The sequence below is a fragment of the Vulpes vulpes genome, chromosome 2 (genome assembly GCF_048418805.1).
Source record: "Vulpes vulpes isolate BD-2025 chromosome 2, VulVul3, whole genome shotgun sequence".
Lineage (NCBI taxonomy): Eukaryota > Metazoa > Chordata > Mammalia > Carnivora > Canidae > Vulpes > Vulpes vulpes.
In genome coordinates, this window is record NC_132781.1 from 33,712,578 (window position 1) to 33,840,727 (window position 128,150).

The 128,150-nt window shown below is 42.4% G+C and overlaps 1 protein-coding gene across 1 annotated transcript; it reads left to right on the forward strand.

The window, feature by feature from the left end:
• Positions 1-226: 226 nt before the first annotated feature.
• Positions 227-59,855, forward strand: YPEL2 (yippee like 2). Its single transcript, XM_025996040.2, has 5 exons — positions 227-383; positions 20,945-21,258; positions 53,814-53,857; positions 54,837-54,945; positions 58,822-59,855. The coding sequence occupies exons 2-5, from the start codon at positions 21,142-21,144 to the stop codon at positions 58,909-58,911; spliced, it is 360 nt and encodes a 119-aa protein (XP_025851825.1). The 5' UTR covers positions 227-383; positions 20,945-21,141; the 3' UTR covers positions 58,912-59,855.
• The last annotated feature ends 68,295 nt before the right edge of the window (positions 59,856-128,150 follow it).

Here is a 128,150-nt window from a genome sequence, read left to right on the forward strand (position 1 = left end):
CGGGCCAGCCCCGGCGCTCGCCGCACTCCCCGCACCCCAGCCCGGCCGGGGCAGAGGGGTGGGGGGTGGGAGGCTGGGGAAGCGGGGGGCGGAGTTCCGTCCTTCGCTGATTGGCTCGGGGCGGATGGGCTGCGGCCGTGCCGAGCCAACCCGCGACGTGTTGCTAGGTGCCGAGGCGAGGGGATAGGCGCGGGGGCGCGTCCGTCACCCGGCAGCCCCCGGCCCCGACCCGGAGGGATGCGGAGTGGCGGCGGCGGCCGCGGCGGAGACTGTGGCTTTAAGAGCGCGCCCGGAGCCCGGGAGCCAGCCGGGCGGTCCGCTGCTGCTGCGCACCCCGGCGGAGCCGAGCCCTGCCCTGGCCGGACGGGGCCGCCTGCGGCCGGGTAAGCGAACCCGGAGCGCGGCGCGGGCCGGGCGCGCGTGGGCGTGGGGCGCGCTGTCAGCGCGGGTCCCGGACTCGCCCCGGCCCGGCGCCCGCGGAGCCCGCGGAGCCCGCGGAGCCCGCGGAGCCCGCGGAGCCCGCGGAGCCCGCGGAGCCCGCGGAGCCCGCGGAGCGCGCGGCGCCCTGTGCCCTGCGCGGCCGAGGCGGGGCCCGGCGCGGGGTCCCCGCGGGGGCTGCGGGCGCTAGGGGGCGGGCGGCGGGCCGCGGAGCCACGTGACCGGTTTGTTTACAAACACTGCCGGGCCGGCGGCTCCTGCAAAAAACCCCCGGGGTGGTGTGGGTCCCCGGGTCGCGGCCCGGGAGTCGTGCGGGGAGCCGGGCGAGTCTAGGGCGCGCGGTTTGGCGGATGGGACTCGGACGCCCGGTGGCTGTGGCTCCGCAGCATAGTTTCTGCGGGTTCGGGCTCCGTCGGGGCCCGGGGGCGGGGGGCGGCGGAGGAGTTGCTTCGGACGCTTTCTGTCCTCGGTGACGCTGGGTCCCGGGGCGCCGCCCTCGGGGCCCCCGCTGTGGGGGGGGGGTGCTGGCAGCCCTCGAAACTCCCAGCAGCGGTTGGCCGGCCCAGGGCCGAGGTAACCGCAGCCGAGTTCCTGCCTGGCCGCTTCCCGGAGCCTCCGGCTGTCCTTGCCAAGGGGGTGGGCGCCGACTCTCCTGCCCGACGCGACCGAGGGGCCTCTCCAGCGGGCACCTCCCAGGACCTGGCGCCAAGGGGCAGCCCCGACCTCCCACTGCTTCAAGTCCACCCTCCTTGGCCGCTGACCTCCTGGGTGTCTTGACTCAAGTGGTGGCTCTTCTCCCGTTGGGGTAACCACCTGTTCTTTTGGACGAAGCCCAGGAGACTGCCACTTCTGACTTCACTCTCAGCTTACAACCGCTTAAAAAGCCAAGTGAGTGAGTGTCCTCCGTTTTTCTCTGTTGCATGTAGCAGCAGACCCTCCCACAGCCCCACCGGTGTGAATGGCACACAAAACTGCCCCTAGCTTTGCTGGAGGTTTTGCTTTCTGGCCGCCTTGTCAATTTGCTGTTTTGGGGTCCTGAGGATCTTTTAAGCGAGTCCTTGCTTCTGGTGAATCTAAAGGCTAATGAGACATCTAGCTATTTATCTTTTCTTTGCCCTTCCTCTCTTGTTCCTCTCTTCTGGTCCAGTAAGATGGGCTCTTCTGTCCTAGCGCATTGGGCAATCAGGGTAATTGCTTCCCTGTTTCTCATTCAGTAACAGAACATGGGGAGAGCAAGGAAGTTAGGAAGTTTAGAAGTTAAGTGACTTGCCCAAGGCAACTCCTGTCACTGGCTCTGGGGAGGGAGATGACCTCACATGTTTGTTCTTCAGTACTCTCCTGGTTATGAAAACTCCAGGCCTTGTAGTCAGTAGGGTTGGATGACCACTCCCTGGCTTTGCTTTGACTTCGTCATTGCCACAGGATGCAAAGGTGGGCCGAATCTTGAGTTCTGTTTCTCTCCTCATTTCCTTAGCACTTATGCTAAGGCTAAATCTTGTCCCTGATGTGGAACATTTTTAATTCCTCTGAGCTGTGATATGAATGGCTATAAGTTCTTTACTGAGAAACTGGTCTGGCCTGAGGAGAGTTGTGCAAACTTCCTTTTGGCACCATCCCTTATTCCCAGCTCTATGGTAAGGGTCTCAGGCAAGAGTGGGGGCCTTGGGCTCCTACCTCTCGAGTTATTTGCCTTATTGGTTTAGGATTTGGTAATAGAATTTCTGGGACCTGTCTTGGTATCTGGTGCTTGAATTAAAATAAAACTTGCTGTTAGGGATGGAAAATGGAAAATAAACATCATGCACAAGAGTACTGGTTTCCTTCTTCCCTCAAGGAGAGTGGTTTTCAAACTTTGAGTGGGATCCAAAGTAAGGAATACCTTTTATATCACTGCACTGAGGTTCACAACTGTGATAAGTTCCAGGAAACAATTACCCTTGTTACCTGCTGTGTGCTCTCTAGTTTTTTCTTCTTAATTAAAACAACAACAACAACAACAACAAACCAACTGCTGGTCATGGGCTGCTAATTTGATTTATTGACCAAATGGGTGAATGGGTGATGGCCCACAGTTCAAGAAACGTTGCTCTAGGGCAGAGGTCCTCAAACTTAAATGTGTACAAAGATGACCTGAATAGTGTTCAGAATTGCGGTCTGTCCGTCCACTCTGGAGATGTTTATTCTCAATGGGGTGCATTTTTAATAAGTGGACTATGAGGTTGTGATGCAGGTGGTCAATAAGAAACCCTGGTCTAATGGGAATTTGGGCAATGAACAATGAAAGGCATTAATTGGATATGAAGCATGCAAAGCCTTAGTCATGTATGTGACCCACTCTATGCAAATCCAAGATCATTCATCTGCTAGTCACACTAGCCTAGACTTTGATAGGTCTAAGGGTATAGCATTGTTTGCTTTCAGCTGCTGTGAAGCGTTGGCTTATAAGACCCCCATCCCTCCCATACCACCGTGCCCAATCCATTTGAGGGCTGCTGTTCAGTGTTCTGTATGGCTGGATGTTTTTAGGTGCTTGGGGTTGGGGTTGTGAGTAGTGTTGATGAGTCTGCTGTAGTATTCATAGATTATGTGAATTTTCATGGTTTTAATGAATTTAATAGTTTTGAGGCAGTGACATGGTTATTATGCCTGGGGTATTAACAGTTGGTCAGCAGAAAATGTTGATGTTGTTGAATAGCTGAGTATTCCAAGCCATGTGGCCTGGGGGAAGGGCAGGCAGGCTGGTGATTTTTCTTGGAGGATGGGGGAGTCAGGGTTTGTCAACAGTTTAGTAAGAAGAGGCACAAGTTCACCTGACCTTGCCTACCTCTTAGGACTGGTTCTTATGACAGCTTGGCTCCTGTGTGCAGGTGAATCTTGTTAGTTACCTCTATCTTTACCTTCAAGTACAAACATACAACACCTGATGCATCCATGTGTTAGATGTTTCCCTCTCACTGTGTCTAAACATGTTGGTAGAAGAAATTTCCTTAAATTAATCAAAACTGCATTTAGCTTCAAATAGAACTCTCTCCAAATTCAAATTAAACTATGGTCCTTCCTGCCAAAAGTATGCTTTATATGGGAACACTAACTGTAGGATTGTTTAATGTTCAGTTTGGTCAGCTGCTTACATTTAGGATGTTTAGTGTTTTGAGCCTACAATAAAAAAGAAAGCAACAAATGGATGGCAAAGGATAGGATATCCTAGTATAGAAAAGCAGAGGGAAGAGATGTCTAGATGGGACTGAAGTGGAGGATCAGGATCAGTTTCCTTTGTAAGTTAGTTATCTTGGCATTTCTCTGGGGTCCATCAACAAACCAGTAGGTGAGGGATCCCTGGGTGGCGCAGCGGTTTGGCGCCTGCCTTTGGCCCAGGGCGCGATCCTTGAGACCCGGGATCAAACCCCACGTCGGGCTCCCCGTGCATGGAGCCCGCTTCTCCCTCTGCCTGTGTCTCTGCCTCTCTCTCTCTCTGTGTGTGTGACTATCATAAATAAATAAAAATAATTTTAAAAAGATAACATTATAAAAAGGAAAACAAAAACCAGTAGGTGCCCTGACAATTGCACTCCCTTAGCATGAAGGGGTATAAAGTTCTGGAAAGGGAATCATCTTTTAAAATTTTAGCCTCCAATTATGGAAAGCCAGAGCCTGCAGGCTGAAGGTATTTTGTTAGAGTAGATAGTTTTCAGTGATCTTTTCCTTAACAAGAGATGTGACTTGTATCTTTAAAGGACCACACCTACTTGAATTTCCCTGGGATTTGTGAATATAGCCCCCTGAAGGTTTAAAATAAATCGGATTATGCTACTCCCCTGTTTAAAGTTTTCCTGTGGCTTTCTATTGCCCTTTAGACATAATCCACCTTGGTTCCCTGTAGGCACTGCACAGCCTATCCCTTTCCCCCAACTTCTCTTGCCCCGTTTCCTACAGGTCCTTACCTGGTCCATTTTGCTTCAGTCTGCTCTACCTGCACCAGCTTTCCTCAGGTTTCTATAACTTTGAAGGTTTGTGTTTGTTTTTGTCATTGGGCCTTTCTATTGGTAGTTACCCTTTGCAGAATGCCATTCTCCAGACGTTTACATGATGGGATCTCACTTGGGTCTCAGAGAGCCCCTCTGGAACAAGTCTTCCCTTCTCTGCCCCTCAGCCTCTCTTAATCCCTTCAAGGCACGTTAATACCATCTGGAAATACATTGTCTATTTGATGGCCCATGGAAGCTTGGGAGCTTCTGTCTCGCTCACTGCTGACCGTTCCTGGCACGGGTAGCACTGGATAAATATCTACCCAGTTGGTGGAATGAATGAATGACTAGAGAGCCAAGATTTTGAGTCTCTAAGAGTAGGAAATAATAACTTTTATTTTCAGGAAGAGAAGAGGAAAAGAATTTTTCTCTCCCTTTTCCTGGAGTGTGCTAGAGTTCCCTTGGAATTTATTTCAGGATTTCTGCTTTTCACAATATTTTTCACCCTTTCATACTTTTTTTTTTTTTTAAGATTTTATTTATTTTTTCATGAGAGGCACAGAGAAGGCAAAGACATAGGCAGAGGGAGAAACAGGCTCCTCACAGGGAGTCTGATGTGGGACTCGATCCCAGAATTCCGGGATCACCCCCTGAGCCAAAGGCAGATGCTCAACCACTGAGCCACCCAGGTGCCCCAGCCTTTTATACTTTTTAATAGATTTCTAAAAGCTCCTTTGTCATTTTGTTATGGTTGTCAGTAAACAACTCTCACAATCCCAGTAGTTTTATTTTGTTTTCACTGTGCTGACAAGCACTTCTATCAGTAATCACATTTTTTTTTAAAGATTTTATTTGTTTATTCACAAGAGACAGAGAGAGAGAGGGGAGAGAGAGAGAGGCAGGCTCCATGCAGGGAGCCCAATGTGGGACTTGATCCTGGGACTCCAGGATCACGCCCTGGGCCAAAGGCAGGCTAAACCACTGAGCCACCCAGGGATCCCTCACATTATAAGTAAGGGCTAAGAGCCTGGGCTAGGAACCAGAAAGGTCTGGATAGTTAGCTCTGTGACTTTGGCAATTTGCTAAAATTTTCTCTAAATCTCTGTTCCTTATTTGTAAAATAGGACTAATAGTTACTATCACACAGAATTGATGGGAAGAGTAAATGACAGGATGTATAGGAATGCAAGCACAGAGCCTGACACATAAGTACTTGCTGTTAGCTTTTATTTGTTTTATTTTTAAAAGATTTTATTTGTTTACTTACTTGAGAGAGAGCGCGCATGAGCCGGGGTGGGGTGGGGTGGGGTGGGGGTGGGCAGAGGGAGAGAATCTCAAGGACACTTGGCCAAGGGGCTGAGGCTTAGCCTGACATGGGGCTCGATCTCACAATCCTGAGATCATGACCTGAGCAGAAACCAAGAGTCCCATACTTAACAGATTGAGCCCCCCAGGCTCCCTGCTGTTAGCTTTTAATAACAACACTCATAGTAATAGATTTCCCTCCTCTCTTTGGCAGGAATTCCCGATCTGTTGATTTGGGAGTGTGTGGTAAGAGGAAGATCTTAAATCAATGCCAGTAAATGAAGACCAAACATGTCACTTAGATCTATCAGAACTAGAAAGGAAGTTAGAAATCATCAAATCAGGGGTGCCTGGGTGGCTCAGTGGGTTAAGCCTCTGACTCTTGATTTAATCTCACGTCATGATCTCAAAGTCGTGAGATCTAGCCTAACATTTGGCTCCATGCTCAGCATAGAACCTGCTTGAGATTCTCTCCCTCTCCCTCTCCCCTTTTCCCCCCCTCCCCCTCTGCCTTTCCCCCATACTTTCTGTCTTTCTAAAATAAATAAATTAAAAACCCCGAAATCATCTAATCACAAATTGATGCCTAACTTTTACTAATACCTCTGTGGAAGAAGTCATGGAAATTTTTGGAAGGATATGTTGTCTGGCTGTTCCTCAGGCCATTTTTAGTTTTATCCTTGGATTAAGCTGGGCTGACTGGAAGCTGCATCTTTGGGCCATATTTCCTCAGCCCCTCCAGGATTATTTTCACTGAGATGAACTTTGGTGTCCTGCCGTTTGCTTTCATGGAGGGGCACAGTCTGAAACAGCTTTAAAACTCTACTACATTTCTCCTAAGGGTTGATGATGTTGAGGCCTTAAGCTACAATTTCACTTAGTGTCCCCTTTAAGTGGTTAATAGGAGAAATTGCTTTCAGGAGCGAGTGCCAGAAAAAGCTTTGCCTCTCTGAGGAACCAGTATGATATTTCTTTGTAGACAATTGGAAATGGATAACTGATCATGTTTCTCTTTGCTTTGCATGCCAGGAAGCACAGCCAAAATCCCTCATCCTCATTTTTTTCCTTGTAATTTCTATTTTTTCTAATTTCAGGTTAATGATTTATAATTCTTTTAAAATTAGGTATATGCTTATTTGGGTATTAAACTCATTTCAGATTTTACATTTTGGAGATACAAACACTGAGTCTTGAATAGGCAAAAAGGACCTGCTTAAGACAGCTAATTAAGTCAAAACAGAGACTATAAACCATACCTTTTTGTTTCCAGGCTCTCTGGAAGTAGGAGTACAAAGTCAATATTCTGGAAGAATGTCGACTCATGAATAAAACCCCAAATAACCTGTAATGTCTTGATCCTAGGCAAAGCCTACCTCCTCTGTGATGAGGCACAGGAACATTCTGCCAGTGAGGTAAACACTGCCACTTGCATTCCTGGTTGGGTCAGCAGCACTATGCTCTCCTGTTTCCTGAGCTATGGCTTTCCCCTGTGGTCTTGAGAATGTGGTATGTCCAGATTTAGTGGTTTTGATCTGAAACTAGATTGCCAGCTCAGAATGAAATTAGTCTCTGTTGTTTGGAGTTCTCTTGTCTATATTTCTTGTTAGAAGGGGAAGGTTTGGTATCCAGATGGCAGATAGGTGCTACTGAGGCTCAAACAAGGTCTTTTGGCTGGGTGTGAACAGTAGCTCAGTTTGGTTCTACTGAAGAAAATGGCATCATTTTATCTGATAAGAAATTTAATCATAGGAAATATTGACTTTCCTAATGATTTGTTTTGTTTTCCCATGCTGTTTTGGTTGTGAGTACCTGGGGCAAGAGAGGATAGACTTGGATGGAGCACATCCTGCCTGAGTCAGTAAAATTTTGATTCCTATTTTGAGCTACAGAAGAGGAACCTCTGCCCTACGGCTGAAAATAAACCTTTGGTTTTGCTTTATTTCCTGGCTAATAATAATTCAACAGATAATATATAAGACATTTGGGAGATAAAGATGGATTAAGATAGGGCCCCTGCCCCTATGCATATACTCAAATAGGAGTGATTAAGGCATATGTGTCAATAACCAGAGCATAAGGTACAAAGAGTTTATAGTCCTTATGGAGATACAGAAAGAAGGGTAGGCATTTTGGAGATGTGGCTGTGAAGAATGATGAGGATTTAAACATGCAGAAATGCTCCAGGGGGAACAGTGTGTGCAAGGGCTGAAAGTGTGAACCTAAGTGGTACTGTATGGGGAATGTTCGGTAGGCACGTGAGATATTGGAAGGAGAACATTGGGATTTTGCTTGGGCTACTATTGCTACAATTATTTTTTTTTCCAAAACTTTGTTTTTTAAACAATCTCTACATCCAACATAGGACTTGTACTCATGACCCCAAGATCAAGAGTTGCATGCTCTTTTGAGCCAGCCAGGCACCCCACTATTGCTACAGTTTAGAGTAATTCCATAGAAATGTACTGTTGCTTCCATTCACAGAACTCTGAAACAGATAATAGGCAGTCTCAAACCTGGCTCCTATGCATAAGAACTTCTAGTCCAACCAAAGGCCTACAACATCAGAATGTTCAGGATAGGGAATCTAATAAAAGAAAGCAAATAATAACCCCCCCCAAAAAAAAAATTCCCAAGTTTTTCTGATGTAGCCCACCCATACATGTCTGAGGTCTGGAAATCCCTGAGGTTGATCGCCTTAGCAGAAACCAACTACTAAGCATCTTTGACCTTTGGCCTCCTTTCCCTCACTGTATTTTTGCCACTTCCTTTTCTTCTCTTGTTTGTATCGCTCCTGCATATGTCATCCATTATATTTGCCTCCTGTTTATCTCTTCCTTTGCTACTTTGGCCTTTTGTCTGTTGGGGGTCCCTCCCTAAATTCTAAATTGATTCTTGGCCAGATGGACCATAAAGTAGAAATGAATTCTTTCAGTATTTGTTGTATTAATGGTATAAACGTGTATATTATTTATAAATGCAAATTAAATAGGGCTTTTGGTTAGTTTTACTTAGGGCTTAGTTTGTTTCCTGTAGAATTTGAGGGAAAAATTAATATGACTGCAGCCTTAAAGCTAAAAACCTCTTAGCAGGAAGATGCGACAGGAACTGAAAACTAGCTTTTTCTTGTGCCAAATGTGTTGTCCTATCTTCTGGTTGAGGTTATTCCCTTCTTTCATTTTTGTTTTCTTGCGTTTCTATAATTAAAAGTTGAAGCAGTGAACTGACCCTGAGAGTTTGAAGATGTTTTATGAGAATTTGACACTTCTGTTTGTTGACTTAGTCTTCCTCTGGAAGATAATCTGCTTGTTGCTTTAAAGGGCTCAAGGACCAAGGATGCCCATCTTCAGACTCTTCTCAGGCTCATCTGGGTTGAGGGATCCATGGTGGGTAGAAGGTTGTCCCAGGATTCAAATGCTGGTTCGGGTACTTTCTAGTGGAGTGATCTTGGGCAAATTGTTTAACTTCTTGTGCTGTCTCCTCATCTTTCAAATAAGGGTAATCATAATAATGCCTGCCTCCCTGGGTTGTTATGAGGATTAATTGAGATAATGCGTGTCAAGTCCTCATGGGACCATAATAGGAAATTAATAAACTGTAGAGTTCTGAAGGCTTACTGACAGTTTGCTGCAGGGCCTCAGATGACTCCTCCCTACCTCCTCCCCCCACCTTCTGCATTTCTTCAACCAGCCTTTCTGAGCTCTTACAGCAAGCTGGGCTTTGGCCTGGGTATGAAGGATGATTAACCAGGTGTGGTCTTTGGTCAAGAATGGCTTACAATCTAGTGGGAAGACTGACCCATAAACAATTAGCTTTGTGGATGTTTCTTAAATTATATGAAAAAGCTGCACTGGCAGCGTGCATGATGCCCCTTGATGTGTGTGCCATGCCTAAAAGGAATAGAAGCTATAATTTTTACTAAAATCCCATAGCAGGAGAAGTCCAGAAATCTGCTCCAGAACCAGTCTTTCTCTCCCACCCTACTCCTTTTCTTCTTCATGAGATGGCAATACTAGGTGATAGTTTAATAATTGTCAGGACAAAATACATCCATCTTCGAGCTGGTGGTTGGGACTTGGGACTTTAGACATGCAAGCATCCTTTTGAAAGAGCTTCTGCCCTTTTTTTTCTCTTGAGTTTTAAGTTCAATTTCCAACTTCCAATTGTGAAAAGGCGGGGAGCCACAGATGTCAGAGTCTAGAGTTTTGGATTTATTTGAATCGGGAGATTAAAGTGAGGATGCCAAAGGCATGCTGACAGCTGAACAACAGAATTGTATTGGCAGATTTGGGATGGATGGTTTGTAACTAATTGGGACCCCAGCTGTGCCCTGAGGGAGCAGCAGTTGAAGAGAAATCAAGGTCACACAATGCCCAGGGTCCAAAGACATTTGTTTATTCAGTAAATAATATTTGATCTTTGAGAGAGTGTGAGCTACAGATGACAATCAAATAATCTCAGCAAAAGTACAATTGCAGCTGTGAAGAATGCTCTGCATGCCTGTGGAAGAGGAACCATTGGTGGAGGCTAAGGGGAGGGTTCCCTGGTGAAGTAACTTCTAAAGATGGACTGCATTGCTTACCCTACTTTCCAAAATGTTGTTTTCTTGATAGATCTTCCAAATGACTGTTTTACATTGTAGTTCAAGAGTAGCCCGGTCTGGGGGACAGACAAATGGAGCCAGTCCCTCTTTGGATTCCAGATCATGAGAAAAATGTATTTGTTTGGTTTTAACCAGGATTATCTTCTCTGAGCATGGCCAAACACAAAGTACTGATCCTGAGGGCGGCAGCTCTGGGGCCTGGAGGAAAAGAGCAAATGTGGCTTTTTACATGTGGAATAGAGAGGCAGCATCGAGGCACCCCTTTCCTTGCTGGCCGGAACCAAATCTGACACTTCATTTTTCTCATACTCAGACTGCCCTGGGGCAGGGTCCCACCCTGGGAGAAAGAAGCTTCTTGGGTTGGAAGTCCAAGGGTTTCTCCAGGAGTCGGAAGTCAGTGCCAGTCTGGGGTCTCCTGGGAGGAGGCTACCCTGGGTGGCACACAGATGGTGTGAAGGGCAGGGAAGGTGGAATGGGAAATCTCTCTGCCATCAGACAGCACCCAAGTAAAAACCACCAGAGGGTCTTGTTGTGTGTCATCTCAGAGCTTTGGCTCTACGATACCGAGTGAGTACTGTGCTCTATTTGCCAGCCCAAGTGAGTTAACGTCACAAGAGTTTGCTGGCTTTTTAACTTTGTGGAGCATTAATGGTGTGTGAGTCCCACGTAGTCACCAGAATTAGATATTTTAAATGTACTGGATAGTGTTTAAGATTAAAAATATCAGCTTTATAGGGTGCACAGTTTCACTGAAGGTCACTCATTTTATTCAGTTAATTACCATTTATCAAGACTCTGGAGGGATTTAAAAAAAAAAAAAAAGACTCTGATGTGCCCAAGACTGGGAGTCCTGGGGAAGCCAAGGAGTGTTAAAGACTGGACTTGAGCTGCAGGAAGCTCCCAGTGTGGGAGACAGATGTGTGAACAATGTGATGGAGCACCATTCAGGAGAAAAGAATTTCTTGCATGCTGGAAAAAGGGGGCTCCCACCTCTTCTTAGGGTCTTATTTGGGTATTAAGGGATGAGCAGGCATTTACCAGGCAGTGAAGATAGGTTAAGGCTTTGCAGGAGGCTGAACCAACTTGGGAAAAGGTAGTGAGTGAACGAGGTCGGTCTACTGGGGAAACAGGTTTAGAGTGAGCTGGGAAGGTGATGGTGAAGATAAGGAGAATCAGCCCCGTTTCTTGGTGCCATCTGAGGGGTTGGACCTTTTCCTATAGGCTGCTAGGAAACCACTGGAGGTTTTGAAACATGAGAGATGTGATCAGAGTATTGTATAAATAGAATTCTAGAATGGGCTTGAGAGGTAAAAGCTGAGTCAGGGAGACCAGTTTAGGAAGTTGTCACATGAATTCAGGATGAGGGAGGGTAGGGCTCACACACATCCAGGTGTGAAGATGGATATGGGAGACTGGATTACAGAGCCAGAACCAATGGTCTAGGGCACTGATGGAGTGTGACATAGAAGGGAGAGAGAATAAAGGGTCGTTCCTGCTTTGGCAACTGGGCCTTTAGGAGAAAGGAACAGAATTAGAGTATAGGTGGTAGGAGCCAGGGGAAGGGGAAAGATGGTGCTGGTTTTGGATGCATTTGGTGTGAAGTGCCTTCCTAGAAGCCAGTTAGAGACATCTTTTAGAAAGGGATCCAGGTTTCAGGAGCAGGAGGCAGAGGTTTAGAAGACTTGGGTGTGGATGGGAATGTGCTCATCATGGGGAACAGGCAGTCAGGCACATGGTGGAAGCACTTCAAAGGAGAGGGAGGAAGGAAGGAAGAACAGCCAGGGAAATTGAGGCTGAGAGAGAGAGAGGAGGCAGGAGAGGCTTGAAGAGGCAGAAGGGGAGTGTTTAACAGAAAAAGCAGGCTGAAGCAGCCACAAGAGAGCTAACTGAATACAACACCAAGGCCAAATAGTGTTAGCATTCAAAAGTATTAGTATTGGGACTTGGCATGTTGGAGGCTGCCCATGTTTTGTAACTTAAAAGCCTGGTTGTGATAAATGATATTCATGGAGCTTTGCCAGAAGTTTCTGTAGCTCTTCCATTCCTCTGGAGAATCTATATCACTGGATAAAGCCAGATCATCAGAAAGTCATGGTCTTGGGCTGTCTTGATTTGATCCCCATGTAGAATCCCTTTTACTGAATTGCCCTTTGGTGTTAACTGTTAGGCCATGCATTTTCATGGAGGGACCTCTAAGAAACAGACTTGTAAGAGTTTTATGGTAGGAATTATTGGTGTGTGCTGAAGGTCTTGTCTATTGGGTTCACTGCTCATCATCTCCTCTGCAATCATGCATAGGAGAAATGTCTTAGAAAATCTGTAGCTTGAATAACCAAGATTTATAGGAATTATGAACCTTATAACTACTGATATTTTCTTTTCTGCTTTGCTTACTGGGGAGCTCAAAGCCAAATATGCAATAGAAATTCAATTAATATTTTGCAACTTAAAGCATGCGTTTCTCTGGCCTGACTCTCTTTGTGTTCTTACATTTTTCTTACCCTAATTTCTTTATTTTAAAGTATCATTTATGTTTTTGTAAGTTACCTTAAGTTCTCTTTGGGGTTGGGAGTTGTATCAAAAACAGAAGGAAGTCATTGATGAACTTTAGCCAAGCGTCCTTGGTAATGAATCTTCAGACAGATCATTTGTGCTTTTTACCTATTTTTTTTTTATGGAAATGTAGAAACAACCCAAAGTAATATCTGATCTCTTCAGAGCCAGCTAGTAACAGTTACGTCTGATATCTAGTGAATTACATGCAAGTGTCAGGATGTTTAAGGGGAAGAACCTCTTCTATGCAGATGTTCTAACAGATGCAGTCCTCATGTGGGACCTCCCCAGGCAGAGTGATGAATTAAGGTCCTTGTGGTAATCTATTGCTCTGCTAACAGATGTTGCAAAGGCACCGTCCAGCAGCCATTTCTGAGTGGACTCTGCACGACTGACATGTTCTGTGACCTCGCTGAAACCAAGGTCTTACCACAATGAAGGATGTTGGATGGATACTGTACTCTGGGGCAGGATTCGGCTGGCAGAGACATCATTACAACATGGAATCAGGATTTTAAGGGCCGAAGGAATCCTAGCAATCATGTAGGATAATCATCTGATAGATAATCCCTGTGAAATCAAGACTAGGCCCTGTGTCCAGGGTAGAGATGAATGGTTGGCTTTGTTTATGAAAGACCATGGTTCCTTGAATATCCAAGCTGGCTTTTATTATCATCTGGATGAATTTGAAGTACCACCTGGGTCCGGTGCTATACACAGTAGGTAACTATGAAATGATGACCCTGATCTTGTGTGTCTTGCTGGTCAGCTCCGTAGTACTTATAATAGGGGTATTTCAGTGAAGTTTTTAGTGGTGGCCCCATCCTGGGAGGAGTTGAGTCAGTGTGGGCTGCAGAGGTAACTTTTCTACTATGCTACATGATGGCGTGGTTTATTGTTTGGAATGATATAGCAATAATTTCAGATCCCCAGCTAAGCTTAAACCAGTGTACCTTTAAGTGGATCACTGTAGGCCCTAACCCTCTAACCACCATGAGTCAACGAGGGAGATAGGAACACTGCTCTTTTGAGTCCTGTGAATAGGAACAGTTCCCGTGCTTTTTTTCCCTTGCTGGTAAGGACGATTATAGCTAATCAAGGTTCTTGAATGTTAACTCAGGTGCCAGGTGCTATGCTGAATGCTTCACTTGCAGTATCTCATTTGATTTCTTTATCTCCTCCATGAGGTAGGCACTGTTGTTATTCCTTTTCGGGCAACTTGCCCAGTGGTGATGCAGCCAGTGAGAGAAAACGAGACTAGATCCAAGTCCATTGGCCTCTAAACCCTATAATCCCTCACCAGTGGACTACACTTCCAGCCACTTATTTGATGGTCCAGGGAAACTGGGTTTCTCCACTCTTGGGTCTGAGTTCAGGATTCTGGTGAGATTAGGAGTTGGGAAGGAGGACCTTCCTCCTGGGATAGAAGCCTTCAATCCCACAGTTTATTTTTTCTGTCTCCCAGTCCTAGAAATGGCTCACCTGGTCCTTTTCCACTGCCACCTTTTATTGCCTCCAACTAGAACTTCTGTCTTTCTCGATACATGTATATATTTAACCTAGCCTCCCCACAAAGGCAAAGAATGGACCTGGCGGTCAATGACAGGCCTCTGATTAATACCCAGGACTTAGAAATCTCCTATAGCCCAGAAGAACCATAGTTCTGGGCGTCTCTGCACAGGATCTGAATGGGGGCTGTCAGAGGAGAATAATATTTCATGGGCCCTGGGGACCCAGAGTAACTTTGTTTCCTACCTCATTACTTGGAGGGGGAAGGGAAGGACTTCAGTCACGTCTGCTACCACATGGGTTGGTGAACTGGTCTAGTCAGCAGCCTGACGGGAGGCAGAGGGAGGCAGTAATGGCTGCTACTGTGTGTTCTGTGCTGCTGGGGCCAGGCAGTACAAGAATGTGGTCCCTACTCTTAGAGCTTACCTCTAGTAGAGGATCCAGAGTCAGAAAAGGATAATTTTAGTTTTGATAGGATAAGTGTTAAGATAGAAGTGAGCCCAGGGGAAGGACTAGTAAGCCCCATGTTAAAGGGCATTTGAGTGGAGCCTTTTTTTTTCTTTTTTTAAAAGATTTTATTTCTTTACTTGACAGAGAGAACAAGCTGGGGAAGTGGCAGGAAGAGGGAGAGGGAGAAGCAGGCTCCCGGCTGAGTAGGGAGCCCGATGTGAGGCTCTATCCAAGGACCTGATCAAAGGCAGATGCTTAATTGACTGAGCCACCCAGGCATCCCTGAGCTAATGGGCAAGTTTAAGGGCCTAGCGAGGACAGGTAGGAAGAACGCATCAGGCCGAGGGAATGGTATCAACAAAACTGTGGAAGGGTGAAATATAAGCATGGTCTTTTAGGGGATACTAAAGGAGTTTGTTTGCCAAATCTGAGCGCTTAGAGTCCCTGACACAAGGTAGACCCTTAAGTGTCAGTTTAAAAGATAGGAGTATAGAGAATGAAGTGGTAAAGATGAGTCTGAAGCAATTCGTGTCAGTGGTATATGGTTGTCAGTGGTAGTACACACCTGGAACTTAGTGTGTACTTACTATATGCAGGTGCACATGTGGGTATTAGCTTAGCTAATCCTCACAGAGCTTTATGAGATTGATATTATTATTTTCTAATGAGGAAATCATGGTCCAGAGAGGTTAAGTAAACTTGCCCGTGGTCACACAGCTTGTATAGGATAAAACTGAGATTTGAAACCCTTGAATAAGATTCTAGAACCCATCTTCTAAACTACTACCCACTATTGTCTTTCTGAAGGCCATCAGAGTGGTCATGGTTAAATCTGCTTTTTTAATAGGTAACTGGTTGAACTGCAGAGGGTGGATTTAAGGGGGGAAAGAGGCTCAGAAGAAGCCTGATAGGGCTGTGTAAATCAGAGATGTTGTGTTCTTTGTACTTCTTTAGGGCCTGTAGGGAGTATGGCCACTGAGGAAGCCACCTCTTAGAAGGACCTCAATAGCAATTATGGAAACACTGCTATGGTTCCTCCAGTGTCATCATCTCTTTGTCTCATCTTGAGATGAGAAGTCTAGGTTTGGAGAGACATCACCCCAATAGTACCATCTCCTTTGGTGCCCGAGGACAAGCTAGAGTGTCCTCATGGAAGTGACAATGTAACTCAGGCCTCCTCTTCTTTTTTTAAGCAGCAGCATCTTTTTTTTTTTTTTTTATCACTAAGAGTAATAATAACTATAATTCTCTAATTCTCATGTGTGTTGCATGCCAGCATGTATGTACTCTGACATAATCTCATTTGCTGCTTATAACCCTGTGTGTGTTGGTATCAGTTGGGGGAGCGGAGGGTCCAGTGGTTGAGCAACTTGCCAGAGGTCACTGAGCTAGAATGGAGTAGAGGTGGTTTGTGATTCCATGGGCCACTTCTTTTCCAAGCAGTCTTGGCCCATCCTCTACCAAAACACCTGACAAAAACAACAATGGGATGGTCCCCTCCTGTGGCTGGAGGTGTTACTTCCTCTAGTGAGTTCCGCCTTCTGAGTTCTACCTTCCCTCATTCATTGAGTCCCTTCATGGCTTACCTGGAGAATCTGTACCTCCTAACCCTCCATCCTGGGGACACTCAGAACTTTCTCTTTTAAGTTTTAGCTGCTTTTACAGCTCTTCGTGGAAAAGGTCCATCAGGTGGGACAGCCAGGTTTGCTGTGTGCTTCCTATGCCTTTGGCTCTCAAAGTAAGATATCTGAGGCCTTTGTTTTTAATCATAATAGTTCACATCTTTTCTTTCAATGCTGATCAGCAGGAGCCAGCTGGGGGTGGTAGCAAATCTTCCTTTAATTTCCACTGTGATGGATTATTGCTTCACTTAAATTTATGTTTAATTTGTACATATGCCCCGAGGCTTTCTAAATATCAAGTTTGTTTGATTATTGTTGGAAATCAATTTGGACTCCACAGTTTGTTGGACTCTATGGGTTGTACTTATGAAGCCCCATGGAGCTATGGCCCTATTACAAGTACCAAGGTCCAAAAATCAAAATGTGAGTTCTGCAGCCCCATACCCTTAATTTTTTCTTTTAAAGAAAAAAATTCAGGGCACCTGAGTGGCTCAGTCGGTTAAGCATCTGACTTCTTCAGCTCAGGTCTTCATTTCAGGGTCTGCTCAGCAGGGAGTCTGCTTGTCCCTCTCCCCCTGCTTCTCCCCCTGCTCATGAGCTTCCTCTCTCTCAAGGAAGAGAGAGGAGGAAAGAAAGGAGGAAAGAAAGGAAAGAAAGGAAACCATCAATTTTTACCCTCTTTCTGAGAATTGACCCAAAGAAGCAGCTTTTAAAATTTTCCCTCAGGAGGGAAGAAGACAATAATAGGTGATTGTATTTCAGACCTAGCTGTTACCTCTTTTCTGTGACAACCTACTCTCTCTCTCAGGCACAAGGACCCTCTCTTGATTCTGCTTCAGCGTGCTTTCTATTTACTCCTCTCACTGCTTCCAGCTTGCCCTGTAGCGGTTGGATGAGATGCATATTTCAACAAGCCACTTGTTCTTTCCTTACTTTTTTGGAAAAGAGTCACCTTTTGGATGCCTGTAAATTCCTGTTAAAGAGGGAGAAGAGCAGAGTGATCCTGAAACAGCAAAGTCTTACGTGGCTCCTTGGCACTATGGGGTTTCTCTAGTACCAAGGAACCTGGGACATTGCTTATGGGGTCAATTTTTCTCTTGTCTGAAGTTCAGAGCTATGGTGTTTGATAAATGTGTATATGGGTACGTGTTTGTGTGTGACATGTTCACATTTAGTACAGACTATAAATGCTTATTCCTCAGAAGGTAGCTTTGAACAAGTTTTGGAATTTGGATTTGAAGCTGAGCATAACCAGAAACCCTTGCCAGCCTGCAAACTTCTTTTTCCCACCCGTACAGAAGAGAAGTGAGAGAAGAAATAATTCTACTCTGGGGAAATGCATAATTTAGAAGCTGTCTGCATGTATAAGAAAACAGACTCTGTGGCTATTCTGTAAACCCAGACTGGCAGCCAGGGCTCGTTTCCTTTTCTTTCTTCAGTGTTTGTATAAGACTGATGGGACCCGTGCTCTGAGTGCTCCCCACTGGGCAGCTAAAGCTGTGTGGACTTCAGAAGCTGGCCTGAGGCAAGCCTCCAGCTCATTTTGCTGCCTGTCTTTCCTAGTCTTTACCCTGACCTACCACCCCTTCCTTTCCTGGAGATATTATCCTTCCTGAGAGCAAAACAGGGGTATTGGAAAGTTCAAGGGTATTTCAGGAAACCTCAAGCAGGATACTTGGCTCTTTCTACCACCTGTAACACCTCAACACCCTGAACACCCAACACCATTGATTTTTTTTCTTTTCTTTTTTTTTTTAATAAATTAATTTTTTATTAAAATTTACCAACATACAGAATAACACCCAGTGCTCATCAAGTGTCCCCCTCAGTGCCCGCCACCCATTCACCCCCACCCCCCGCCCTCCTCCCCTTCCACCACCCCCAGTTCATTTCCCAGAGTTAGGAGTCTTTATGTTCTGTCTCCCTTTCTGATATTTCCCACACATCTCTTCTCCCTTCCCTTATATTCCCTTTCACTATTATTTATATTCCCCAAATGAATGAGAACATACACTGTTTGTCCTTCTCCGACTGACTTCACTCAGCATAATACTCTCCAGTTCCATCCACGTTGAAGCAAATGGTGGGTATTTGTCGTTTCTAATGGCTGAGTAATATTCCATTGTATACATAAACCACATCTTTATCCATTCATCTTTCGATGGACACCGAGGCTCCTTCCACAGTTTGGCTATTGTGGACATTGCTGCTAGAAACATCGGGGTGCAGGTGTCCCGGCGTTTCATTGCATCTGAATCTTCGGGGTAAATCCCCAACAGTGCAATTGCTGGGTCGTAGGGCAGGTCTATTTTTAACTCTTTGAGGAACCTCCACACAGTTTTCCAGAGTGGCTGCACCAGTTCACATTCCCACCAACAGCCAACACCATTGATTGACCATGGGTTTTTGTTTTGACCGCATTCATCTTCCCTACTATCAGAGGATGTCCAGGGTGAGAAGGAGGGGCTCTGGATCTAAGGGGTCATGTGTCTTCCTTCCTCATCTCCTGTTATGGCCAGGCCTAACTCCCAGGAAAAGCTGGGGAAACTAATTCTCACCTCCATATTCTTCCAAGTACTTCTGTAATGTTCAGTTTCACCTGATTTCACATCTTTAAAAATAGTGGTGGGTGGATCAAGTAGGGAAGACACTATGCCTGGGCTCTTGTCTGAATCCCTTTAGCAGTTGGACATCTTATGTGTAATTGGCCACCCTGAGTGTGGAGTGCTCTGTGGCTCAGGACTGCACAAAGGGACATGCAGTGTAAGAGTAGTGTGACCACTGTTGTCCTTCAGTCTAGAGCTGACCAGTGCTGTTGGCAACTCAGGAAGATGTACAGAGACCCAGGGATACGGTACTTTCAGTGACTGCTATGGTGGGAAAGATGTCAGCATCCATTTGGGAAAATTTGGTTAGTAAGGTTTAGAGGAAAAAGAGAACTATGATTTGCAGCTTTCTCTAAACATCCAGATGGATCCCAGACATAATCCAGCAAGGAAGATCTGATTTTGTTTGTCTTCCTCCCCCATCTTTCTAAATAATTTTATCTTCAAAGCATGATGCAGGCATTAATTAACAGTGTGACTCTCCTGGGAGGTAGGCAAGTGGGAACACCATCCCTATTAGTGAAGCCCAGGGAATAGGCAGGCCCAGAAGCTTCAGGGAGGGGAGCCAGAGAAGCAGAGTGTGTACTGGACCTTGGGGCTTTGCCCTCAGACCTTTATTTGGACATAGTCTGGAAACCACCCACTTTCTCAGTGCCCGGTGCCCAATAGAATAAAATTACTGAGGCAATGGCAGGAGAGCTGTTTGGTGCTATGGGATGACTAATGGAAACTTTGAGGATTGAGGAGAAATTCTGTTAAAATTCACTGTCCTTGTGAATTTTGGTTGCAGAAGTCTGAGTATGCCATTTGTTTCATTCATTTGCTTGCTTGCTTTTCAAACAAAAAAGTACTAAGCATCTATTTCTGGGCAAGGTATGGCAAAGCAAATAATTTCTCCCAAAAGAGCTTGCTAGCTGTGAGGGACCTTGCTGGTTGGGAACCTTTGTATCATGCTTAGTCTCAAGCAAAGGGTAGTGTGAGGTTTGTGGCCTCTGTAGGTGGTGATTTTAAGTGTTGGAAGACTCCTGGCATCTGGAGATTGATTAGAAATATATGCCTGTTGATATAATGATTTTGTAGAGGCTAAACTTTCCTTTTTTTTTTAATTTTTATTTATTTATGATAGTCACAGAGAGAGAGAGAGGCAGAGACACAGGCGGAGGGAGAAGCAGGCTCCATGCACCGGGAGCCTGATATGGGACTCGATCCCCGGTTTCCAGGATCGCGCCCTGGGCCAAAGGCAGGCGCCAAACCGCTGCGCCACCCAGGGATCCCAAATTTCTTCTTTTTATTTATTTATTTATTTATTTATTTATTTATGATAGTCACAGAGAGAGAGAGAGAGGCAGAGACACAGGCGGAGGAAGAAGCAGGCTCCATGCACCGGGAGCCCGATGTGGGATTCTATCCTGGGTCTCCAGGATCGCGCCCTGGGCCAAAGGCAGGCGCCAAACCGCTGGGCCACCCAGGGATCCCGAGGCTAAACTTTCCTTTTCATTTAGTCCCTTTTCTTGGTTGGCTCAGAAGAAGAGGCTTCTTAGGAGTCTTTTCCCTGGGGCTACAGGTGGCATATCCTTAATCCTGGCCTTTTCTAGGGTTCCCTAAGAATAGTGATCATGACAGTTTCGAAATGTTGGTTGAGGGTACCTAGGTTAACTGCTGAGAACCTTGGGTTGATATTGAACCTCCAACTCTAGAAAAGCAACAACACTGGGATCTTCAGTAGTTTAGTTTCATTCTCACAATTGGACATCTTGGCAATGATGGTAAGAAACAGAGGAGTCATTTCTTCCTGTAAATGTTGCCATCTCTGTTGGGTGGTAGTTGGACTCTACTTGCTTTGCAGGAAGTCCTGTTCCATCAACTAATGATATTCCCCTTATCTTGGTACTGCAGGCTGCTGAGAACCAGCCCTAGACCTCTGCTTGAGGGTCCTTCCTCTGAAGACATCACCAGTGTGTGGAGCCTGCCCCACACCTACCCCCTGCCAAACCACGGCCTTTACCTGTGTCTTTCGGTGTTTCCCGTGCGATCCATCCTGTGGGAGTGCCTCGTGGGCCACTCCAGAGTTCACCCCACGATCAGCGGCGCCAATGGTGAAGATGACAAGATCCAAGACTTTCCAGGCATATCTGCCCTCCTGCCACCGGACCTATAGCTGCATTCACTGCAGAGCCCACTTGGCCAATCATGATGAGCTCATTTCTAAGGTATATGTTCTCTGTAGGTCTTCCTTGCCCTCCTCTGGGTGGGGGGACACTTCTGGTTCATAAGGTTGCACAGGTTTATAGTTCTCCCAAAGAACCTGGGATATTTGTATTTTGTTTTTTTTGTACAGGGAGGGCTAACCTGCATGGCTTTCTCACTCAACTGAGAGATAACTGAGTTGGAGGGATGATGTACTAGTTAAATTTGTAATTTTGGAAATTAGATGTCATCCCTTTTGGAGGCTGGGGGGCTGGTGGCTCATAGGCTGGAGGGGAGAGGGACTGAGGAGTGATTGGAACCTCTCACTTGGCTGGCTTAGCTAAGTTTGCAGCTAAATGCTATGTAGAGTGCTGCCTGCCTGGAAAATGAACTCTAAGAAAGGTGGTAGGGGCAGGGTATCTTGTAGGAGGGACCTTTTAGCTGAGATGAGAGGATTGCCTTCCAAGCTCCCTGGGAAGGTTATAAGACGGTTGGTTGAATTACTAAAATGAGTGGCCTTTGGGGAGGACCAAAAGAAGCTTGGTAAAGAGCTGACCAATTGGCCTCAGGGATCTTTAGGGGTTCTACACTGTATTTTACCTCATGTAACACTTGGTCATAATCAGAAGAATAGAACCCTATCTTCCTGGAAAAGCTTTAGCAACTGTTTCCTACAATTGGGTTGGGGGGATTATGAATCAATAAACCCAACATCCCAGTGGGCAGTCTAGGAAGTGTCTCCTTCAAGGCAGTATTTTCAAGGGAACTCCCTCCTGGCCCTAAATTCCCATGGAGGAGAAGTGGGTTTTACTAGGCTGCACAAAAAGAAAGATTATGAGGACCTTTTCTCTTTAAAAAGCATCCTTCCTCAGAACTTGGGACTTCATAACATTAAAAAACAAACAAACAACCTTTATACACACCTAGACTAAATAAAAAAAAAAATAGTGTTCTTGATCTGCTTTCAAGAGCTGTTAGAAAAGGTGGCATCATTTTCTCAGCCTCTGGCTTGGTACTACCAGCCAGAGAGGTATGAAAGATCAGTAGTTCTAGAACAGTCCTGTCCGGCTGGCTGATCTGATAGGAAGTAAAGGAGGCTGTTTGAATAACCATGTCTATGGTTGTGGGGCTTCTCAAATCAGAACTGAGGACAGAAGTCCTCCTCTTATGTCCATTCCAAGATCTAGGGTTACCACAGAGCTTGAACCCTAGAGCCCTCAGAATCTTAGCCTCTGGACCACTTTCACTTCTCTAGGTTTCTGCTAATTACTCTCTTTTATGCCATTTATGTTCCATCCACCCTATAGCTTCCTTCTCTATTGGCCTCATCTTGTCTCAGGTTCTTCTTGAATCTTTTGGGAACCCCTTAAGTCTGGAATTTGGATGTGGGAGGCTGTGTCAGTGAGGGAAGAGAAGAGTTAGTCCCCCTTGCCTTGGAAGGGGGCCGGCAAGCTTGCAGGGAAAATGTAAGCTGTCCTATTTCTGGAACTCTCCAGAGAAAATAGAAGCCAAGTCATCTTTTTAATACCAGGAGAAAGTGCTATGTATCATAAGAAACTGAGGTAACAATAAAATAAATGTATTTTAGCACCTTCTATGTACTAAAAACTGCTAGTTGACACTTTAAACTGTTATCTCACTTAACCCTCATAAGAAAACTTTAAGGGAGGTGATGTTAATCTTATTTTATGGATGGAGAAGTTGAGACTCCTACAGGCTGTCCAAGAATGCAAATTGGAGGCCCAAAGAAGAGAGAGCAGTTACTTTGAGCACCTTCAGGAAGGATTTCTGGAAAAGGTGGTGTTTAAGCTGGGCCTTGTTAGATGGACAGAACATGTGGAGATGGTAGTGGCCTTCTACACTGAGATTTGAGATTTGAAGCTGGTATTCTGGGCCTCGGACAATCTGGCCTTTTTTGAATGAAGTTTCTTGCCAGTTCCTTGCTTTATGTTCCAACCACTTGGAACTAAACAACCTCCCTGAATATGCAGATGGGGGTATTTTAGGCCTCTGCACTTCAGCCAACAGCAGCCGTTTTCCTTCACCTCTTTCCTCTCTCCCAGGAGCCTTTGTATGTTCTCTCTCACCTGGGACCTTGTCTACTAGTTTTGCATCTCTGGGTCAGAACCTGACCCATCGCAAGAGCTCAGGAAATTATCAAATAAACAGATGGGTGGAGCTTGAGCCTTGGGAGAAGACAAGTGATGAGCAAAAAAAACGTCTGTTGGCCTCATGTCCTCCTTCCTGCCCCTTCTGGGGCAGAAAGGCTCATTCACAAGTCCAAGCCAAAGTCAGCACAGGCTTCAGTTTCATTGGCTACAACCGGCACACAGATGGGGTGCATTAGAGCTTGATGATTTAAAGAGTTGGGTTAAATGCCTGGCTGTGGGGAGGGAATGAGAGAACTGTGGCTGGCATTGCACAAAGATTCCTTTATTTCACTCCACAGCCACCCCCAGTGTTAAATAATCTATAGATTCTTATGCAGGTCCCCTTAATGGAAAGATTGTTGCCCCAGCCCCCTCCTTGAAAAATAGGCCTTTCTTTTCATTTTGTTTCTCTCTCCCATTTAAGAAAGTTCAGGGGTAGAATGTTTCTCCTGTTCTCCCCTCTTGACACAATCTCCTATGTGGTTTCAGAATCTGCCCAGTGGGAGTTAGGAGCTGGGAAGCAGATAACTGGAGCAGCAGTGTAATTAAATGATACTTTGTACTTGTAATAGAGCCTTTCATCTGGAAGCTTGACATTCCGTTGTTTGGTTTTAAAAAAAAAAAAAAAAAAAAAAAAGAAGTGTGTCTGACTTCATTATGGAGATGGCAACACAAAGGTCCAGAGAACTAAAACTCTAGTCGGCTAGTAGAGAACTGGGAACAAAATCAGGACTTTGGGCTCCCATGGAAATGTGTGATTGTAATGTTTTGAACAATTAGGATCTATCCTGATATGGTGCAAAGAATCCTCCACTAGTTTTTCTGCCTTCCCAGCTTGCTATAAGCCCCAGAGGCCTCATTGCTTGGAATCAACTGTCCAACCTCAAGTCTCAGTTTCTCACTAATAAAATGAGTGAAGTAATATTTGCTGCTGTATGTAATGCCTAGTAGCTAGCACTTACTGTGTGCTTACTATGTGCCATCTCCATAACAGTCCTATGAGGTAGGCATACCTTATTTGAAGGTAGAGTGAGGAGGTTTACCTCACTGGGTTGTTATGAGACTGGATGAGATCATGGGTGTGTGGGTGGTTGGCAAATCACAAAGCTCCTATGCAAATAGAAAGTAGACCCTTTGCTTGTCTTGGTTTGCTGTCCAAAGGAGGTTTGGAGGGGGTGGAGGGGATTGTTCTTGCCTGATACCAAGCAAATTTGGTCTAGCCAAGATAGTTTCACTTTAGAATGTAGAGCCCAGGAGTTGGATTTCTCAAAAGGCCATGGAAGCAAAGTTGTATGTGTTTGCACAAAGGTAACAGAGCATTTTCTCTGTAGGATGGGGATAGGGGGCCTCTTTGAATTGATGATGGAACTATCTAGGGAATGTGCTGAGACATCCTACATTTTCTTTCTTAGGGGGGTGTTGTGGTCTAAATACTGGAGTGTTTGCAGGCAGAGGTATTTTAAGTTGGCATGAGGAATTGCTCATATTGTTTTTCTCACTTAATGGTGCAAGCCCCATTATGAAAATATACTTGGGTTATAAAATAATAATAGTTTCAATTGGACCAGCTAGTTGCCCCAAGCAAGAAAAATCTAATGTTCATTTCAGTGGGAACTGGCTGTTAAAGAAAGCTGGATCGTCATAAGCTTTTCTGTGAAAATTTTCTGTGATCCTTCCTTTGCTTCCCTCCTGCTGACCCCATAACCCTTTGATGGCTTTGTGAAATAGGCTATTTGGGAATGGTGAATTGGATTAATCTCTCACAAACTCACTTTGGGAACGGTGGCTTCATTCCAAGACACAGTTTGCTCTAGTGTTCTAGGTGCAGTGGTGTCCAGTCCAGAGGTGAGGCAGAAATCTCTTCACCATCCAAAGCTATATAAATTACTGTATCAAATATTCAAGTCAGATTATCGCCTGGTGACAAGTACAGAATTCCCAGAACTATGGGTCATCTAGTCTAGCCTCTTTTCCTGAGGAAAGGGGCCACAGACAATTCAGTGACTGGCCTGAGGTTCCACAGCCTTAATGCCAGACATCTCTATCTCACACCCCCTCAGCTGTGCTCTGTGTGAGGAGCACTGGCTGTTTTTCAAGCCCTGGGCCTCCATCTGAGGTTGGGCACTTTTAGGAGGACAGTTCTTTTGTTTCCTCTTGGGTTCCATCGGGTTTACAGTAGTAGCATTTTGGATTTACCTGCCTGCCTAGATGTAAGATGCAGCATTGCTTTGAGAAAAGTGGCAGGGAGGAAGATGTTCTGAAGCCATGTATTGGTCTTCTGGCTACCGAGAAGTCCACCCTGCCTGCTGTTTCCTACCTCTGCTTCTGAGACCTAGTGTTCCACACCAGTGATTCTCAAGAAGACCTGTACCCCTAACACAGTGGCCTAGAGGTATTAGACTTGGAGGGGTGCTGGTACAGAGGTACAGAGATCTGTTCCATCCTTTCTGTTCTACTTATCGGGGATTTGTTTCTCTTAATTTACGCTGTCCACCAGCTTGTCTTTAATGTCTAATAAATATCCTAGAAAATTGATGTAAAGAATACATACAAGAATAGGATTTCTAAAAATCCACTAATTTCTTTTAAGTGTCTTGAAAAATTATAGTGAACTTTGGATTGTATGTAGTAGTGTTGATGGCTGCTGTGTCACATCAAGTAGCATAATTCATGAAGAATATGTACAATAAGATATATCTCTTGAAGATAATTCTGAGCTTTTCTAACTTGCAAAAAATATATGAATTCTAATTTTATTAATTGAAAGATTTTTGGTATCTACTAGATATGTGAGAATGCCTTTTACAAAAACTATAATTCAATAAAATTAGTATTTCTATTCCAGCAGGAGGAAAAAACATTAGATTGTATATAAACATATAAATGTCCATATCATAGAAAGTGAAAATTTTGTTTCTACAATACTGGGATCTATAAGTGTACCAGAGTGACTGATTTAAGAAAAATGAGGTTGAGAACAACCATGTTGGTAGGACCCACACCATAGTGGGTACCTTTGCTTCTTTTGTAATGTTGATAAAACATCATTGAACATTTGTTGATTTCCTGAAGACCATTTCTGAGGTACAGCAAAGGCAGAAATGATAAATTATGGGAAGAGTTCCAGAGTAAGCCAATAAGCTCTGTTTAAAAGCACATTCAATTAGTAGGCTCCATGCCCAGTGTGGAGCCCAATGTGGGGCTTGAACTCAGGACCCTGAGACCATGAGATCAAGAGTCGGACACTTAACCTACAGAACCATCCAGGCACCCCCACTTTCAACTTAGCTTTTGTAAAGAAAATTACGTATTTAATCTAAAGTTACTGACTTCTTTTCCCCAACTATCTGACATTTAAAGCCCTAATCTTCTAATGAAGTATTATTTCTGGAGGAGGGCAAAAATCTGTTGATCCCTCAGGAAGGGGTGACAGGTAAACCAAGTCTATACAGAAAAACTCCAAAGGGATATAGTTAAATGACAGTGTTCCTTGGTGAAAAGAAACCATTTGGAGCTTGTAAGATGTAATATTTTATGCTACTATCTTCTCTCCATAGGGAGGGAGATTGAATTACTTCAGGTGAGATAAGCCATAAATTAGTCTGGGATAATTTGTTTGTATAGCATGATTGCTCAAATATGGAACCACCTTAACTGGATCCAGAGGCCTCTGACATATGTGGGTAATGGCAGTGGGGACTGTGCCTATACTTGCTGTTTTGTCTCATTGGTTCTGTTCTGTCATTACACATCCACTAAATCTGTACTGTGTGTGTATGTAGCACTCTAGTAGTTTTAGAATATTACCCTCAGGGGTTTTATCCTCAAGGAACTTGGACTCTAGTTAAGAGATAATAGGTTCATAAGTTATTCTTTCTTGAAGTTTGTATTTCATCTTATGTTTATCTTAGAGCAGTTATCACAGTGTAACAGTGCATGTCTCCATTAGCTTGTGAACTGCTTGAGGAGATAATAGTGATACCATCTTTGTTTCTCTAGCACTCCACACAGCTCCTAAGACTGGTAGATTTTCAGTAAATATACGAATGAATGACTGTCAGTACTCTGAAATAGAGACAGACATAGATGGTCTTAACTTGGGGCCCATGGACTGGCTTTAAGGGATCCCTGAAATTGTATGTTTAATTCTGTGTGCATGTCTGTTTTTCAAGGGAGGGTTCCATAGCTTTCTTCAGGTTCTCAAAAGGTTGTTGACAAAAAAAAACCAAAAACAAAAAAAACCCTTAAGGTCCATCTGTCTAGAAATTGAAGTTCTGGGAAGACTTGGTAGAAGAAATGACATTGAAATGTGCTTTGAAGCAAGAATGTAGACACTTGGAAATGGGTGGGGAGGGGCCAGTAAAAAGAGCAGCACGAACAAAGAAGTGGAGGCAGGAAGCGTGTGGGGAGCTTTAGGTCAGATACTGAAGAGCTATGTGAAAAGAGATCCAAGGAGTAGGTTGAAGCCAGATTGTTGGAAGAATAGAAGTCCTGATTTTATACTGCTGGCATTTGGGTGCCATTGAAACTTTTGAGCAAGTAGTGACACGACCAGAGCTTTGCAGATGTTGTGATGTGGTAGGTGAACTGCTAAAGAGGAGTTTGGAGATGGAGGAACTAGTGTGTATGCATTGCAGTGGTCTCTGGCTTTTTGGGGCACATGATGGTTATTCAGTGAAGATTTGTTGAGCATTGCTTGAGAAAGAAATACAAGCGTTCTAGGATTTTAAAAAACCTGCCATTTATAGTCACAAATAAGAGGGATTAAGTTCAGGAGGTCACACTCTTTGGATGGGAGGCAGACCGGTCCCATCGTCATGTCTGCTCCCTCTGAAAATTAATGATCTAGACACAAGTAGAATTGCTTACCAATTTATTATCAAAGGAGCTGCTAGGGACTAAGTCTGGTGAATCATCTGTGTTTTTTGCTGCGGACTGCAGGCAGCTGGAACATGAATCTGCTCAGATGTGATCCTTTCTATGTGGTTGCTTTAAATACCAAAAGGAAATGTTGACTTGAGCTATGAGGCGTACCCTGAAAACTCTGTGGTTTGCAAATGCCTGTAAGGTTCCAATCCTAAGATTGGTTTGTACATTAGTGCCTTGGCATTCAGTAAGGATGCTGATGATTGCAAGCTTGTGTACTTAGTCAAAATCCAAAGAAACTCTTTTCGACAGAATGCCTTCTCTGGGAAACAAGAAGTAGGTGCAGGACCCTACCCCTATGTTTTTATTTGAATGCTGGCACTCGGTCTGTCTCTGGAATGGTAAAGCTGCACCATTGCTGGTTCTGCTGTTTTCTTTTTGGGGCCTGAACAGAATCCACCGTCATATTCTGATTGTTCAGTTTTTTTTTTATTTCAAACAACATGCCAGGCTTTATGCTGGGTACTGGGGATAGGGATGAAGTCAGTGTGATTCCTGTACTTAGCCTATTATCTTTAGGGTACAAAGGAATGTGAGACTCACTGTGGAGGGCAGAAGAATGTTTACATATGTGGTTGTGTTGTTGCCCTAAAAAACACAGGATGAAAAATGTACATTGCTGCTTAACTACTATTTATTGAACATATACTATGTTCCAGGGACTCCTTAAGACATTTTTCTTATTACTCCATCCCTTACTTTACAACAGCCCTTCACGGTGGAAATTAGGTGACTTGCCTAAGGACATAGGTTACCAAGAAGCTGTGTGTTATGAGATCTAGATAGGTCTGTGCCCTCTTTACCATAGCTTGATAGTCAATGGCCTTGGGTAGCTTTTTGGCATCAATTATTTTTCTTCTTCTTCTTCTTCTTCTTCTTCTTCTTCTTCTTCTTCTTCTTCTTCTTCTTCTTCTTCTTCCTCCTCCTCCTCCTCCTCCTCCTCCTCCCCCTCCTTTTTTTTGTTGTTTTTTTTTGTTTTGTTTTTAGGATTTATTTATTTGAGAAAGGGAGAGAGCACTCGTGCGTGCACACCCAGAGTGGGGAGGGGCAGAGGGAGAGGGAGAGAGAATCCAAGCAGACTTTGTGCTCAGCACAGAACCTGATACAAAACTTGATCTCAGGAGCATGAGATCATGACCGGAGTAGAAACCAAGAGTTGGACACTTAACTGACTGCACCACCCAGGTGCCTCAACATCACCTATTTTCTGGTCTCTCAGTAGTGTTGGTGGTAAACCCTACTCTGTGTTTCCCCTCCTGCCATTTCCCTTGCCTGAAGAGTCCTTCCTTCTCTCTTCCTCTTTGTCTTTCTCTCTCTCTCTCTCATTCCTTCCTTCCTTCTCTTCTTTCCCTTCCTTCCCTTCCTTTTTCACTTTCTACCCATTCCTGAAGACTAGTTTAAGTATTTTCTAGGATGTCTTGCTGGACTAGATGATCCTTTCCCTATGTTGAACTCCTAAGTTCACTGCCTGGTTGTTCACTTGGCAATTAATAATGACTGTCTTATAATAATATGGTATTATTGTGGTCATATGCACTTTTTACATATAATTGTCTTCCTAATAAGACTCTAAATGACCTAGAGTCAAAGGCTCTTCAGAACGTTAGAGCTAGAGAGGGCTTTGAACCTGGATTTTTTATTTCAGCTCCTCATTTTATAGATTAGGAAACCAAAGCCCAGAGAAACTGAGTACTTCTTGACTTTGTACTTTGCCACCTCCTCTCTGCCACACCACCTACAGCCATGTACATAACTGGTGCTTGTAAATGCTAGAGGAAGGCCTGGAGGAGAAGGCTGACAGGGGCAAAGCAAAAGTATCAAGCTGTATGATCTTGGGCAAGACTGTTCCCTTTGGCCTTCTATTTTCTTCAGTCATCCAAATGAGGCATTAGATGAGACTGTCATTAAAGTGTTCCTCCCCTCCTCCCCCCATCTTCTGATTCTAATATAGCAGCAACAGATGATACAAGGCAACGTAACTTAGTGGTTAACAATATTAATCTCTGAGCCAGACTGCCTGGGTTCAAAGCCTGACTTCACATAGTAGTTATGCAAAGCAAGTCACCTCTCTGTGTCTTAATGCTGTCATTGGGAAAATGGGAATAATATTAATATTAGATACCTAAAATATTTCTTTTTTTTTTTTAAAGATTTTATTTATTTATTCATGAGACACAATGCAGGGAGCCCGACGTGGGACTCGATCCCGGGTCTCCAGGATCATACTCCGGGCTGAAGGCGGTGCCAAACCGCTGGGCCATTGGGGCTGCCCTAGATACCTAAGATATTTCTGAGGAAATTAGGGGAGGTCATCAATATAAAGTATTTCTCACAGTGCTTGACATAATAGGAAATGCTCCATAAAGATTGGTAGTTGTTACCTTTGTATATTCACTAAGTAAAACCAAAGTGGCAAACATAACCAGATGCTGGCACCCCTAACTGTCCTGGTATATTGGCTCCTTCCTTCTTTCTGAGTCTCAGCTATTACCTGTTGGCTATACCCTTGCCAGTGGTCTTCTGAGACCTCTATAATCACCGAATTTCATGTTCCTTGAACTCCGAAGGGATGAGCAGGTCTCTGAAGATAAATAACAGCAGCAGCCTCTACTCTCTGACAGTGGTGGGGTTTGGCTTCCCTGCAGGCAGCCATGAGGGCACTCTAGAATTTAAATGGAAAAACCTGCCCCTGCCCCTTTCCCTTCTAGTCTGTCAGGTGGTGATTTTTCCTCCGACTCACACTGCAACCAGTCTGAGACCTTAAACTGCTGTAATGGCAGCCTGGATGTTGACTTCATAGCCAAGAATTGCTTGTCAGTTTGGCTCACCCTGTGATGCTTCCTGGTGTGGATGGAGTAAGGTTCTTTGAAAGAAGCCATTTTCATTATATTTAAAAAACAAGGCCCTAAAAGAATCTCTAATATCTTTGTTTCCAAAGCAGTGGGCCAGCTCCTGAAGGGAGGGTTTGACCTGGTGACCCAGAGTATTGTCTCTGGGGTCAGGGCTGCCAAGCCAAGGAGAGCTTTAGCTCTCTGCCTCCCTCCCCTCCCTTGCCTGTTGCTAGTGTCTGGGCTGTGACTCAGGGGCAGAAGGGGGAGAAGAGGAAGAGAGGAGGAGACAGCTCCACCAGCTGCTGCTAAAAACAACAACATCTAATCAGTCCATGAACTCCCTCCCCTCCAGACCACAGTGATGTCAAGAGGCGGAGCAGATGGCACTGGCTCTCCCCTCCTCCTTAACACCTTTGGGCCTTTGAAAGGACAACTTACATTGTCAAAACGAAAATAATTTAGTTTGGGGGACCAGGAGACTCCTTTTCCTCCCTGTTAGGGCTGGTCCCACCAATAGCATTTGCTTTAACTTTAACTCTCCAACAGATTGATGAGGGGATAGAAAAATTTTTCCTTGCCAAAACAAAAGATCCCAGAATGAAACTCCCGGCACTAAATCCTACCATTTATTCCTCTCCCTCTCTTTCTTTTCATGTATTCAACATTTAGTAAACTCCTCTTACATGTTAGATATTGGGAATATAGTTGCAAACAGATGTATGCTTTGTCCTCACCCAGCTTGTGCCCAGTACCTTTTGGTCACTGGAAAGCCCATCATCTGCAGAAGCAGCTGGTGGCAGAAGTAGGGATTCGCATCCTGAACTTGGCACCCAGGGTTGTCTGGGGCAGCTGAGAAGCCAGCATTTCCATATTGCTTTCCATCCAATTTGCCTGATTTCATGAGAATGCCCACCTATACACAGCTCTTTCCCTGACTGTCCCAGTCCTCCATTGCAGTGTCAGCCTCGGCTCTCCCAGCCCAGTAAAAACTGCCAGCTAGGCTCTTGAAGTTTGAGGTGACCAGTGGATTAGACCCCCTGTTCTCTGATGTGGCTTTGGAGGAATGTCTGTTCTCAGGAACAGGCCTTCAACCATTGGGTGGTAGTTGTTTTGTTTACTTCTGAAAACTGTACAGTTCTACCCTAAGTCCCTCCCCCTTTCGTTGCAGAATGTTCCAAATGACAGGTAGAGCTCTGGAGAGCCCTTTAAAGTTTCCCCTAGACAAATTTACCCCGACAACCAAAGGAGAGAGGAAGCAGGAGAAACCAGACTTACTGGAGCTTGTTAAGCTCCAAGTCCCCATATTTCTTGATCCTCACTTCAGCAGGAGAAAGAAAAGGCAAAGTATATTTGTGGGGGAGGAAAGCTCCTCCCTGTCTGTCTCCTTCTCTGTAAAAACAACAGGCCAGTCTGCCCTGGGCACTGTGGGGGCAGGTGCTGGGTAAATACACAAGGAAGGAAAGCCGATAAGATAAGGTCTGACAAATCTAGGTCACCAGGCTGCTGCCAGGCACCTGTGTGACTGGTCACCTTGAAGCTGACAGGAGGGAGGATGGACTTTTGTTCGGGGCACAGGCTGACTTCCCATGCCTTTGTTTGTTTATTTAATAAACATTTGTTGAACACCATTATATGCCAGGCTATATGCTAGGTATTTCAGGCCCCTCTATGTGTCTGTCAGGCAAAATCTCCTTCTGGATCCCAGGCCTGTAAACAGTACTAAAAAAAAAAAAAAGAAATGACATCATGCAAAATCCAGTCGGTCCACTAACTTCCAGGGTGGGGGCAACTAGTCTCTTGGTAGAAGGGAGGGCTCTTTGGAGTCCTTATTCCGTCTTTCTTCAGCTAAACCAAGGGTCAGGCAAAATTTTCTGTGAAGGCTGGATAGTAAATATTTTAGGCTTTTCCGGCCATGTGGTCTCAACTGCCCAACTCTGCAGCCATAGAGAATATATAAACAAATGAGAAGGGCTGTGTTCCAGTTAAATACTTATGAAGCAGGTGAGAGGCTCAATTTGTCGCTTGTGCATCATTAGCTGATTCCTAGGCTATAATACCAGAATTAGTGTTGTGAAGCTAATGTTGGAGAAATGGGTTTATGTGATTTCAGGAGGATTCTAAAACCAACATGGTGGTTACATTTGGTACGGATAATGTAGGAGCTGATGCAGTGTGCTCATTGACTAGTCCTGTTTGATATTCTGTGGTGTCAGCTACACAGGCCAAACTTTAGCCTCAGCCATCAAGCACCCCCAGATTTCCACTGAAGGTTACAGAGTGACTAAGCCAGACAGTGCACATAGTTTTACACAATCTTATCACTCTCATGGGAAAACAATGTGGGGCCCTGCAGACACAGAGTCCATGGCATCATTTTAAAAGCCCTGAATGCAGGGTTAAGACGCCTCTGCTCTAGACCTGGCTTTGCCACTAACCAGTGTGACACTGAGTAAGTCATGTAACCTCTCTGACCATCCAGCATATAGCGAATACTACTGTATGAGGCATTGGGGAAACAGCAGTGGACACATGAAAATGTTTGCCCTTAAATAACTTATGGCCTAGTGGGGAAGACAAATGGATAAATTATTATGAGATGTAGTGAAACACAGTCTTTGAGGAGGTGATTGTTCAGGATGCTATTGGGGCAAAGAGCAGGATGAGTTTTTTCTAAGTGAATGGGAAAGGGAGAGGTTCATTCTGAGCAGAGGCAGAGAAATGCCCTAGAGGAGATCACGCCTAAGGAATCACAGGAAGAGATGGAGAGGGTGAGAGGGGGGAAGCAGAGGTCAAAAAGAGTGCATTGCACTAGGTCCAGAAGGCTCAACTAAGGAATTTAGATTCAGTTTTGTATGCTCTGGGAAGCCATGAAGAACACTTTTAAGCAAGAGATGTTAGCGTTTGATTGAGATTAGAATATTATACCATGGCCTATTTCACAAAATCAATGTATCCAGCTTCTAGAAACTGTATATCCATGAACTTTGTGTGGACAGGGATGTTGATATTGTATAAAGTTAATCAACACCGATAATTAAGCCAGTGCTGTAATTCTCTGGTAATGCCTTCAGCTAAACAGCAGCCAGGTCAATCATCAGCAAACACCAAGCACCCATAACTTGGATGGGTTTTCAGAGGAAGGCCTTTCAGAGTTCCCTGCTTTGCTGGGCCAGGTATTCCCTTTTGCTTGGCCCTCTTGGCTGGCTTCTTGAAGCTCACTTAGTCATCATTAGGTGGCAATTGCAACCCCATGTTTATGAGTTTTTCTATTACATTAAAGTGAGAACTGAGTTGCAGAATTCACATGGCTTTTGGTGTAGTCATGGGACTTGGGACAGTGAAAAGTGAAGGGAAGAAGTAGATGGCTTCTGCACTCTTCCCAAGAGTTCCCACTCTTCCCACTACTATGAACGTAGCGGAAGGCAGAGATTTTCAAATCTACAACACATCAGAATAATCTGAGACAAAAAAGCCTATCTTCAGGACCTACCTCCAGAAATTCCTATTCTGTAGCTCTAAATGTGACTGGGAATGAAAGCCGTGCCAGGGGAAGGAAATAAGTCACTTTAGACGCAGGATTTAAGGAGGCATCCACTCTTAGGGCTGTACAGGTGCAGGGGCAGCACCTCCTAGCAAGGCCCTCCTTAAATGCCATGTGCTAGCTTCCTGGCTTGCCTCACCCAATTCCCAGCCTCCTCAGCACTTTGAAAGTAGCCAGGGCTTGGTGGCCCTACTGTTCCCTGTATGCCTTCTAGCCTTTTCCACTCCCTGAAGGTAAAAAGGGTTTTTTTTTTTGTTGTTGTTGTTGTCATTGTTTTAGATTTGTTTATTTGAGAGATAGCACAAGTGGGATGGGGTAGGAGAGAGCAGAGGGAGAGAGTCTCAAGCAGATTCCCTGCCAAGTCCTGAACCATATGCCCTAATTGGGCCACCGAGCTACCTAGGCACCCCACAAAGGGTGGTTTTGACTAACATTTGTTTGAGAAAAGAAAGAGTTCTTTGGAGACCTTCTTCTAATAATGATGATAATAGTCCTCATTTTACTGAGTGCTAACTATATACCAGCACAAATGCTGGGCACTATTTGTGTGACTCACATATTTTGTCCTACCGACCAAGGGAGAGATGTACTACCATTGTTATCAGTTGGGGATGAAGAAAACGAGGCTTAGCCAAATTGAATTGGCCAAAGGGACTCAGTTAGGAAATGGTAGAACCAGAATTGGAATTCAGGTAGTGACCTCCAGTTCATACCCCTAAATGCTCTGCCACTCTATTTCTTGTTTTTGTTTTGTTTTGTTTTTTTTAAGGATTTTATTTATTTATTCATGAGAGACATAGAGAGAGGCAGAGACATAGGCAGAGAGAGAAGTAGGCTCCCTGCAGCAGCCCAATGTGTAGGACTCAATCCCAGGACTCTGGGGTCATAAACTGAGCAGATGCTCAACCACTGAGCCACCCAGGTGCTCCTCTTGTTCTAAATTAGTAGGCTGGGCTGGGTTTCTCTGCTGTCTTGGCGCTTCCCAGGCTGTCTGCCTGGCTCTGAAATCTTTAGGTAACCCCCTGGGGTCTTGAACTTGCACCAAACATGGTACCCTATGGTCTATGTTTTCTTGTTTTTTAAAAAATAGGGTTTTTTGACCCATAGAGCCTTGGCAGACAGGGGAAGGGTTGAAGGAAGAGCATAGGTGATTCTCAGCAGAGGCAGAATAAGAGTTATTCTTAAGCTGTTTACTAATTAGCTCCTTTTGCTCCTGAAACCAGAAAGAAGAGGAACTCAAGAGTCAGCAGGGCTCGGAAGCCCTAATTAATTTGTGGTCCAACTGGGTCAGGGAGAGTGACCCTATGCAGTAGCTTTTTTTTTTTTTTTAATTCCCCTCAGGGACATGTGTGCCTCAGCTCACTAGAGCAGAGTTCCACAGCACTGAGGGGAGGGATTCCACTCTGGGAGTTAGATCTCCTGTGAAACACATGTCTGCCTATTCAGTCCCTTCCTCCCTAACCTTCTGGCTGGGTTCCTGCTGGTGTTAAGTTGCCCCAAATACTCAGTCTCTTATTTCACATCGTCAGGCAAAGATCCCACAGCCAAGGTGCCCTTTCAGCTTAGCTTTCCCATTGGCTGCTGCTCTCTGACAGATAAGCTCCTCAGAGAGGGAGGAGGGAGGATGGAGAGGTGGGTAAAAACTGGAGCAGACCCCTTTGTCCCTTTGTTATGCGGTGCAATGGGTCCTGCAGCTCCCCAGGATTGTATTTGACCGGGCAGGCTCTGGGGTGGTGGCTAAACTTCCAGCCCTTCTTTTATTGACAGATGGAACCTTACTTGGCTGAGGCACTATTATACATATGTTTAGACTTTACCTTAGGGTCGAAATTGGAGGCTAACTGTCAAGAGACAAGGAAACTTTGTTCAATGTGTGGGCTGGGAAGAATGCAGGGGCTCCTGAGCCAGGCTCTGTTTCTGCATAATCTGCTATGGCTGTGCCTGACTCCCTGTCTGTCCAAACCTTGAAATGTTTCATTCCTTGGGCTGGGTGGAATGGAGACATGAATGCTACTGCTAGTCAGGAGGGGGAAGAAGCCAGCGGACAAAATGTTCCTGTGCCTGGATGACCAGCCACAGCACAGGCTGAATCCCTAGGAATTGAGATGAAACCTTGCCTCTTTCTTTAGCCAACCCATATCTTGAGTAACAGATGAGTTACTGCCAGATGAACTGGTTTTAATTTACCTTTTTGAAGAGATAGATGCACTTAAAAATGAGCATGAAGTTTGCAGGGTTAGCTTGCCTGTCTCACTGCTGTGTGGAATGAACATGTACTCCTGGACTTACACGTCTTCTCTCTTCCCTGTCATTTGCAACCAAAACAAGTCCCTGGAATCTAGTTATAGAAATTATCATGTTATGTGGAGTTAGTTGATATTTCAGTCAGGAAATTTCCTCAAGACAAGGTTCTCAACCATGGCCTCTGAACACAACCTTGAAAGTAGGTACTATCATGATAGAACCCAAGAACTGGGCATGTATGTATAAGTTGGTCTTGAGTATCCAGAGACCATTTTAAATGTGTACAGAAAGGTAGCAATTAAATGTTTGTCTTGGAATAAGCCTGGTCTCTGCATTCTCCCAGGAGCCCTCTCCTAGGGAAGATGATTAAAAATAGATCTGAGTAGCACTTCCTGCTTGGCAGATGGCTGATAGCAAATGCTAGGGCTTGCAGCTGACCTTTCCTTTCTGAAATCTGCTCTATGTTTCCATGATGCTAATTGAGTCCCTCTCCAGACCTAATCAAAGAGCTGGCTGCAGAAAAACAAGGTTTGCTGTCCTGGCTGGGCTCAGTTCATGGAGCAACTTGAAAGTGCTGGAATTTGCATGGAAACACCCACTCTGTGGTCCAACTGGCTGGTCCTTGTTTAAAAACTAACAAGTTCTGCTTTCAGATTTGCTGCCTGGTGCTGTTAAGGATCCCACACCCTCTCCACCCCCATCAATAAGAAAAAAATTAGTGAAAAGAGGAGTGGTAAGAATGCCCTGTGTTAGATGTGTACACAATAGACAATGCTTAAACTCATCCAAAAAAGAGGCAGAGATTTCTTGAGATTTGGCTTCCAGGAGTGGTTCTGTCCCTATCAGCTGTTGTATTTCCTCACTTATAAAACACTGATAATACTTGAGACAATGCCCTGAGGTGGTATCCAAATATGGAAAACACAAGATATGGTTGCAAACATCTGTGGATAGCTGCTGAGTTCTCATGGAGTTATTCACCTCTCCTGGAAGGGAGATTGGGAGGTAGATGGGTCTTGCTGAGACTGTGCTAAGTGCTCTTGTGTCTTCAGTGGCAAAGCACCCCCACTGTATCCACCCTTTGAGAATGTTCTCATCCTCTTCAGTTCCATTCTCAAAAACTCTTAACGTTCATAATGTGTCACAATGATAAACATTGTTTGGTACACATTTTTTGTATTTTTGTCCTGTTTTCTAGTTAGCTAGAGATTATAAGCACCTTCAGAACAGAGCTGACTTTCTGTATTATCCTTGATGCCTGGCAAGGTCTGGGACATAGCTCCTCATTAGATACTTGTTGATTTATAATTATGGAGGTACGGTATTCCTCATTATGATATATCACAAGATTTTAAGTACACCCTTATTATTTACTATTAATATTTAGATTTCTCCCCAGTTTTTTAAATCATAGACCAAATTCATGTGACACAAAACTGTTTTCCCTGGGAAATGATTTTCCAATGCCTGATATTTCACAATGTGCCTGGGGCTTTTGTGTTGGCCAGGGAAGAATGTTGAGCACCAGAATATGTGAAAAGGGTTTAAGTCTCTGTCTTGAGGATGAGAGCCCTAAAATAGGAATTGTCGGATAAGATAGGCCAGCTGATGAACAGAAAAGGCTTTTTATGCAGATAAACAGGAAGTTTAAAAACATGAGAGAAGAGGTCTAACTCTGAGTCAGAAATGCTCATCTAATGTGTGAGACGTTTACTCTCTTGAGAACATGGACTCACAGAATGTTTACCCTCGGAAGAGACCTTACTCAACCCCCTCATTTCACAGATGATGCAACTCCCAGTTCAGAGGATCAGGATCTGCCCAAGGACATCATGCAATTGGACGCAGGAGATCTAGCATTGCCTGGCAGGGGTGGGAGTGAGTTGGCTGGTTGTTCTGACCCAGTCATGTTCTGTTTCTAGAAGGAGTACCCTGAATCACCGGTGCCCAGCTTTTACACTTTGGCAAGCACCTTATCCTCATTTATAAGAACCCTTGGGCTGTGATTTCATCAGGCCTCACCAGGGCACTTTTAATTAAATAACATTGGCTCTTCCTTCATAACTATTTCTTATAAATCTATCCCTTAATCCAGTCCTTTGGGTTGCGGAGGTATATGAATCTAGGGGTTAAATGTAGATGTATACTACTATGTTCACTGGAAACATCAGGAATACCTGATGCTTGACAGCTGCCACAGTGGCGGGGAACTCATTAGTCAACCTACTGTAGCATGTGCAACCTGAAGTCCAATTATTTAAGGCCCTGTGCTATGATTAGCATTTCCAGGAGAGCAAAGTGTTGAAGGTATTAGGGAACACCAAATAGGAAATGAAAAATGAGGTTTAGAAGATAGTGGTAAACTTGGTAAGGGTAAAACCGAATTTGAAGGAACTGGTGGAAGGAAGGGTGCTGCCATTAAAAAAAAATTTTTATTGTTTATTTGACAGAGCGTGTGCGTAAGCACACAATTAGGGAAAGCTGCAGAGGGAGAGGGAGAAGCAGGCTCCCCGGTGAGCAGGGATTCTGACTTGGGGTTGATCCCAGGATCCTGGGATCATGACCTGAGCCAAGGGCAGATGCCCAACCAGCTGAGCCACCTCAACACCCTAAGTCCTGGTATTTATGAAAGGCTGTTATATGCCAGTCACTTTACTTTCTGCGAGGTGGGTATTGTCATCCTATTTGGCAGATGAGGAACTTGAAACCAGAAAGGTGAGCATATCCAAGAACACATGGTAGAGAAAGTGCCACAACTGGGAATTGAATCTAGTTCATACAACTATATAATTCTTCCACTATACCAAGCTACTAAACCGGGAGAAATTAACCCAGTACAAGGAAACCTTGATGTGAACAACATAACAGTTTGAAAGCTATCACTCGGAGTTTTATTTGGCACCAGAGAAAATAATGATGGGGCATCCAGGAAGCTCTCAGGAGGCAGAGTTCAGCCTATATGAGGAATTTGGTAGCATTGGAGTGACTAGCAGTAGAATGGGCCTCCTGGGGAGGTAGTGAGTTCCCTCTCCCTTAGAAGAGGTTTGGTAGGAATGTGGATAAAAGCCATGTATCAGATGATCTTTGGAGATCCTTCAAATCCCGGTGGCTTATGAAATTAAAACTGGACAAAGTCATATGCATATTGTTTTGAGATCCTCTACTATAACCAAACTATAGTCTACTGCATGAGATTCCTGCAGACTGCAATTAGTTAAGTCTTTCTTTTTTTTTTTTTTTTTTTTTAAGCTATCTCCCCAAACATTTTTCTGGGTTCTCTGCTCATTCTTTGCCATGGTGCCCAGGTGCCAAAGAAGAGATTTTAAGTGATTTCTTTTAATTATTTTTTTCTGCTTGTTGTGAAATGAGAATCATTCATTCAGTGGTGAACTGGGAAGGCTGTTTTCAGGCTGGGTTGCAGAGAACATTCCTATGGTGGTCCTCAATCAGCCTTAAACATTGTAGGCTTACAAATTTAATTTTGCCTATTCACTCATGAATGGCCAAACTCTGGTGAAACAATTCACCTAGCACAGCTCACAGGAATCTAATTGGTAAATCAGGTTTCTAATTCATTAATTTATAGTGGAACAGGTAATTCTGAAAGCTCAGACTGTGTGTTGCCTTCCTTGAAAGTAAACCCACTTGAGTGAGAAAATTAAATTTAGGCAGTTGCTAAATAAATATGGAATCAGAGCAGAGGAAGCTGAATAGCCTAAGAGATTTTCATCAATTCTGACAGCTTGATCCATCCTTCTTCATCAAAGAGACAGAATTTCCAGGTGAACACACTCTAGAAAAATCTTGGGACTTCAAATCAAAAGCCAAGGATTTATGTTCTGACCTTGACTTATAAACTATATGAAACTGGGAAAGTCACTGGAACAGCTCTGGGTTTCAGTTTCCTCTGCTGTGTAGAGAGTGAATCATTTAATGTATGTGCAAGTGTTTTGTATAGTCTGATGTCCTGTATACATGTCAGTATTAGTCTAATTGTGTTAGGCTCCTTTTAGGGAGTCACTTGGGACAACACCATTGTTTTCCATCTTTATTCTCCCTTAGACTTTGGAGCCTACTGCCTGAGTTGTTGTCATCTGTTTGTTGTTTGACCATGGGCATAACCTTAAGACCCTGGTTTTAACCTCTCTCTGCCTTAATTTTCTCATCTTAATGGGAACAATGATCGTACCTACTTCATCAGATTGTTAGAGGATTAAATTACTTGGTTTATATAAAACAATTTGAATCTTGCCTGGCATATAGTAAGCAATATTTACATGGTAAGCACTATATACAACTGTACTGTTGTTATCTCAGTTTCCAGTTTAATGAGCCAACTTAATCTCATCTGTAAATTCTCCGATTTCGCTATAGTGATTGGTTGTTAAAAATATTTTAAAGGGCCCTGGGTGGCTCAGTCAGTTAAGTGTCCAACTCTTCATTTCAGCTTAGGTCATGATCTCGGGGTTGTGAGATGGACCCCTGCTTCAGGCTTCGTGCTGGGCATAGAGCCTCTTAAGACTCTTCTCTCTCCCTCTGCACCACCTACCCCCCCAAACATTTTATTTTTTTTAGATATTTATTTATTTATTTATTCATGAGAGAGAGGCAGAGACATAGGCAGAGAGAGAAGCAGGCTCCCTGTAGGGAGCCTGATATGGAACTCAATCCCCAGACCCAGGATCAAGCCCTGAGCCAAAGGGAGATGCTCAACCGCTGAGCCACCCAGGCATCCTCCCCCCTGCCGCCAAATATTTTAAAAGCAACCTCCTCCATAGTGCATGGTTTCAGTTTGGAAGCCTTTTCTGGCTTTTTTTTTTTTTTTTTTTTGGCCTAGATTGGTTGCAGGGGAAGATTTACCTTGAGAGTCTGTAGGTTTTGCCCCCTGACATCTGATACCTTTTGTAGTGTAAAGATGTTTTATCTGCCAGTGTTGAGTTGGCTTTGGAACTATAGATTAAAACAGAAATCCATGAAATTGTTATTTGTTCTTATGTATATTAACTTGTGTTATCTTTTTACTTTTAGCAGTTTGTAGTGAACTATTTTAAAGGTCCGATGGTTTTGAGAGAAATTTGAGTTCCATTATTTCAGCTCCCTTAAAGTTTTAGTTTTATATTTGAATTGCAAAGGGCCCCAGTATTAATCACTGCCTGCCATTACATTCTGATTCTACTACCTCTGCTCTCTTTACTCAGAAGCCAGTCTCCCTGAACAGACCTAGATAGGGTGATCTGTGCAGCTTTCTTATGTAGAGGTTGGGCCTTGTCTGATTATGGGAATCCTCCACCCCTTTTCTTCCTGAAAAATGCCTATTTTCTGTGCCTTTTCAATGGAGAGCAAGGAGTGAATGCAGGATGTTGAGAGCTGGCAGCATTTGTTTTCCCACTGGCTGCATGTTTACATTGGCATCTACTGTCCTAACCCTTTGCCATCAACTAGGGTGTCTTATCTGCTCATGATTCAACAAAGAACAAACCCACGGCCCCAAACCACATCTGAGGCCCTTAGAACAGCTGGGAGAGGTGTGGGAGAGGAGATGTGGGGATCTGTGGCAAGAGGAGATTTGGAAGAGAGTCTGGGGAAGCTCTGGTAAGACAGTCCAGAGTAGTCCCACATCTCCCATTTTAAATCCGGAAGGCCCGTGGTGGTGAAAGGAAACAGACATTTACTAAGTGTTGTTTCATGAGCCAGGACACTGTGCTTTATGTACGGGCATTTGTTTAAACAACATCCCTTTAGAATAGGGCTTTATGGAATAGGTGTTATGTTTTTCTCTTTTGTAGATGGGGCCCTGCGGCTCAGAAGGATGCAGTGACTTGCTTAAGGTGACACAGCTTGTTCCAAAACCTGCATCCTTTACACTGAACATCCAGCAGACATGGTAGTGAGAGGGAACAGACTCTCCAGGCTTTCTCTACTCCATCTTCCATTTCCTTTCCGTGTCTCTAGTTTAGGTTCATTCCTAAAAGCAGCCTGTTTCATGTAGGTCTACAGGAAGGTGAATTTGAATGGTCTGATCTTTAAGTGACTTAGATCCCAGAATATCCCCTTTAAGCAATAAAATGTGGCACCCAGATTGCTCAGCACCTTTTGTTTTTGCCATTCATTCCTTGCATCATTTGCATCATGTATGCTCCCATGCCCTTGGAATTTTATGACTCCACACAGCAGATATTTCCTCCTTGAGCCAGTCCCTTCCCAACCCCTCCCTTCATCTGGTTAGGGAATATGAGGGTGAACTGGAACCTTCCAAAGCTCAAAGCCAGGGGAGGAGGGCTCTGAGAGGCTATGCTTTTGTCCCAGGCAGCACACGTGGCTTCCTACGCCATCTCAAAGTTTCTAGACAGATAATGTGAAAGCTTTTTGTAAACCATAAACAAGTGTAAAAGACTTTGTTCTTTCCTCATCTTTCTTAGTGACCCATGTCCTCGTGTGGAAGTCCTACAGAGTCAGGAAATCCTTCCCTTATAATTAACCCAGGTCTCTCTTATTTCCATTTATGTCCATTTCCTCCTCCTCCTATTGCAGAGAAAATGGAAGAAATCTCCTTTAATCTTCTTTTCCTCTTAGCTAAAGGCTCACTGTCTCTTTAAGTTGCACTTGGGTTCTAATTCTGGAAGTTTTTCATCATTTTCATTGTTCTGTATTATCACCCTTCCCACTTTTTTTTTTTTTTTAAGATTTTATTTAATCATTAGAGACACACAGAGAGAGAGAGAGGCAGAGACACAGGCTGAGGGAGAAACAGGCTCCATGCAGAGTGTCTGATGTGGGGCTCAACAAGATCAGGCCCTGAGCTGAAGGCAGGCGCTAAACCGCTGAGCCACCCAGGCATCCCCTTCCCACTTTCTCCATATGCTTCCTCAAGGGTGAAATCCAAACAGAATCCAGTATTACTTTGCATGGGTTTCAGCCCTTTGGAATGGAGCCTGTGGCTTACCCTGACCCTAAATGGGAAACTCTACTGGGCCTGACCATGGATGGAGAAAAGAATGAGAAAGGAAAAAAGACTGGGCCCTCCCCAGCAGAATGTCAGACCTGCTGAGGCAGGATGTTTAGCCAGCACTCCAAGGACAAGGGTTTTGCTAATCTTCCTTTATATCTCTTCCTAATACTTCTACTGTCTTCTTGCTGAGATGATGTATAGCATAGTATATGGTGCCTTCAGCAAACACCTGGAGACAGTAGATTTGTAGATGCCAGGAGCTGCAGCAGGGGACATGGAAGGTGACAGTGGCATGAGATTTTGGAGAGTGGAAGTGTTCTAGAATTGGTGATGATTGCACAACCTTATGAATATATCAAGAGCCACTGAATTGTATACTTTAAGAGGATGACTTTTATGGTAAAATGTATTACATTTCAGTTAAAAAGAACTCAACTTTACATTTGTACTAAGTTCTTCTATAGCTATCTAATAAGAAATTGTAACAATGATAGAAATATATAAAGCCTTGAAGTGTATGAAGTGCCTTCTTGCATACACAGTATCTCATTTATTTCTCATAGAAAGCTGGTATGAGTGTGAGTACTGTTTTATTGTGCCCATTTTGCAGATTAGGAAATCAAGTCTGAGAGTAGTTAATTGGCTTGCTCAAGTTAGTAGCATAGCTGGTACATAGCAAAGCCACGACTCAAAATCTGGCAGTTTGCCTCTTTGAAGCCCATGTAATTCACACTGCCTGTGGATGGTAGGTCAGAGAAGCAAGCACGGAGTGCTTTAAAGGATTCACGGTATATGACTGGAAAGGATCATGGGGAGTGTCAGTCTCCTGACCATTTTTATGGAGACCTTGAGTTGCAAAGAGTAGAACACTTGCCCTTTGTGGTAATAGTAGAGAAAAGGGAAGATCAAAGTCACTAAAGAAAAGGATTTTGAAAATCCAAGTAGATTAGAATCAGCCTTTTCATCTCTCTTTCTTTTCTAGGCTCCTGAAAAGGTCAAAGAGGAAAGAAGGAACTGACCTTCCTTTTACCCTGGACTTCATTTACCTTGTTTTACTTATTATCTTTAAAACCCCTATAAAATAGGTGTGGTTTCCATCTACAGATGTAAAAGATGTCAAAGCTGAGAGAGGCTGAATATTTTCTCCAAGGTCAAGGAGTTAATAAGTTGTAAACCATGATTTCATCCTGATTTTCTGATACCAAGGCTAGATCGTCTTAGTATACGCAGATAGGCACTGAGCTCCCAGATACTGCAGCCAGATAGGCAGGTGACATCTGTTTTCCTTCTCTCTCTGTTCACCTCTTGAGGCACATGCTTCATTAAAAATGGTTGACCTTTGTTAGGGCGTCTGAGAGACTCAGTCAATTAAGTGTCAGACTCTTGCTTTCAGCTCGGGTCATGATCTTGGGGTTGTGAGATTGAGCCCTGCTTTAGGTTCTGTGCTGAGTGTGGAGCCTGGTTGGGATTCTCTCCCTGGCCCTCTGCCCCCCCCCCCCCCCAATCCTTCTGCCTCACCTAAAAAAAAAAAGAAAAAGAAAATGGTTAACCTTCCCAGTGAGAAGAGAGAGTGCAAGTTGGAGAGGCTCTGCTTCATGCTATGCTAGGAGGACTTCTTACCTGACTCAGCTCAAGGGTGAGGACCTGTACCTTATAACCAGGGGAAGGAACCCATATGTTTGCTCTTGCCACCTCCCCCCAAAAAAGTATTCATTTTCCAGGGTCCTCCTACTTTTAAACAGAATTTCTGCCTTCAGACTTTCAAAGGGGCCAGAAATCAGTGGTTTTGGATACTAAACAGGAAACTCAAAGCCTTTTCCGTTCCTTTGAGCTGGCTGGAAGGGCTGGGCCTGGAACTATTACTTTCCTTTAAAGGACAGAAGAAAAATATTGTGTAATTTAAAAAAAACAAAACAAAACAAAAAAAAAAAAAACCAAAAAAAAAAAAACCTTTCCTGGAGTCCTGAACACCAGCCTTGGTTGATACACAACATGGAAAAGAGCTGTCTTGTTGCCTGGCAGTAATGACAGCAAACAAATGTGTCTGACAGTCTGTTTGGGATCTCCTGGTCTGAAATTCTGTTTGCTTCATTCTAATTGCTTCCTTAACTTCCTTTCAGTCTCCCCACCTTTGGTACCACCCTCACTCAAGGGAGTGCCAGGCTGTGCCTGGTTATGCCAGGCTGGGCTGGGCCCCACAGGATACAGTGACCCAGCCGGGGCTATTCTTGTCTGTGTCTATTTGCAAGATGCCTGTTGTTTTCAGTGGCTGTTTTTCCCATCATAAATGTTGACTTGGCAGAGGCCCAGAGTGGAAGCCATGGTGGAAGAGCTTTCAGAGTTCTTCCCAGGAAATTCAGCTGGTCCTCAGTGCCAGGCTGAGCAGACAGGTTCATGGTCACCCAGGAGGGTACCTCAGTGGATACTGCCTCCAGCACACCCCTTTGCAGAGTGTGGGTATTGGCCAGGGCACTTTCGTAGAACAGGCCTGGAAGAACCATAGTGGCCCTGGGCAGCACCTCTGGGCCTGGCTGGCATTTCTCTTCTCTGCCATGTATCCTCCCCATCCCCTACTCTCTAGGAATCCTAGGCTATGCCAGACTAGAGGAAATTACTTGTAGGCCCTGTCCTGAAGCAGACAGAAACCCCCAAAGTGGTCTCCAAACTTAAAATCACATATGCCTGTTAGTAAAAATGTTCGAGTATATACTCCTAATATATGGATACTTATATGTGGTATGCACATACTGCTATGTAATATATACATTATAAACATATATTCAAAGAAATTCTTCATTATAATTTAAAAGGAAGAAAAAAGTTATAAATTGGTTTTCAAATCTTATTGAAGGTATGTAATTTAATATGTTCTTTTAAAAAATTATTGGTCTATCACTTTCTGATATAATAATTCTAAGGTATGTCCTAATGAGGGTATATTTCAGTACTTTAACAATTTCCCTTGCTGAAAAGCTCTTACAAAGAGAGGTAGGTTCAAATATAACATTGGCATGTTTGTACTTATGACAATCATGATCCCCACGATCTAACCCATTTACCCAGTTACACAAAGGTTTCTGCAGAAATTTGCAGTTGCTCTTTGTTTTTAAGATTGATTGATTGATTGATTTGACAGAGAGAGAACTCAAGCAGAGAGGAGTGGAAGAGGAAGAGAAGCAGACACCCGCCACCCCCTGGCCCCCTGCTGAGCAGGGAGCCTCACATGGGCTGGATCCAGAACTCTGGGATCATGACCTGGGCTGAAGGCAGAGACTTAACCAACTGAGCCACCCAGGCGCCCCTACAGTTGCTCTTTGTTTGGAATACTTTTAAGTAGATTATGAAATTGTTTCCTAATTGTCCAAATACAGCGTACAGATGGGAGGTTGTAGAGATGGCTTATTTTAAACATTTTTATTGGATTTAAAATTTTTTGATTTTATAAAGTAACATTCACTCTTTGATATACAACCCTATGAGTTTTGATAAATACTTGGTCTTATAACTACTGCCATAATGAAAATAACAATTCTGTCTCCCCTGTTATGCCTTGTGGTCAATGACCTTTGTTACCTACTTATCTTAGCCTGATGCATTTCAGATTCATCCATGATGGTATGTTTATCAACAGGTTGTTCCTTTTTATTACAGACTGCTGTAATATGGGAGGTATCAGTTTATCTACTCACTAACTGAGAGACATTTAGGCTGTGTCCAGTTTTGGACAATTATGAATAAAGCCGCTCTAAAACCATTGTCCTGCAGGTTTTTACATGAACATAAGTTTTCTTTTAACTTTGATAAATGAAACCATCAACTCTTGTCCAAAGTGGCTGTGCTATTTTGCAATGTATGAGAGAGTTCCAGTTGCTACACTTCTTGATAGCACTTGGTTTTGTCAGCATACAAAAATTCAACCATTTAACCACAACCATAGGTGTGTAGTGGTATCTCACTGTAGTTTCTGTTTGTTTTACTTATGATGACCCTTTTATTATAAAGGATACAACTCAAACAGGCAAAGGGTAGAGATACATAGAGCAAAGGATGAGGGTAGAGGGGATGGTGGAGATTTCATGCCTTTTCAGGATACATCACTCACTGAACACTTTGAATTTTTAAAAAGTATTTACTTATTTATTTTTAAGATTGTATTTATTTATTCATGAGAGACACATACAGAGAGAGGCAGAGATGCAGGAGAGAGACAAGCAGGCTCCCTGCAAGGAGCCCAGTGTGGGACTTGATCCTAGATCCCAGCATCACGCACCGAGCCAGAGGCAGATGCTCAACCGCTGAGCCACTCAAGTGCCCCTTAAAGCTTTTATTTATTCATTTGATAAAGAGAGAGAGCACAAGCAAGGGGGGTGGCAGAGGAAGAGGGAGAAGCAGGCTCCCCACTGAGCATGGAGCCTGATGTGGGGCTTGATCTTAGGCCCCCAGGATCATGAGCTGAAGACAGATACCTAATTGACTGAGCCACCCAGATGCCCTACTCACTGAGCACTTTGATGTGTTCACCAACCTGGAAGTTCTTAGAATGTGATTGTTCCAGATTTTTAAAAACATTTTTATTTAAACTCAATTAAACATTTGGTGTATGATTAGCTTCAGAGGTAGACTTCAGTGATTCATCAGTTTTATATAATTACATCACATGCCCTCCTTAATGTCCATCACCCAGTTACCCCATCCCTCAAGCCCCCTCCCCTCCTGCAACCCTCAGTTTGTTTCCTATGATTAAGAGTATCTTGTGGTTTGTCTCCTTCTCTGAGTTCATCCTCGTTTTATTTTTCCCTCCCTTCCCCTATGATGCTCTGTTTTGTTTCTTAAACTACACATATGAATGAGATTGTATGATTGTTGTCTTTCTCTAATTAATTTCTCTTGGCATAATACCCTCTAGTTCCATCCATGTTGTTGCAAATGGCAAGATTTCGTTGTCTTTGATGGCTGACTAGTATTCCATTGTATATAGATATACCACATCTTTATCCACTCATCTGTCGATGGACATCTGGGCTCTTTGTGGACATTGCTGTCATAAACATTGGGGTGCAGGTGCCCATTTGGGTCACTACACTTGAATCTTTGGGGTACATACCTAGTAGTGCAATTGCTAGTTCATAGGGTTGCTCTATTTTCAACTTTCTGAGGAACGTCCATATTGTTTTCCGGAGTGGCTGCACCAGTTTACACCTGCACCTACTAACAGTGTAAGAGGGTTCTCCTTTCTCCCCATCCATCATTTCCTGATTTGTTAATCTGAGCCTTTCTGACCAGCATGAGGTAGTATCTTATTGTGGTTTTGATATCATTGTGTTTTTAATTTACATTTACCGCAGTGACTAGTGATGCTGAACATCTTTTCATGTGACTGTTTACCATCTGTTTATCTTTGGTGAAGTCTGTTCAGATCTTTTGCTTATTTTATTTTTTATTTAAACATTTTTTTAGTTTTTTTTTTTTTTTTTTTTGGCTGGGTACAGTACATTTTATGATACATGACAAGGTAGGGCTCCCTGAACCCCTCCTCTTCTTTAGGGGGTCTAGGATTGAAACTGTCTGGAGGTCAGGGGATTTTCAGTGTATTGAGGGATGCGTTGAGGAAAAGACTCCTCAGCAATTGAGGGCATCTCTCTTCCTCTTGCTCTCCCTGGTGCTGGTGGTCCAGGGATCTCCTATTCCTTGAAAGCCATAAGATCACCACCTGGTTGCTGTAACCAAATTCATTGTCATAACAGGAAATGAGTTTGACACAGTGGTCATTGAGGGCAATGCCAGCCCCAGCATCAAAGGTGTAAGAGTGAGTATTACTGTTAAAGTTGCAGGAGACAGCTTGGTTCTAACTGTAGCCCAGAATGTCCTTGAGGGGGCCCTCTGATGGCTGCTTCATCATCTTCTTAATGTCATCGTTTTTGGCAGCTTTCTCCAGGCAGCAGGTCACATCCATGACTGACGTGTTGCAAGGTGGGGACAGGAAGTCCGTGCCAATGAGTTGCCCATTCAGCTCAGGGATGACCTTGTCTATAGCCTTGATGGTGCCAGTAGAAACAGGAGTGATATTCTGGGAAGCCCCTTAGCCCTCACACCAAAGCTTCCCAGAGAGGTCATCCCCAGTCTTTGAGTGGCAGTGATAGCATGGACTGTGGTCATGAGTCCCTCCACAATGCCACGTTATCATGGATGACCTTGACCAGAGGGGCCAAGCAGTTGGTAGTGCAAGAGCCATTGCTGACAATCTTGAGGGGGTTGTCATACTTCTCATTGTTCATGCCCATCAGAAACATGAGGCATCCTTAGAAAGGAGCAGAGATAATGGCCCTCTTGGCCCCAGCCTTCAAATGAGCTCCAGCCTTCTTGATGGTAGCAAGGACCCCAGTGGACTCCACCACATACTCAACACTAACATCACTCCATTTGATGTTGGTGGGATCTTGTTCTTAGAAGATTGAGATGAGCTTTCCATTCATGACAAGTTTCCTATTCTGAGCCTTGAATGTACTATTGAATTTGTCATGGGTGGAATGATACTGGAACATGTAGACCAAGTAGTTGAGTTCAGTGAAGGGGTCACTGATGGTGACAGTATCTACCTTGCCAGAGTTGAAAGCAGCCCTGGTGATTAGGTGCTCAGTACAGCCAAATCTATTTACTCTGACCTTCACCATCATGTCTCGGGATGTGGCTGGCATTATACCAGAAGATGTGGCTGTCTATCAAATGGGGAGGAACAGAGAGCCTCTTTGCTCATTTTAAAATTGGAGTTTTTGTTCCTTGTTGTTTGAGTTTTGAGAGTTCTGTATGTATTTCAGGTACAAGTGCTTTGTTATATATGTGATTTCCAGATATTTTCTCCCAGTCTATGGCTTAACTTTTCTCTTTGTTTTTCAGAGAAAAAGCTTGAAATTTTGATTAAGTTCACGTTAGCAGTCTTTTTCTTTTATAAATTGTTTCTGGGACAGGATCTAAGAAATCTTTTCTAACAGATTTCCACCTGCATTTTCTTCTCTCATTCATCTTAAGTCATTTTTTTTGTACAGTCATATCCATTCCAAACTACAAAGATCATATAAAATGAACACATTGCTAGATACCAGTTCTCTCCATAGCCCAAGTTCCTTTTGAAAAAAAGTTATATTCTCATTCCCTGTTAAAACATCACCTTTACTTTGAAGGGACAGATTTAATGGGCTTATTCTTTGGAAAATATTGCAGAATAAGAGTACCACACTACTGTCAGCTCCTTTTTACAGCAAAGGCCAAATACTTTGGCATGCTCATCTTTTTGCAAAAGAAAAAATTTAACTTCTGTACATTTTTAAGTACTATGATGTAAATGAACTTCTTTGTGGTGTGCTATCCTATACAAAAAATTGCAAGGATCCTACTGTTTGAATATCCTTTTTTTTAATAATTTATTTATTCATTTGAGAGAGAGAGGGAGGGAAGGAGAGAAAGAGAATGAGCAGGGGGAGAGGGAGAAGGAGAGGGAGAGAGGGAAGGAGAGAATCCTCAAGCAGACTCCCAGCTGAGCACAAAGCCCAATGCAGAGACCAATGCAGGACTCAATCTCATGACCCAAAGATCATGATTTGAGTTGAAACCAAGAGTCGGAAGCTTAACTGATTGCCACTCAGGCACCTCAGGGAATGAGCTTTTGGTAAAATACAAAATTCATCTGTGTTGAATCTTGAAAGCATTATGCCATGTGAGAGAAGCCAGACAAAAAGCACTACATACTGTGTGATTTCATTTATTAAAAAGCAGAAAATACAAGTGATAGTGACAGCAGTGGCTGCCTTTGGGTGAGTGGAAAGGAAATGAGGGAAGGCTATAAGATGGAGGAGGGACAGGAGGAGACTTTCAGGGGTGATAATCTTGATTGTGGTGATGTTTTCACAGGTAGATACAAATAATGCACTTCAAATATGTAGAGTTTATTACATCAGTTATACACCAGTAAAGCCACTTACAGAAAAAAAAAAAAAGGAAATAAGAGGCAGTTCACCTCTGGAATAAATATTTACTAAATGCCTACAGATGCCAGATTCATGGGCTCTGTGCGAGGGGGTCAGAGAGAGTGAGGACTTGGCCCACACTTTCTGGGAGCTCACCATTGAGTAAGGGAGTTAGAAAATAAACCTATAACTTAGATCCAGTATGTGTTAAGTGCTAAGAAAGAAGAACAAACGGGGAACAGGAGGAGTCGAGAACATGGGTGCCAGTGGGTGCCTTTTCTGGGGGAGGTCAAGGAAGACCTACGAAAGAGGAAGCTGAGCCGAGGCCTAGCATTGGTCAGGTGGATGAGCCTCCCCATCTGGGGGAACATCAGTGGCAAATTGGTGAAATGCAAGTTCCAGGAATTGCATGTGGTTTGTCCTGATTAGAGCAAAGGACACTATAGCAAGAGAAGAGATGGCAGAGGTTGGGGCCAGACCATGGAGCTTTTGCTTTCACAGCAGTGCCTGGGTGCGTTTGTGCTCCAGGCTTGAACTAACAGGTTGTCCAGATCTCTGGTCTGTTATCACAGGGACACTGTCTCTGCCAAACACTTGGCACAGACCTCCAGGCTTTTGAGGCTGGGACACTCATATTCATGCTTAGCTCTAGTCTGAGAGTTCTTATGTTCCCCAGGAATGTTTCAAAAGCCAAAGGAAACAAGCTGGTTTAGGTCTGAGCAGCAGCTGGGGAACATCTGCTTGCTTCTTACAGCTATACCTGGGAGCAAAGGTCTTTGGTGCATTTGTATGTTGGAGGTAACCAACAATCTAGCTGCCCCAAAAGCAGTTTTTCCACAAGTCAAGAATTTTGCCTTTCTTTCTGGCTGGCAGCGCTGATCCCTAAAGTCCTGTATTTCTGACAATGGCTGTCTGGGGTGCAGTGATCTGTGTCCTGTTTGGTTCTCTCCTACCCTCTGGTCATCTGTTAACCAGTCACCACTGGATTTCTCCAGCCACTGAGTAATAGAGGTCATGAGAGAGTCCCTAATTTATTTGTTTATTTTTAGAGTGGGTTTTTAGAGGAGACTAGGATGTTTGATTCAGAGTATGATTGTCAGACCACATTAAAAATTCAGGCAGCAGTACAGAACATGGATAGCTCATGTCAGCCAGACATTTCAGTGTAACCAGAGGAGGAAAACACAGCGAGGGCCCATGTTAATGGAAGTAGATGCCAAACTGCATGGCAAGCACTGGCTCACCTTTCTCCTGTTCCCTGCCACCCTTCAGCCGGAAGAAAGCAACTCATATTTAAGCTAGAATTTAAAATGGGATTGCTGCTTAATGAGCGTTCCTGTGATCTCAAGATCAAGTTGCTTACGCTTCAAAAGGAGAGCTCCTGTCCTCCCATTTAGGATTGTTACTGATATGGCAGTTAGGATCTATAAGAAGCGAGAAGCATAGGTGTGGTGGTTTATCTTTTTTCCTTGGAGAATTTGTACCATCTTCTGCAGGGTTGGACCAAGAGGACGAGCAAAGGTGCTCACACTGATTTCCCTAACCAACTCGAGGAAAGCTGTGGCCGCACAGATGCCTGAGATCAAGTGGGTCCAGCAAAGATCATCAATGTGGATGATCTTGGGTGGATTAGTAAAACAGATGGTGTCAGGAGGGAAGAAGTTTTCAATGATATTGTGGACTTTGGTTTTTGTATCTTCTCACCTGGGCTGGAGAAAACAGTCCACATGTGGGCTGGCCTAAACTCTATAACTCTGTTTATCCTACCCTCCTGTCCTCTCCCGTACCCTCCTGTCCTCTCCCATGCTATCTACCCGCTGGACTGTTAAATGGCTGAGTCCTTTTTTTGTTTGTTTGTTTGGTTTTTTTTACTGTGTCAATCCTGGAAGGTCATGATTGTTGTGATTTGGGGCTGGTTTCTTGAATGGGTGGGTGAAATGGATATCTAACTATTGATTTGTTTTCTTGCATTTCAGTCCTTCCAAGGAAGTCAAGGACGAGCATACCTCTTTAACTCAGTGTGAGTATATCTGAATGGTACACCCATGATTTGGTGCAAGTCTTGTCAAGTGGGGGGAAAAGCAGCAGTCAGTGATAATTAAACAATGGACCCTGTCCCCTCGGCGCCAATAAAAACCCTGCAGAGCATTGCTCTCCACGGTAGGTAGTCGATTATCTTTAGGGAATTTTTTTTTTCTGCATCTTTGGCTAAAAATAATACATTTACTACCCACAGTAGGCACATCAGAGGGCTATAGACTCATAGGGAAGAAGTTGAAGTGCTTCCGAGAGCCTCATCAGGAGGCTTCAGAACCAGGTATGAGATGAGTCATCAGGGAAGAGAGGAGGTCAAACCAAAGACCTGGAGCTCTGCTGCAGGAGCGGAGACTGGAGGAAAGTCCTGGTTAGTGAGAAGCCTCCCCCTCCCCCACTGCAGTTGTAGCCCCATAGGGCTCTGCATCACTGCTGGGAGCATCCCTGGGCGCCTGTAACCTGGAAAAGGAAGGTGAAGTTCACACAAGTATGATGAACTGTGAGAGTGGCAATCTAGCATGTTCAGCTTGATATGATACAGGGCTTGTTCATCCTTGTAATTAGGGCACGCCTGTGCCAATGTCATGTTTGACATCTTCAGCTGCATCCAGTCCTCAGTAAGCTCATGGTTGTGGTCTTCACAGTGTGGCCATCACTTAGTCCCCTTAGCTCACAAGATGAGGAGCATCAATCAAAACATTCCAAGGAAAATTTCAAACTATAAAGACTATTTATCAGCAGACTCACTGAATCAGAATTTGCAGATCTCAAATGCATTTCAATGGAGATGTTTCCATGTGGCTGCCTTTTAGGGGCTGTTAATACTTTTGGTCATAAACAATGCCCTTCTCAGTGTTGGCTTCCCTTGTGGCATCCATGCTCAGTTATTTTCTCACTGCAAGCTCAGCTTGAAAGACCAATGATGAGTGTGACTAACTACCCGTTCTCTCTGTCCCTTGGCACAGAGTTAATGTGGGCTGCGGGCCTGCAGAAGAGCGAGTGTTGCTAACAGGACTCCATGCAGTTGCAGACATTTACTGTGAAAACTGCAAAACCACTCTGGGCTGGAAATATGTGAGTACTAAGGAGTCTGGTTGGTGGCAAGAGGGCTGTGAAGGCAGTAGTTGAGAGAGCCTTCTGCTAGAGGATTGCTTTCTTCCACTGGCTTCTTCTGGCCCTGTGTGATTATCTTAGTCCAAGAACAGGCAGTTGAACCCAAAGAGCACTTCCTGGCACACTCCTGCCTGCCATGCTCATTCTTCCTTTTTCTCCTACTCATTCCTTCAGAGTTGCCCCTGAAACAGATACACACATCTGCTTTTCAGCTTAATTAATAACAATAGCACATAATATTTCCTGATATGCCTGTGTTCCAGGCATATATTATCTTATTTACTCTTCACAGGGTCCCTAAGAGGTTAGGTCATATTTTAATCCCTATTTTATGGATGAGGAAACTGAGGCTAAGTGGGGTTAATCGTATTTCCAATCTTATCTAGCTGTTGTCTGGCCAAACCAGGACAGAGACGTCCAGGAGCCTAACTGCAGAGCCCATGCTGTTTGCTCCAGTGAATGTCCCCGGAACATCTCTCAGGTCCTAGGCCCTGTGCTAGGCACCATCAAACATATTAATGTCCACTGTTAGATACAGTCATGGCTGGACTCTCTGTATTGGATGTTCATTCCTTAGCTCTTTAACTCAACAAATAATTTTAACCTCTTCTTGACACCTGGAGTGAGCAGTTCTTTGCTAGGGTGAGATGAGGTATGGATGTTCAGTGAAAACAAATTTTTGTTGTTATTATTGGCAGATATATTTATGACGGGCAGATATTTTCACAGGCTTTATCCTGCCTGTCATTGTGAGGATATCGGAAAATGAGTCTTCCGGTCTCTGGGAGGACATTTTTTTCCACGTAAATGCCACAAATTCCATGTCCTGTCAGTTGTACAGGGTGAGTGTGGGGCTGGCTCATATGACCTGTGGTTAGTTAGCTGTTAGTTAGCTTCGGAAGAGCCTGGAGGAGTAGTCAAAACTGCCTGCCGAGTGATAATGATGTGTCAGTGTAGGCTTGTTGATTGTGACAAACACACCACTCTGCAGAACTCTGGTAATGGGGGAGGCTGTGCATTATGTGGGAGCAGGGAGTACAGGGGAAACCTTGCCTTCTGCTCTTTTTTTTCTGTGAACCTAAAACTGCTCTAAAAATATGAAGTCTATTTCAATAAAAATGCTGAATAAAAAAGCCCAGCATAAAAACATGATTCCGTTTAACCAAAGTTAAAAACATGGAAAACTTAACTACCATAGGTGGAGTCTGCAATGGAGCAGCATTGCCTTTAGATTCCATCCTTCACATCTACTTTGAGATGTTCATCTACCTAGATGGCATGTTTCATGATGCCAAGATGGTCACAGATCCCTATGGATGCCTTGATTGCTTCTAGTGAGAAAAACTATCCTTGGATATTCTGTTTCCTTTGTATGGCCAGTGCCCCCCGACCCCAGGTGATCTGGGGGCCACAGTTCTGGGTTTGATTATTCAGAAATATTCTCTTCTGTTCTTCCAACTTCTTGGTCATCTTGTTCCAATGAAGATGTACAGGATTACAGATAGAAGATAAATGTGAGGTCATTGGTTTTGCTCCTTGAGGTAAAAATGAATCACTCCTTTGACTCAGGTTTATTAAAAGCCTTTGTGTTGGATACAAAAGTAAATGAGATCTAATACTTGCCCTTGGTTGGGTGTTTACAGTCATGTTATCAGGGAGGAAAGCTACAGGTTAACAGATAAAACAGCTTGACAAGCATACTGATATGTACAGGACAGTAGAGAAACATCCATCTCCCCAAATATTTATTGATTACCTCTCATGTCCCAGGTTAGGACTCCAATCCTTCATTCCATTATTTCTTCAGACCCTCACAGTAATCCTCTGAAGTACTTTTAATTATCCCAGTTTTGTAAATGGAAAGTTGCAATTGTAAACAAAAGTGGTTAAGTGATGCTTCTGGTGCCAGGAAGCAAAAGCAGGCTTCAGTCTGAGGTGTTTCTGCAGACTCTAGATCTAGTGTTCTGTCCACTAGAGTCCAGTTAATGATGTTTTTCAAGTGGCTTGGGGGCTGTTGATTTTTTTTTTCTTTTGGCTTTTTTGTTTGTTTAATACAGATATACTCTTACTTTCCTAGTTTTCTTTTTATTTACCTCCCCCCTATCCTGAGCACACTGCCACAGAACAATAGGTCTTATTCTCGAACCACATTCCTTTGTTGTGTACACATCACACAACACACACACACACACACTGAGCTGAGGAATAATGAAGTGTCAGGGAAATTACTGCTGAGTCCACAGCTCTTGTGTGTGTGTGTGTGTGTGATGTGTTGGCACATTCTCTCTCAGTGCCCTTCCCCTCGCCTCTCCCCTTTCCCCTCTCCGCATTGTGGAATGATTTGTCTCTCAACACAAGACTCAACTCTGAGCTCTTGTCCCGAGACCCAAACCTCTGGAGCTTGGGAACAGAAGATACAGTTCATACAAATGCCTCCCAGAACCTATGGCCAGTAGGGTTGAGTTACTTACTAAGTTGGAAGACTCCGAAAAAGAGTTGTTGTCCACTGCTTCTGCACATTGGACTCAGCCATCTAATGACTGTGATAATACATGTTTGTTTGTGTGTGTGTTTTTTAAGATTTTATTTCTTTACTCATGAGAGACAGAGAGAGGGAGGCAGAGACCTAGGAAGAGGGAGATGCAGGCTTCCTATAGGGAGCCCAATGCAGAACCCATCCCAGGACCCCAGGATCATGCCCTGAGCTGAAGGCAGACGCTGAACCACTGAGCCACCCAGGTGCCCCTGACCTGTGTTTTTCATATAATACATCAGATGTTTTTATACCTCTATGCCTGGGAATACAATATCCATTTGAGCCTATGCCTATGCAGAGCTCTTTTTCTATGGGGCTTCTTAGCCTGCAAGCCCACACACAGCATTGTAAATTTAGGATGGTAATCTATCAGGTGATTTATATTGAGTTTTCTCTCTGGAGGCCTGGCAGCTGGGTGGGGCTTGAGGGCTGCCAGGTTCTTCAGCCTGGAGTTCACGTAGCTCTGATCTCCCTGGGGAAAGGCAGTGAAGGAAAAACAGACTTAATACACTTGACATAGAAATAGCAAGATAAATAAAAAAGAGACCTATTTGGCCTCACAATAATTTCTCTCCCTGAGTGTTTTTTCTCTAGGTGTAATAAAGTACATTTGAGGATTATGACATAGAAACTTCATGGATACATCCACAGAGCACATTTCTGGTCAACGTCAGAAACCAAGTTCCCCTGATTTTACATGTACATATGCATGTGCCCACCCGCACACAGACACACATTCACTTAACAGTTATTTATTGAAGACCTATTAAGTGGCAGGCAGTCCTCTATGAAGTGAACAAAATGAATGGAAACTTCTGCCTGTCATGAAATTTGTCTTAGTAGTGAAAGACGATATGTAGAAGAGATATGCAGCTTGTACTGTGTATTTGAAAATAAATGCTGTGGAGAAGAATGAAGCAGGTAGAGAGGGGAAAGGGAGTTCTGGGGTGGAAGTCGTGCTATTTAAAGTAGAATAGGAAAGACCTTACTAAGATGGTGACATTTGGACAAAGACTTAAAAGCAGAGATCCTGAAGAAATTCTGTTGTAAATATTGAGAAAATGTTTAGAATATTTAAATAGCAAAGTGTTTAAACTCTGTTGTAAATATTGAGAAAGTCTTGGTGCTGCCTCAGCGCTGAAGCTCAGTGAAGAGGACGTAGCATGTTCGAGTGGTAGGAATTCTCTCAGGCTGGGCAAAGCTGGTCCTGATCCCTATCATTGGCCTGCCTTTGCTCCTGTGCTACAGAAGTCACCTATTTGTCTTTGGTCATTTGGTGTCTTTTCCTTTGTGTCTCCTAGGAACATGCCTTTGAAAGCAGCCAGAAGTATAAAGAAGGCAAATACATCATTGAGCTAGCACACATGATCAAGGACAATGGCTGGGACTGATCGGAGGGTATCCACCTAACCCAGTGTCTACATGAACACCATCCAACCGAACATTCTACCCAAGCGTGAGAGAGTGACTGAACACTTGGTTCCATCCATTTAGGGGCCTTGCCATCTGGGGCATTCTCCCACCCTGACGCCGCCTTTCTGGTGACCGGCCTCTAAATTGCTGTCTCTCTGTCTCTTTGCTTTGTATCTGTTTGTGAGTTGATCCTGGCTTCTCTCTCTGTTCTCGTGTTGGCTGAAAACAAAACAACAAAAGGAACAGACGCTTGACCTCATGGCAGCAGCCCACTTTGATAAGGGCCCTAGGGCCCATGTAAGCGCTGCCCGATGGCCTCTTGTCAGGAGAGCAGTGGCACAGCACAGGGGTGTGCGGAAGAGGGAAAGGGGGAGCCTCTGAGGATCCCGGGGGTGGGCAGGGGATGGGGACGTGAGAGGTAGGAACAAAATTGTGCTGCTCCTGGAGTTCTGGTAACTTAGGCTTGAAGTAATCGACTTGTCTCAAAGGACAAAGAGAAAAAAAATACCTCATGACTGCATTTCTCTCTGATCAGAAGTTTCTGTTCCTGACACCAACTGTGCCAGGTTAGCATGTGAGCATAAGAACTGGTCCTAACTCTAGTGGGGGCAGGGGACTGGTTCTTCTGGGTTGAGTTGGGAGTGTCCTGAAAAGAGAGAATGAAAAGCCCAGGTGGTTTTGATAACTCTGATGCCTCACTGCTCCTTCTGGTCATCTTTACCTCTTCAGCCACTGTAGGTGAGAGGAGGGGGGGTATTTGTAATGGGTGCAAGATCCAAACATCCCAAAGACCTTGGCCACCAACCAATTAAAATCAGTAATTGAGGACGACAGGGAACAAAGGGGACTGTAGTTTGGGAGCTCCTGTAGAGATGGCTCAGATATTGGGCCAGAAAAAATAAAAAGTAGAACCAGCTAGCAATTCTGATTGTCTAACCTTTTTTTTTTTCCTGACCCCTAATGAGAGCATTATGGCAAAGAAGGGGGCGGGGTGGGACAATGCTGGGAATAGTTTAGAGTTGAACCGTTACAGGTTAGTGCATCTTCCCCTTTGGTATGCAATGGCTTCAGAGAGATCAGCAATTCTATGTACATAGTTTTGGGTGTTTTTCTCCAGTTCTATCATTGTAGAGTGTGGAAAACAAAGTCCCAAGGCTTTGAGCTTAGAGATAACCTGGCCAGTAGATTCCTCATACCCCTAGCTATTCTTGGACTTGAATGCGTTGTGTGGAGAGAAATTGTCAGAGTGGTCCAGCAGTAGGGAGGGCTTAGATATGATTGTCAAACATCAAGTTAAAAATTCCAATATTAGCCCCTGCCTCCCATCTCCCAAAACAAACCAAAGTTCATTATATTAGGGAAGCGGAGAACAAATCCTTAATAAAGCTCATGAGAGAGAAGAGTTTGTTACAGTTAACCAACAATGTGAAGTGTATTATACCAACAGTTCAGCCAGTCCACGGTGCATAACCGAAACTCATTTAACTGAGTTAATTTTATGGCTTAGACCGAAAATGTAATTATTAAGGTATGTGCAGGTTATATTAGGTAATTCTCAGCATCTCCTTCTCTAAGTAGGCTGATTCTGTAGGAAAATTCACTGTAAAGTCACAAATGAGTGAGTTTGTAGAAGCAACAATCTGTAAAACTGATGAATCAAGATTTAAGCAGCCAACCCGGGACATTTCCAGAATTTGAATTTTCATAGGGAGTAGATCATGGTGGAAATGCCTTTTCATGTCTCTGTGCACTGATTGCATAAAGGGGACCTGAGCTAGGTGTGGTCCTGCCCTGGAGGTGATGGACAGCAGGACTGACAGGAAGCCAGGTGGCTCCAGGTTTAGCAATAGACCGCTTCTTTAACACAAAAGGATTCTTAGAAATTGAATCTTGTTCCCAAAGGCTTTTTACCCACATCTTCTGGTACTTCAGCAACCCTGGAAGATTAAGTTCTCCCCACATTACTAAAAATCAGACTGAGGTTCAGAAGAAGCTTTTCATTTCTGCTCCCAGAGAAAGAGTTCTTCTGGCTTCCAGGGCCAAGATCTCAATAAAAAAGCATTTTCAACTTTCACATTCCTAAGCTAGCTTGCTGGCACAAAAATCATAGATCCCCCTTTCTGTCTGCCCCGAAGTAGTGGCTGTCACTTAGAGATTTTGATTAGCACCTTAGCTCAGGGAATGTCCTGGCTGTTGATGCTCCTTTCCACAAAAAGAAAATGGGGGTTAAACACAGGTAGGTGTTTTGTCTTTGAGACTAAAAATGGAGTGTGGTGACAGAGAAACCAGACACGGGGTGCCCTAGAGTTTTTGAGGGGCAGAGGAGACCAATGTGCCACTGTTCTTCCTTGGGGATGAGGCCTCTGACTGCTGCATGGATCAGAGCAGGCTTCAGTTAGACCCAGGTTCTAGTTTTTGGTTTGTGTTTTTTTTTTTGTTTGTTTTTTGTTTTTTCCCAGTTAACCAATTGAGCATCCAATGGGTGCGTGGCACCATACTTGGTGCAAAAGATCTGAGTAGAATGTTGGTTTTTCCACAACTACAGGGGAAAAAGAAAACAACTCATTAGGCTTTCCCTTTGTGTCAATGAAACCAAAAGTGCTTCTTATAACTTTAGCTCCATTCATGGCTTGTCTACCTAACGTCTAGCAGTATTGGATTGACCGCAGCTGAGTGATGAAGACACATCAACTCATGGCCTCAGTCAGTTCATTCTTTAATTTCTTCACCAAATTATTGACTCAGAGTATAACCAAAGACCTCATCTATTCACCCCTGACAGGTTCAGGGAATTGGAGTTGGATGGTAAAACCTAGGCAGGATGCAGGGAGGAGGGCAGGGGGAAAAGGAGAAGCAAGAAAGGGAAAGGCATGACGTTCTATACCTCAACCAGCAGCTGCCTTCATGTGCAACTGAAGTCCGGCTGGCAGACTCTCTAGGTCCATCTCCCCTGTGCTGTCTTAGGTCATGTGGCCTCAGTGGCCCTGGATTACACCCAGATCCCCGAATGCTAACCTTAGGCTGCTGATGGGTTGATTTGACATGAATCAAATACAGCCAGACTTGATGCCCACAGAATGTCAACTGGGCCTGATAGAAAGCTGCCCCCACTCCAATGACAGCAAGACTATGGAGATAGGATGAGCAAATCTTTACTGGTGGGTCAGTGTGTGAAAAAGAGGTGTCCCCTTTATAAAAAGATCTTCAAGTAGATATATATATATATATATATATATATATATATATATATATATATAGCTTGTGAAATATTCTTTTGTAAATAATATTTAATTTTTTAAATAATATATTTGGTGCTGTTTTCTCAGATCCCCTGAGAGCACTTTTTATTTTCATTTTTAAATTCTATGGTTTATTCTGCATTTCTTGAAGTATATTTTAAGGGAAACAGTGATCACCAATATAGTCTTTCTAAAAAAAAAAAAAAAAAAATCTGTATCCCTTTAGTCTGGACAGAGGCAATAAGGCAATGCCTCTCTGCATTTTTTTTTCCCTGATGGAACAGACTCTGCAGTGCATTACCAGGTTGAGAATTGAAATATTTTCTTGCACCAATATTGACTAGAAAAGAAAATAAATAAAATCAGATTTAGTAACAAATTAGCGATTCCTCTTGTTGGAAGAATTTCCAACAATTTGGAATCTTGTTTTTAATTTTTGTGCATACGTGTGTGTGTAAAGCACTTTGCGTTGTGCCTCCTGTTTTCTTCTTTACTGAGGACACTATACCTACAGTTTACACCTTGGGCACATAAGGCTTTCTTCTCTTTCTCTCGGCTGGTCTTGTTTCAAGTGGACCAATAGCACAAACCGTGAGGATTTTGTTTTTCTGAGCATGGAGCTATTGCCAGTTTGCTCCTTTTTCTTTGTGTGCTCAACTTTCACAGATCGTAAAGGAAATCTGTTTGTGGAGATTAAGCAGAGTCAAATCTGTGTATTTCTGAGATGTGAGTGTACTCCTTACATACCCCAGGTTTCCACTTGTGGAAGCCACATCATTAACTGGTTTGGGTTGAAAGGACATCAGTAAAATAATTCACATACCTTGGAGGTAAAACAGTTTTATTTTAAGTTCAGATTGCCTCAGGTTCAGGAAGAGGCTGGGAAATCAAATCTTGAATGCAATCAAGTTACATATTTTAACAGAGTCTGCCTCGAATGAGAAAACACGCTAGTGGTCAAGGTAGAGGAAAGAGATGTTTAATTTTCTTAAGCAAAATACGGTCATGAAATCTGCCAGCAGTGAAAGGTAAAGCCAAGAAGAAACAAGCTATTCCCATTACCAAATTTAATCTGCCTGTATATTTTTATGTAACATTTTGGTGAAAGTGAGAGTCGGTTCCCTTTTCCAACCTGCAGAGACGATCTTTCAATACAGAATCTGTCTATGCTTGTGTTTACAAACTGTATTTGTTGGGTTTGGGTTTTATTATTTTCCCTATTTTTTTTTTTTTTGTGGCATTTTTCAGGTCACTTTGCTTCAATAACAAAGATAATTATTTTCAAATAATTTGTCTTCACCTTTTCCTGTATTTGTACATAGTGATTCAGTATTAGAGAAAAGTGCATTGTTTCTGTCATATTTCCAATCTGTGTTGGTGCTCATTTGAGAAAATAAAGTTTTCAAATATTCTTTGGAGGGCTCATCTGTCTTAATTGACCCAGCATGTTTTATCTTGACTTTAACGTTTAAAGTAACTGAAAAGCCTGTAGGAGGTCATCTGTCTAACCCCATTCACCGAGCTGTCAACTGAGACCCTGCAGGATTGTTTTCTCCAAGGACAGTTGGCCAATTAATGAATAAAAATCAGGTCTCCTGCTTATCTGCAAATGCTTCTCTTATCTTTAGATATCAGAAATGCATGAGTGACCTTTAGGATTTTGGTCTACTAAACCCCATATTTTTAAACTCTGCAAACTTTTCTGTTTACACCAGTTGCTTTGGGGAAAATTGGATTGTATTAGGCAGAGAAATAAAAGAATCATAAAATAACAAAATTCAGTCACAAAGAGGCAGCATTATCTCTGAGTAATTAGCTAACGAAGGGAAAGAAGTATTCACAGTTATAGTATATGGAAAATCAGGTCTTCTCACTCACTAAACAAATATTTATTAAACAACTGTTAGGTTCTAGGCTCTGGGTGAGGCAGTTAGACCATTCTAATAAATCAGCTGTTTTTCCTCCAGTATCCTCCATATGCATAGCCTTGCATACATAGTTTTGTATTCTGGTGCCTTCATTTAACAGACTAAATATTTTTGCCTAGACATCAATTTATACCATAACTTTTTCAAAAGCTTGCCCCCACAACTTACATGGTTCTCACCTTGTATAGGCAACTTTAGTGAAGACAGAGGATATTAAAACTGCACAAATGCGTATGTGTATGTGTGTGTTTTCACACTGGTAAAAGTATTTTTAAAAGCCTGTTCTCTATAAAACAAATACCTTATCTTCTTCCCATGAATTTTCACCTATCCGTTCTGGGCTGCAGTTAACTTTTATTTGTCCTTGAGCATATTATCTTATTCCTGTGACCTGTTTTGCTTCAGTGGATGTGTCTGTTATCATTTCCCTCTTGTTTGCCTTTGGCAGACCAGGAGGAGAGAAAAGATAATATGTGCGGGAGACAACCAGTTCCAATCTAGCAATCCTTGGGTCCTCCTTTCCAAGCTCTTACAGCCTACTGGCTGTCCAGGAGATCAGGCCAGATCCTGGGTAGGGTCCATTGCCTGTGTAACCCCTCTTAAGATCCTGGCAATGAGGCATTATCTCATGTCATCCCAGGAGTCCTCACCACCCCAAGGGAAAGCGATGACAGATGCCGATTATACCCATTTTGTAGATGATGAGGTCAGGAAGGTTTCATGGGAATGACAGGGTCAGGAATCCTAGCCTGACTTTGCAGCCGTGTTTCCCTGCACTGTGTCCCAGATGTCAGCCTCTCTCTTCCTCTAGCATTCTTAATTCTTCTGTGGCTTCATAGGACACTTTCTCAGTCTGCCCATCATGACTGCTTAAAAAGTAAGGATTCAGGGGATGTGAATCAGCAAATTAATGTAGGCAGAGCCACAAAGGTCACTGCTACCTGAAAAGTATTGTGTATTTCATAGTTGAATGTAAGCAAGGCTTTGTTGGTTTTTAATACTTTGTAGTAGATCACATGTGTAATCCTTGGCCTCTTCGTTAATAGTAGGTACCTAACAACTGCTTGGTCAATCAACATTGAATTGATGTGGATAGTGGAGAACTAACTGCTTTTCAAAATCCGTTTAATATGTTAGTATCCCTAAGAGGAGAAGAGAGGAGGTTAACATTGAATGTTTCCTGCACAAGATAAATGGTTACATCAGGAACAGTCAGTTTGCTATTTGCATTTATTTGACAAGTATATATATATATACATATATATAATATGTAAGTATATATATAATTATATATATAATATGTATATATAAAATTATATAAGTATATATATATGCTGTATATATTATATGTGCACTATAATATATACAGTATACACTATATTATATATACACTATATATAATATATACTATATATATAATTATATACATAACTATATAACTATATATGTATATTTTTTGAACATCTATTATGTGCCTAGTCTAGTCAGGAAACTAACTCCAGGGAGCAGAAAATCAGTGGTACTAATTGTGCAGAGTGAGAGAACAAAGGCTTATGCATGATCCTCCCTAGTTGGCCAAATATCCAGCCACATCAGCCACCACCCTCACTGGCAGCTGTTTCCTGCAGAAGCAATTGCTCATAAATCCTTTAATCTGAACAGAGAGCAGGGCACAGGGCAATCTCTGGAGTTAGTGCACCTGCTTTCAAATACTGGTTTCACTTAGTAAGAAGGTGATCTATGGAAAGGGCTCAGCTCAGTGCCTGGCACGTAGTAAGGAGTCAGTGATAAAATAGTGGTGATGATTACCAAGTGTCATTGAAGTGGGAGTGGGATGAAGAGGACTATTATATTTGATCTTTATGTACATTATTTGCTTAATTTAGCAACAACTCTATGAAGCAAATACTCCAATTTTCAGAAGACAGAACTGAAGTGCAGAGTGTAAATTATATGCTCGTGGAAAAGCTGGGATTTTTAAACTCTTGTTCTGATTTGAAGCCAGACCCCCTGCCCGTAGGCCCCAATCTGTGGCCCCAGCCTGCCATTCAGGAAGCAGGAATAACCACCAAACAGGAAACTTTCTGGCAGATCAGACCAAGAGTATACCCAAACTGTCATGGCTCTTTTGTTATCTCCTATTTTACTTTTTTTTTTCCATGAAATAGAAATTCTGCTTTTTCCATTGGAAGCCCAGAGCTCAGAACTGAGGAAGAGTTTGAGTTGTATCATTATTTTATATGGTTTCAGGCATGTTGATTGCAGGGCTATGATTTTAAGGGGGAAAAGTGTTGTTTCAATTGTTCAGACTGATAGAAAAGATGAAAATGCAAATCATGCCCATGTGGAAGTATCCTCTAACATACACCTCCATCTCTGTGGGGACCTTTTGAGGGTAACTCTCCAGGCCAGCTTGGAACAAGCCAAATATTAAAAGTTCATGTGGCATGACGGTACTTCTAATCACTGCCTTTCCCCGCCCAGGTGATAATGGGATCATTTTAATGACAGGATACCTGGGAAAGCTGAATTTTACAAGATGTTAGCAAATCATTTGAAAACAATGACAGAACTATTGGGTTATATTTATTTTAAATTAAGATCCTGCTAATGGTTTATTCCAAGCTCAGAAATCAGCAGGGTCAAATAGAAAGAATGTTAGTTTTGGAGTCGGACAGGTGGGGATTTGAAGCCTGACTGCTTATCCTTTGATCACTTTGAAGAAGTCACTGCAATTCTCAGGACTAGTTTCTGTCTTCTGTAAAGCAGGGACCAGCAACCACACTCAAGTTAGTGTCAGCATCAAATAACAGCCATGAAGTGCCCAGCACATAGCCTTGATCACATAGGCCTTAGCACGTGTCACTCCCCCCCACCCACACCCCCCGCCTCCCTCCCACACAGAGCACTGCTCTCACATAGGATAGTTAGGATCCAAAATTCATCCTCCTAACACACCTCTACAAAAGAGGAGAGGAGGTTAGGTCATTAACCCCTCTTGGTCATGGGCCTCAGAAGTAGCGGACAAGACATTAGAACCCAGCACCCAGCTGGTGGCCCCTGCACCATGCTACTTGGTTTTAGTTCTAGGGTGTGTACATTTATGGGAAGAAAAAAGGACAGACAGAAAAACATCCCTGAATTTTGAAATTTAGAATTTTTTTTAAGATTTATTTATTTATTTATGATAGAGAGAGAGAGAGAGGCAGAGACACAGGAGGAATGAGAAGCAGGCTCCATGCCAGGAGCCCAACGCAGGACCCGATCCCGGAACTCCAGGATTGCGCCCTGGGCCAAAGGCAGGCGCCAAACCGCTGAGCCACCCAGGGATCCCCCTAGAATTTTTATAATAACCATTTTTGGTGATCTTCAGTAAAGTATAATTTGCTCTTGATTGTTCCCCCCTAGTCTGATAGGCAACATGCAGAGGAAGCAGAAATCTTCATTCACCTCCCCAGCCTCCCTTGGACTGTCTGCCTCTAATTCTAGTTCTCCAGAGCGAGGCCATACAAGCACATCAACCAAGCCTGGATGTTTTATTTATGGCTTTAATAATGGAGTCTCTTGGGAAAATTTTGGTTTCCCATTCCCAGAAGCAAAAACTCATCCACAGAATGTTCTTAACGTTTATTACCATTTATGTTTTTCTCCTATCATGTTCTTTGAGCCACCTTAACAGACTTTAAAATGTCCCTTCAAAAAAGTAGTATGATTTGAGCTGCCGTTCATTTGCCTGGTATGTTCTGTACTAAACCAGCACAGTGTCAAAAAATTTAGAATATAGGTTGATAATGCCGCCGCTGCTGACATCATCCTACGTTGAACATGCTGTGTTTATTACCAAAACTGCCACCAACCCAGCAGGAGCTTGTTTTAGCTTCGTCCAGTTCCCTGGACTGATTGCCACTGCCATTGGAAGAACAGCACTCACTTCTTCTGGAGGCACTCAGGCTTGAAGTTGTTTCCATGGTGATGAGACAGACCCAAGACTCAGGTTTCATTTCATTTTATATCTCAATGATATTATAAAGAAATAGCACCAGCAAGAATACCAGCCATCTGAGGGAGGAGGATGGAGGAAAGAAAGAGCCACTGACCTTCTGGGACCCTACCTATCAGAAGGACCCGTGGGAGTTTCTATTAGCAAGGGGGAGTGGGTAGTCATCTGGCAAAGGAGAAGTCAGAGTTACCACAGACCTAACTGGTTTGGACCTGTTGTGTCCAATGCATCAGGTGTTTCATCTTGGCTTGAGTAGACCTAGGTTTAGCTGGAGGGAGATTTGCCCAAAAAGGCTGTGCCATAAGGTAGGCGGAACTCAACAGAATGCCTGTAAAGATCCTTTCTGCCTATGGGCAGGACACTTAACTGGCATGTGGGCACCAAAAAGCAGGTTTTCAGGCTCCATTTAGCTCTGTTACCTTGGATAGGTTGGTTATCTTTTGAGGCTCCACTGACTCCTCTGTAAAAGAAAGTTTTGGTGGGGCGCCTGGGTGGCTCAATTGGCTAAGCATCTGTCATCAGCTCAGGTCATGATCTCAGGGTCCTGGGATCAAGCCCCATGTTGGGTTCCCTGCTCATCAGAGAGTCGGCTTCTCCCTCTGCCCCTCCCCCCACCCATTCCCTCTCTCTCTCTCTTAAATAATAAATAAAATTTAAAAGTTAAAAAAAATAAAGTTGTGATAAGAACTAAGTGTGATAATGTATATCAAGTGCTGAGATGGAGCCTGGAACCCTGGAGCTTAAGAAATGTCAGTTATTGTTGCGATAGTAGTGGTGAGGCAAGGCAGGGATGTGTGTTTTTCAAAGTGGAAAAATGCATGTGAACCACCAAATGGGAAGAATCATAGTAGGATGGTTTATAACTATCCTTTTTCTTTGCATGCATTTAACAAGGGGGAGTGGGTAGTTGCCCATTGAAGAAAAGTCAGAACCAACACTGTAGTTACTGGTTTTGACTGTAAAGCATAACTGTAGAAAGGTTTCCCGTAGGCCCTTTGCTGCCTGCCTTCCACTGGGTCCCTCCAGCTCTTGACCTAGGCCTGTACTATGGTCCTTAACAAATTATATTACCTGTCTCCTTCCCTAGGATTCCTTCCAGGGCAGGAACCCAGACTTTTTATAGTTGACCGCACTTGCAGCTCAGTGAATGTTTGATGAACAAACATTCATGTGGATATAAGGATGGTCATCAAACAAAAGAATTATTCCTTTCAACCCCAACCCAAGAGGAAATAGTAAAATTTATTGACTGTTGTGGGGGCGGGGGGAGAAAGATTGTTTTTTTAGCTTTCATCTTCATTCCATTGGAAACAATAAGGTAAATGAGAGAGAAGCTTAGAAGATAGGAAAGGTCACTAAAGCAGGCCTGTGTTTCACATCTCATGGTGGGAGTGAAGGTTCTCAAATGGTTTCATCCACTTCAACCTAAGTACAAGGGGTGGGCAGCATGGGATGGCTGGTGGTCATTCATGTAATAGCAAGGGAAATGGGGTATGTTGGACACACCTGAGCAAAGTTTGGGGGGCACGAACATGAGTCATTTTAGCCGGCTGGTCAGAGAGTGATGTACTGTCTGCTGCTCAAGGAAAGTCCTCAGCAGTCTGGCCTGGTGAGACCATGTAATGGGCTCATTCAGTTATGGGTTGGGCAGTCAGTGAACATGGACTCTAATTCTTTCCATGGGGTCTTTCTAGGTTTAATCTTCTTGTCTCCAGACGTAATTAATCTCTCTGATCTCTTTCCCTCTCTCAACCCTATCTCTTTAAAGTCTAGGGAATCCCCCCGCTTTTTTAAAGATTTTATTTATTCATGAGAGACACAGACTGAGGCAGAGACATAGGCCCAGGAAGAAGCAGGCTCCCTGTGGGGAGCCCGATGCAGGACTCAATCTCAGGACCCCGGGATCACAACCAGAGCCAAAGGCAGATGCTCAATCACTGAGCTACCCAGGAGCCCCTAAGGAATCCCTTTCAAGTAAGAGATAGAGGTGAGGAAATCTTGCTTTCTTTTACAGTAGTTTCTCCCAAATACTTTGTTCTTGATTAGAATCTTTTTTTATCTTTGATATCTTAGGATTTTTAAAAAAGATTTTATTTATTTATTTATTCATGTCTTTCTCTAGAGAGAGAGAGAGAGAGGCAGAGACACAGGCAGAGGGAGAAGCAGGCTCCATGCAGGGAGCCCCACATGGTACTCAATCCTGGGTCTCCAGGATCAGGCCCTGGGCTGAAGGTAGCGCTAAACCGCTGAGCCACCCGTGCTGCCTGGCTTAGGATTTTGAAACTCAAAAGCCCAAAAAATACAAAGTTTTTCAAGTCAGATATAGCTTACGGATTGCAAAATTCACCCTATTGAATTGTATAGTTGAGTTTTAACCCATGTATAGTCATGTAACAACCATCACAGTTAAGATATAGAATATTTAAATCACCTCAATAAGTTCCTTTATGTCCCTTTTATAACGAGACCCCTCCTATTTCCAGCCCCCAACAGCCACTGATCTATTTTCTGTTAATGTAGTTTTGCTTCTCCCAGAATGCCATATAACATGTAGCCCATTCAATCTGTCTTCTTTTATAATGCTTTAACATACACTTTGAGATTCATCCATGTTATTGCATGAATCAGTAGTTCATTCCTTTTTGTTGCTGAATAGTTTTCCATTGTTTGGATATACTGCAGTATGTTTATCAGTGATGGACATTTGTGTTGTTTCCAGTTTCTGGCTATTAGGAAAAAGCTGCTACAAACGTGTGGACAGTTTGTAGCATATTGTGTATATATTTTTACTTCTCTTGGGAAAATCCTTCAAAGTTAGATTGCTAGATTATATGGCAAGTGGTTGTATAAATTTAGAAGGAACTAACAAACTTTTTCCAAAAAGGTTGTGCCATTTTGCATTTCTACCATCAATCCATGAAAATTGTTTTTTTATATTTCAATTTAGCATTCTGATAAATGTGGATACTCTTTCTCTTTTTTCCCTGGTTTCTTTTGCCACATTCCTCCCATGTAATAAATGTACAAAAATTCCTATCTGACCAAACAAGGAAGAGAGTGCAGAAGAAATTTAAAAGTGACTTTACATAATAAACAAAAATATATCTTTTGCTTCATAGAAAACAAAGACAAGAATGAAAAAATGGAGCCAGAAAGCAGGTGTTGGAAAGAGGGACCCAGGTATAGGATCTCATAAGCTCTCCAAAAGAGCTTTTTGTCATTCATCTAAGTAGGAAACAGTTTGTGCAAATTTTCTGATTTATCCATTTAGAAAAATCTACTTCTGCTCTGGGCATAGATTATAAAACCAACTCCTTCTATTAACTCTTGTGTTCTAACCTAGTCTCCTTTAAACCAGAAATGGGAGCTTTTGCAGAAAGATGGCTGTGGTGACAGCATTGCTAAAACAGCCACACATAAAATAATTATGACGGATTGCACATTCAAAGGAAACTTCACCTTGATCCCAAATTATGTTATTAGTTCTTTAGAAAGTGATTTGCTACGAAGGCTTGAAATCTTTTGAGGAATCATCTTGTTCTTTTCCTCGTTACTCCTCATTCACTTCATTGGCACACACATTTACTACAAGAGAATCTTGCAATTTATAATCTTGGCCATTTAGTTCAGGGCCCTAGTGAAACTCTTACAACCTCTAAAAGAGGATGCTAAAATCAGCTTCTAGAACACTCAGACCTGAAATAGAGACTACAACCCCTTCCTTATACATGGGAATTGAAAGAAGGCATTTCTTCCAGATGTGTATGGAATACACACTGGGAGACCTGTTCCCAGAAGTTGTTTCTTGTACTTCTCTGTGGCCAACAGGAGGAACAAAATACCCCATAGTCTACCCTGAGAGTCTCTACATCTTCTGCTTTTCCTCCTTCCTTGTTTTGCTATTCATATTCAGAACTGCCTCTACGAATCACCTCTTTTTCCAAATTCGAGAGAGCAAGAAGTGAGACGGGTGGGAATTTTGAAGAACTGAGGTAATTTGCTGACTGGTTGGCAATGCTTACTTTTGGTTTCTAGGCAATAAATCATGACTTACAAGCAAAAGGCCACTCCTGGTTTCAGCTACCATCTGGATCCATATCCCCCAAGGCCCTGTATCCAGGGTGACCCAATACTGTGGTAAATGCAAAACCTGCTGAAATCGAGTGTCCATGTTTGAGAACCAGACTCTAGACATTTGGTTCAAAAAGTGATGGTGACACAATGGGGTCAAGTGAAGCTGTCAGGAAAAGTGCTACTAATAATAGCTCATATGTATTGAGCACTAGCTCTGTACCAGTCATCAAATGCTCCACATATTCTTTTTTCATTAACCCTCACTAACCCTATAATGTAGGTTCTATTATTAACTCAAAACAACAACAACAACAAAAAACAAAAACAAAAACCCCTGAGATACCTGGCTGGCTCAGTCAGTGGAGAATGTGACTCAATCTCGGGGTTGAGTTTGAGCCCCACATTGGGCATAGAGATTACTGAAAAACTGAAAAAAAAAACTTTAAAAATAAATAAGTTAAAGAACCCTGAAGCTTAGTGAGATAGTGAATTCCTATGGGCCCCTGGCTAGTAGATGATAGATCCGAGTGAAACCTAGGCAATGTGACTCCAGAATCTAAATTCTTAACCATTCTATATTATAACTACTATTAAAGCCCCATTGCAGTAAAAATCCCCAGGTAGATCAGTCTGACAACAGAAAAGTGTGAGAACAAGATGTTTCCCAGATTTTGAAATCTACTTTGAAAATCAATTCAACAGGTCGTTCATTTATTTAACAATAATTTTTGAACATGTATGGATGCTGGGGATACAACACAAGGTGATTATGGTTCCTGCCCTCACAGACCTTAAACAATCATAAAAGAGAGTTTGTGAAGAGAAAATTGCAAATTAAAAAATGATGAGTTTAATCAGAGGTATGAAGAGGTAATGCCAAAGAAGAGAAAGAGGTACCTAAATCTGGCTGTGAGAGAAAGAAAATGTTTCGTAGAGGAGGCATGTAGGGAGCCGGGTCTCAAAGAATAAAGAGGAATCACGAATAGACAAGGTATGCGCACATACGTGCACGTATATAAGGGAGGGCCTAGTGTTGCACCCAGGAGAGGAGGAGGAAGCATTGTGGGTAGAGAGGGCAGTCCAGCCTCACTATTCCAACCTGAAAGAGCATGTTTGGTGATGCCTGCCACACCGAGTTCAAGGTAAACAGGAGAGGAGGAAGAGGCTACATAAGGTGGGTGGGGCCAGGTCTTGAAGGGTCTTATATGAGTTTGGGTTTTAACTCGGGCAGCAAGAAGCCATTCAAGGATTTTGAACAGACACATGACATAACCAGGTGGGCATCAGATTGCAACTTGGTCAGTTCCAGAAGGAAGGATGAGACAGAGAGAGGTGAGATGGGAGCAGGGAGATAATTTAGGAGGTATGCAGTATTATTGCAGATGAGAAAAGATGCAATACCTTGCCAAGGGCAGTAACCGTGGGGATAGAGAGGAAAAGATGAATGAGGCTATGACTAAGAAGGCCGACTCCACAGGACTTGAGGATTGTTCAGTAAGGTAGCATAGGGGTTAACCGCCCAGACTGTGATTTCAGACTGCATTGATTCCACATACTTCCTAGCAGTGTGACTTGGCCAAGTTATTCAAGCCATCTGCCTCAGCCTCCTCATTTATAAAATGAGGATAATAATAATATTTACAGCATAGGGTTATGGTAAAGATCAAATGAAATCCATGTGCCTAGAACATGTGTCTGGCATAGTAAGTACTCAACAAATTTTCTCTTTTCATTATTTTAGTGATAGAAAGAGAGGGATCTGGGCTGGGTCCCAGGTTTCTAACCTGGGTCACTATACCAACACCAACTAAGTGTAGGTTACTCTCTTTGAGAGAGCTGTAGTTTAATAGAGCACCTATTAGAAACACTGTGGAACTGATCCTAATAGACTACAACTTAAGTTTGCTGTACTTGTTTAGCCATGGAAGTAAAAAGTGACACTGCTGAGTAGTTCCAGGTTCTGGGCTGCCTGACCTGACTCACAGCAATATTTTCTGATCAAGTTTCAAGTTTTTTAAACATCAAAAACATTTCATGTGATCCTAATTTTCTAAAAGTCATCTCAGATCCCTGAAAAAAGTATTAGAAAATGCTTCCTGAAAAGATAATTTCTTCAAATTTATATATATGTATATATATATATATAATATATATACATATTTTAACAAAGCTTTCTAGGACTTTCTATATGTTTTTCCTCTAGACACTGTCGTATAAATAATTTTCATTCAATAAGTATATTGCCCTTCCATCCATTCTTTGACCCACCTATCCACCCACCCAACCCTTCATCTACTCACCCATCCATCTACCCATCCACACTATGTGGTGTAGTGATGAAAAGCATGGAATTTTGAGCCAGACACACCACTATTAAGCTTTACTACTTAGTAACAGTGAGACCTTGAGGCTATCCTGTCACCTCTCTGAACTAGTTCCTTGTTTGTAACATGAGGATTCAAATAAGTATCTCCTGGGGCGCCTGGCACCAGTCGGTAGAGCATATGACTCTTGATCTTAGGGTCCTGAGTTCAGGCCCCATGTTGGGCTTGGAGCCTACTTTAAAAATAAATAAATAAATAAAAAAGCAAACCACCAAGTATCTCCTCACAGTTCTCCTGTGAGTATTAAATAAGACAATGAATATAAAGTATGGAGCACAGCATAGTGTATATACTAACACTTGATTACTGGTAGCTGCTTCTATTATTCTGCAAGCCGAGCATCATTCCAGACACTGAGCATACAGCAGTGAACAAGAGTTAGGGGCCCTGCCCCCATGGAACTTTCAGTCTAGAGGAGGAGAAAGGTATGAATAAGTGATTTCTCCCACCAAACAATCCCATCTCATTATACAGCACTACTATCCTCCCAATTTTTTAGTTTCATAATTGAGGAGTCATCTTTGATTCCTCTCTCTTCTATCAACTCCCACCCCCACATGTAACCCATAGGGAAGTCTTTTTAGCTCTACCCCTAAAATATATCTCAAATCTGGCCAGTTTTCACCATCTCCAATGCTACCTGGTCCAAGCATTCATCTACCTTTCTGTGGTCTCCTGCAACAACTTCCTTAACTGATCCCCTTACTTTCACTCATGCCCCTTATAGCACATTTCCAAGAATAGCCAAAAGGATCCTTTAAATCAGACTTTGCTGGTCCTCTGCCTAAATGCTGTAATTAGAATCAAATTCAACCTTCAAGGCCCTACATACTCTGGCTCCTGCAGCTTCACTACCCACAACCATGTGGAAATTCTTTCTGTACCTTGAATGCATCAAGCTTGTTTCTACTCGGGGACTTTGCACTGAGGTCTCCACTGCTTAGGATACTCTTCTCCACATCCTCCCATGTCTGACTCCTTCTCACCCATCATTTCTCTGATCAGATGTCAGCTCAGAGGTCTCCTCTGGCAATCCTGTCTCATTACCCTTGCCCCCCCATCATTCTTTTACCTTGTTTTATTTTCTTCCTATCATTTCTCTCTCTGCCCTCCCTCCCTCCCTCTCACCCTTCCTCCCCCCTCCCTTTCTCGCTATTTTTCTTTTTTTTCCCAATCTCTACACATAGCTGGTCTCATGAGGGGCGGAACTTTGTCTTCTCGCCTCCATATCCATGTGCCTTGAATAGTATTCAACACATAGTAGGTGCTCCGTAAATATTTTTTAAATTAATGATTGAATGAGTGAAGTAGTTCCAGTAAAATGTGTGTGATCACAAGAACAATACTGCTGGGGCAGCATGGTGACAGCTGCTCAACGATGTATTGGAAAAGATTTCCATCTGTCTGAGAGTTAAATTCAGTCCTGCCTGATAGCAAGAACTTGGACTAGAATTTTCTCAGGATTTCTTCCAATCTGAGATTCTGGGATCCATGCCCTTCATCATGTCCTGAAGTGTCCTTTTACCTGGTTCTTAGCAACACACAGATTAAAAAGCTATTGTGGCCAAGTGTTTGGTGAAATGAAGACCTGGCCACCATTCTTAACCAAGCAATCAATTCTCTTCCTAAAACATGCACTGCCAAAATTCTACACAGGTTATTTTATAGCTGACATAATAACAAAGACTCCTACTTGTAGTGCACCTAATATATTCCATTCATCTTATATACTCTTTTTTTTAATGGATATATTTTTTAAAGATTTTCTTTATTTATTCATGAGACACACACACACACACACACACAGAGAGAGAGAGAGAGAGAGAGGCAGAGACACAGGCAGAGGGAGAAGCAGCCTCCATGCAGGGAGCCTGACGTGGGACTCCATCCCGGGTCTCCAGGATCACACTCTGGGCTGAAGGCGGCGCTAAACCGCTGAGCCATCTGGGCTGCCCAATCTTATATACTCAACTAATTCTTGTATCAGTTCTGCAGAGTAGGTATTATCCTCTTTCTGATCTTGAATATGTGGAACCTGCAGCCAGGAGAGAGATCCTTACTTCTCTAAAGTCACAAAGCTGGTAAAAGGGGGAGCTGGGGTTCAAACCCAGGTATATCTGGCTCTGATGTCTAAGCTGGTTCTGTAACAGTCTAGGGGGCCAGTTCCTTAAAGTGAGGAATAGATGGTGTGGATATCGCTAATGCTAATTTAGAAGAACAATCCTGAGATAAAGAGTCATAGAAAGAAGTCTCTGTAATTAGCCTGCTGGCCCAGCAGGAATGGCGAGTTTAATCTCCTGTAGGTCAGAGCTATTGGGCATCTGGGTATTCAAGGGCAGGACTGTAGGGTCCATGGAGAAAAGTGTTTTCAAAGACAAGAGGGGCTTCTCTTGGCTGTGTCAGGAAGGGCAGTATGCTCAGAGTGACAAAAACATGCTGGGGGACAGTAACACAGAAGAGGTTATAGGGAAGCAAAAGGTTTACAAAAAGGCCCTGGACAGAAGGCAGATGGGGGTGGGGGTGAGCTGGAGTAGAAAAGGAAGAGAAGTAAGTGCATCCACAGCAAGAGACTTGGAAGGATTTTGTAGCCCCTGCCCTTCTCCCAGAATATTTGTCATTGCATTTCTGGCTGAGATACACTTTCACTCTCGTTAGAGCCTTTCACTAAGAGGCAAGGAAACTCTGATGAGTGAGGGAAGACCTTCATGGTCAACTACCACCAAAATCCCAAGTCCTTAAATGTCACCACCTCAGAGATCCTTCCTTCACCTAAATGAGACACACACACACACCCCGTTCTCTATTACTGCACCTGATACTTCTCTCAATAGCATTTCTCACAGTTTATAATCATATTTATTCATTTTCATAGTCACTGTTCCCCCTAGGGCAGAGACCGTCTTTGTTTTATTCACCAGTGTGTGTATTCAGAACCTAGAATGGTGTGAGGGAAATGTTCAAAAACGATTTGTTGAGCGCCTGAAGGAGTGAATGTTGTCCATGCAGCTGATCCTTAAATTGGGTGGTCTTCATGGCCTGTGAATAAATTACAGGGTTCTCATCCCCCTTAACATGTGTGTATCAATAAAATCAGGTTAGAGTTAATACCAAGGATAGGTTCAAAGGGTAATTAAGGATCACTATCCAAGAGGTGTCAGAGAAGTCTTGCTTCTTTGCCTACCTTGAGGTGAAGCGATTTCTGGGCTGCCTTTATGGAAATGAGCCTAAGTCATTTTAGCCCCAGCTCTCTCCCCCACACCCATCCCCAATCAGTGCCCAGTTGGGGGCAGATCATGGTGGGGCAGGTCATGCTAGGGCTTGCCCCACTTTGTGCTGCCAGAAGCTCTGGCTGGCTCCCATCAGGTATATGCCGGCTGTTGGCAAGAAGGAAGGAAGCAAGCTGTAGCAGGAATAAAGTCCACCACCCCTCAGACTCAAAGCGTTATTGGCTAAGGGAAGCCAGCTGGTACCAAGTTAAAGAGACCATTATTTGCCATCTAATAAGCAAGCATTTGGCGGGGGTGGGGGGTGCAGATTATTTCTCAGCAAGTTGGAAAACAGGGCACACATGATATTTTGTTTCTCCTTTGGCTTTGCTGATAGTAGAGTTCACTCTTGAGGTTTGGTTGACCTGGTTCTTTTCAGGGAGACCTTGAAATATAGATAAGCACATGATAGTGGAACAGACATATGCCTTCCCCTACTTGTCACCTACTCATTCTTCCTGATGCCACCCTTTGTTCATGAACTCTGATCATGGTTACTAGGGAAGAGAAATGGAGCCAGGAGAGTCCTCACTGTGGCCTTGGCAAGATAAAGAGCGCCGGAGGCCAGATAGGGCCTCAGTTTGGGACTTCTAAGTGGTATGAATCTAGAGAATGAAACAAAGTTCTACTTGTTCCTGTGAGCCTTCATATCTGAGATGTTTACGTCATGAGTCTACACAGTTAGAGATGCTGTCTTTTTTGTTCACTAGTAAGTATGAGAGGCTTGGAAGGCCTTGGTTTGCCCCATTTCCTGCCTTTTATTTTTCTGGAAAGAAAATTAGAAGTTTATTAATCACCTACTGTATCCCAGGTATGGTACTAGGCATATTTTTCAAAGTTGTCTCATTTCACTTGTATTATAATCATTTAGGGAGAGGGCAGCCCTGGTGGCCCAGAGGTTTGGCACTGCCTTCAGCCCGGGGTGTGATCCTGGAGACCTGGGATCGAGTCCCACATCAGGCTCCCTGCATGGAGGCTGCTTCTCTCCCTCTCCCTCTGCCTGTGTCTCTGCCTCTCTCTCTCTCTCTCTCTCTCTCTCTCTCTCCATGAATAAATAAATAAAATCTTAAAAAAATCATTTTGGGAGAGATTATTGTTCTCTTTATACACATGAGAAGATAGAGGTTTAGAAAAGTGGAATAAATTTACTAAGCCCTCTCAGCCAAGAGGCTGAGTCATAATTTGAACCCAGGGCATCTCACTCCTAAACTTGTATGTTTTTCTCATCCAGGGTTCACAAAGAATAAAAATGCTGGAAAACAATACATGGCGGCCTAACTACGTTGCTTAACAATATGAATCTAACACTAAACATTGCTTAGCACATTTGCTTTTACTGGGAAGAGACAGAGGAGGGAGAGGCAGGTGTCCTGAAAGCAATTGTTTTGCTGGGGTTCAGTCTGCTCTCAGCACCTTGTCTCATCCAGACAATCAGAGCCTCTCTAAATAAGCCACCATGTTATTACAGCGTCAGATTACAGCATCAGAGAAAAAGCGACCTCGGTAGCTTGGATCAAACCCCAGCTTGGACCAGAACTTCCATCCAGGGGAGCTGACTACTCTTATTGAGGAAGAGCCACATTTTTGCAGCTCTGTCCAGGAATATCTGTGGGAATAAAGGCTCCAATAAAATGAAAGCTATCCTGCATGCTTGTCTCCTACCCTAAATCGGAGGCAGCTCAGCAAAACAGAAATCCCAAAGCAGTGACTTGTCCTGGAGGCCCAACCTGTATCCAGCTGTTCTTTTTGCAGAAAACAAGCCCCCAGCTCCGCCTTCCGGGACCTAGTGTGAGCTCTACACCCCACCTCCAGGAAGTTTGCTGCTTCCTTATTTGAGATGTATTATTAAACTGTAATCATACTGTGAGTGGAGCCAGCCAAAGCAGTGGCTATTAATAGGGAGGTGAAGAAAGCTGACTCAGGAGGAGGCTGACTTAGGCTGGAGGAGAGAGCCTGGCCACCTTGGCCTACAATCCTCAGCGAGAGGTCAGACAGAGAGACAGACAGAGAGAGAGACCTGAGCTCATTTCGCTCCCAGGCCGGAGTCAGCACTCTCTCAATTTCTCAACTTTGGAAATAGAAGCCTGAAGCTGTCCTGAGCCAAGGTCTATGCAGCCATTTCCCCCAGGTCCTTGGAGAGCCTCAGAGTCCTGAACACAAATAGTTTGAATAGCTCTGCTGCAGCAGAGTTGTAACTCTTCCCTCACAACGTGACCTGGACTGGGCTGTGGGGGCTTTACCTCCTGTCGCTCCCCTCAACCCAGAAGCTGTCTTCACCCAGCCCTGAGCTGGCCAGAGCTCCCCACTGGCAGAGATGTCAGAGGGGAGATTCTATTTCTGGCTTCTTGATGAGGCTTGGGGAAGTGGATATTTGGAGAGGTGGAAGCAAAGAAGTGAAGGTCCATGGCGAAGAAAGGGCGTGGTGCAAAGAGGCTTGACATGTGGCAGGTCATTTTCAGTAATTTCTGTAAATGCAGTGCATTTCTCAGGGAGCTAAGACTCCAGCCATTTGGTAGATTCGCCATCACCTAGCAGCTCGGAGCAGGATAGACTCCAAAATCTGGCCCATGCTATGCCACAAGAAAAAAATAGAACTGCTCCCAGACACTGGGTTCATAGTATCCCTTACCACGTACCAGGCACGAACACATGCTCTATATGTTGCTTCACTGTGTTCTCACCAGCCCCAATAGGTATCATCACCCTCTTCTCAGAGGGAAAAAGTGAGATTCAAAAAGGTAAAGAGACAGTCACAGAGCTAGAAGGTAACAGAGAAGGGACGAAAACCTAGGTTAGCCTGCAGCCTGAGGAAAAGCCAGGCTGCTGCAAGCGGCCTTTGTGCCCAAGGCACTTCCCCATCTCTTGGGCTTCTTCTACATGGACCCAGTTGTCCCTCCCTCTGCCGCTACCCTGGTGCTCACACTGAGTCAAGGTGATGGCACTCTGTGTGTGTGTTGCTGGGAGGTGCTATGGTCTCCTCACTGTTCTTTTAGTTGGTTAGGCATGCCTACGTACATCTCCTCAACGTGGAAGATTCTGAATCTCTGAAGAAAGAGGGTCAGATGGAGATAGGACATGAAAGATTTTTTTCCTGTCCCTCCTAAAAACATTTACTAAGCACCTATTAGACTCAGCTCTGGGTGGCTTGGGCACGTTCAGACTATGGAACAATTTAATGATGCTATCGATCTGGTCTTTTTCTCCACTATTTTTCATATATCCTAGGAACTATCCGCTGGAGTTTATCTCTTCAGTTACAAAGGTGTCGTAATAGACACCTTAGTCACTCAGAGGTCTCTACCAAATACTTTGCCATGGAAAAGTGGGCTTTCCTTCCACTGATTGTCATATGGGTCACTTCCTAAACCTGAGAAAGATCCCCAGGACCCTGGACCACAGCTCCCAAGCTCTAGCAAGTTCATGAGGGAAGAATTTCAGCTCCCAGTTGTCAGGGAGCCCAGACACAGAAGTGGACCAGATCAAGCTCATGGGGATTTGTTGATCATTTTATAGCCATGGTATAGCCCATCCTGAGAGGGTTGGAGAGTAATCTTCATGCCCTCAGCAGTAGATAATCAAAGGTATTGGTTTTGGGTCTTATGAACTCTTATGGCCGATTCTTTTTTCTTCCTTTTTTGAAAGACAAACAGATAACCTAACAGTAATAATGGTCAACAGGGTGGCGGCAACATCCAGGTTCAGACAGCTGCCTTCTTTTACTATAGTCAAAGTTAATTAATTCCCATTGTATCTTGAACTAGGTCACCTGCAGGTCTGTGCTGAGTCCTGACATGGCTGTCAGGGGAAGGCATTTCTAGTCTGGCTTTTGATGTGCTGTCTTGGGCAGATGGGTGGAAAAGGGGGTATTTTTCACCTTTGCGTGGGATTGTCTCTCCTCTTCTCCTGGGAGGTGACCATTTTCAGATCTGTGGGTGGGGAGGAAAATCTTCTCTTCCAAAAATAATCTCTTTCTGCAGTGGGGTTTGAAGCTGGACCAAGCTGCTAATGCTATTTTTACCCAGCTTGCAATTCAGGGTGTAAATAGCAACTCTGGCTGTTTTTTCCCACAGCTGACAACAGAGTCAACCTCTTCAAGGCAAAGGCATCCTGGCATTTTGCACAAAGGAAACAGAACAAAGTTAGCTCTCAGGCCTAGGGAGTGATCCTTGACCATTAGGTCGGTATACAAACAGGGGTGGCATCTCCATGGTTGTGTTATCTCAGTCACTGCTGTAAACACCAGGCCTCTTGATAGCTCCTCGGAGGAGACCAATTTAAAGAAATTCCATGTGGAATCACGAGGGAAAGGCAGGCCCATAAATCTCGCCTGAGCACACTGAGGGTTCCAGGAGCTTGAGCAGCTCTAGGCTCCAGCTGGCTGTCTCCCTTGCCCTCTCTCTCACATTAGCAAGCATTTCTTCCAAGGTTGCTGTCCCTGGAGGGTTTCTTGCCCCAAACTTACCAGATGTAGGAGCTGAATAAAGACAGAAAAAACACCTACTCGAGGCTATCCAGACAACAGGATGTCTCTAAAAATATATGCCTCCTGTCTCTCAAGTGATAAGAGACCCCACCATCTTCAGTATTAGAAATATCATTTAGAGGTCATGGTAAGAGGACTGGCTGCCTCCATGCTGCATATGAGCAGAAGCTGAGAGAAGCTAACCAGAGCCCTGGGGTGTGTCTCCAACTGGCTTGGGTGAGGCAGGAAAGTTTAGTGTCACAGAGGACCCTTTATTGGGACTGTCCATGAGCGGGGTGAACCAGCAAAGACCAGAGTGAGTTCACGCCCCTTCCAGACCAACTCTCTTACCCAAATCTTTCCCCGGGGCCCTTGGATTGAAATTAGAAAGGAGCTGTGAGTCAGCAGGAATGCCCTTCATTCTGAATTACACAGCAACTCTTCATGGAACCGCCCATTCCCTTCCTCTAGGTACACATTAGTCAATCATCAATAAGAGAATTTCTCAAATAACTCCTGCATCCTCCTAACTGGGCATTTAGGCACATGCTTCAAGTTTCATGTTCTCCCAGCTGATGATGTGTGGGGTAAGAAAGGGATTGGAGGGCAGGTTAAGCAGTGGAGTAACCCCCAAATTTGCTTTTTTTGGAAGCGGTTTCTGTGCAGCTCCTCAGAATTGATTCTGGGCAGCTGTTAAATTGCAAAACTCGCTGCCAATTATCAATGGCTAAAGTGGCAGTGGAAAGCTCCCAATAGTTAAAAATAGGGGCAGGTAACAGATGAGAAAAGAGCTTTGCATTTGAAAAGAGAAGATGGGGACAGATTGTCTCACTCTGCCATGTTGTGGGTTTCCACTGATAGCTTGGGTTCTCTCCCAGAACTGGCCAGCAAAATCTACTTAGTGACCTCCAGCAAAAAGTCCACCAGGGAGTTGGGCAGGATGAGATCAAAGCTTTGTCTTAAGCAGCCGGAGGAGGCCAGTGCTGAGTTCAGGGTATCCTGGTTCTCACTATGCTCAGTCACATGAAACAGCAACACCACAGGTTCCAGTAAAACTTGTTGAATTTTAAATGTACCCTGATGTACCAAATGTACCACCTGTGCCAAATGTCTAGTTGATCTGGTCTGGTAGTTCATTCGTCCGCCAAACTTCAAATTTACAAACAATGGTTTTTGGGGGAAATCCTCTTGGAGCCTTGGTGGTAGATGTTTACCTTAAAGAACAAAAACCAAAAAAACAAAAAACGGAAGGAGGAAAAAGTGCCCTGGTGAGTGAAACTAAAAGCATGTGGCAGACAGTCACATTTGCTAGACTGACCGTTTGTTTTGAAAAGTGTTCCCAGCCCCAGCCTTGACACTGAGGAGATTTGGAACATGGTAGCAGACTTCCTGTCTAGTATTTCCCTAGATTTCCTGGAATCCAATTTGAAGTACCATTTCCCCTGTGTCACCAAGGAGTTAAACTTTGGCTCTGCTCTCCTGGTGACTAATAGGCACCGTGTGGCTCTGAGATCAGCGAGAAACTGACAGTCCGTGTGGGAAGCGTGTGAGGTTTCTGTGCTCCTCAAATGCCTTTGATGGACATGGTGAGCAAGCACAAGGATGGTTGCCACTTAGTACCCCTGATTGTGTAATCTCAACGTGAATTCTTATTTCTTCCTATGAATTTTGCATGATTTAATTTAATTTAGTTTTTTAAAGATTTTATTTATTTATTCAGGAGAGGCAGAGAGAAAGGCAGAGACACAGCAGAGGGAGAAGCAGGCTCCCTGTGGGGAGCCTGATGCAGGACTTGATTCCAGGACCCCAAGATCACAACCTGAGCCAAAGGCAGATGCTCAACCACTGAGCCACCCAGGTGCTCCAAATTTTTCATGATTTTAAATGAAGATCTTTAACTCCTTCTGGAGCTTGATATTACCGTGGTGTGTGGTTATTCCACAGAGAATGATACTTTAGACAGCTAATTCCTCTACTTTGAAAAATAATCTGTTTTGACTGAAATGAGGCAGAATCAACTGACGTGTTAGGAAGACTTGGTCTTTCTCCTCTTGCTGTTTTCACCCTTGTGAAAGGAGCGCAATGAGCCTAACACTCTTTGCTTTTCTCCACCTTCTTATTCTTCCCTGGACGGAGGAGTGGTGTCATATGACTGGTGAGTTTGCAAGGAGAAGCTGTGTCTTATACTTTCTCTTCCTTTCTTCTTGGAGGTCAACACTGCTCCTCCAGGGTGGGAAGGGAAAGCCCTCCTGGCCCGGCTGCCTATTACTGAGTGGCCAAATCTAATGGTTGAGGTTGAGTATTAGGAAGCTCATTTGTTTGACAATATCAGCCACATTCTCTCTAATATGAGCTTTATTAGTAATAAAGGTTATTTTTGCTCCTCATCTAGCTTACGACAGTTCTCTACTTCAGTTCAAAACTCGCAGATAAGTGGGGGAACTGCTGTGTTGGGACCTCTACAAAGACCCCAACATATTTACTGGGAGACTTCCTGGTGGCTAGGAAAAGCCTTGTTTTGAAGTGAGATCCTGGCTTCTAGATCCAGGTCACTACTTTCCTGTGGAACACCAGGTTCTTTAGTAGTCAAATAACTAAAAGGGGTTTATAGAAGGTGTTCCTCCCAGTTGGAATGTATCCATTCAAAACTTATTTATTGAATGCCTATTATGTGCCAGGGGTATAATGATCAAGATAGATACGGTCTCTGCTGTCACACAGTTTATCATCTAACTAGGGTATATCAATTAGAAAGTTTAACATTCCAAGTAAAATAAAACAACCTCAAACAGGCTTAAGCAATAAAGAGAATTTATTGGCTCTCGGGAATCCAGGCACAATTTGATCCAGGTTTCATACAACGGGGATCCATTTCTTGGTTCTGCTTCCTCTGGGCAGTTTCATTCTTTTGTTACCACATGATGCAACCCCTCCTCTCTCCTGCCAGCTTTAAGCTTTTCACTATGGCTGCAGCAGAAATAAGCCATGACATTAACAGGCTAAAAAGAGTTCAAGTCCCAACATTCTCTCCCAAAGTCCATTCTGATTCCACTATTTTAGGTTACGGGCCATCCTTAAAGCCACAACTGGGCTCAGTGTGAGAGGATGCATGGATGAGCTTATAGCCAAAGGAACTCATCCCTAGATGAAAGAAAGTTGGGCCCTTCCCACGTGGCTCAGAAACTTGGAGACGTATTAAGAAGAGAGAAAGTGCAGCAACCAATAGTTGTCCATGACAGAAGGAAAAGAAAATAAATAAAATAATTCTGCTCTGAGGTAACAATTCAATCTGCAGAAAACGTAGACATTTATTACTACCTGGTGAGTCAAGCACAATTCTGGGAATCCAGAGATTTGGGTTCCAGATTCTCTGCAGGATCCCTATATAGGACAGACCTGTAGAAAAGTTCTGGAGATTAAGTAGCCTTTGCTTCTTGATCAGTCCCCTCAGGAACTGCGGTTGGGTTGGATTCTCCTATTCTGATTCCTTTTCTCTTTTTGGAAAGGAGGATGACACGTGTCTGAGAGGAATGCAAAAAGGATAATTGAGGTGCTTTCCACAAAGCACCTGTCACTAAATAAACCCAAGCTATCTATTAGCATGTGCTTGTTATTCTTTTAGTCTTAAGGACATTCAACCTGTGGTTTAGAGGCCAAACATTAACCACACTGGGGCAGATCAGCACTAGGGGAGGTATAAGCCATGAAGATGCACAGGCCTTCAGTGTTCTAAGTTCGAAAGATCTATGTGAAACAAGATACAATCCAAGTGAATTGAAAATGGACAGAAATGCAGTCAGACATGCAGGATGGAGAGGGTGTTTCAACTTACTACCAGAGCTTGTTCTCAAGAGATATGAGTGTTTGCCACGCAACTCAAAAGTACCAGCTGGCCTAAGCAATCCTTTAGATCTTCATTCAGCAAATATTTAGGTACCATCTATACAAGAAGCTAAAGTAGGAACCCATAAGCAGTTATGAGGTTGCCAAACATATCTTTTTTAGAAAAAACAAGGGACCTCCATTTATAAATAGGTAAATTATTATGAGTCCAGATTATTATATGCAATATTATATATGTTATATGAACTAAAGGTCTATTACACCAGAGCCAGAAGGTAACTTTAGGGTCATTTTGGAGTGGAAGTCGGAGAAGGAGTGGGCCATGAGTGAATCCTATATTAAGACATAAACAAATCCTATATTAAGACATAAACAAATTAAGACATAAAACAAAGATTACAATCAATTATTCTTTTTTTGTCTCCCAAATAAATATGACTCAGTACCCTGAGCACCCTATGGCAGCAGTTTACTTGTACCTTACTGCTCTTATTCTGACTCCTATCATAGTCACTTATTTATTCATTCAATTATTCAGTCATTCATTGAACATTTAAGACAAGCTTGACATGCACCAAGTACCGTGGCAAAGGCCAAGATACAAAATAGAGTGAGACATGGTCGCTGTATTCTAGGAGTTCAATCCAAGAGAAGAGGAGGCATATAAAAGATAATTATAGTACATGAGAAGTGCTCATAGAAGCAAGCACTGAGTGCCTTAAGGTGAAGTCTTCACAAAGGAGATGATATTTGAATTGATCTAAAGATAACAGGAGTTTTCTAGGCTGAAATTTTAGAGCATCTGGAAAGTCCCTGCATGGTGTGCTGAGAAAATGGTAAATGAGTTTGGTCTGGAAGGATCTTAAGGTATGTAGGGAGAGTGTCAGAAGGGAAGTGGGGTTAAAGGTAAGTCACGTAGAAGCTCTCAATGTGGGCTTTGGACTTTATTTTATAGATAAAAGGGATTTGTTGAAGGACTCAGTAAAGGAAGGGCAATATTAGACTTGGGCTTTAGAAAGACATTCTAATAGCAGTCTGTAGGAAGGGTTATCCTGGGGAAGGACTGGAGGAATCAAAAGCAACAAAAAGGATATTTCAATAATCTAAATGAGAAGTGATAATGTCCTGATGGTTGAAAAAGAGGGAACAGAATGGGTTAAAGGAAGACTTGAGAGGTTGAACCAATAAGACTTGGTAATTGATTGATGGGAGATGATGTCGGAAAGGAAAAAGTTAAGAATGACTTAGGAATCAATAGCCTGGGTAGATAAGTAAATGAGGGTTCCATTAACCTGACTATCGAGTAGAAGAAGAACAGGTTTGTGAGGAAAGATAAGGACATACTGTGTTTAAGATGGGTGCATGACATTCACTTGGGCAAGCTCCACTTGCTGTTAGAAACATCTCTCTAGAGTTGACGGGAGAGATAGAGGCTAGAGATTGACCAGGGCCTAGGTGGGTGCTGAGACCATGAAATTAAATAGCATGGACCAGGCCACTAAAGGGCAAAGATTTTGAGGGCAGTGGGAATTTGATAATTCCCATAGCCCCTGGCATAGCACTTTGCATAAAGCAAGCAGAAACTATGTAAAAATCTACAGATACATACATAAATAAACCAATTTGGAGGTTGCTAGTAACACCCAGATGCCCTGAGACCTCCAATTTGGAGCCTCTGCAATTTTATAGATTTATTTTAGGATCAAACTGGCCATAAGAAAAATGCAACTAGCATACTAATATTCAAAGAGATTCTAGCCTTCCACTAAATTCCATTTAAAAACTACTAGTATCACCTTGTGTATTTCTTTGCATTTCATCTTCCAGAAAAGATACCATAAAATGAGGAAGCTGGGGTAATACAGCTTATAAGAATTAGGGGAGTTTAGTTGCAGTTGCTGGAACACAGAAATTGGTGTCAATGTATTTGACCTTTAGAAAAGTCATTCTGAGGGCAGCTTCATGGTGTTTTAGGAACTAAGTGATGTCTTCTTCAAATGTCACCCAATGTCACAGTTCTTTTGCATTTGTTCATTCTTTCAACAAACATTGTTTGAGCACTTCCTATGTTCTAGACATTGTGCTAGGGACGAAAGACATCTTCCTACCTTTCAAAGAACTCAAGAGTCCAACAGTTAAAATATACTGGAAAGTATTATGATAGAGGTAAGCACTGTGTGCAGATGAAGGTAGAGAAAGACAACCCAACACAGAGTGGAGGAAATGAGGGTGGCAACATGGTTAGGGAAGTCTTTCAGAAAAGACAACATCTGAGCCAGATAATATGAGAGGGGTAAGGTTCCAGATCAGGAAAGAACAACTGTAAAGGCAAGGAAGAATAGAATTCATTCTCGTTGAACACGGAGGGGATTGGCAAGAGATGAGCTAGGAGTGGGGGGAGGGACCTCATCAGGCCCTGATAAGCCCCTCTATGGAGTCTGAACTTTTAGCTTGAAAACAATGGACAGTCACTGATGGATTTTTATGGAGGACTTCAGAACTCTTTGATTTTTAGTTTTTGTCTGATTTCCTATTCTCCCTCTGTCTGTCTGTTTTGACAGCCTATCTTCCTTCTTCCTTCCTTCCTTCCTTCCTTCCTTCCTTCCTTCCTTCCTTCCTTCCTTCCTTCCTTCTTCCTTCTTCCCTGTAAGCATGATTTTGGAAATTGCAGCTGCTCTGGCCAATGCCTAAAGTGTGAGTGATTTATTTATGTCTTGTCCATGCTTGGATTGAGGAAAAAGGAGTTGTAGATCCCTGAGACCTGAATTTTGATGGTAGTAAGAAGCAAAGTGAGAGGATCCCATAAATAATTAATATCACCCAGAAAGTCTCCTTTTACTCAAACCTGGAGATACCTATATTCAGGTTTGAGGAAGGCAGGAGAAGTGATAGGTGTAGACAGGAATCTTCTTTTTTTTTTTTTTTAAGATTTTATTTATTTATTTATTTATGAGAGACAGAGAGAGAAAGAGAAAGGCAGAGACACAGGCAGAGGGAGAAGCAGGCTCCATGCAGGGAGCCTGACGTGGGACTTGATCCCGGGTCTCCAGGATCACACCCTGGGCTGAAGGCGGCGTTAAACCGCTGAGCCACCCAGGTACCCATTTTTTTTTTTTAAGATTTTATTTATTTATTCATGAGAGAGAGAGAGAGAGAGAGAGAGGCAGAGAGACACAGGCAGAGAGACACAGGCAGAGGGAGAAGCAGGCTCCATGCAGGGAGCCTGACAGGAATCTTCTCATGAGAAATTTACACTCTCGATACTTAAAATGGGGCCCCTGGACCAGAGAATCAGCAGTGACACCTGGAGATGTTTAGACAAGTGGAATTTCAAGCTTCAAGCCCAAGCCTACTAAATCAGAGTGTGCATTTTTTTAAACACCTAGGTGATTCTCACACACATGGAAGTTTGAAAAACCCTGATCTACAGGATAGGAAAACTGCGTAGCTGGTAAATCTTATGTCACCATGTTGCAATCTTGTTGTTTTGCATGGCTGATTGATATGTAATCAGTTTGTCAACCTCTATGATTATAAATTTATGTCCTAAAGTAAACTTAATCAGGGGTTAAACCACTGAACTCCACTGAACATTTCCAAGAAATCTCCTTGGAACCAGTGATGTTGAGATTCCTTTAAATAAAGGGTTTGCTGAATGATGAATAAAAGATTCATTTTCCCCCCTTATTGTGACAAAATATACATTAACATAAATTTACCATTTTAACTATTTTTAAGTGTACAGTTCAGTAATAGTAAGTTTATTCACACTCTTGTGCAACCATCACCACCATCCATCTCCAGAACTTTCTTATCTTCTTAAACTGAAACTCTCTGCCCATTAAATAGTAACTACCATTGCCCTCTCACCCCAGACCCTGGAAACCACCATTCTACTTTCTGTCTTTAGGAACTCTACTCTAGGTGCTTCATATAAATGGAATCATACAGTATTTGTCCTGTTCGTATCTGGTTTATTTCACTTAGCATAATATCTTCAAGGTTCATCCATATTGTGGCTTGTATCAGAATTTCCTTCAGGAAAAGACTGAATCACATTCCACTATATGTATCTGCCACATTTTTTTTTTCACCATTCATCCATCAATGGACACAGGAGTTACTTATGTTTTAGCAATTGTGCATAATGCTCCTGTGAACATGGGTGTAGAGAGATTCATTCCTATCATCAGCATTCATACCAGGCATGCAGCTCCCCTTCCTGGCATCTCCACATTATTTCTAGAGGTGTGACACAATAAACATAAAATTCATAGTTAATGGATGTTCTCAATGAATTTTCTTTAACATATCTAGTCTCTAGTTGACTCCTCATTAAGAAAAGGGAATTTGCTGTTGCTTGGAATGAAATGTCTGTTCCGTTTAGTGTCTCTGTCTGAGAGCAATGGCCTCCTGAATATAAACTCAGAGCCAGAGCCAAGACATTAATCTGTGAAGCTTAAGTATTGATTTGGTGACGCCATTCTCTTCCCCTGATGCTATTCCTATCAACTCAAATTATCTCTGTGAATGTAGGAACCATTTTTTTCTGGGTGCACTGGGCAGCTGGTGACAAGCTGTTTGCTGATGGGCTGTGACAGAGATGAGCAGTCAGCTGCTCCTGGGCATTAGACGTCCTCCCTCCCAGTGCTGCTGGTCAAAGGAATTTGCAGCCCTGAAGCCAAGGGGCAAACACCCACTTGGGCAGACTCAGGGCTCCAGCCTGATTTCAGAAACCCCAATAGCTCTCAGAGAAAGGGGAAGAGTCCCTGAGGTTGGTGAAATTATTCTAAGGAATTATATAAAGGGTATTATTTCCCCATATTGATCATATTTCTTTTGTGGACTCTCCAGTTTAGGTGTGCTGCTTCAGGGAGCTGGTGGGACTACTTACCCTCAGGCATCCAGTGGGGGCGCTCTTCCACTTTCCATTTCATGCCTACTGTTTCACCCCTGGGTCAACTCTTTGGGTTATCAGATGTGTGTGTGAAGAAGAGAGGGTTACAATCACACCAGCTCATTTGGAAAATAAACACTGAAACTCTGGATTTCATTTTCTGTGCAATCCACTTTTGCTTTGAAACTAAATCTAGACCTAAAGACAGGAACAACACAAGTTTCCAATTTTCATGTTAATTCCTGGCCCTCAAGGATGATTAACTTTATCTAGAAACTGAAAACACATTTGGGCTAATCTTTTATGAGATCTGATTAAGAGCTTTACAGCAAAGATTTGCACCACATTAGAAAGGCTCAAGCAATTTAGGAGAGTGCACATGTAAGGAATTTTCCTTTTACCCGATTATAAAAGAAGAGCTAGAAATCACAGCTAACTGCACAAGAAGGGAAAGGGTAAGGACCGACCTGTTTGAATCCAAAGGAAAAAAGTTTGCATGTTGGTGAGCACATTTGAAGACTTTCCATGAGAACCACTGACGAAACCAAAAGGCATAACATGTGATGAGGTTATATGCATGCAGAGTCACAGGAGCATGTAATGTGTTATAAGGATCCAAGGAAAGTCTGGGGACATGCATAAGATAATAAAATATCTGTAGGCCACTGTCTAGAATTTACACTTTGCCTCTTCTGGGGTTTTATCCTGATCTCTCCACATCATATGCCTTCCCCTGTCCTTTGCCCTCCCCTTTAATACATGCTTATCAATATCTCACCACCAGACACCTCATAGATTGACACCTCTTAGCCATAATCGTTCTTTTGCGTCCTGTCAAAATGTGTTGTATATGCTAGGGCAGCCTATCTGGCATAAATGACACATTTCTTAGTGGTCACTTTCAAGACATTTTTTCACATGGGTGGTTTGTGCTCCTAAACCAGTCTGTAAGTTCTTTGAAGTAAGCACTATTTGAGGGTGTATTTATTAAAGTGTCCTAAAGCACTGCTCCCTAAACTTTAATATTCATGGGCATCAATAGGGGATCTTACTAAAATGAAAATGTTAATTCAGCAGGAGTAGGTTGGGCCTGAGATTCTGCATTTCTAACCAGTTTCTAGGTATTGGTGCTGGTTGGAAGACCACTTTTTGAGTAGCAAGGCCCTAAAACACCCAGGATGGTGCCTCAACTAAACAAGTAATGCTTTATATTGGTAGTAGTTCCCAACCAAATTCCTCTCGTGAGGCCAGATCCCTTCAAGTAAGTGCTACCTTACTTGGTAAGGGTAAGTCCTCTTCCTTTCGATCATGAGACTGCCCTCTAAACTAATTGAAACCTGAGGACGTGATTTTGTTATAATGCAATTGTTTGAATTTGTGTTTAAATTCGAGGAGTATGAGTGGTTTTACTAATGTAATTTGAGAGGACTGATGAATTACTTGGCTGTGCGTGGCCCAGCCCTGATGCTAGGCCACTCTTGATAAGAGCCACAATTATACTAGCTGATCCCAGAAACAAGAGCACCCACTAGCCTGCATAGAGTGTTGAGAGTTGTAAATCCCCTTCTGGACAAAGGGCCCTCACTTTTCTCCAGATGGGTTAAGTAGGTGGAGGCAGAAACAAAGCTTACTTTTGTTGACCTGGGTCCAATCTATAGTCTCTGTTTCCTATAAGAAGTCCTGCTCTGTCAGAGACAAAGAACTCCATCTTAGTTTCACCTTCAAAACAAGGAAAATCGGTCTTCACTTTTTTAAAAAAAGACAAATTTTTTTAAGTTGTGAAGATTTTTATCTATTTATTTGAGACAGAGAGCATGAGAGAGAGAGATCAGAAGCAGAGAGGAGTATAGGGAGAAGCAGACTCTCCCGCTGAACAGGGAGCCCGATGCTGGACTCAATCCCAGGACCCCGGGATCATGACCTGAGCTGAAGGCAGACGCTTAACGGACTGAGCCACCCGGGCGCCCATAACTAGTCTAACTATACAAAGCAGACTTCAATAAATGCTTTTTAACTAGGAGGGACAGACCAGAAGGGCTGGCAGCACAAGTGAAGCTGTGGAAATGTCTGACTGGTCTCATGGCCTAGTACCAATAGGTAGACAGGCCAGCCTCTCAGGACCTGGCTTTATTTGTCAGTAAAACCAAAGTGTGGGAGTGGAAGATGTTTACCAGCACCAAGAATCTGTGATTCTGATCATCGTATCAGGGAAAGGCACAGAAGGAGACAAGAACTCCACACTTGGTTACTCAACAGCACAGTGGGACTGGGAGCCTCTTGGCAAGTGCCTATCCTCTTTCTGGTCTCAGCCCCAGTGCTGGTCCTGACAAGACACTAAGTTGTCCTCTCCTAGATAATTCGGTGCTTCCCATCTGCCAGCCTGGTATAAAAAGACTTGAAAAGATATGCCCTGTGCTGCCACCTAATGGCTCTGATTCTATCAAGGTGATTTGTCAGCACCATTCGGCTATTACAGAATCTCTAGGCCCTTTATAAAATGTAATCCACCAGCTATGAGAACCTAGCAGGAAAGAATAAACATAGGGGATTTCCAGGTGCCATTGCATCCCCGGAATCAGGAACCATGATTGTAAGGACCATAATTTGTTTTTTGAACTTTGTGATTTCCTCCTTGTCATTTCCTGTTTCCCTGTAATGATTAACAGTAAAACTCTAAAAACAGAAAGAGCCCGAGGAAGCAGGGGACTTGGGGGGACAGCAGTCCAGGGGTTGGGGTAAACAACTCTAGGGGATGGAGTGGGTGGCAGGAGCTGAATAGCTGGAAGGAAAGTAGGTTGAGTCCTCAGGCTTGTTTGAAAATGGAAGGAGGGGGTGGAATAAAGTTGTGTTCTAGTGGGAATGAAGGTAACAGTCTTAAAAGCATTGTCATTCTTTCCTGTTTTGCCTTTAGATGTACCAGTCTCTTTTTCCATTCAAGATGAAGCAATAGTAGTAGTCCACTAGTGTTATAGTTCAGGGGCCTTTGTAGGAAATGATAGTCTTAGAGTGAAGATCTTAAATACAAGTATCCACAAAAGGGCCAAGCAGATAAGGCTGGGGTCAGCCTTGGGTAAGTCTATAGTGAGTGGGGGACTGTGGTGGGCTGGACAGGACTTACCTATCCTGAGAGGCAACAGCTGCCCAGCCCTTGGTGGTTATGGCCCTAACCAAATTGTGTGCTCACATTGCTTGATCTTTCTAATTTTCGAGAGAAGCTGGAAATTTACATTAATATGTGAAGTCTCTTTAATTTTAAATGTTGGCAGCTAATGCTCCTTTGAAAACAAACAACAGCTACCTCATGTGGGCCAAATAAAGCATGTCAATGAGATATTTTTAGCCCAAAGGCCAACTTTTTGAAAACTTAGACCTAGAGCAGTTTGCATTCTGGAATCTTAAAGCATTAATATGCTTCTTGTGAGGCATATGATCTGTCAACAATAGCAAACTACAATCAAACAAGCAAATATTGGATAAATTGGGGAAGTATAAAATGCCTTGCGTTTACATTTATTGGTCTGTTGATTTTATCATATCTGAAGGGTTTGAGTATATTCATTCAATAAATCAAGAAGCATTGATTGAGTGCCTAATATATGCTAAGTAATGATAAATGAAACTTTTTCTATAACAGGCCATATAGCAAATACTTTAGGGTTTGAGGGTCAGATAGTCTCTATCATGACTACTCCGCTCTGCCAGTTATAGTTACAAAGTAGCCTTAGACAATACATAAACAAATGGGTGTAGCTGTGTTCCAATAAAACTTTATTTACAACAGGCAGCAGTTCAGATTTGGCCCGTTGGCTATAACATGCCTATCTCTGATCTAGAAAATCTCAAGCCAATTTGAAGCCTAATGCAGCAGATTTCTTTAAGGAAATCTACATGTTTATGCTTGGCCTATTCAGACAAGGAATTAGGGTGGTATCGCTAATATTTTTAAGTTATAGGGCAGCCCGGTAGCTCAGCAGTTTAGCGCCGCCTTCAGCCCAGGGCCTGATCCTAGAGACCTGGAATCGAGTGCCACGTCAGGCTCCCTGCATGGAGCCTGCTTCTCCCTCTGCCTCTGCCTCTCTCTCTCTCTCTCTCTCTCTCTGTGTCTCTCATGAATAAATAAATAAAATCTTAAAAAAAAAAAAAGTAGGTAAGGGGTAAGTAGTTTACCCCAAATAGATCTCTGTTACCATTTAGTATAATGCAAGGTATCATAATTATTCTATAAACATAAACAAGTTACCATAAACGTTGGAAACAATGCTGGTCCAACTAAGCCACTGAAGTTAATTTGGCAAGACTGAATACGAATTTAATTTAGGATAATTTTTCAAAAAGGGAGCCATTTATGTGAGAACATTGAACAGTTGACTGAGCTAGTTATCTTAATGGAGTGTTTCAATTCCCTTTTTTTTTTTTTTTAAATTTATTCATGACAGAGAGAGAGAGAGAGAGGCAGAGGAAGAAGCAAGCTCCGTGCAGGGAGCCGACATGGAACTCAATCCGGGGTCTCCAGGATCACACCTCCGGGCTGAAGGCAGCGCTAAATCGCTGGGCCAGCAGGGCTGCCCCAATTCCTGTTTTGACTGCATTTGAAACTGTTGTGAAGAAGCAACGTAAAGCTGAGCACACCTGCTTGTCCCCTGAATCCTAGGACTTCCTTACTACTTGGAACTTTCTTTAAAAAAAAAAAAGAAGAAGAAGAAGAAGACTTCATTTATTTATTTGACAGATCACAAGCACCAGGAAGGGGGAAAGGGAGAAGCAGACTCCCCAATGAGCACGGGCCCTAATGTGAGGCTCGATCCCAGTACCCTGAGTTTATGACCTGAGCTGAAGGCAGATGCTTAACTGAGCCACCCAGGCACCCCCTACTTGGAACTTTCAAAAAGATGTTATAAAGAGAACAAATGAAGCAATGTATCACATCTATCTTTATATTCTCAGCAAAGTATTAATAGATAGAAGATTCTCAAAAATGTTTGCTTTATGAATGGAAGGCAACAGACTCTGTTTGGCCATGTTAGCTTCTTAAGATGTCACTTTTATGAAATATTAACTAAAGATACCTAGCTATTTACATGCCTGTAAAGACTGTGTATTGGGTGCCAAAAGCTATTCGTAGCTCCCTTCTCTTTCACTTTCTTCTACCATAGACTGCCTTGCAGGGAAGGGGACCATGTGTTCCAATTCTGGCCAACAAGATATAAACACAAGTATCTGCTTGGGGCTTCTGAGAACATTTCCTGAGAGGGACTGATTCAGTTTGGCCTCTTATCCCTTCCTTTTTCTTCCTGACCTAGAACACAGATACAATACCTTAGAAATTCAGTAGCCATCTTGTAACATTGGCAAAAGTGACACACTAAGGATGGTGGAGTAGAAAGAAAGAGGAAACCTTGACAATGTCATTGAGCACTTCATTAGCCCTGAACTGACCACACTTGGGTTTATTAAATGAGAAGAAATACAGTCCCCATGAGGTAAAGCTATTGTCTGGCTTTCTGTTACTTACAACCCAACCCAATACTATCTATTTGGGGGGTACTTAGAGTTTTCTTCTATTCTTATACTCCATCAACATTGCTCAGGAAATGAAATTTCTGGCATCCAATGCAGTTATATTAATTTTCTGCCTCTTCCCATGCCACTTTGAAAAATTGGGTTAAAGACATTTAAAATCTTGTTGTAAACTCAAATAATATATAAAGATCAAAATTCATTGGTATTCTCAGGAAGAAGTCTTGTTATAATACATCAAGTTCAAAGAAAACATTCTACAACATAGCTTCTAAGAATATCAAAGATATTGTCAACAGATTCTTTCTGAACTTGTTTTATGTAGCAAATATATTATGCCAACAAACTATCCAAAAAATATTTAATAAAAACTTTTAACAAAGGTATTTTTAATATTTAAAAGTATTAAATAAAAGTATTTAATAATAATGAATATGGTCTACTTTTAAGAGTTTCATGGCCCCCAAACCATTGTATTTTGTGACATATACATTAGCTTATTATAAAGACCTTTCAAACCTTGGGTTTTAGGAGCACCCAGTTGCCAAATTTTGGGCAATTTGGCCATCAAAAAAATTAATGATGGTAATGGATTATAACATATTAAATGAAATGTTAAAAAAAAATCTATGAGTTCACAGTGATTCAGAAGCATGCCAGCTAGTAAATGTAGATGAATAATGGAGTTTATAAATAGTAATTGCTTCGGATACCATTATTAACAGACGCTAAAACTATTGAGTGAAGGATGTTAGGGAACGAGATAATCACATGGCTTCAAAGTAGCATCTCAGAAATCAGCTAATAATTCCAAAAGGAAAATGTGTCTTTACTTTGGTGAGACCTGGTAGACATGGTCTTAACCAATCAAACTTTGGCATCACCAATGATAAGACAGTGGGCAGTCTTCTGATTTTATGCCCTAAGAGGTACACAGTACCCTTTATGCAGAATTCTTGCCTGAATCTAAACAAGGAAATAGGCAATCCAGAATTTGAAAAAAAAAAAAACTGTAAGACAACTAGCTTATATTCTTAAAAAAGTTCAGTGTCATGGAAACCACCAAAAGGCAGAGATTTTTCTTGACTAAGAGGGTGTAAGCAACCAAATGCAATGTGTAAATCTTCATAAGACTGCACAATAGAGGAGGAAAAAGTCTGCTTATAAAAGACATATTTTAAGATCATTGGAGAAATTTGAATATAGAGAGTATATTATATTCAATTGTATTATTGAATTAATGTTAATTTTCTTAGGTGTGATAGTAGTGGTATTGTGGTTATTTATTAGAATGTCTTTTCGAGAAGATCAATATATTAGGCATTTAGGGGTGAAGTGTCATGATGACTGCATCCTACTTTTTTTTTTAAAGACTTCATTTTTAAGTAATCTCTATACCCAACATGGAGCTCGAACTTACAACCCTGAGATCAAGACTTATATGCTCTGGGGCACCCAGGTGTTAGACTCTTGGTTTTGGCTCAGGTCATGATCTTGCAGTGGTGGGATGGATGGGATTGAGCTCCCCCACCCCAGGCTCCATGCTGAGCAGAGCCTGCTTCAGATTCTTTCTCCCTCTCCATCCCTTCATCCCTCTATCCTCCCTCTCCCTGCCCCTTCTCCCACGTGGGTGCACTCAGTCTCATGCTCTCTCTCTCTCTCTCAAATAAATAAATAAATAAAATTTTTAAAAAATAAAAAGTGTTGTGTGCCCTACCGACTGAACCAGCCAGGCAGTCCTGAATCCTACTTTTTTTAAAAAAAAGTATGGTGGGGATCCCTGAGTGGCGCAGCGGTTTGGCGCCTGCCTTTGGCCCAGGGCGCGATCCTGGAGACCCGGGATCGAATCCCACGTCAGGCTCCCGGTGCATGGAGCCTGCTTCTCCCTCTGCCTGTGTCTCTGCCTCTCTCTCTCCTTCTCTCTGTGTGTGTGACTATCACAAATAAATAAAAATTAAAAAAAAAAAAAGTATGGTGTATGTTTGTGTATGTGTAGAGGCAAGTGCGGCAAAATTAAAAATTAAAAATTGGTAAATCTATATAAAGGATTTAGGATGTTTACTCAGCTATTCTTTTAACTTCTTTGGAGGTTTAAAACTTTTCCAAAAAGAGAGAGAGAAAAAGTCTTGGACTTTATACTGTACCTAGGAATTTTTAGAATACTGTGAACAATTGTCATAATCACCTCCTGGTAAATACTAAGATATGCTCGCTAAACATCCTGATGCAAGGTCTAGGTGTCGCATAAGGATTATCAGTAAAAAAAAAAAAAAAAGAAAGAAAGAAAGAAAATAGTGTTACTACAAGCCAGACACTATTTCAGGCAGCTGGGATACCTGAATGAACACAACAGCAATCTGTCCTGTGGGGAGACATGGCATTGGGAAGCAGGCAGGTAGAAACAGTAAACATAATAAGTAAGTAAATTGTGCAGTGCTATGGAAAAAAATAGTAGAGAAGGGGTTGGGGAACATACATATTTTTTAATTTTTAAGCTGGGCAATATTAAAGTAGAGACTTAGATCCGTAAATGAAAGGAACATAAGGATTGATTTAAGGGATATACAGATAATGTTCAAATTTTCTATACTATTCTAGAATATGCTGGTTTGTTTTCACATGAAGAATCCTGCACCTCTTATGTCACATAAAACCATTTCAGTTGTATCACCCACCTAGGGTAATCACCAGTCCTGGTCACTTTTTATCACCAGGACCAAGGGATTTCCCAAGAACGGGACATTCAGTGCTAGAATTGGTACTGTCCTGGGCGAACTGGAATGTTTGGTCACCCTAATATTGCTACTTACCACTGGTGTGACCTCAAGCAAATCGCTTAGCTTCCCAGAGTCTGTCTTTGTTTCCTCATCTATAAAAAGGAGATGATATATGTGCTACAAAATGGATGAACCTTGAAAATATTGTGCTAAGTGAAAGAAGCCAGACACAAACATCACATATTTATTATATGATGATTCCATTTATTTATTTATTTATTTATTTGTTTGTTTGTTTATTTTTTTAAGATTTTATTTATTCATGAGAGACATACAGAGAGAGAGAGAGAGAGAGGCAGAGACATAGGCAGAGGGAGAAGCAGGCTCCCTGAAAGGAACCGGATGCGGGACTCGGGACTCGGGACTCGATCGCAGACCCAGGATCACAACTGAGCCAAAGGCAAGCACTCAACCACTGAGTCACCCAGGTGCCTTGATGATTCCATTTATATGAAAATTTCAGAATAGGCCAATCTGTAGAGACAGAGGGCAGATTAGTGGCTGCCAGGGCCTGGAGGGAGGGGGAAGTAGGGTATGACTGACTGCTCAGGGGTATGAGATTTCTTTTGAGGATAATGAAAATGTTCTAGAATTAGATAGTAGCAATTGTACAGCTCTGTGAATATACCAAAAACCACTGAATTGTACATTTCAAGAGGACACATTTTATGATATATGAATTATATCTCAATAAAGCTGTTATTTTAAAAATTTTAGTAAAACAGTATTACCATATAACCAACAATTCCACTCTTAAGAATAGGCAAATCTCTAGAGACAGAATCAAAATTAGTTGTTACCTCGGGCTGGGAGGAGTGGAGGAAAATGAGGAGTGATTGCTACTGGGAATGAGGTTTCTTTTTGGAGGGATGAAAATGTTCTAAAATTGATTGTGGTAATGGTTACATGTCTCTGTCAGTATACTAAAAATTATTGAATGGTACACTTTATTTTCAATTTTTAAAAAAGACTTCATTTATTTATTCATGAGAGACACACAGAAAGAGGTAGAGACATAGGCAGAGGAAGAAGCAGACTCCCTACAGGGAGCCTGATGCGGGACTGGACCCCAGACCCCAAGATCACAGCCTGAGCCAAAGGCAAATGCTCAACCACTGAGCCACCCAGGAGCCCTGAATGGTACACTTTAAATGGGTGAATCGACTTGCATGGCATGTGAATTATACCTTAATAAAGCCATTAAACAGGTAATATAGTAAAAGTATTTTCGGTTGAAAAAGGAGATGATAATACCTGTGTGAGATCTAAATGAGGTTTTGCTCTCATAACACTCACACTCCCTCCCCAACATACACTATTTATCACACCAAATCATCATTGCATATGTTTTTTCTTGCCCAGTGAGCTGAGAATGCTTTGATGACAGAAACCTTCTAATTCCCTGAGGGCCAGTTTCCTGGGCACATAACCTACACTGTCATACAAGACCCCATACTCAGAAGAACCTCACATTTGGTTTAATACTCTGCTGTCACTGTTTGAAATTCTTACTTTCTGAGCCAGGTGCAGGTGCCCCTCATTTCCATTTTGCACTGGGCCCTGCAAATCTTGCAGCTGTACTGAATCCAACTTTGTAGCCCAGCATTTAGCATAGTATTGATGCTCAGTGGGTGTTTTCTTTCCCAATCCCGGAACCCTGAGGACAGCGCATTGACCTTCAACACAGATTTATGGAGAATCTCCTATGTGTGCCAGGAAGTGTGTCAACAGCTGGGGACACAGTGGGGGGTTGGGGGGGCGGCCAAAGCAGGCAGCAGGTAGCAGCAAGGGAACTGCTCAGAAGGAGGCTATTCACGCAGGTAAATGTGCCCACCTAACCACTTGTCTCAAATGGCAATGACAATGTTTGACTCATTTGTACTTTTAGTTTGAGAAAAACACATCACCTGGAGATCCAATTTTGTGAGTTCTGCTTTATTACAGGAAATAGAGGACTCTGATGAATGAGGATGGGACTTTAGTTCTTTTCCACAGTGTGAATAAAAAGTCGACGCTGCCTTTTTTGGTCTATCACTTTGTCATCTATTATTAAAGAGATCTGTCAGCACCTTTTAATCCAATTTAGTTTCTATGTACAAAACACTGTGCTAGGCACTGCTGCTCATGGGAAGATTGTAGCTGGATCTTTTTAAGCTTGTCACACAAGCTCTTTGGGTAATGATTACGGTGGGCTGCAACGTCATGGAAAGTCTCAGTCAAAACTCTGAAATTCCTGATAGACCTGGCTTCTACCTGCTAGATCTTCTTTATTATGGCGAATTCCAAGGATGACTCCTTAATCTCTCTACGTTTCAGTTTTCTAATTGGTTCATACAACCCTGGTGTCAAAGGGCTATGGTAAAGATTAAATGAGGTAGTGCAACACATAACTTTTGGCACAGTGGCACTTAATAAGATTTAATTTAAGCCACAGTAAAAACAAAGCCTGAAACATCCTGTAAAACTGTGTTGCTCTACATCTTAATGTAGCCATCTTAATGGCTAACTAGGACTGTTCCTGGCATACAGCCATACGTCATAAACTATATCTGTCTGCAGCCACTGTTCTACTAGCTAGAGGTGAAGGCAGATGATTCTAACCAGTATCTACCTATTTTTTTTTAAGATTTTATTTCTTTATTCAAGAGAGACACACACACACAGAGGCAGAGACACAGGCAGAGGGAGAAGCAGGCTCCATGCAGGGAGCCCGACGTGGGACTCAATCCTGGGTCTCCAGGATCACGCCCTGGGCTGAAGGCAGGTACTAAACCGCTGAGCCACCCAGGCATCCCTCTACCTAACTCTTTAAAGTCAGTAAGGTCCTCTTCCTCTCAGCCTTGTGTTGACCCCACACCTGGGTCCCATGCTCCTGGGCATAGTGTCTATTTGGAGGAAGCCTAAGTGATGGGGCTGGAATGCCTGCAACAGCTGGTGGGGCCACCGAGGGGTCAGTTTGGCCTGTCCTGGCATCTTTAGCTTCTTTAGAACCTGGAGCCCACACCTAGCCTAGCACAATCTACTCACTGGGCACCTAAACTCTTGGGTTCTCTCCCACCACCACCCCTCACTGGCCAGTCATCAGAAGTGGCTGCCACCAGCAAGAGGGGCATGACCCCGCGGCAAGGCAGCTTCTGCTGAGGAAAGGCAAGTCTTGGAAAGATGTTCCTCTGCGAGCTGTCAGCCGACTCTCCCAGCAGGCAGGAGGATGACTGCCACAGTTCTGAAGCAGGGAATTCTAGGAAGGCAGCACACCACAGAGTCCATGACAATAACTAAATGGTAAGAATTTCTGTTCTATATCCCAATCATTTCTAGGATTTCCGGAATGAGGATGGGTTGAGGGGATGATAGAGAATCATGAGATATGCCATCAAATTTCACAGTCAGTTATCTGGGAAAACTCACTGAAAACTATATATATTAGAGTTATGTGTACTTTACCAATCTTAGCATTGATCCAAGCAAAAAATTTCTAAACAGATCTACAAAAATTACAAAGAAGTCTTTACCACAAAATATCCACCATTTACAAGATTGTCGTTGCTTTCTTTAAAAATCTTTATTGTTTTAGACATAACATTTACATAATCAAAAAACAGCAACAAAAGGACTTGGTTTCTGGAAATTGACAGGACTGTGTTTGATCCCAGCTCTATAATTTATTCTCTGAGTCACTTCTATTTAGTGACCCATGTAGTGAAAATAATATTACCGACCACACCGTATTAATGAGATAATGTACCTGGTGTACCCAGCACATTCAAATTTCTTAATCTTTCTTCTTTTTGTCCTCCTCTTTCTCGTTATTATTATTTATTCTGCATTTCCCTGAGCACAGGAAAAAATACTGGGTTCTTACTCTCTAATTACTATTCCAATAATCCACATGTGTAGTCTATGTTCTAGTACATTGATGTTGTTTTGTTTAGTATTTAATGAAATTCTTACCCTATATCCATTTTATAATGTTCCCATCTCCTAACCTAATTAGACAATGAAGTGAGGCCTCTTTGTTGACAAATTTTAGTGTCATTTGAAAAATATGTTCACTGGGAAATATCTGTAACTGACCTCGATTCCATGGGCTGTTGTATCTCTTAACACTGAGTAAACAGTGGGGAGATTTAAACCACTTGGACCACTCACCAGGAAATTATTTTCAGAGATCGTCTTCATTTCATTTCCCCAGTAAGTCAAAACTATGTCGGGTGAAGATCATAGCCCTATTTGGGAATGTCCTTGAGATCTTATATATGGCAGGATTAACCCTAAAGGCAACATTCACTGAGAGGCACTCTGCAATATAAATAAATCAAACATAAATCTTATCTTCAAGGAGTTGGAAATTTTATAGAGATAAGACATGTATATACAGAAATTAATACAGCATAAAAAGCAGTAAATGTCTATTATGGACTGAATGTATTGTGTTGCCCCAAAATTCCTATGATGAAATCCTAACCCCCAAAGTGATGTTATTAGGAAGTGGACTTTTGGGAGTTGATTCAGCCCTCGTGAACGGGATTAGTTCCTATAAAATTCGTTCCTTATATATTAGTTCCCCAAAGAGCTCTCCCACCCCTTTTGCCATTTGAGAACACAGCAAGAAGGTGGCCATCTATGAACCAGGAAGCGGCCTCACCAGACCCTGAAGCTGTTGGCAGCTTGATCTTGAACTTCTCACCCTCCAGAACCATGAGAAATAAAGTTCTGTTGTTTAAGCCACCCCACCTATAGTATTTTTGTTATACCAATCTGAATGGACTAAGACAGTGTCATAAGATAAATACAGAAAAAAAAAACACAGTAGAAATTCAGGAAAAGATTTATTTCTGACTGAGAAAGTTAGGAAAGGCCTTGAGGAAAAGAAACCTTCATACTGATTCTCATACTTGGGCCTGGAGAGATGGGAAAAAAATTGGACATGCGAAATAAGAGTGTCATGGAAAGGGAAAATTACTATCAGTATTTAAAAAAAAAAAAATGATGATGGCCACCTGGGTGGCTCAGCTGGTTAAGTGTCCAACTCTGGGTTTCAGCTCAGGTCATGATCTTGTGGTTATGGGATGGAGCCCTGCATCGGCTGGGCTCTGCACTCAGTGCAGTCTGCTTGAGATTCTCTTTCCCTCTCCCTCTCCCCCTTCCCATTCGCGGGCTCTCTTTCTCTTTCTCTCTATCAAATAAATAAATAAAATCTTTAAAGAAAAAAGTGCCAGTAACAGTTTCCACATCACAGGAAATGCTGCGATTTCCTCTTCATTTTAGGAAAAAACAACTGATGGACCTTTTGGTTACTAAAAGCAAGGTCTAGGACGAAGAAGAAAAGTAGAAGTCAAAAAGCAGCTGAACTGCCCTGAAGAATCCAATAAACTAGTGTCTCCCTTGAGATACAGAGGTTGTTCCAGAGTAAAATGATATTGACTTTCTTTTAACAGGCCCCAGGGCAGGCCCCAGGGGCTTAGAACTTCAAGTAAGGAGGCGAGGAGATTGTATGAAAAGAGTGCAGTTAGCAATAGGGCCGCAGGTTGTGGGTCATAAGAAATGGCCAGTAACTAAATTCTCCATGGCTGGAAGGGCCAATCAACTTCAGCATCAGCAGGACCTATTAAACACCTCTATTTTTCCCAAAACTTCACTGGAGGTTATTGATTATTCAACAACTGTCTACTGTAAACAAAACCAATCAGGCTCTCACGGGCTTGCGATCTACTGGGAGACACAGATAATGAATAAATCATAAGAGAGCAACAATTGCTTCATACAGCTTTAACGTAGGTTGATATGATAGAATGTGTTGGTAGATACTTAACACAAGTTAGCCAGAGAAGGTCTCTCTAAGGACATGATTTTATGCTGAGGTCCAAACGACAAGCAGGAGCCAGTCAAGTGACAATAGGAGGAAAGAGCATTCTAGGGAGACAGCTCAGCTGGTGCAAAGGCCTTGAGGCTGAAACAGGTTTGACTTGCTCAAGGAATCAAATGGCCAAGTGGCTGGAGCATTAGTGAGGAAGAGGCTGAGGAGCAGGCAATATAATCGGAGGTTGGTTTACCATAAAACCAATGGAACAGCATTTTGCAAAATTTCCATAAACAAGTGAGAAGTTATAGATTCCTGATTTGGATATTAGGGCACCTTCTCTTGAAATCTGTACATTTATTGATTAAGCAAATAAAGATTCAGATTAAAATTTAGTAGAATATAAAACAAAGTGAAAGATGAGTGATTAAGGCAATAGTAAATATTCTGACATTGTAAAGTGAATTCAACAACAAAAACTTCAAATCCTATGGAAAATACTAGTGTTAACAGAAGACACAAAACTTAAATAGAAGTAATAAACTTCTAGATTGTTTGATGATCCAGTTAATGAAGATGAAAGAATCATGGGTACTTATCAGCAAAAGATTTTGAGTTCTTGCTGATTTGACACAAACTATTGATATCATGAAAGTAACATAATCCTCAGGATTTACCACTCAAAAAGGACTCAGACAGCAAACCAGTTAAGTGGTTATTGCCAATCAAAGAATATTTACGATGAACTTTTAATAAGAAAAAACAAAATGTCCTGAAATAATACAGCTCATCTGTGATAGAAACTTGATAGAGGTTTCACCAAATCTGACAACAGTCCTAAAATTTTCCTGAAGAAACTCTGCTTCATAAAAACCAAATTCTTAACAACAATGTTGGAGAAAAGATGATCTTTCTTTCCTCTCCTTAGAAAATAAAATGATACTAAAAATTGTCACATAAGGAGACAAAGTATTTGTAGCCAGAAAAATGTAAGAAAAAGTATTATAGTTGTGAGCAGTTAATTCATAGAAATATGATACTCTGCTATTTTTCTGAATTTGATATTTGTAATATTTGTCAACTTTTGTAAATATGAAATCTTGTGGTTGCTTCTCAGATTCAAAATAAATATTTATTTTCAATTTCTTTTTTAGAAATAAAAAAAGGACTTTTTTTAAAAAAAGATTTTTATTTGAGAGAGATGAGCAGAGGGGAGGGGCGGAGGGAGAAGGAGGAGCAGACTCCCCGTTGAGCAGGGAGCCCGATATGGAGCTCTATCACAGGACCCTGAGATCAAGACCTGAGGTGAAGGCAGACACTTAACCGACTGAGCCACCCAGGTGCCCCTAGAAATACATTTAAAAAATAATTCAGGGTTAGGAGGTGAAAAGCCCCAACTGAGAGAATTCACCCAGAAAAGCTTTGGGTGAATTCAGAAATTTTGAGGAAGGGTTTGAATTTCCTCTAGGACCCCGGGGCGGGGGGGGGAGGGTCTCTAGTTAAGGGAATTATGCTCTCTGAGGGACATGGGGAGTTCATGACTGGCAAGAAGAATGAACACACTGAGGGAGCAAAACACAGGACACACAAGGGTAGAGGGACAAGTGAGAAATTGGTTGGACTGAAACAAAGGTTAATAATAATAAAAAATAAATAATAATAATAATAATAATAATAATAGGTAACACACCCAGAGTGCTCATTGTAGACCAAGCACTGTTCTGGGCATATATGAACCCATTCATTTTAGAAAGATGGGCTACAGTGAGAACATGGTACACTCTGTATGCCAGGCTAAGGAATGTAGACATATTTTACTGACAGTGGGGAGCCACTAAAGGTTTTTGCGCAGCTGTTGTTATGACGCAAAAGAGAGGAATCAGAATTGCTTTGATAGGAGAGCCTGAAGACCCCCCCGAAATTTTGAGTAACTACTTGTGTGAATAGCCATGTGTTTCTTTTCTGGGGAGAGCCGATAACTTTCGTCCAATCTTAAAGGTGTCTGAGACTTCAAAAAAGGGCTAAGAGGGATCCCTGGGTGGCGCAGTGGTTTGGCGCCTGCCTTTGGCCCAGGGCATGATCCTGGAGACCCAGGATCGAATCCCACATCAGGCTCCCGGTGCATGGAGCCTGCTTCTCCCTCTGCCTATGTCTCTGCCTCTCTCTCTCTCTCTCTCTCTCTCTCTCTGTGACTATCATAAATAAATAAAAAATTAAAAAAAAAGATAAAAAAAAAAAAGGGCTAAGAATCACTGACTTAGGAATTTCAAGCCTAGATGACCAGCAGCATAATAGTAGCATTGAAGAAATAAAAGGGGTCCCAGGGATAGGAGTAAAGGAGGTGAGGTTGGGGATCCCTGGGTGGCACAGTGGTTTGGCGCCTGCCTTTGGCCCAGGGTGCGATCCTGGAGACCCGGGATCAAATCCCACGTCGGGCTCCCGGTGCATGGAGCCTGCTTCTCCCTCTGCCTGTGTCTCTGCCTCTCTCTCTCTCTCTATCATAAATAAATTTTAAAAAAAAATTTTAAAAAAAGGAGGTGAGGTTGGCTGGAAGAGTAGACAGGATCACTTCCCCCTGCAACTTCTTGCTTTTATGACACTGTAGGTGGATCTTCCGGTGGGCACCAGACATGGAGAACCCAGCCTTCTAGAAACTGTAAGCTGCAGCTACAGGCAGGCACCTGACCTCCATCACAAGCTAGATGTTGAATGACGTCAAGGAACACAGAGAAGAAGGCCAAGGACAGATCTTTGAATATATTTAATCTGTCTGCTGGGCTTTTTCCTAAGTGCTTTCTGACAGATTATTTTTCTCTACCCAGGAAATTCACATTTTGAACTTTAGTTCCTAAAATACATTAAATCACAATGTGGAGGGGCAGGAGGGTATGCACATAATGACTACTTATGTGGTTCACTTCTCATCTGAGGAAACATGATCAGGTGCTCCTGACCCTGTTAGAAAAAGTGTGGGTACTTTTGAGCTAAGTTAGGAAGTGTGTGGGATAATTGTTATCACTCAGATGATCTACTTCTAGCCCAGTGTTGGAATCTCAGGAACCCACAAAATTTCTCCTCTCCCTAGAGAGGAAGAAAAAGATACCTGTTACTCTTTTCCTGTTTATGCCACGAAAGCTACTTAAAATGTTTGAGCTGATCCAAATTGATAGCTTCTGTCCTCAATCAATGTCCCAACCCAGTTATTCTACTGTGTAGAAATACCTCGAAGAATAGCCAGCATTATCCTATGAGTTTGTGGAATTTTGTGTGGGTATGTAATTTCAAGAAGAAAGGGGCAGCAATTCTAATCTGTCATACCCAGAAACTACTTAGTTGTCAACATCATGGAACTTTGTGGAGGCAGTAAAATGTCTGTAAGTGGCCATCATAGTCACCACAGGTAACATATACTGAAAGCTTACTTTTGACCAGACACTGGGGTAAGGCCATATATTCATTATTCATTTAATCACCACCAGATTCCCATAAGATCACTTCTGTTTATGGGTCTGATTTTATGGATGCAGAAATTGAGGCTTAGTGAGCAAAATTCATGTTCCTAACCACTCCTAGACTATTCCTGCTTTACACTGGGGTAGGAGCCATCTGCAGACCTTCACATGGCCTTAATCCAGTCTGTGGGCCTGGGCCCATCCATTCAAGGGGGGCAGCAATAAGCACCCTAGATCTAGTGAGGTACACTCTAACTCTGCTAACCTAGGCATCCTTCTACCTGGCTCTGAACTTTGCCTGTCTGGATGTAAATGTCCTCACTTCCATGAACTTCACACATTGCTGACTTCCCTTAGAAGGCAGCTAGGTTTGGCCCCACTACCTACAGAAGCTGGGGACACAGCTAAAGAAACAGGGACCTGGATTAAACACACCCCCTGAAGTGAGGCCAGTTCTAAGAAAACACTCAGCTTTTGCTGGCAGGCAGACAGAAAAAATACTGGCAGATTAGAGATATAGAGATGTTTACCCAGGGGTGAGAGGGACTAGATCACTGAAGGGGAGCATGTTGCTGGGCAAAACTGTTGTAGGGCTAAAGGCACAACCCAGAATATCAGAGCCTTGCTGAAAGGAAGGTAGTCAAATGGTGAGAACTTCCAGAAGGATCGATATTTAAGAACCAAGACAGGTGTCATGGGATGGACTTTCCCCACCTGCACCCCCTATTATGGGTTGAATTGTATCTTTTCAAAATTCATATATTGAAGTCCTAAGCTCTAGTGCCTTAGAATGTGATCTTAGTGCGAAACAGGATGCTTATAGATATAATTAGCAAAAATGTGGTCGTTAGGCAAAGCGGGGGGTGGCTAATCCAATATGACCAGTGTCCTTACAAAGAGGGTAAGTTGACATAGATGCACACACACACACGCACACACACACACACACACACACACACACAAAATGTCATGTCAAAGTGAAGGTAGAGATCAGAGTGATGCTTCTATAAGCCAAGGAATGCCAAAACAGGCCAGGAAACTCCAGAAACTAGGAGAGAGGCACTGCTGCCGACACCTGGGTCTCAGACTTCTAGTTTCAGGAACTGTGAGACGATAAATTTCTGTTGTTGAAGCCACCCAATTTGTGGTACTTTGTAAGAGCAGCCCTAAAAAACAAATAAAAACGAATACATTCCCTTTCTCTAAAATTGTAGCTCTGTTCCATTCTGCTTCTGGCCAATCTAGTCCTGATTTCCTGAACCGAGTCCTCAGAGGAAACTGATTGAGGCAGAGGGCGTTTGGATCAAAATGGCTCCTGCAGAGTGTGCAAGGTGAGCAGAGCTCAGTGGAGGTCAGCAGGCAGAGTGCCGTGGGTACCTTCCACCCTGCCTTACACCGTGAGGAGCACTGTCGCTTAAGGGAGGGGTCCCCAGTGTGGGGCTGGGTGCTAACACTCCTAGGGATCAAAATATTCAACCTCAGGTCAGGAGCATGGGTTTTGCTTCACCTGGCTCTTAAAAGTCTTTGTTCTGTCTTTCTCCCCTTCATGTCATCAGGCTGTTAACCAATTTGCCTTTAGTCACCTGATGAAGGCAGCAGGTTTCCATGGTTACCTACAAGCAGGCAGCAAGGTGCCATTCCCAAGAGGTTGTAGGATAAAGCAAATAACAGGGTCCCTGGCACAAGAAAAATGACCTGGATCCGACGATCAAAATGGGATAGTGGGGGCAACTGGGTCTCAGAAGCAAGTCAGAAGCCCAGGAATGAGAGCTGGGCATGAAGGCTGAGGCGGAACAGCAATCCTGTAGTACTACTGTCTGCCGGATATGGAACCTTTATCGTGACCCAGGTGCTACACTATATATTTCATGTACGTTTTTTCCTTCTGCTCCTTGGTTACTAAAGTCTTCTGTTTTATCAAAGAAGAAACTGGGTTTCTGTGATCATGCAGCTGGTAGGGCAGAGAAAGGATTTGAACCCAGGTGCTGAATATCTTCCATCTATCCCTCTAGATCTGCTTTCTGGTCTCCTCCATCCCACACGTGACGTGCATGGGCTCCATCAACAGCCTCCCTTGCCCCTTGCACTACAGCTCTCTTTTGTCTGTATTTTTCATATTGCATGGACACTCATCCCTTTATTTTTTAGGTTCATTTTTGTTTTTATACACGTGATACATGTAATAATAGTATTAAAGTTGTGTAAAGATTTCCAATAAAAAATCAGTCCCCTATATACCTCCCAGTTCTACTCCCCAGAGGCAATCACTTCAACTCTTTTAGCTGTTTTTTCTCTAATATTTATTACTTTTTTCTAAATAGTATATTTTATTTAACTTCTTAACTGACTGATTTTAGATATAATCTACTGACCTTCCTTCCACCGTGGTAAATGAGGATTTTGTTTCTCCATACCACCTTTCCCATTTCCCTTTTTCCTATGTTCCCTGCAGAAGCACATCAACCCTTTTGTTATACCAAAGACAGTGTTTACATTAGTATGGCCAAGAAATGCTATTGACAGACAAGCCAAGCTGCCTTCTCAACCACACCTCCTTTCTTCAACAATCTTCATTTATCCTATGTTAAAAATTGCCTTGCATTTTCCTTTGATATTTGTCCATGAATCCATCCAATTTTCCCCAAGCATTTCAATACCCTGTCATCTACATACCAACCAACAATATTCACATATGTCACTTCCACAGTTTTCCCAGAGCTCTCTCAGAATCTTCCTTTGTGCTCCTATATAGACAGAATGTTCTCTGAAGCTGTACACACAGCTGCCAATTTGGAAATTCCTAGCCTTTTATTTTTATGTGTCGTTAAAGTGTAAAACAAAATACAAAAAAACCCAGACATGTCTTTTTCATAACAAATCCCTATTTAAATTTTAAATAGTAATCTAATAACCCACTGTTTTGAAAACTGGAAAATAAAGGAAATGAATTAAGCATTTATCATGCCATTCTGCTTTTTCTATTCTAACCATATCCTTGGATAACCACATGGTAGGTAAAGGAAAATTCCATAACAAATGATAAAAGCAACTTTGAAATAAAATACCACCATTTTGTAATCTCTCTCTCTCTCTCTCTCTCTCTTTCTCTCTCTCTCTCTTTTTAATGTAGACTCCACACCCAGCATGGAGCTCCAGCATGGGGCTTGAACTCATGGTCTTGAGATTGAGACCTGAATTGAGATCAAGAGTAGATACTTATGGACAGCCTGGGTGGCTCAGCGGACAGCCTGGGTGGCTCAGCAATTTAGTGCTGCCTTTGGCCCAGGGTGTGATCCTGGAGACCCTGGATCGAGTCCCATGTCAGGCTTCCTGCATGGAGCCTGCTTCTCCCTCTGCCTGTGTCTCTGTCTCTCATAAATAAATAAGTAAAATCTTTAAAAAAGGAAAAGAGTGAATCACCCAGGTGTCCCACCATTTTGTAATTCTCTCTTTCTTTTTAAGGTATTTATTTATTTATTTATTTGAGACAGAGAGAAAGAGTGTGCACAAGAGAGATTGAGAGCGAGTGAGAGAGAGAGAGAGAGAGAGCATGTATGTGCGAATGTACAGGGCGAAGAGGGTAGTGAGAGGGAAAGGGAGAGAATCTCAGGCAGACTCCATGCTAAACTGGGAGCCCCATGCAGGTCTCACTCTCGCAAGCCATGATCATGATCTGAGCTGAAACCAAGAGTGGGCCGTTCAACTGACTGAGCCACTCAGGTGTCCCCAATTTTGTAATTCTTAACAAATTAGTGGATCTTTCATTGAGCATCAATTTCTGTTGATGTCACCAAAGGATGACCAGATATTATGTGCCTCCCAGTGAAAGAACTCAATATCACCTATACAGTAGTGTTGATTAAAATAAAAATCAAACTTGAATATGATTAAGCATTGATACCCAATTACCAATATATAGGAAATACAGATTAAAAAAAAAAAAAGAAAACAAGTAAAATTACACCTCAGGGTGCAGGCAGCAAAATCCAGGTTATGTGAAATTTTAGGACAAATAACCTGGCTTATTCAACTAATAAATTGCAAGGAATAGAAAAATGGGAAGGCAAGGGAATTTAAAATTTAAAGAGATTTAAAAGACATAATGGCACATTGCAATATGTGGTTCTTATTTTGATCCCAATTCAAACACATTAAATATAATTATGACATTGGAAATTTAAATGTTAAATATTTGATTATATTGAGATCATTGTTAATAATTTGGATTGATCCGACTGCTTAAAAAAATTCATATCTTGGGGATCCCTGGGTGGCTCAGTGGTTTAGCACCTGCCTTCCGCCCAGGTGTGGTCCTGGAGTCCTGGGATAGAGTCCTGCGTTGGGCTCCCTGTATGGAGCCTGCTTCTCCTTCTGCTTGTGTCTCTGCCTCTCTCTCTCTCTCTCTGTGTCTCTCATGGATAAATAAATAAGTAAATAAAATCTTAAAAAAAAAATCTTATCTTCGGGGCACTTGGGTGGTTCAGTCATTAAGAATCTGACTCTTGGTTTCAGCTTGGGTCCTGGTTTTTGGGTTGTGGGACCGCCAGGAGTTGGACTCCATGCTTAGCGGGGAATCTGCCTGAGATTCTTTCTCTCCCTTTGCCCCTCCCCTTGCTCACACATGCACATTCTCTCTTGTTCAAATTTTTAAAATTCTTACCTTTTTTGAGACATATGAAAATAATTACCTAGAAGCTCTCTGAACCCTGTATTATTGGGGATTTTTGTGGAGGCTTCATCACAAAGACATGATGGATCTTCTTTGGATTGGAAAATGGGGAGAGAGAAAGGGCTATCATTTCCAAGACTCTAATCATGGCTTGGTCTTTCTGGGATTATCCAGGAACCTAACCAAAATCACCTCATTAGAACAAAAGATATTCCTATCACCAACAAAATGACAAAGATCTTTGGAGCTCTATGTCAGGAACCAAGGTCAAAGATATGTTAGAACAGAAAATTCTTCTACTACTCCCTATTTACAAGAGTTTTAGGAGTTCTGTGCCAGGAACCAGAGACCAATATATATATTTCTTATTATTTCATGGTAGATTATTTCCATAAGATAGTATCTCACTTTTACCATTGTGATGCAGTCTCCAAGATTTTGTCATGATGATACCTTAATTAAACATAACAGCATCAGTGATCACAATAGTTAACATTTATGGAGTCCCAGGCACTGTGTTAAAAGCTTTCTATGCATTATCTCGTTCAGTGCTCACCACAACTTTATGAGGTTGATATTATTATTGGCTCTATTTCATAAATGAGGGAACTAAGACCTTATTTCAAGTCAGTGGAAAGTCCCGGACTCCCACCCAAGGATATTTAAGTGCAGAGCCTGTGCTTTTAACCTCTAACCTCTCTTTCCTCTAAATTAGGAAATTAAGTTTAAGCAAGATCATTTATTTGTTTATACCCTTGCCTTGTTCCAGAAAGGATTTCAGGCATCTGGTTAAGTAACTTGTCCAAGATCACCCAGACAATAAGTGGCAGAGCCAGGAATCCAATCTCTTTCTCTCATGAACTGTATAAACTAAGTGAGATAACACAGATGTAGCCCACATCATATATTTCCTCATAAACATGAGAAGGGGAAATGGGGACATTTTCTTTGGCTGGTTTTCATTTTCATTCTGGTTAGACATGTTCTCAGCATTAGAGTTCCTTGCTTTATCTTTAGAGAAAGAATGAATAGGGCAAGAGGGATTCCAGAATAACAGGACTGGGCAGTTCTGACACGGGCTGCCCATGACAGGTAGATGGAAGGAAAAGGCTTGAGACTATGGTGATAAATATGCTTGGTACATGGCAGGCAACCTGTAAACATGGCTTAGTAAATACAGATCTTCAGGAGGAAGGAAGAGAGAACAAAGAGAGGGTAAAACAAGGAAACAAAAGAGAGGAGCCATGTGTTGGGGGCAGTGGGGGGAAGGCAAAGTGGTGGTGGTGGGAGGCACTTATACTTGTTCAAGTGTGAGAATAAAAATAATAACTGAATTTGGTTGTGCAGGGTTTCAGAAAGAAAAATGTAAAACGTAAACACCACCAAAACAGCCATTAAAAAAAAAAAACATATATCCTAAAAATCACTTATCTCAACTCAGGGAAAGTCCCTACAAGTCTGAGCAATTCAGAGTTTTGTCAATCCCTCTGGGTCCTTTCTTCTTGAGTCTGTAGCATTGTCCTTTTTAAGGCAAATACTTAATCCATTTTTTTACCCTAAGATTCAGTCCACATGGAGTTGTATAAAGAACTGTCTTTTCTTGGCATAACTTGAAAAATAAATAGAATGAAATATATACTCATTCATTTTTATATGCCTAAAAAGTAGAGCATTCATTTACTTTCCATTGAATTATTATAAAAACATCACAGAACTTGTTCTTAATCTTTTTTTCTTTTCCTTTCTTTCTTTCCTTCTTAATTTCTTTCTTTCTTTTTTCTTCTTATTTGTTTTTTAATTTTTTTACAAAGGAGCTTGTCTCAACTTAGTACCCTTAACCAAACATGCTTTAGTCTCAGGGCAAGAACTGGCTATAAAGAAAATACAGTTCTTTTAATAGCAGCTCTTTTGCCCTGGCTGTTCACTGAACGCTAACTATGGAGGCAAGATGCATTTGAAACTACTCATTAAGAACCATGATGTTTCACTTAAGTTGGACTGTGCCACTTGGATAATGTGAAACAGAAGTCACTTATTGAGAGGCAGGGACAGGAAGAGGAAATGGCTGACCTATAACTAGAGTTCTCCAAAGGTGGTAGGTACATTTATTAATCTCTTGGGACCTATATTCAGTCAGCAACTTGAGCTGACTAGCATGTGTGTTGAGTAATGTTTAAATCATTAGAGTGCACATATAGGAATTTAACATCAGACATTTATTATATTTCCCCATCCCTCCTTTCTAGACATTTCCTTTTTTACCTAAACTATGCTATTCAAAAAAAGCAACTCAATTCAGGCTTGTTGGACAGAATCTTGTGGAATATTGATCATTAGAATTTCTCTTTTGCCACCAGACATGAACAAAGAGTCCTCTGTTCTAAATAAATTAATCTAGGGCAAAGAAAGTTCCACATCTCTTGCATTTAATTTGGAATTATTCCTTCTTTTTCCAAAGGTGGTATAATGTATATATTTATTTTTAAATGTACGTATTATATTTTTAAAATGTAAGCAATTTAATCTTGTTTTAAGGATAAAAAACAAAACAAAACACTTCCCTCAGGTAATTGAAGGAGTTGCATATTCTACAAAGTAAATAACAAAACCATGATGTTCTAGAAATATATGCAAATAGTAGAAAATTTATCATTATGATAACCGATGGCTAAAAAGCCTGACCTAAATTAAATTTAATCCCTCACTGACTACTTCATAAAGCCTCAGGTCCAATGCAAACAACAGCCTTGACACAAATGCAACAGAGTCACAAATGTAGTAGACCTAAATACCCAATAAAATGATTTGAGACCTAGAAGATAGGTGCCCTGTTACTATTTTTAAAAAATTATGATTGATAAGACATTCTCAGCTCTGGAAGCCTTGAAAGAAAAATGACTCACTCCATAGAGGCATTTTTATAAGGGAAGTGGATTTAGAATATAATGGTGACATTTAGTCATTATAAAGAAGATAACTTCATGGAGAGTAATTTGATATTTATAACAGCATCATTGTCAAATAAATTTTGTAAAGAGTAAAAATGAATCAAAAGGTCCTTGGTGAGCAAGGAAAGATGAAGTGGAAGCTCTATAACGGGGTGGTTAGTGGTTGGAAAAGAAGAAAAACAGAGAAAGATTGTACTAATTGATTCAGGTTTTCATTTTTAATTCTACTGGTGTTTAGGTGGCATCACGGCATCATAGCAGAATATATAAGTGTATATAAATCCAGGTTTCTTATGGCCAAATCTTCTTGTGGATTTCATTGTCTCCTTTATTTTTCTCTTTGAATTACTCATCTAACATACAATAGTTTTTCTTCTGCAAATATTCCTTAAGATTTTGTTTTGTTACAATTTTTGGTTGGTGACCCCCTCCTGAGAGACAGTTGTTTACTACATTCTAAAAAAGCCACACTCGAGGAGTGCCTCCATTGTTCTTTGGTTACACATTCCAATCTATTCAAATTGTGAACCAACTTGTTTTTCTATTGTGTGCAGTCAATAGCTTCATATATTCCGTATTACCTTCTGAAGACAATACAGGTATTGTAAATGTCAGAAACATACGTAAGTAATCAAACTCCATTGTATAGTATATTGTGCCAAGAATGTATTTTTCACACATGGTGTGTTAGTGAAGAAATAAAACCTTAAAAGTAAAGTATTTACTATGAGGCTACTTAATACAGAAATGGTGGGCACCCTGGGGCAAAAATTAATTAATGTTTAGGAATAACTTAGTGGCTTTTAATTGAAACCTCGCTTATTTTACAAGTGCAAATCTGGGAGCTAAATCACGTTTTGAGTCTACGGATTTATGACTGGAATAAGTTCCTGCTGAATTAGGTCTTATAAAATGTGCTTTCTTAGAAAAGTAGCCCTAGCTCCAAAATACATGCTCTTTTGGTTGCTTTATTGCACCCAAAACAAAATTCCTGAAATTTGACAATCACATAAAACATTTACCTTAATTAATAATAGCACATGTTTGAGAATAACACCTGTTCAATAATTGTTTCCTAAGATCACAAAATCTGGAAATGCGTTCACAACTTCACCTGCCCAGCAAACAACTATTTCATTTTTAGGATAGAAAAGATGAAGCTTTATCCCTTCATTTTGAAGGCTATGTTTAACTGAAATTACTTAGTGTCCCCCCCATATTGATGGTTTTGCTTTCTGCCATTTCAGTTTCCTGCAGTCAGCGGCAGGCAGGAAGCAAATGATTTTTCTGATAGATTCTCAGAAAGTCCATAGCAGCCTAATGCTATGTCATTGCAACATCTATGTCATTCACCTTGCTTTGTCTCATCATGTAGGCAACTTATTTTACATTATCAGGAGAAGAAGGGTAAGTACAGTACAATATTTTGAGAGAGAGAGAAATCACATTCACATAACTTTTATTATAGTATAGTGTTACAACTGTCCTGTTTTATTTTTTGTTTTTGTTGTTAACCTTACTGTGCCTCATTTATAAATTAAACTGTATCATAGGTGTGTGTGTAGGCAAGGTATCATAAACATACCTTGTTTTAACTGCACTTCACTTTATTACACTTCACAAATACAGTGTTTTTTACAAATTGAAAGTTTGTGGCAACCCTGTGGAGAACAAGTCTGTTGGCTCCATTTTTCCAATAGCATTTGCTCATTTTTTGTCTCTGTGTCACATTTTGGTAATTATCACAATATGCCAAGCTTTTTCATTATTATTATATTTGTTATAGTGATCTGTGATCAGCAATTACCTCACTGAAAGCTCAGATGATGGCTAGCTTTTTTAGCAATATTTTAAAATTAAAGTGTATATACATTGGGGAGGCCCTGGGTGGCTCAGTTGGTTAATGGGCTGCCTTCGGTGCAGGTCATGATACTTAGGGTCCTGGGATGGAGCTTTGAGTCAAGTCAGGCTCTCTGCTCAGTCTGCATATCCCTCTCTCTCTGCATATACTCACACACACTCTCTCTCTTAAATAAATAAAATATTTAAAAGAAATAAAATATATATGTTGGTTTTTTTAGATATAATGCTATTGTACAGTTAATAGACTATAGTGTAAACATAATTTTTATATGCACTGGGAAACCAAAAATTCATCTGACTTGCTTTATTGTGATATTCCCTTTATTGTGGTGGTCTGAAACTGACCTCACAATATCTCCAAGGTACAGGAAAAAACAGTATATATAGGGTTCAGTACTATCTGCGGTTTCGGGCATCCACTGGGGGTCTTGGAACATAATCCCATGGGTAAAGGGGGTGAAGGGGAGACTACTGCAGTATATTGTTGTAAGGCCTATTTTCTTTGTGAGCATCTGCTTTGTATTTTCATTCATTCCTTGGGGTTTGTAGCTTGGCAAATGTATTTATCTAAAAAGTTAAAAAAAAAAATCTCATGACTCTTCTAACTCCCCAACTGGAATTTTAGAAAATCAAAAGGAAAGTGATAAATGCTAAATTTTTAAAGGATAAAAGAACAGAATGCCTGGCTCATTTACTTCTAATTAAGACCTGCATGAAACCGGGGATCCCTGGGTGGCTCAGGGGTTTAGCACCTGCTTTTGGCCCAGGGCTCGATCCTGGAGTCCCGGGATCAAGTCCCACTCCTGGAGTCCCGGGATCAAGTCCCACGTCAGTCTCCCTGCATGGAGCCTGCTTCTCCCTCCTCCTGTGTCTCTGCCTCTCTCTCTCTCTCTCTCTCTCTCTCTGTCTATCATAAATAAATAAATCCTAAAAAAGAAAAAAAGACCTGCATGAAACCATAAAAATGGAAATGTGTTTATGTAACCCATTTAAAATCTTACCAATCCAGATAAAATATTAGCCTTCAATGGATATGTCAATAGAGTTTTGCAATATAAGAAAAGAAAAAGTGATCAAAAGTATAAGATCCAGTGGTAATTTCCTTTTCTTAAAATAGTTTTTCTCTACCACATACAGCTCAGAAACCTTTGCTTAAACACCCAAATGAATTAAGTTAATATCCACAGATGATGGTTTGCCTTTTGATATTAGGGAAAAACATTGGTGAACATATTGCACAGAGACATTCATTTGTTTGTTCACCCACAAATCTACTCAGCAGCTAGTGTGTGCCAAGCACTGTGCTGGGTTTATCCAAGTGCCAAATGCCTAACCGAGTAGGGTGAATTATCAAGACTCTCTGCAATGAGATTTAAGTGTATCTGTAGGTTGTCTTTCATTTTCAACTCATTGTTTCATTGAAATTCATATTCTTTTAAACATTTTCTCTCATATTAATGGCTAAGTACAATTTTTTAGAAAAAATTATTTTATTTATTTTTTAAAGGTTTTACTTATTTATTCATGAGAGACACAGAGAGAGGGAGGCAGAGACACAGGAAGAGGGAGAAGCAGGCTCCATGCAGGGAGCCCGACGTGGAACTCCATCCTGGATCCCGGGATCACGCCCTGAACTGAAGGCATCCCAAATAAAGTTAATTTTAGATCTTCCATGGTATAGATTCAGTCTGAAAAATATTGTCTCTCACATTGTCTCAAGTGAATTACTCCATGTTTTAAGGTCTGTGTTCTGGGACGCCTGGGTGGCTCAGCGATTGAGCATCTGCCTTCCACTTGGAGCGTGATCCCAGGGTCCTGGGGTTGAGTCCCACATCGTGCTCCCTGCACGGAGCCAGCTTCTCCCTCTGTCTATGTCTCTGCCTGTGTGTGTGTGTGTGTGTGTCTCTCATGAATAAATAAATAAAATCTTAAAAAAAAAAAGACTTTAAGATCTGTTGAGGCTGTCAGGCCTCAGTCAAAGCCTTGGCTAAACCACTGTTGTTGAAAGGCTTAGTAAGATAGCTGTGAATGTTAAGATCATGCAGGTCAGTGTGTTACTTTGATCAGAGATTTTTGCCCAACCAAGAGGACTGAATTTGACATCTATTCAAAATAATGGATCAGTTGGTGGCAATATATACTCTTCTTTCTAGGTTATCTGCTTATGTACCTGTCACTGCTAATCTCTCCTTTTGGCCTAAAAAAAATTGACTTCGTGGCATCCCCCTTGATCCTTCCTCTGCCTGCAATAGTCTCTGCTTGTTAGTATTCAGATAAGACTTTCTAGATTTGTTATTTTTTTTAGTTTAGAGTTAGAACCTCATTTTAGCTCCTTGATTTGAATTCTCTAATTCTGGTGAAATAGGATTCTCCAGTATTAAATCAAGATGTCTCCAGGGTAACAGAGCAGAGAAGTGGTAGGATATGCTAAATAAAGCTCTGAGCCATTTCAAACGTTATGTGGAAAGCAACCAGAAATAATCAAAGGCACCACAGAATTCCAAAGAAGGGTACTCCTTGAATGAACATATATTGAAGAAATAAAAATGCATGTAGAACAGAGCCAGGCATATTATCTTTTGTGAAACAAAAACAGAGGAACTAAAAAATATATTCATATTTGTTTATATTTTCATGAAAAAACACTGGAAGAACAAACTGAAAAAAATAAAAATTGTTATCCATTAAGTAAAAGAGCTGGAGGGGGCAAGTGAAGCAGTTGAATCTATTCATGTATACCATCTTATTTAGTTTTGACTTTTGAATCATGAAATACAAAATTAAGTTGAAATTAAAAAACACTTGGAAGATGGGGATCCTCAGTCAGTAGATCAAGATCTATAAAGTTATCTTTAGGCCTTTCCAGGGGCTCCTCAGGCTAATTGCTTCCACCAGTCCCATGAGTCTCCAACCTAGTCCCCAATCTTGCTCAAGTACTAAAGTTTCTGCAGCCTCTATTTGTTTGTATTTGATGCAGATGTCAGAAAACACAACCCAAACTAATGTAAGCAAAATAATAAATAAATAAATAAATAATAAATAAATAAATAAATAAATAAATAAATAAATAAGTAATTGAGTGAGGTAAGCCAAAAAGTCCAGGCATAGCTTTTCAGACACAGCTTAATTCAGGCATTAAACTATAGAACACTAGGATCCAGTCACCAGCACTACTTCCTGAGTTAGTTCCATTCTGTAGTTGCTAGTAGTCTCTGGCAGCTACAGGCAATCAATACCACAACAACCAATTACAGAAGAAAGACCACCATGTCCTCTAGTAGCTCCAGTAAAAGTCCATTAATTGAGTCTTAGGGGTTTTTATTGGTCTATTTCAAATCACGTGCTCATCTCCCAACACATCACTGTAACCAAAGAGTTAGCATTGTCTTAGTGGAGGTCATGTGCTTCTCTGTGAGCACAGGAGTGAAGTGTGCTTCCTATGAAGTGTTGGTATGAAGTGTTGGTGGAGAGGAAAGACATAATCCCCCCAAGTGAAACAGGGGTATGTTGTCAGCCAGGGATGTTAGATGCTGGGCGGTGAGAACACTGAATGTCTACCAACCCACCGTCTCAGAAAGACTCCTTTATCCTTTAGGGACTTTACTCAGAGTGCTCCCTCACACCAGACATCTCAAGTTTTGGGGGGAGACAACCAAAAGTAGCTTTTTAAAAAGAGATGTGAGACCCCTGAGCTAAAATGAGTTTCTCACCCTACAACAAGCTATTCAGAGAATGTTTTACTTTTGAAAGCAGGTCAGAAAAAATGCTGTTTTCATCAAGAAAGAGCAGAAGTTCAATACAAATTTTTTAAATCCCAAAGACTGAAATTTATGAAACAGTTAATGATGAGCAGTTTAATAGAACTGGTTTTCCTGAGTGAGACTAGACAATAAACTATTTTTGTGATATTCTTTTGTTACAAAAGCTGGATAATTATTTGAGCCTTTAAACTCTCTTTGTATTTCTGAATGATGACTATAGCCAGGCTTTAAATAAATAAATATTCCACAAGGAAAAGACTGAAAGGAGACATTCCTTCCAGGGGAGTTTCTACTCTATTATTCCATGACTGGTCTCAATTAGCTTTCTGCCGCCGCCACGCATTAGTGAAAATGGCAATGGGCGTAAAGAACATGCCCATAGGTCTGTGGAAGATTTCCATTTTCTCTTCATTTCTGGCACCACTGTAACACTTCAGTCCAGCACACATAATCAGTTGGAGCGCATGAATAAAACTCTACTATATATAGTATGAGTGAATTCCAGGATGCAAACTATATATAGTTGAGCTAAATAACAAGTTCGGTCTCATGTTACTCAGCTTGTCAATGTTTAAAACATTCAACAATTCTTTCCAGTCACTCCTTGTTGAATGCTGGTCCTTACTGGTGTCTCCTCTTGTGCACTATTGCTTTCAGTGAGGCTGTTTTTACGTCTGTTTCTGGACTTTTGCCAAGTAGTGGTTGTTTCTGTCTGACTCTCGTGGACAGAAATGGGCAGCCATGTGGTTGGGGAATTGCCTGAAATCTTTTTGGAGGCCACTTGGAGGGTGCTGATGGAGACGGCAGATAGAGGGCTAAAGAACTCACCCAAAGCTATCTTTTTGTGCTGCCACTCCCCATACACATCTTTTTGTTTTCTCGTGGAAATTGCTCATTCTGGTAGGCACTTACCCAGCCAATTAAGTAAAGCTCATCTAACAGAAAAATCTTTTTTTTTTTTTCCCCTCTGAACTGCCAATTTCCATTAGCAGGGCATTGAGGGATCCTATGAACATTTATTTGGATGTTGGGGATGCCGACATGAACAAGATGGTTCCTTTCAAATTGTTCATGGTCTAAACTGGAGTGGAGGTAAAGGGACACACCAAAGCAAAATAAGATATATACAATGACTGATACTTTAATAGTGCTTAGTAAAAGTTACATTGTGAGAACAAGGGAAGGTTCCATTTACTTCATATCTTAATCCCTATTTAAATATCCTCTCGTCTAGAGCAACTCACACTTAGTATTTCTTCCATATTCAACTCATTTAACAAATATTTATTGCGTATCCACTCTGTGCTCATTGCTGGGGCTGCAGCTGTGTTGGGCTTTTTTTCTAGTTTGGGAATAAGATAATAATAATAATAAAAAAAAAACCAAGATATATAGTGTAAAACAGGCTAAGGGAGGGGCACCTGGGTAGCTCAGTGGTTGAGCAACTGCCTTTGGCTCAGGTCGTGATCCCAGGGTCCTGAGATTGAGTCCCACATCAGGTTCCCCGCAGGGAGCCTGCCTCTCCCTCTGCTTATGTCTCTGCTTCGCTCTATGTGTCTTTCATGAATAAATAAATAAAATCTTAAAACAAACAACAGGCTAAGGGATAGATAAGGACAAGGGAGAAGGTATGTAAAAACGGAAAGTTTGCAACCATAGCTGCAGAGATCACAGAAGATCCATGTGAAGAGGTAACATTTAGCTAGACATGATTGGTAAGAAGTAATCAGCACATAGGGAAATCTGAGGAAAAGCCTTGCTCTCGGGTAAAACCAGAAGGGCAAAGACTGTAGGAAGGAAAAAGTTTGGTGTTTCGGAAGTGGAAAGAAGGCCAGTGTGACTAGAGCCTAGAGTGACAGGGGGCGTTGATGAGAGTTGAGGTCGGAGAAATCAGATCCAGAGGTCTGGGAGATGTTGGTAGGGTATTTGAATTTTATCTTCAGTGCAATTTGAAGAAGGAAATATACTTTTCCAGTTATCAGGTATATGTGTTTCTCATCCAAGGTATCTGCTTCAGCATCTAAAAGAAACAGAATTAATAATTATAATATTGGCTGCTTGCTGAGCACAGAATTAGAGCAAAGGTAGATGAAAGGTGTTGAGGGATATTTTACATAGGCTACCGATAGGTCCATACCAGTGGGGATTTCCCCTTTTGGATGTCTGGACATTTGTGAGCACCAGATATATATACTCCATTCTCTTGAACAGATTTTCATTCTCCAAATCTTCTTGTTTTTTAGGGTTGACAGGAATCTCTGTCCATTTGTCTCTATTTTTTTTTATCACATTGTCACCTTTCCTTGCTTTCACAACTTTCAATACCTTGAGTATCCTCAGTTTATAAATAATAGTCTCCTCAAAAATCTAATCCAAAGCCTATTATATAATGGATCTTCATAGGAAGTATATAGCTATATAATATCCCATCATGGTTAGTAAATGATTGTTAGAATTAGTCCTAGAGAGTGATACTTCCTGACTTGGTCTTTTGGTTTGGGGGTGAGTCTTCCTTTCAGACTTGTCACCCTATAATTACTGACCATACTATGAATGTGCTTTTTACAATTTTAAAAAAAGATTTAATTCCAGTATAGTTAATATACATGCTATATTTGTTTCAGGTGTACAATATAGTGATTCAACAATTCTATACACTATTCAGTGCTCATCACGATAAGTATGCTCTTAATCCCCTTCACCTAGGCTTACCCATTCCCTGGTCCACCTCCCCCATGGTAGCCATCAGTTTGTTCTTAAGAGTTAAGAGTCTGATTTTGGTTTGTCCCTTTTTTCCTTGTTTATTTTATTTTTAAAATTTCACATATGAGTGAAATTGTATGTTATTTGTCTTTCTCTGAGTTATTTCACTTAGCATGATACCCTCTAGGTCCAACTATGTTGTTCCCAATGGCAAGATCTCATTCTTTTTTTATGGCTGAGTAATATCCATTGTAAATGTATACCACTTCTCCTCCTCCTTCTCTTGCTGCTGCTGCTTCTTTTATATACCACATCTTCTTTATCCATTCATCTACCCATGGACCTTTGGGTTGCTTCCATATCTTGGCTATTGTAAATCAAACTGCAATAAATAGAGGGGTGCATACATCTTTTCAAATTAGTGTTTCCATTTTCTCTGGGTAAATACCCAGTGGTGGAATTACTAGATCATATGGTAATTCTATTTTTAACTTTCCTAAAGGTTTTTTTTTAAAAGATTTTATTTATTTATTCATTAGACAGAGAGAGAGAGGCAGAGACACAGGTAGAGGGAGAAGCAGGCTCCATGCAGGGAGCCCGATGTGGGACTCGATCCCCGGTCTCCAGGGTCACGCCCTGGGCCAAAGGCAGGTGCTTAACCCCTGAGCCACCCGGGCTGCCCTATTTTTAACTTTCTTGAGGAGACTCCATATTGTCTTCCACAGTGGCTGCACCAGTTTGTACTCCCACCAACAGTGCACAAGGGTTCCTTTCTCTACATCCTTGCCAATACTTGTAGTTAATATAAATATGTTTTGATGTGAAACAGAATCTTTACGCAAAGGATCTGTCCACCTAGCAACTTTAAAAACCATATAAAATAAGTAGAGTAGTGATTCTTCTTTTGGGAGCTTGTCTGCTCATTCATTCAAGTACATGGAGCCCCAGGCAGTGAAGTGGGCACAAGGGATAGAACAGATGCATGATGTACGCTTAGCCTCTGGGTCTGATAAAGCTTTTATGTGTATCTCTGGTCCTTAAAATGAACAAATTGTCCATTTACAAACTGTATAGTTATAACTGCCTGGGTTTAGACGGTGTGTTCTCCATGGAGCTTACAAATATCTGCCTTTAATGATCTTCCTAAGACTAACATCCATCACAGCTCCTGCTTTCTTCTCTTCCCTTTCTCTTCTTCCTTCCTACCTCCAGAGCTGTTGCTGCTGTTACCATGACAACCAGAATGAAAAGCCTTGGAACTGTATCTTTTACTATAGGTGCATGCCTCCCCATAAGGACATTATTGTACATCAGCCAAACTGGACTCTGGGGGCTCTTCTTCAAATATACCATTAAGTCATGTTGAAATTGGAACTCCAGAGGCGAGATTATGATGATATTTAATCAGGGACTTAGGAATTATCAAATCTTGTTTTCAACTAGCCATCTCTTTCTTTGAGGACTTCAAAGAAAATATGAACAGTAATGACAAAGCAAGATATAGCATGCTTTTTGCTAACTGGGGCTTTATGTCTAAACCCCAGTTGGCTTTCTCGTGAGTACATTCAGGTCTAGTGGAGATAGCTTTTGGCCTAAGCCAGGTTGGTCTGAGCAACCTGTTTGACTAAGAAGCAACTCAGATCTGTCCTTTGAGCCCCAGGCTCTGATAGCCATCTGCCTGTTTAATATTTCCCCCTGGGTGACCCTTAGAAATCTTCACCTGATCAATCTTTCCATCCCTACTCTTCCCCAACCTGCCTCCTCTCAATAAACAGCTCCACCATTCAGCCAGTGGCCCAAGCCAGAAACCCAGGCGTCATCGTTGGGTCTTCCCTTTCCCTGGCCTTGCCCCATACCTGATCCCTATCAAGTCCTGTCAGCTGTATCTCCAACACAAAACTCAAAGAGGTCTGCTTCTCTAATTTCCACTCCTCTTTAGAACAAAATGTAGCCTGCCTGCATTGTAATAGCATTCTGACTCTTCTCTCTGATTCCACTTGTTTTTTTCTGAAGCTCTTCCCTTCCATACAGCAGCTAAACTGACCTTGAAGAAGGTAGATCAGATTGTATCACTTTGTGCTTTGAAACTCTCCATGGCTTCTCACAATACTTGGAATAAAATCCATATTCTTCACACTGACCTAAAGGGCCCTGCCCTGAGCTCTCTGAGCAACCTGTTAAGCCTCATTTTGTGTCACTCTCCACCTGGCCTCTACTCCAGTCACACTTTTCTTCCTTCAACTCCTCATGTGGCTTGCAAGTATCTGTATTTAATTTACTTTGAAGTCAAATCGCTGCCACATGTCCTGGTTTTCCCACCATGCTCCTTTTCCCACTCTAAGCCTTTATACTTCCAGTCCTCTTGCTGGAACACGTCTACATCACCCTTTGCCAGCTCTTTTCTCAGTGGCTGCTTCCTCCTCAACCTTGAGGTCTCAATTAAATTTTACTTTCTCCACGAGCTCTTCCCTGACCACCCTATCGAAAATTGCCTTTACCCACCAATGATCCTCTACAGAATATTCTGTTTATTTCCTACCTAATGCTTCCCAGAACATATAACCATTTTGTTTACTTGTTTGTGTATTTACTAAGTTTGCCTTCCCAACTAAGAATGTCAATTCCTTGAAGGCAGGAACTAGGTCTGTTTTATTTCTTAATAAATGGCATATAGGAAGGGCATAATTAGTATCTGTTAGATACATGAATGATTCTGTCTGAAATTCTGGCAGCAACTTGTGCAGCCAGTAAAGAAATAAGAAACTCATTTTCTTATTCTGAATTCTGAATTTTCTTATTCTGAAATAAGAAACTCTTTTTCTTATTCTTATTCATTATTAAATGAGACATGGGCAGGGTTATGAGAACCCAACACAGGATGTTGAGACACTGAAGACTAGCAAGAACATTGAGTGATTATACGCTCCAAAGGGGGTGTAGGGGGAGTGAACGAATGGTATTCTCAGAGCCCAGTAAGAGCTGGAACTATGGAAGAGGGGTCACCTAGCTAGAAATGTAGTCTAGAGAGACACTGCCACTGTCAGAGTGGCAGCAGCTTAGCAGGACAGTAATAGAGGAAATACCCAGACAAATACCCATTCTCTAATTAATGATCCACACCCTTCCTTGGTTGAAGCCAACTGAAAAATAGCAGGCAAGGAAACGCTGGTGAATTAATCCATTTGTAGCTCAGCTTTTCAAAGCACAGAGTAGGTGATAAATGGAGCATAATAAGCAAAGGCGTTAACCCCTAGCAACTGGAACTCAGGCTGGTCTTGCTCCTATGACTTAGAGGTCAATCAAATTTGAGGTTTATGCTTGGAATTTAACTACCATTTATAACATTATGCCCAAGGAAAAACTATTTGGATTTCTAAACAACCAACTTACTAATAAACTTGGGATCCCTGGGTGGCGCAGCGGTTTGGCGCCTGCCTTTGGCTCAGGGCGCGATCCTGGAGACCGGGGATCGAGTCCCACGTTGGGCTCCGGGTGCATGGAGCCTGCTTCTCCCTCTGCCTGTGTCTCTGCCTCTCTCTCTCTCTCTCTCTCTCTCGCTGTGACTAACATAAATATAAAAATTAAAAAAAAAAAAAAAAACACAAGCTTGGGAACGGGGCAGCCTGGGTGGTTC

What these genes read in the sequence shown, in the direction of transcription:
- YPEL2 (XM_025996040.2), top strand. Translation starts at nt 21,142, where the DNA reads ATGGTGAAGATGACAAGATCCAAGACTTTCCAGGCATATCTGCCCTCC. An exon ending in GCATACCTCTTTAACTCAGT is followed by an intron (nt 53,858 to 54,836) that starts GTGAGTATATCT and finishes CCCTTGGCACAG; the next exon opens with AGTTAATGTGGGCTGCGGGC. An exon ending in CCACTCTGGGCTGGAAATAT is followed by an intron (nt 54,946 to 58,821) that starts GTGAGTACTAAG and finishes TGTGTCTCCTAG; the next exon opens with GAACATGCCTTTGAAAGCAG.